This window comes from Apodemus sylvaticus, chromosome 4, assembly GCF_947179515.1.
Source record: "Apodemus sylvaticus chromosome 4, mApoSyl1.1, whole genome shotgun sequence".
Taxonomy (NCBI): domain Eukaryota; kingdom Metazoa; phylum Chordata; class Mammalia; order Rodentia; family Muridae; genus Apodemus; species Apodemus sylvaticus.
The window spans coordinates 165,415,706-165,559,884 of NC_067475.1; the positions used below are offsets into that span (position 1 = coordinate 165,415,706).

Sequence of the window (144,179 nt, forward strand, 5' to 3'; positions counted from 1 at the left end):
GCTCTCCCCATACTTCACAAGTACACACTGTGATCGACCTCCACCTTCCTACCAGGGACCGTTACTGTAGATCTCTTGTCATCTTGAAATAGATACAACTAACTTCCTCCAATGAAATCATTGTCTTAAATAATTCTAGCATATAGACCTTGTTTTGTTTTCTTTTCAGTAAAATTTCTCCTCAAAAATCTACTTTGTATTTTCCACATTTCTCTATAAATTAATGTAATGCACCTTTGTTCTTATTTGGTGTAACTGAATTAATTTATTAATTTTAATGAACCTTAGTGTTCCACAGTGTATTGAGTGTATATATATATATATATATATATATATATATATATACACATTATGTATATGAAGTTCTTTAATATAAATATATATAAAAGAACTTCATCTAAACCCAGGGATTCTTGAAAATTATCACTGAAATTTACTTAGTATATTTAGTAATATTAAAAATGTTTAGCTCAGAACATGTAAAAGATATCTCTATCTATCTTCTCTTCTTTTAGTCTTAAAAAAATCTATTTGCTCAAACCTTTGTCACCGCATTTAGAAACCTATCCAGCACATGTGTAATCCCTTTTATTTATTAGCTCTCAATACTACGTGTTGACTAAAATACCACAGTAAGAACATACTGCTGCCAACTTCAAGATGTACCTCATCTCTGACGCAGACCAATTATGGTACTGACCTTTCAAACACAACAATTGCTTTTCCTCTTGTAATTCTGATCTGCTTATTAGTTTTCTAGAATTATGCCTTTAAAATGGGAATTAGATGAACATAGAAGTAAATCCCAAAAAGAAGAACAAAAGCAGAACTGGAGAAAATAAAAACTTTCAAAGTATGGATAGAGAAGGGGTATGGGAAGGTTGGTAACTCCAGTGGGTAACATGACAATCCTCATGTCTTCCAATTTATGTAATTTCAATACCCATAATTATGCCTCTCCATTGTATAATTTCAAATTCTGTTATCTACTTAATTCTGGGCACATTTTTTCTAATTATACCTGTTAGGGAGACTTATATCTTAATAACTGTTGAATTCTTATTCCTTACCCAGTTTGAGGTTTCATTAGATTTCTACACCTAACATCCTAAATTAGAAAGACATAAGAAGTACCCAGGGAGAGTGTTTCACAGGTGTGTTTTGGTTTTGTGGCTTAAGTAAGATAAATTTAAATATTTACAAAGGCCCTTTGGCCTAAGCACTTTGGATCCTGACTGATGGATGGCTAATTTCACTTGAATCCCACATTGGTATTTCCTACCTGCATATAGTAAGAATATTATAACTACAAGACAATACCACAAAGATAAAGGAATTCGAATACCCCCAACACTAAATGTCCTCCACAGTGCAGTAAAAACAGGAGGGAGTGTCTGTGATATTCCTGCCACTGCTAACTCATCTGCAATCCTGGCAGTGGAGTGGGCAATGGGGACCTTCATAGCTCGAAGTTCTGGCTGGAGAAATTCTCACATGACGAAGGGGTGGTTTGGAGAGAGGTTAGCAAAAATGATAAAAAATTAATTTAGAGCTGAAGAGGTTTGCAGCCCCATAGGCAGAACAACAATATGAACCAACCAGTAGTCCCAGAGCTCCCAGGGAGTAAACCACCATCCAAAGAGTACACATGGAGGGGGCCATCGATTCAGCTGCATATGTAGCAGAGGATGGCCTTGTTGGACGTTAACGAGAGGAGAGGTCATTGGTACTGTGAAGGCTCCATGCCTCAGTATAGGGGAATGCCAGAGACAGGAAAGTATGTGTGTGTGAGGGGTTGGTAAGCAGGGGGAGGGGGATGGGATAGGGGATTTTAGAAGGGATAATGAGGAAAGGGATAACATTTGAAATGTAAATAAAGCAAATATCTAATAAAAACAGAAAAAAAGAAAATAGAATTTGAGAAAAAGAAAACTAGTATTGTGGGCTCTCTCTCCCTCTCTCTCTCTCTCTCTCTCTCTGTGTGTGTGTGTGTGTAGGGGTGAGGGGGCTACTGGAGAATGCGTTGAAAACTTTAGCATGTTTGAATACTCTCTCTCTTAACCAAATCAGACGCATAGGTGCGATGCTAACATTTCTGCTCTGAGTGCGCATGGTTATGGCAGAGGGCTGCAGTGAGGAGCTGGGCTACTAGAGTAAAACAGCTCAGGAGCACCTAGGGTAGACCGCAGGGACGTGAAGGCAAGAGCCTTGGGGTCATGCACCACAAGATGGCAGACGTTGAGTTCCCTTTCACATGCTGTTTAGCAATCCTTTCTTCAGCATCAATATAGAGTATGCAGTGAATAATTACTCTTGAGAGACTGCGTTTCCGAAAACAAGTGCTGCTTTTAATATCAATTATGGGAGCATGCAACATTGCTAAATACAAAAGTCACAGAAGCTCATAGATGTCTTCCCAGGCTGCCACAGTCAGTGAAAGAACAGTTCCGGGCTTCTAAGACATCACCAATCATGGACTGTTTCTTCCTTAATGACTACACATTTTTTTCCTTACTACTGTGGGATTCATTCAGAAGCTTGCTGCCCAACAGTTACATTTTTTTTATTCCTCTGAGAAGAGATAAAAATGTCATTTTTTCCTACATTGGTTTCTTGTTGTCAAGTTTGAGGAAGACTCAGTGGTAGGGTGTGGACAGTGGGTTACTATGTTAGCATTTCCTGAAAAATAAAGATCATGATTTCTGTTACAAAGCAGAAAGCATTTCTGTGAATTCAGGATGAATATGTATTGACATAAAATATTCTCAGTTAAAAAAAGTTAAACTGAACAAATTCAACAGCTTCTCATTCATTGTTAATGTGTTAAAAATGGAAAATGTTCTGTTTCTAGGTAATTAAATAAACAGCCAGAATAGCATGAACATAGCATGTAAATTTACAGTTTACATGTCAGAAGTAAACTCTCAAAATAAGCTATAATATTAAAACAAAAAACACAAAGGTAAGCTCCAGTGCATGTGTCTTTATCCTAAACACATGTATGCAAATCCAAGAAAAGCTTGTCCGTTTAGAAACTTATCCACCTTCTCTGGGAAATGGAAGCTGAATGACACATATCTAAAGTTTTCCACACAGAGCAACATACTGTGTAATTAGCTTTAATTTTATGACATGTGAATTCAAAATTCTGTTGATAGGTAAACATGGACCCAAGTTAGCTTTTTAATTTTGCAAAAATTAGTCCTCATTCATGTTCACATCCCGATTTGTGAAAAGTGAAGATGATCTGAATCCCTCCGAACAGTGCGTTTGCTTCTGAAGTGACTTAGTTGGGATAGTTCAATAAGTCCCTTAGCTTGGCTGGCCTACTCTTTCATCTGTATTTACAGATTCATTCCCGATGTATTATTATCTACTTGCAAATAATAGGTATTAAATGAAAACCAGGAGATTCTACGCACTTTTGCCAATCAAAATTTATGTGATGTGACAAATTCAGAATGTTGATCTCTTTTTCCTTCCCAGCCAGAGAATCCCTCTGGGATTGAATACAGGACACAAAGTAGTAGTAAGAGGTCAAACGAAATCAGAAGCTCCACATGACTTCTTCATTTAGCACTACTTATATATTTAAAGACAAGCATGGCACCACATGCATTAGTAAGTATATCACACAGGGATATAATATAACCCTTCCACAGAGGCTCAGCACTGGTTCAACACTTTACAAAACACACGTGAAACCAGTTTGGAATTCCACAACTTTAAGAATGAACTTCCTATCCACAAGAAAGCTATCAGGATAGTTAAACAAGGACATCGAAACTGTTGGATGTTGTAAATAGATTATCAGAGATTGTCTCAAATAGGCCATAGGTTCACAGCTTTGAGTCTATCAATAGGTAGATTTGTTTCAATTTTAGCTAGCCTCCAATGAGTTAGATCAAAGCAAGGCCTCTCATAATGAATGTATTTACTGTTTTATATCCAGAAACTACTTAGCATTGCTTGTTTTTCTGGAAAACATCCTGTTGGGGACTAAATGTGATTCATAAACCCCCAGTCAGTAATGAAAGCAGACTATAGGAAGATATAGGCAGACTGCCTTGTCTACCTTGTCTGTAACTACAGATTCAGGGTGAGTTTCTACCATACCCAGGTCTGCCTGCTGAAACACCTTTCCCTACATAACCTGGAACTGTAGCTATGCCGGCACTCCAAGACATGTAGGGGCTCTTCTGTTGGGAAGGCTTTCTTTCATATGTTATTTGCCCCATATGATGCTCCAGATGAACTCTGGGCATCTAACTGGATCCTTATTTATTACCAAAGATAGTTGGTTTTGTAATACTGACCAGAGGGGTTACCCAGGCCACAGAAATTCCCCATACAAGAATCGTGATGTCAAAACACGACATGGTCTACCAACAGCATCAGTAGAAGTGTGGTTGGGTGATAATTATTATATCTGAATGCAATTCACACAAATTGTTAGTAAAATTTTACAAACATTAAAAAGTGCATAATAACATTTGGGTATGAAAGGGCTGAGAGGGTATATGGGAGAACACAGCACGAGGGTTTTACTTTTTAGATGGGTGTCCTCAGGTTTCAAGGAGAACACTTCCTTCACAAACTGTCCTCCCGAGTTAAAGAGTGGTACCCAGCAGTGTGGGAAAAGTGATCCACAAAGCACAACATTTCCAGTTCTTTGCGTTATTTGGCATTCTTTGTCTACTTCGTCAATTCTTAAAAATTCTTATAATGAAAAATTGAAGTATTAGTTGAAAGAACTTATTTGGAAACAAAATCAATATTGACAGATGGAGCGCTGCTTTGTGTAGATACTAAGACTGAACTCAGGCAATATTCACATTAATGGATATTTTCACATGCCTGTATAATAAAGCAAAGTGGGCTCGGTGAGTCTGTTGGATATAACCCTCAGCTGTTTTCAAGAGGAAAGTCATGTTTTACAAAAGTATGTTCTGTCCCGTGCACACCACAACACTATGGGAAATTAAAAAGGCAGCCCTTTAAAAAATGAGTGGTATAAAAATTCACAGTCATGTACATCATTTTGTTTTACATAAGCAATCAAAGGGCAGTGCTGAGCAGGTATACTGTACGATACAAAATGGTGTAAATAACACAGCACTCACACACAGGAACATAATGCTAACTGTGCTCTCTGGATGGTTCTTTTTGTGAGTCAATACTCCAGCCAGAGATTTTGAAACTCTGGGGTTCAACCAACCCTTTTCAATTAGACACAATTAAATCCTCTGACATCATGAGGGGCCAGATTCTACAGGAATCATCAGCTAGGTCAGTGCTACTCTCTACAAGCATTTCCTTATACGGTCAAGTGAAAGGACCCATACACAAATGATATCCAAGCACAGGCCAGGTGATCTCAACCATTGCTAATGACAGAGCTGGGGAAGAGGCTGTGTGCAGACACAGGCTCTACCTCTACTTGTGACAGGGCAACCCACAGCGTCTTGCTCAGCAGCGCAGTCATTTTCTTCCCCTCCACTTCACCCAGGGCCACAAATACGCCTGAGCAAGGCCAGGAGAGTTGCCACATGGTCAGATGTTGATGACCGTCAGAATGGAGTGTTAGCTTTCAGACTTGGCTGCTTCCCCCTGGGCTTCCCCACTCTGCTCTGTGGAGCTTCTCTGTCCATCATCTTCACCTTCTGTCAGAGAAGAAAGAGCAAAGGAAAGCACATGGTTACAGACTCTCAGAATGCTGGTGACTTCAACGTCGGAAACAGTTATAGACAAGTGTGTTTTCTTAGAAGTGTACAATCAACAAAATTGTGTATGTGTTCAGAGCCTGGCACTTTATGAGACATCAGAATGAAAGTAAAAAACAAATGACCTGTGAAATGTCTGTCAGTGTTCATGACGAGCTATGCTTCTGATGAAGGAAATCTCAAGGCCAAGCCCATTACTCCTAGATGCGGTTTTATGATCTACAGAAACCAGAGCTAGGATTTTGTCCCAACTCTCTAATTTGACAAACATTTAAAATTTACCTTTCCCATTATTTATAGAACTTAGGATAATCGACCTGATTTCTCAAAAATTTTATTAATTGATAATTGATAGTAACAACAGAAGATACACAGAGTTTTGCTCTGTGGTCCATCTCTTGTCCAGCAGTTGGCTGGTCTCTGATATATAGAGTGTCAGTCAAATGTCCCTCCTTCATTATCCTCATTGCAATCTCAGTCAGTTCCTTCACAGATACTAACATTTAACACTATTTTCACTTTATCTTGGGCCAATTAACACATGTGCAAACTCTAGCCAGTCCTTCAGATGTCTGCATTTCTCATTTGGCTGCTGCAACCAATATGACTTGGCAGATAAAATATTTTGTAGTGTTGGAGCAACATGAATTCTCTCCACATTTTCTGAAAGTTCATCATAATTAAATGGGTAAAGGTAGGCAGACTGGCCAGACTGCCCTCACTTGTATATAATCTAACTTCTTAACTTTTGACTTCATCTTTTATAAGCTACAATTAGAATTGTACATCACCATACTTGGCTTTATCCTTCATTATTTTAAAATGAATGAATGCATGATTTTAGGGTGTGTGTGTGTGTGTGTGTGCATGAATGCACATGCATACATGCACCTGAGTGCTTGTCTTGTCTCCTGGTACACACTTGCTACTGCATTGCCACAGAAAACAACTTTCAGGAGTAAATTTTTTCCTCTTACTGTAGGATCTGGGATAGAACTATAGTCATCAGGTTTGTGCAGCAAGTGTGTTTACTCACAAATTTGTTTTGGTTGCACTTTATCCTCTATTCTTAAAATTTACAAACTAAGTATCTCATTATACTCCTGTGAATCTAAGTATTTTAGGAAATTAATATTTATATATAAAGTTTTGCCAAAGCACAACCAGGCAATGCTTATAATTTTTCATACACTAGTTTTTATTACTAGAGTCTTGGAGAAGCCTCAAGACGTGCAGAAGGCCTGGATGTGGGGTGTATAGACAAGAGCAAAATAAGAGTCCATATATGGGAAACACTTTTGATAACCAAATGAAGGGAGTCATATCTGGTAGATGAGGGACAATAGAATACTGAAAGATGAAAGGGCTGTATAAACACAAAATGAGAAACTCAACTCCCATGAGGATGGGAGCTTCCTGGTGCTTGAGGACAGTTTTTAGGATTCAGCATTACACTGCAAACAGAGATGTGGTTAAATGATGCTTGTGAACTAATGAAGGAGCATGATGTTGCTGAATATGTATTATAAGAAAATAGAGACAAGTGTATTGTTTGTCTTTATATATATAATATTTTATAGTTTAGACATTCATATTGATTATTATTATTTGTTCTGCGCATGGAGAAGCATAAAGTCAGTGATGTTAACAGTTTGCCTAGTTCTAGACTTTATGGTTTGAAGAGAAACTAAAAAAATTTGCAAGGGCTTAGATAATCATAATTCGAATCTAGAGTTCTCTAGAAAACGAGATACATTATAACCGCCAATGTACTTGAATATATATATATATATATATATATATATGTGCACATTGTAAATATATATAAATACATAAGTATATATATATACTTTTATATATACATTATATATACATATATACTATACACACACATATATATGCATATATATGTGTATATATACACATATACATATATACATATATATACGCATATGTAAAATATATACGTTATATATATAAGTATATATAAGTATATATACTTATAACATAACTTATAACATACTTATAACATAAATGTCAGTATTCCTGAAATTACTTATGGCAATCTAATATGTTCTCTTGTGTTAAAAATGTCTAAAGGCTAGCAGTTCTCATTGACAAGCTAAAAAGAAGAAACTACTCAATGGCTCAACATTCTCAATTTTAAGACTTCTTGAAACTCATGCAGTCACTTAAAATTGAATATTTATGCAAGGATTAAAATATAAATCTATAAAAAAATCAGCAAAATTTCTATACCACAAGAAAAATTTATTTTCTCATTTTATGTCAGTAAAATGAAATAATTTCTTTAGTCTTTCCCCAAAATGCATTAAGAATTAAGTATATATAATAATGGTGGAGAAACAGTGAGCCTTAGGATATGCAGGTCCATGTGGTCCAGAGCCATGTTGTCAACGTTTGCCATTAATCTAAAATTGAAATGGTGTCTATGACTACTGACCTTTAGTAATTGAAGAAAATTCTGCCTTTCAAAAATCACATATATAACTTTACTCATTTTCTAACAGTCTAAAGACTTTCTCAATATACTTTTATATTTAATGATTATTTCATGCTAGTCTTGTTAATAAACTTGAAGAAGCTATGGATGGGGTAACTACTACTTATCTTAATTCTGAAAATTAAGACTACCAAATATTTTAATGTATTAAGATATTTTTCTTTTTTACTAGTAATGCCAGGTGACTAAACACATATTTTTTTCCCACAAAACCATCCAATCATAAAATTTTAAAAACCACTCTATCTAAAAAGTACTTCTACAACAAACGTTTTGATTTCCTGTCTCAATAAAAATGGTTCTTGGGTCCTCTTGTGAAATGATTCTTTGATTGAGGTCTGCCTGAGTCAGTCGTGAATCTTTGTAAGTATGTATGAAATGGAGGAGACAGTGGGTGTTTTACATGGTAGGAGTCCTAACTCTAACTCTGTTAAGATATTTCCATAAGTAATTTCAAAGTTTTTGCAGGTATTGAATTTTTTGATCATGATTTTAATTTTCAAATGAGAAGTTACTGAGAAATGGAGGGATTGGGAACTAATCAGACTTTCATTTTGCCTGAACTGTTTGCAATAACTGTGTCATCAAATTTCAAAGGAAGCATTTTTGGTTGTTATTATTTTGTTTTTTGTGTTTTATTGTTGCTTGTTTGTTTGTTGTTTTTGTGCCCTAATCTCCTGTAGGAAAATGTCAAATCATTCCATGTCCCTAGAAAGATATATATTAAGTGACTCACCTGTCTTGTTGATATCAAGACCTGCTAGTTTCAAGGCTAATTCATTGCTGTTGCCACTTGCAGAGGAAACCAGGATATCATGTATTGCATTTCTTCTACCTGTTCTTCCTGAAGCAATAAAATCTGCATACGTAGTTTCCACATCAGTCATTGCTAACAAATATCCACATAGCAGGGACTACAAAAGAAAGAAATATTAGTAAGTGAATGCAATGATAGTCAACGGTGAATACTTAACACAGAAAGATTAATGAATGGCTTATAAAATCAACAAGAAACAATTGTTTAGAAGTAGTCTTTGGTTCTTGTCTGAAACATTTATATCAAACCATAAGAATGACCAGCATGGCAGAAATACCCTAAGGGTGCAACAGTGGCACACACATCCTGGCAGTAAACAACACCTCCTTAACTGCTGCTTTACTGAACCAGCATAATTGCTATCTACATTCTAAATGTGTATTTTTACACTCACAGATAAATATAATTCTTGGCTCTTATTGTAGAAACTTCCTTTTGCAACAAATGCATGCCATTACAGTAAAACAAAGGCAATCAAAATGCAAAGATGTTCTGGTACCCAGTCCTAACTGACACAAACACAACCCAATTTCTGAACTTAAGATTCAAGGAACACTACTGAAGAGACAGGGAGTTGGGTTGTGAGAGTCAAAGGATCATCAAGTTTGGTCTGAGATTAGTCTACTAGACATGTCAGAAAAGTTATATTTTGATAAAGTCTCATCAACATGGTTTCATTTTTTAGTCACTGTTTTATTGATGTGAAGAAACACCATGATCAAAACCACTCTTATAAAGAAAACATTTAATTTAAGACTTGATTACAGTTTGAGAGGTTATTCCATTATCATCAGAGTGGAGAACATGGTGGCATGCTGGTAGATTTGGTACTAGAGAAGTAGCTGTGAAATCTATATTCTGATCTATAGTTAGACCAGAAATTCCAAAAACTGTTGGTCAATACTGCTGTAGTCCAGGAGGATGACTCTTGTGCCCTGGAGGCACGTAATGGCTTGAGATGGGTGACATACTCCTTGAAATACAATTTTGACTGAGCAGAATAAATTAAAGGGAACTTTGCTGTCAGACCTTGACAGGCAGTTTGTGTTCTGGTTGAACTAGGTTTAAACCCCAGTGACTTAGTGGACTTAATCTGTGAGGGACAGAAGGTCTCTTTGCTCATGCTTCCAGACACTAGGCTCCTGACACCACGAGGCCCACAATTCCATAACTCTGTGGCCATCAGTCACACAGGGCCATGACCCAAGACCCTAGTACTCTGGCTGGACTCTACCCCCACAGTTACCTGGCTACAGCCAGATTTGCCCCACCCCAGTTACCTGGAAACAACCAGGTAGTCTAGCCCACTATAAGAGGGGCTTCTTGGTCCCTCCTCTCTCTTATTCTCTCTTTCCTTCCCACTCTCTTGTTCTGTCTCTTATCTCCTGCTTCCCCCCTCCCTATTCCATTCCCCTACTTTCCACATGGCCATGGCCAGCTTCTACCTCTGTACCTCCCTTCTCTCACTCTACTGTTCTACAATAAAGCACTGAAACCAATGGATTGCCAGACAGGACTGCCTACCCCCTTTCCCCTTCAGCCCCCTGGACTGACTCACCCCCGATCCTGGGCAGCCCCATTCTCAGCTCTTCTGAGGTATGGCATCCAGTGATGCCCTGCAATGCTGGAGAGCTAGAGAACCTGTCACCCCTGGCTTCCATGAGGCCTAGGCATCTTGAGACTGTGTGGTTCCCTCCCCAACCCTATACTTCCCCAACACAATCCCTGATCCATAAACTTATAAACTTGAAAAATGATACAGTTAAGGTAATGAATGTCCCCTAGAGGCCCATGTGTTGGATAAGTCTATATGGAAAATGATCCAAGGTAGATGTGCTTTGGCTTTCAAATGAGTGAGCTTATTAAGTATGTAGCAAGCAAAATAGAGAAGAAAGAGCAAATAGAAGGTAGAAAGAAAAGTCAAAATAAAACACATGGATAGCAGCACATCATAGAACTGGGCACGGTCAACACCTATCCAAAACCGTTGGAAGAGTTTAGTTGGAAGAGGAAGCAGAAGCAACATGAAGTAAGGTGCTTCCTCCATCTAGCAGGAACAACTAGGGAGACCACTGGATCAGCCATGTGGGGGCTGCAGACTGGGGGACGACCAGGCAGAGCAGAGCAATCTCTTATTGGATAAGCCTTTCCTTCCAGTTCCCACATGGACATTTTTATAATATTATATAATAGTAACCTCTATTGAGACGGCATATCTTCTAGCTGTCATTATGGAGACCTTTTTAATTAAATTAAATTCATTTCTAATTTCAATAAATGTATTCCATTTATATCATTTCTATCCCCTCTAACTCTTCCCATGTCTCACTTCTTCATTCTCAACTTCATGATTTTTCTATTATTATTATTATTATTATTATTATTATTATTATTTATCATCATCATTATATTTACATATATAGCAATACTTAGGTATTATTATATTTACTATAAATACAGCATCTGAGTCTATTTACAGTTCCTTTTATATGTAATTTTCACCCCCAATCAAAGAGATTTTCATTTACAGAATATGGAGACCACAGCAGAATGTCCCAACTGTTCAAATGCAGAGAACAGCCTGTGGGGTGTCCCGCTCCAACAGATAGATCTACAGCACAACACCCACATCTACACTCAGGGGACGTGGTGGAAGAGGAGACACAAAGATTAGAAGAGCCAGCATACCAGGGCACCTCCTCTGCAGTAGGACAATATCGTCTGAATATGTCAGAGAAGCTTCACTCATGAATTCTCAACAATATGGATGCCTAATCACAACCAGCATAAGGACAAAACCAGCTGAAATACCAACACAGGAAGGGAAACTCTCACCATCTCTACTTCTAGATGAAGAGCTACAGGCCACTGATGACTTCCAGGAGATGGAGAATTAGTCTTTCCCGGGGATGAACCCTCTGATTTTATAATTCCAAGAGACCAGCTCTAAAAACATATATACACAACATATTTGTCAAATACAGCTCTTTGCTGTCTTCCTTGCTCCATGCCAAAGAGCTAGGGGGCCAGCCTGCTTTGTGATAGGGAACCCCAGAGGACTCTTGTGTCTGGGAGAAGAAAGCTGTTTACATTCCCAGAGGGCTTTGTCAGTAAGTTTAAAAAGCACATAACGGTTACCAGTATGCAATCACAGTCATTTAGAACCAGTCCATGTGAGTATTGGGCGTGGCAAGCTCTAACAGAATGGAGTTTCATCCTTAAAGCATGATCTTGAAGCAGGTTGTGGGACCCTGGGTCCTCCTCTTCCTCTTCTTTAGCTTTCTGGCTACCAGGAGGTACAAATCCTCTTACACTGTATGGAACTACCATGATACCTAGCTACAGCTGCAAAGCACCAGAACCTGGTCACTGAAAAGGATAGAAGCATGGGTCTGTATCAGCTGCCCATGCCACACATTGTCTTCCACCAATGTGAAGAATCTGGAGTGCGGTTGTTGCTCTGCCATTCAGTTATGGAGTGAATTGCAGAGAAAGCCTTAACCATTTTGTTCTTCATTATTATTAGTAAAGAAGTGCACTGGATAATGTTGCAATTAATCTACTTCAAGTTAGATGGAGATAATCGTTACTCAAAAATAATTTATTTCCAAAATCTTGTATTTGGAAATCCCCTACTCTGGCCATCATCTCCTCTACCTTTCCTTTCATCTCATACTTTGTGAATGAGCTCCTTCTCATGGAGCCTGTCTTTAATTCCTTCTGCGCCTTGTACTTCAATCTCACAGCTGTCCACTGGTTCATGTCTCTTCATCTAAGCATCAGCAAATCCCTTCGCTCTGTTACAATCATAGCTTCTCTACCTTTTGCTTCATGCTGAGAAAACAGCCCAGCACACTTTCTTTGATCTCATTACCAGGTGGCTGTTACCAAAAAGAGACACACAATCATGCCAATTGGCTCAACTAGACATTTCGGACTATTATTAGTCTGCAGAGTTGCACAAATTCTCTTATTCACCTCTAGGTGACTCTTCCTTGAGCGCTGATCCTTGGGAAAGACTCCCAGCCCTTTCCAGACTACACATCAAATATTGTCCGTTTTCAGTGATGGCTCCGTCTTTCTTTCCTAAAAGGATTTAGGACATTGGCTTTATGTTTTCTCAAAATTCTTCTCCTAAACTATATTCTCAGCATTGTCTTTCTTTGCAGGTGAATTGGTTTCACCCCTCCTTTCCCTCCCTCTCTCCCACCTTCCTGCCTTCCTTCCTTCCTTCCTTTCTTTTTGAGACATGCTATTGATTTTCTTTTACACCATTTCCTGTACCATCACCCATGTGCTATAACATTATACACCATGGTTGTCACATTTTTGTTTATTTCTCACCCTTGAAATCAATTTCCAATTATTTCTCAATAAATAGTGATTTTTTATCACTTACATTTTCATTCTATTTTAAATAGAGTTTAAAAGAAATTTGCCATATCTATACGATGATTTAAGACTGACACTATGCAAGTAACAGTGTTAGAAGTGCATATATAAAAATAATAGCAAAAAGCATTTTTTCAAATTAGAGTTTTAGTTAGCAAACAAATGATAGAACCGATTTTTGACAATTTTTTTTTTGCATACAACACTTGGTTTTCCTCACATCCATCACTCCACTACCCTCCCTTCTTCCTGCTCCCTCCCTTTCATCTCCAAAGGATTCCACTTCTGCTTTCTCTCGTGCTCATTCCATAATTGAAACAGTCACCCACAGTCTGTAAATTCTAAAAATTAGAATTCCTTTTAAGGCTGAATGGCCCCTGATTCTTCAACCTTTGCTTTGCCATGCACTGCCATGCTGTATATTGCAAAATACAGCGCAGTGTTTTTCAGAGATCTGCGATGCTGCGTTTGCTCAAATCTGTTGCCTACTTGGAATGCAGTAAATCTGCTGAAACAGACTGAGCCCTCAGAACTCAGCCAAAACCCGTCTTCTCTTTTATCACTTCAGACAGCACTTTATAAGTCAGGATTTTGTCTGTACAAAGCACTGACAGCATGATGGTGACCTCTCTTCCTAGACAGATAGTAAGCTATGACAAGTCAAGAACTTATTAATAAAATGGAAGCAATATTGCATACACTCTCCCAATTATGGAATGAGCATGAGAGAAAGCAGAAGTGGAATCCTTTGGAGATAAAAGGGCAGAAATGGAGGGAGCAGGAAGAAGGGAGGGTAGTGGAGTGATGGATGTGAGGAAAACCAAGTGTTGTATGCAAAAAAAAATGTCAAAAATCGGTTCTATCATTTGTTTGCTAACTAAAACTCTAATTTGAAAAAATGCTTTTTGCTATTATTTTTATATATGCACTTCTAACATTGTTACTTGCATAGTGTCAGTCTTAAATCAACGTATAGATATGGCAAATTTCTTTTCATCAGCAGCCACCGAGACTGTCCCTGTTCCTGATGATAGCAAGCAAACAGACCCTAAAAATGGAGCCACTCCAACCTGGATGATTTCATTTATGCAGAGTCTGGAAACTGTGATTCAACCTTCCTCCCATCTTTACCTTGTTACTTCAATTTTTGGAACATAGGTTCATAAATTCCTAACACACTCCTTTTACATTTTTATGATACTGTTTCTGAGTCTGTAATAATGTTTTGACCTTGCAATAATTAAATTCTATTAGTTTCAAGGATATTGTCTTTAGCCAGAGCACCATTAGCAACATGATAGTTGGTTTCTGCATTAACCTGAAGGTTTAGAACTGAATTAAATTATCAGCCTGCTGAATATAACTATAGGTATTCATAGGAGAAACAGAGTGAGAGAAATACACACTTTTAATAGTTTCTAATCTTAGTGAATGTCTTTCAAAATAGTTTTTCAAAGCATGACTTAAAAGAAAGAACACAACTGCTATTATTCATCATCTGGCAAAAGAAAATAATAAGATAAAACTCAACACCTCATTTTCAGTTAAAAATGTCTCGTGGTTCAAATGACCCTTAAATAATACACAGACCGTGGCTTAAAAGCCAGGTCTAGTTTTATGAAAGAAGTTCCTTGTCTCCTTCCTATTACTCCTTTTCTCTGTGCTCTGTCATGTCATGTGGGGTTTGTCTAACCTACTCTCTTGCTGCTGAGTTTAAGAAGATCTGCAGTGTCAAAATGAGGCAGAGATTTTGTTATATTTACAACGAAGGTACAAATTAAAAGAAACTGAACAAGAAGCTGGAAAGTCTATCGCTGTGAAAAGAACTGACAGTTTTGAATTCTCATTTAGTTCATTTTTAGCTAATAGGCATATGCTGGGACAAACAGGGCTATGGAAATTCTAAAGGCGTGTTGTAATTGTCCTCAACTGGTTATACCCAGATTGGATTTGAATTGAGTTTATGACAGTAAGAACTGATGAGGAAGCAGTATTCCTCTAGAAGTCTCTCCTCTTAAATATTTTTGTACCCATTTATTAGATTTATGTGTAGACTATACATCTAAAATAAGTTGTAAACTAAACATTACATATTTCATTACAATTCTCATCTTTATAATTATATTACCTATTAATAGAAATTAAAATTTTAAAAATACATTATTTGGATAAAAAAGAGATTTATGATAAAAGAAAATAGCTTACAGATAGCAGAAGATAAACATGCAAGGCAGAAGAAATGCAAATACATTTATGGACAAAATACATAGCTGTTTGAATTCTATGCATGTCTTTCCATTATTATCTTTATTATTACTGTTAGGTTCCCCAAAGTGCATTTTTCCCCGTACACAATGCCTTCCCTCATCCAAATCAAATATTTAGGCATGGGTCCGTATTGATTCAGCTATCAAAGATGCAGAGATGTCTTTTCCAACTCTCCCCAAAACAAAAGAAAAACAAAACAAAACATATCACCTCATGGAGAAAAACAAACTTTTGCTCTGATATTTTGTAGAATTGTCACCAAAAGTTACAACTAACATATCTAGAAACAGAAAGGAAAGAAGGAAGGAAGGAAGAAAAAAAGAATGAAGATAACATGATCATATAAATTCCAGCAGCTGACAGAGGTTTAGCAGAGGAGCAGTTAGCATTTATTCTAACTGTATAAAATAAAGAGAAAACCCTTGAAAAATATAGTAATAATGGACTTTATTTCCTATTTGTGTTCTTATATTTAGAATTTTCTAGACGTTAATGATAATTTATTGTATATAGACATAGAATATGGTATGTTTCTGTACCCAGTTGTTGCAAATATAAAGTTACATCAATTAAAGTCTGGACTGAGGGAGGGAAGATATTATATTTTTAAATATTGAACTATGAAATAATAGATTACATTTTAAAATTTAAATTTCAAAAAATGGTATTTAATGCAGTTCTGTCAACATTTATGAAAAAGTCCTAGTCAGCTCTCCCACCGTGAGCAAGCCCCTCCCCCTCTGTAAAGGCGTGACCAGGGCTGTCCTCAGTAAATGGCGACTGTAGGGGACTTTCTGAACTAACACACACGGATTGTTGGGGATTTCATAGTTTATGTCCTTTATTTCCTCTAATATCACAGTGCAACTATTCACAGACAGCAACCAGACTTTCTACTCGCAGAAATGACAGTTAGTTATGTTTCAAGAGCCGCCTAGCCGCACGTACTTACACCTCCTTTCTTAACGTGAAGCTTTCTCCATCGGTGTATCCTCGAAGAAGCTGAGCCTAGGGCGCTGCTAAGATGATTTTTATAGTGACATTGAGTCATGAGCCAAACGGTGACTAAAGAACAGGCTAATTTTACTTCTGTAAATGGGACACATGAAACGGGAGTCGCACACTTGGAAGAGAGGATGGAGAGCCTGCTCCAACTCACACTGAGGACTCTAGCATGAACAATGCTGTTTTTAGCATGAACAATGCGGTCTTTAAAATGAAGTTTAAATGTCAGAAACAGAAAAATTGTCTTGCTCGACTGTCAAATTCAATGGCAAAAATTCTCAAATGTTAAAATAATGAAATCATGTTCAGTTTCCGAAGTGCTCGTTACTCAATATACATTGGTGTTTTCTGTCTAAGACTTGCCTGCGTTATGAACAGTGGTCAAGAACTCCAATGAGCTTTCATTTATGTGGAACAAATCTGCTAACATTTACCATGAGAAATGAAAGAACTGGCCTAATATAAGTATTTATTAATTCCCTGAAAGATACCAATAAACCTAATATATATTTACATAAACATTTGCTTTGGAAAGGAAATATGTTTTCAAGAGAAGAGAAAATGATGACAGAAATTCTGTATAGTTTTATATTTGCAACTCTGGCTTTTATAAATGTCTGGCTTAATAAGGAACATCTGGTTTCTTAATCTGCGTCTGCAACTATTGCCAATATGTTGTTTCCATTGAGTTATATGAGGAAAACCTGTCCTCATAAAGATTTTTCTTTTAGGTTTACAAAAATGAAGAGAATTTTAATAGCCTTTTCAGATAATTTTAAAGTTTTTTTCTTTTTACAATGTGGACTGTAAAAGCATAAGAAAATGCTTTCCACCCCTGCTTGCTAATGTCTCTTAGCATCTGCCTTGTGTCACGAGTGGCTCTTTTGTTCTTGCGAGCACATGTGTGCATGCACACACACAGTACACACATCACTCTCTTGGCATGTATTTGTTAACTGGGCATTGAGTCAGGTACATTTTTCAAATATTTCTAGTTTCTATTATACAACCTAAAATTGTTATTAATTCCACCTGTATCCTCATAAAGATTTTGGAGCCATATAATGACATTTTCCATACTTATCTTTTTCGTTTGAAAGCTTAGATATTGCAGTCACAAAGCCTATAATTCACTTTCAAGAAAACCTTTGCAAACACCCAGGCACAAAAAACGTGAGTTGGCTTTCTATGGAGCCAGGAGGAATGGTGATCTTCTGCAACGCGGCGGCTGAGCAGTTGCACAGGTAGTACCAGGAAGAAGCAAGTACTTTGATACTTGGCAACAAAGCATCATGAGGCTCCCTCTTTTAGCACATGAAATACTGAAAAGAAATTCACTCCAAGAGCGAGACGCAGTGAAATTAATGCTCTTATTGATTTGTCAAATAGAGTTTGTGATTGCCGGTGACAGGGCGTGAGTTCCCGGAAAGCTCCACGCCACTACTTTGACTCCTTCAAAGTCGGCAATAGTTTTCCTACCTCTCCTTATGCACAGTTAGCATAAATGACAGTCTATCGTTTGCTTTTGTGAATATATTTTATTCTGTTTTTACAAAATCTGAATTTGGTTGATTAAGTCACTATATAGCTGTTTTAATGCCCTCACACTGTTTAGCCAATCAAAAGTTTAAAATAAGAGAATGTAGCTTATGACTGTTAACAAAACGAGAGGCCCTGTTTGCTTTGGAATCTTTTCCCTGTGTTTGAGCCTCCAGTGGCTTCAGGGCTTAGAGACCCTTGTGCTCACTTATTCCTCCTCTTGCCCTTATTCCTAGTGGTAATTCCTGTGTTTTTTCTTTTGTTTCTTAAACCATATTCATATATTCTTGTCTTACTTTTTACAGGTAATCTTGCCAGATACCTGAGAAGAGGAAGACTGGGTCCTCCTACACTAATCTCTTAAATTCCCTTTTCTCTAGCAACTCATGAGCAGTTGTCCATGACTACTCGCTTTGGTGTGTGCTGCCATGTACCACAGGACTTGAACAACAGCCTCAGCAACAGGAGGCCTGGGACAGTCCGTCGCAGTCAGAATTAAGATCTTTTTACTTCTAAGATTCTTATTTTTATCAAATATTTTTGACTAATGTTGCAAATGAATATACGTGGCTAATAGGTTCACCACATATGAAGACACCTCATTTGGATAAAGGGAGAAATGATAAGAGCAAGAATGTATTATTGATGGACAATATTTACTAGGTATCTTTCAGCAAGATGGACAGTTCTTGTCTCAGCGGCACCCATGGGAGAGAAGTCTTCTCACAGATGGCTTGTTTCCAATGCCTTTTGTAAAACAGCATTGACTGCTTCCAGTGATTTACTTTGTACTCATGTTAGAGATTTCTACATCATTTGTTCAATATTTCAAAGACCTGTGATATAATCCCTGTAATATTACTGTTGAGATGGTTAATTAGTAGCAGAAATACGGCTGGTTTATCTTTAGGTAATATTTATTGTGCATTACAAATGAAGAAATGGAAGCAGAGGGATTAAATGACTTCACTAATATCTTGCACAGTCAGTAGAAACACTGACATAAGGATGGAAGGTTTACCCATTTCAGAAACATAACAGCTTTTAGAACCCAAGGCTATCAATGGTCTTCTTGACACAAATCTTTCTAAATGATTGTCTTATTTCCTTCACCAGCTCTGTATTATTTTAAGGAGTACAGATAGTTTTAAAATGGATACTTTCTCATTAAACTAAAGTGGTTCCCTGTATGTATTTCAGATAAACATTTAGCTTTCGAAAATAAGGGGCCAGAAACATTGTTTCTCTGTTTCCAGCACGCCTGCAGTCTTACCTGAGTGCATTTCTGAGTTCCATGTAATGGAGAGAGAAGCTATTTTACAAGCTATCCTCTGGCACCCAAGAGTATAATGTACTCATACAATAAATAAGGAAATGATAAAAGATGGTTTTAAAAAATAGAAAAGTAGGTTATGACAGTGACACATTTTAAAAATTAATTTATTATTTAATTTTCCATTTTTAATATCACAAGAGGAGTCAAATAAGATCAGATTTATTGGATAGGTCCAATATGTATTAATGGGCATAAAATAATAAAATAGGTATGAAGTTTATGAACTTGAGGTCTTTGGGGATGTTTAAAAGTTGAAAAGGTACACCACATTCACTAGAGAGTGTACAATGATAATTTAAATGTCTTAGTGACTTTATCAATGTAGTATTTTTATGATGAAATAACAGGTTAACGTTCTTATGTTAAATTTCTTAATAATGCTTTTGGGGCATGTTAAGCTAAGCTTACTTATGTTTAGAGCTTACCTTCACTATTCCTTTATACATATGTATCCATTTCCATACTCTATTGAGACAATGTTTCACAAACTGGTCATCTATTTAAATCATTTCAGAATGTGACTTTTCAATCATATCATTTCATTACGCATGTTAATTAGAACCACTATGTCCTCTTTGATTTCTATGTTTGTTCCATAAGACCTTCTTACTCCAAACCCCACATTTCTGGTCTAAATATATATGGTCTAAGCATTTTGCGTGCTCTTTATACTCAAAGAGCATGTAGAGTTAGTCAGTCTTAGTTATGGTCACTATTGCAGTGATGAAACACTATGATCAAAAAGCAAGTTGGTGATGACCGTTAAGTTGGCTTATATTTCCACATTGTAGTCCATCATTGAAGAAAGCCAGGACAGGAACTCAAACATGGCAAGAACAGAAAGCAGGAGTGGATGCAGACGCCATTAAGGGGTAGTACTTGTTCTACATGATTTGTCCAGTCTGCTTTCTTTTAGAACCATGGACCCCCCAGCCCACGGTGGCCTTATTTAAAATGGGCTGACCCATCCTATATCAGTCAGTGAAGAAAATGCCCTGCAGGATTGCTTGTGGCCCAATGTTCTGGAGGAATTTCTCAGTCTCAACGCCTCCCTGTCCAGTGACTAGCCTGTCTGAGTTGACATGGAACTGTCCAGCACAGTTCCTTATAAACGATGTTTGCTGTATTTGGTACATGCTTACAATATGTTGTTTGGAACACACAAAATTCAAATTGTCTCTGAGTAAGAAAGTTTTGAAAAAGATAAAGAAAAATAAAAATAAAAAGAGTTAGGCAATAAAGATTAATTTGTAGAGCATGCAGCTGAAAGAGAACTGAAGACAGAGGAACTCGTCATGTTCGTTGATGCAAATTTGGTGCTTATCACATTTACATGTTCTGAATTATCATAACTAACAAAATATGCACTTTGTCTTCAAAATGTTGCTGTTGCTGCTGCTAAAGAATTTTAATCTGTTCTTGAGAAAAAATGCTTCAAGAGATCCCTGCTCTCAAGAAGTAGCCCTGCCTCTATCAGTCTGCCTGGGATCGAGCTGCCAGGCGCCGAGGCTTACAGAGCAAGGCACACTCAGCAGCAGCATCCGCCACAGAGGACATGGTTAGCACCTGCCATGGTGGCACGCTTGGAATTGCTGGCTCTGGGATGAGAAACGTGGACTGTGTCTGCAGTTTTAACTAGGATAAATAAGCAGACGGCATTAATTGGTAAGTGGGAAAGGAACAGCAGTTCTAAGTCTAAGAATGGCCCACCATGACATCACAAAGCTACATCTTTTCTTTTCTGAATGAGTGGAAATGCATTAACTAAAAACGTGCACATTTCACATGTCAATATGCGCTCTCCTGGTACAAGCAAGTACTTTTTGTGTGAAAGCTGAATATTCCAGTTGGAATTGTGCTTATACATCTTAATGTGCCTTTTTTCAGCCAAAACTAACACTTTCTATGACTGTGTTTGGCATATTTTAAATATGTGTATAAACCCTGCCAATTATGTGCTTTGCAGATGCTGCTTTGCATACAGTGTTATGAGCTTCCCTCGTCACTCAAGTCTATGATGAACTGCTTTACTCACTGTATATTTGAATATTCCTGTTTCTAAAATACTTTTATTAACGACATGCATACATAATATAGATAGTCCTTCTTTTTCTATATATTAGCCTTTCTGAAATCTAGTGCCTGGTCTAATTGCGAAAGAAAGAGAAAGAAGAGGATTTGCTGAAGAATAGTAGAATTATCTAAACTGCTTAAAATTTAAAACAGAATATTACAAATAAATAAAAATAAGTAAAAAGCATTAATGTGTCCCTAGAGCATGCATCCACTAATAGGATTCTGATATGTGAATCAATAGATTCTATGTTGCTCTCTCTGTCTAACCTTTGTGTCTCTCTTTCTCCCTCCCTTCCTGTTTCCTACAGGGTTAGCTGTAGTCTAGTCCAGCTTTTCTGTGACTACAACATAGCGGAAGGTGATACTGAATTCATCTTGCTCCAGCCCTTATCTCCCAAGTGCTGGGATTGCAGGTGTGTACACAGTTCAAAAGATAATTTCAGATGAGAAATTTCACTAAACAAAATACTTAAAAGGTAAGATTTAAATTACCATATTACTATTATCTGAAGATTTATATTGAGAGGAAAAATAATTAACAAATAAAATGAACTTTGTTAAACTGACAATCGACTGGACAATGATCTTTCACAGATTGTCACAATCGCTTGACCATCTACATACTGTTCGCAGTAGTGGTGGTTGAACATAATGACTTGTACATGCTAGGTCAGAAGTCTATTACTGATCTATAGCCCTAAGACTTCTTTTTAGTATTTATTTTGAATTAGGAATTCAGTGGATTTTCTAGGATGGCCTTGCACATTTTTGGTAAACAGCAGCCCTTGAATTTGTAATTCTGCCTGTCTTCTTATCTATCTATCTATCTATCTATCTATCTATCTATCTATCTTTCATCTATCATGTATGTATTATATCTATCTAATCAATTTATCATCTATCTATCTTTCATCTATCTATCATCGTTCTTTATTGATTTATTTGAGGAGTGTGGAAAGAACATGCCTATTATCACCATGCTCATATGGAGGTCAGATGACAACTTTCAAGAATTTTGTAGGGGAATACCAGGACAGAGAAGTAGGAGGGGGTTGGTAGGAGAGTGGGCTGAGGGAAGAGGGCTTAGGGAACTTATGGGGAGGGGGGAACTGGGAAAGGGAAAATCATTTTGAATGTAAACAAAGAATATTGAAAATAAAAAATTATTAAAAAAAAAAAAAGAATTTACATTCCCGGGATTGAACTCAGACTGTCTGGTTTGGGAACAAGCCTTGTATCTACTGAGTTACCTTGAAGCGCCCAAGCCTCTCCTATAGCTGCATTACAGGACTGCATGACAAACTTGGCTTTATTGTGTATATTGAACATCTTATTTTCAAGGGATCTTTGTAGAAACTTTCGGGATAGGCATACATGCAAATTCTGGGACATCGTCTCCTCTATTTCCATGTTAATGCTAACAACAGGAATTTCTTTGCAATGGAAGTTGAAATGTGTTGTACTGTACTGATGAATGTCTAAGGAGATATTCACTTTTGACGCCACATTAAATTTCTGTTTCCTTCTCGCACTCTGCGTGCCATCTCTGCTTCCCGCCTTTCCCTCTCGGCGCATTTTCAGCTATGTGCTTCTGTACTAGTGCTGCCCTGCAGCACTCTTCAACTCAGCAGCCATCAAACACCAGGTGGGCTTACTTACAGAAAGGAAAAGTTCTACACAGATTAAAGATGCAGATGACATTTCTGGAGTGAACCGTACAAGAAAGAACAGTTTAAAAAACTGGTGATAGCTAAGGTTGGCAGATTACATCACCCCTCCAAAAGTGTCAAGAAGGGCAAGCCAGAGAGGGTGGGACTCACCGTATCCCTGAGTGCAGTGGCAATGAGTCGTTCTTGCAGTCTAGTTTAGGACACGTTCAGTGGACGAAAGGACACAGGCTTAAGTGTTATTATTGCTTGTGTATCATTTGATTCTGGGTAAAATAATTATTAATTTAGTCTGGCTTCAGATTTTATGCCTCAAAAATATGGGTTCTCAGACTAAGGAAGTATTTCAAGAATTTTCTTGGTCTAACGATCTCTGACCTTAGCCTCCATGTGCTCTTTATAAAGGCTGTGATTTTACAAAAGATTACATTCTTCTCAAAGCCTTTGGAGGAAGGGAAGTTATATTTGGAAGGCCCATTTGGCTTGTTGGGTATTCTCATGTCTTACTGCTATTTATAACCAGGTATAGGCCAGTAGGACAGCAGATTTGTTTTAACTAATAACTGTCCAGGCTTCAGGGAATTGAAAGGTTGTTTGTTATCTATTTTAAGTCTTGATTTAAGAATGAATTGTAAGTTGGATATATATATATATCCATGTATATATTTATGTATATATTACATATATATATATATTGCATATATATGCATGTATCCATGCATGCCACACACATTAAAATCTTGCTAATTTCTCAATATTTTATATATTTTATATATATGCATGTGATATATATAAATGTGTATGTGTGTGTGTACATGTGTATGTATGTATGCACATGCACACACAGAAACACAGACACACCAACACCCCCTCTCCACACACAGATTAAAAACCTGCTGGTTTTTCAATGGTTTCGTGGCTGGATGCCATATATAATCCCAAAACTCATAATTCCGTTTGGACATACAGTTTTATCACTTGACATATATGTTCAACTCTCTTGAGTTTTTCTGAGTGTGGATTCCTAATAATTTGTTTCCCTTCTCAATTTTATCTTAACTAGCTCCAATTTGAATATCAATAAATGTTTATAAATTCTAAAAGTATTTACTTTTATTTTTATGAATCTTCTTGGATTTATTGAAATAGAGATAATGTCACCATTCCATAGATGATTGACAAACCAAAGGCAAAGCAAAATGAGAATACCATTAAGAAAAAAAAATATAGAGCCTTATGAAATAATGCCAGAATTATATGTTAACAAGAGATGGGCAGGCTCACATCAGACTTAGAAGTCACTATCCACAGTTCCACTATCTGAGTGTCTAGAGGAGAATTTAGCTGAAATTAGAGATTCATTGTTGCTGGCAACTTTTTTTTAAAGCATCAAATGAATAAAAAAGAAGTTGAATGAAAATAAAAAGTGGCATGTTTGCCAAACAGTGAGAGGAAGTTACCAACACCAGGCCCTGTCATCGTAAATACTTCAGTTCTTCCTGTGAATATAGAACAAAATAAAACCATGGCACTCAGAATGCTCATGGGACTCCCTGACACAGAGCCATGATGCAAGTTGCAGAGTCCTTTCCAGGGTTGTCACTTAACCCTTCACATCAAAAAGTTCGCCTCAGAATTTCGATGCAGGATTTAATATTCTTTCTTGCAAACTCTTTTCATCTGGAAACCTTTTATTTGGGGAGAGGGATTCTTTACAGTAGCCTGACCTTGAGCCCTTTCAGGATCACAGTTCAGTTTTGATTGTAGAATTCTGTTTGAATTTGCCAATGAGTGGATCCAGAAAATGTCATACTGTGAAACTACATTGTTACCATAACATCTGAGTACACCATACTGGCAAATCTTTGAGTTTTATCATATATGGACATTAACTTTAATGTCACTAATACTTCTACCTACCCTTTTCACAATAAAGTTATTTGTTCCTTCATCATTTTTGGTTTTGTATGAATGTAAGAGTTATAATTAACTATATTACTTAGCTCAGTGTAGACTTAAAATTTTTTGAAAGGTGATTTAAGTTTGGCATTACTTACTTTGAGACCTGCCTTGATTATATCTTATCTTGTATACAATTGTATACACAATTGTACATAATTTATCTTTCACACAAATACTTCAGTGTTGCCAATATGGTTTATTATTTATCAATCACTGACATCTTCTATCTCTATTGGAACAACAGTATATTCTAGAATCATTTTATATTTTCTTTTACCTGTCTCTGAATCATGCATTTCCTTAAAGATCCCTGGGTCTTGCAAATGAAAAGCTGTTTTAGAAACTAGTTATTGCTGCTAGGAAGAAGCTGCCAGACTTTCTGACTGATCTTTTGTGATTATGAGTATGTGTGCTTATTCTCACATATGTTGTGTTTATTTCTTATCAATTTACATTGAAAAATACAGTTCACTTAAATATTCATTGCTGCATGATACCATATAGTTCACTGTAGGTTATTTTTTTTTTTCTTTTCACACTTTTCTCCTCAGGTAGGCAGAAACACTGACTGCCACAATCCTAGATATCCTTCCTTAATGAATCAATAATTATATAAGCAAATTTTTACTGTGACAACTCTCACTTCAATACAAACGTCTTTTCCTCTTGCCAGAGACTATGAGTATCTATCAAGTGTTGCCCACTGTGGTGACTTCCACATGTGATGCTTTTCTCTCTCTCAAATGCTCTTACCATCTCCCCTAATTTCCTTAATATTTAATACTCAATAGCTTAAAAAATACATAGTGCTACTTGGTTGCTATCTACTCTCTGATCTGACTTGCATGATTACTAGCCACAAGTGTTGAGATAGTATCTGTACCCATTCAGATTTTATGCTCTTCCCTTTTGGTGTGTAGACTATAAATCATCTTTTGATTTTCAATGCAGGCCACTGGTTAACTGTATTGGTTATAGATATTATACAGTGCCCATGTCTGTAAGCCCATATAGTTCAATGTTTAAACCATACGGTTTTACCATTTGCAACTCTTGTTTGAAAATTTTAACATTTGTACCTCTTGAGTTCACACTTCTCATCTAACCAAGAGATGGATTTCTAGAAGTGTGAATAATGTACAAAATTATCTTTAGTTTCCCAAAATTTCTTATCCCAAATGTCTTCACAAAATAAAATGCAAATGCTTTCTGAAATCTAATTTGTTAGAATTTTACAGATTTTCTAGGCTTCAGCCAAAGCAAGTGCATAGGTCATAATGTTGAAAAAAAACCTTGTAGCATTTGGAATATAATATAGTTAAGGAAGCAGTATGAAGTGAATTTGGAGACTGGGGCTCGAGAAACACTGGGTGAGGCCATGCACATCATGAACTCTGGAGAGAGGCAGCTTTTGAGCGGTGATGTCACCAGTTTCCATATTTCCACAGATTACTGCAGATCTTCCATTGGCGACAGAGCACACGGTACATATGGGAGCAGCGGAGGAGGGGAGGCAGTCACGGAAGATGCTGCCTATTGCTGTAGGTGAGCAATGACGGCCTGCGCTTCGCTTCAATAAAGCTAATTCGAGGGAGATGGGTTCAGGCTAGATGGGATTTTGGAGCCTTTCCAAACTGATAAGCAACATGTAGGAACTTTTCAATTAGTGACATGTTAGGGACAAAGCCAAAGGTTTGGGTCCCAGTAATTGAATTAGTGGCAGAGAGGGGAAACACTAGAGAGAAAATGTAAAACAGCAGATGTGGTGGTATGTGCTTTTATTCCCAGAAACCCCCAGAGGCTGAGGCAGAAGGATTGTTAAGTTAAAGGGTATCTTAGCTAACAAAGTAGGACCTTATTTCAAAACACTAAACCAGTGTTTCTCAGCCTTCCTAAGGCAGACCCTTTATATAGTTCCTCATGTTGTGGTGACTCACCAACCCCCAAATTATTTTCATTGCTACTTCATAACTGTAATTTTGTTGCTGTTATAAGTCATAATGTAAATATGTGTGCTTTCCAATGGTCTTCGGTGACCACTGTGAACGGGCTGTCGATCCCCAAAAGGATCACAACCCACAGGTGAGAATCTCTGCACTTAAAATGAAGAATGAAAAAGTACAATGCACAGTGTTTGTTTACCTTGATGTAAGTGATGTGCAGAGCAGAGACACAGACGGAAATAGTTATGAGTCTGAGATGTGGTGAGCAGTGAAATGTGGAAGGATGAGTTCACTGTCCATAAACATCTTCACTTTAGTGTAATGAAATCACAGTGAAAGAAAACCCATCACCAGTGAGTACAGATCTGTAGAACTGTGTTCCAGAAGTGTGCTTTAGAGAAGTTTACCTCTAGCTTGAGGAATAGTGTTCTTTACAGGGACAGTCTCTGATGGGAGGAAAGCGTTTGAGATCTGGGGTCCTGTTCCAGTGGAACCAAAGGCGAAAGAGAGAGGCACCACAGTGGCCGCACCTGAAATGACAAAAAGTCAGACTGAGTGCCATGCCGCTTGGTGCTCTGTCTACAGATAAACTCCTCTGCATGGGAAATGAAATGGCTAGCAACACTGAATTAGTGGCACAACTGAGGAAACAGGTAACTAAATGAAAGTTTAAAGGATCCAGAGGCTTATTCTGTGCCCAACGGGTCCCTGTGGACCAGACCTTCAACTGGTCAAATAAATGAAGGGATTCTCATACCCTTCCTAACAGTCGGAAAAATGTTATGTGCATATTCTTGATACTTCTGGTAATATTTCCTTTGATTGTATTTCAAAATTAGATGAAGAACATGGCCAAGCACCATCCTTCCAACAAACTCTTTGGAATAGGATCTTTGCATTTTATGGTTGAAAATGGTTTATAACTATTTTCATATAGATCACATTGATTGTAATCTATTCAGCATTGTACTGTATGCACTTGCCTGTGCTTTTAACTTCTTGTCTTTCTGTTCACAGTCAATCCATAGTCAGATGGTACAATGGCAACCTAATTCTATCTATGCGTGTTCCCTCAGTTGCCCCTTTCCTATCTACCCTTGTTTGTTACACAAATGAACTACACATCTATGCACTTTTCTGTTCTTTTAGATAGGCTTACTACAGAGATGCAACAAACAACACGGGCAATGACTGCACTCAACAGATAGAAGACAGATCAGGCCTCACCCAAACTCCCTGACAGTAGTCATGGTTACATCTTCAGAGAGATAGCTGCTGATACAACAAACAGAACCTAGCAGGCAGTTTAGGACGGGAGATCTTGATCAGTGTCCTTTTCTTGGACCTGTTCTAGGTGGATATCAGAAATATTGTAAGAATTTGTGGGTTTGGTCCCTAATCTGGTTCCTCAATGACTTTGTGGTCTGAACTTTTGAGAAGGTGATGTTGCTGGGACTGGAAGCCTTGTATACACCCTAGGATGGATCGCCACTTCCTGCTTTCCTGATCCCACTAGAAAAGAAGTTCCTCCTTCAGATTTAGATTTCTATATGAAACGTTTATCATATCTGGGTCTTGTTGAGGTCCATTAGTCAATAATTCCTGTGGTCAAAAGAATAGGATCGAAGCTGTTTCCCTAGTCTGGAGTGATGAGCTCACAGTCTAAATTACTAAAAGAGAACATATCATTCTCTTCTCCTTTTAAGAGTTAATTCTGCTGAGCATGTAGATGAGTTGGCCAGGAGTCAACCCTCAAGAAATACTCTCTCAAAGACAAGTTAAGAACTAACTGGCCCCTGAATGAAATGAAATATGTACTCATTCTTTGCGACCTGACTCCTCCCCCCTCCCCAGGACAGAGGCTCGCAGAGCTACAATCACATTGCACTTTGTACCTGTGCACTTTCTTCTGTTATTCAGAAAAACATAATTTTCTTTCTTTCCTTTCCCTTTTCCATCTCTTCTTTCAGATCCTGGTCAAAGCATAAGCATGCATTCTGGGCTTTCTCATTTGTCTTTCTTCAAAAATCTTTTTACCTACAATGTGGGTGCATGTCCACAATGGAGCTGCTTGGAGGTCTTTGTCAATGAACCTGTCCAACTTCTCTACTCCTGGCTCAAAGTTGTAGCTGTCTCTCTGCTTTTACTTCTCTTTTTCTTCAGCCACTGAGATTTACCCACTTGCACATACACAAACACAATTAGAATAAACTCTTGAAAATTACTGCATGGTAAATGGCTTGGTCTCAAAAAGCTAAATGATTCATAAAACTTAATCAAACATAATCCTGTTTTCAAAACAAACAAACAAATAAACACACACACAAACAAAAACAACACTAGAACTTGAAGAATACACCAAAAGAAATAATGATATCACTACAGCCCATTATCAGAAAAGAGCTTTTTACTATAAAAAGCTACAGTTTTAAGAGAAAAATTTTGTTTTATAATGTTATTATAATATAATTTGTTTTAATGTAATTTGGTTTTTAATATTTTTATCTCAAGACACTATTTTTCCACTAAAAAGTGTATCCCAGGTGAAGTTATTTGTACTAGAGATTATTGGTGCATCTATATTTGAAAACAGTTAAAAGCTAATATAATAAAATCCAAAAATTGGTAGAAAATAGTCCCTGAGCGTTCACACACTGGGAATCTTGTTGAAAGTGAAGCTGACTAGGAATTTTTCTCCTCATTGGAAGCAAAATTACTTGAGATTGTAATGGACTGAATTGTTTGCTAGAAACCTGCACACTGAAGCTGCTGATTCAGTGTGAAAATATTTAGAGCTCTGTCCGTGAGGAGGTACTTCAGGTTAAATAAGGCCATAATGGTAAGGTACTCATCCATGTGGAGTGGCTTCCGGGGAACTATAGCCCCACACAGGGAAAAGGATTAAAAGGCCTTGTTGGACATCAAAGGGAGGAGAGACCCTAGGTCCAGAGAAGGCTCAACACCCCAGTACAGGAGAATGCCAGGCCAGGGAAGTGGGAGTGAGTGGGTTGGTGAGCAGGGGGGGGGGGGGGGATGGGTTAGGGGATTTTTGGATCAGAAACCAGGAAAGGTGATAACATTGAAATTTAAGTAAAGAAAATATCTAATAAAAACAAAAGAGCACCAGCAACATCCACTTATGAGGCACAGAAAAAGTTATCAGGTATTTTTTCTTGTTTCTAGAACTATGAAAAACCCTGTTATTTAAGCTGAACTGTGACATTTTTTGAAGCAATGCCAGCCAACTAATGCAAAATGAATTCTCTCCTACTTTGCAAAGCCTGAAGCTATAGAGAAAACTATATGTGCATATGTGATACATGTATCATACATTTTTATATATATATATATATATATTATATAAACATACATACATGCACATTTATAACATGTGTATTAGAGCATACTGACATAAATTATCATTACATATTATCCAAAGTAAGGCCAAAATAATGCTAACATTTTCAGCATGATCATAAACACATGCTTATCTCTACACAAGGAAATACTATAACATTGGTGGGAAGATTGAAGTTAAAATGTATGAATTTTAGAAATACAATATTGACTTTAAATGCATGTAAGAGTACTTAAAATATGAAGGTAGATCTATAAGACTCAGACTGACCACCCATACAATTAAATAACTCATGCTATTTATGTGACCAAGAGTGTTCTCTTCTTTGTTTCTGGAAGAGGCTTAGGAACAACGTGGAACATGAGGGAAGCTCTGTGGACCTCACTCTAGTTCTTAACTTTGGAGGAATTTATTTTTGTTCTCATGTTTCAAAATTATATACTTTTCCAGAATTAAATATTACAAAAGGTTGTTTTAAAAAATTCTAGTTAATATTGCCAGTAGGCCTTACTTCTGGAGATGATAACCTTTGCTCCTGAAGACTATACACATCCTCTTATAAACCTGTGTGTAGGCCGTCTGGCTATGAAATTCCCTCCTATGAGGATGTTAGTATCATCATGAAGCATCCTACTTTTATCATGTATCATCTTTACTTAAAGTGGTGCTATTCTTTTGGCTGTCCAGAAACTTTAAAAACATCAGGGAGGTACAATTTCTGTTACAAAGGTAACATGGGAGGGGGGTGGAGACTATGGGAGATGAACCTGAAATTGTGGACAAATACATTCAGAGCAAAAGTACTGCACGGTTAATTAAGTTCCACCCAGCAGCAAAGGAATAAGAAAACAGGGGACTATGTTTTCATACCTTTTGAAATGAGTTTCAGTATGCTATTTTAGACCATTTGTGTTATTTCATTTTTCTCTCTTTTTTGGTTTGGTAATTGCAACCTCTAATGCTTGCATTTCTTTAATTGGTTAAACAACTTTTGTTTCTCTCCTGGGACCACTGAAGAGAAGAGCAACAGCCTACAAAAACACCTCTGTTATGGTACTATAGCTGTTCTATAAAAAAATAAGGCAGAATTTAATTGATAGTTATTTAAAAATTATCTTTAAGAGTATACTTATAAAATGCTTAAAATCATGTTTTTAGAAATAATGTGGCCTAGAAACTAATGTAGGGATAGTCTGCTCAATAATTAATTTCAGATAATCTGCTCAGATTTCAATAATCAAGTTGTAAGCTTTATGTAGGTCAACACATAAAACAAGTCAACACTTAACACAACACAGGGCAGATACCCTTTCTGCCTTATTATCCTGTTTCATTCATTTTTGAAGCCATTCATCATTTATCATGGGTCTTTGAAGTGCTAACTAGAAGTCTTGTATGATGCTAAACACTGAGACTATAATTGCACATGAGAAGACGTAGTTCTTGATATTGATGTCATTGCTTTTGTGGCTCATAAAATAGGAAGGCTCAGTGCTTGAAATAAATGTTCATCTCAAATTGCAAATAAAAAAAGTAAAATAGAATCCTGAGTGAGGTAACCCAGGCATAAAAGAACATACATGGTATGTCCTCACTGATAAGTGGATATTAGCCCAAAAGCTCAGAATATCCATGATACAACTCACAGACCATATGAAGCTTAAGAAGAAGGAAGACCAAAGTGTGGATGTTTCAATCCTTAGAAGGGGGAACAAAATAATCACAGGAGAGAGAGAGGGACAGAGGGATTTGGGAGGGAGGGAAGAGGAGGGAAAAGCATGGGGTGGGGCAGGATCAGTTATGGAAAGAGACAGGGGAGAAGTACAGAGGGTCGGGAAATTGAACAGAAATATGTAGCAGCAGAGGATGGGGGAACTGTGGTAGCCATTGAAAAGTTCCAGAAGAAAGAGGTTCCCAGGACCAAATGGGATGACATTAGTCGATACCTAATAAAGGGGAGATAGAACCTGTAGAGACCATCTCCAGTAGATAGACATGGTTCCCAGTTGAGGAATGGGGCCACCCACTGATCTAAAAAATTTTAACCCAGAATTGTTCCCGTCTAAAGGAAATGCAGAGACAAAAACATGGTCCCAAGACTGAAGGAAAGGCCATCCAAAAACTGCCCTACTTTGGGATTCATTCCAGGCACAGACACCTGACCCTGGCACTGTTGCTGATGCCAAGAGGTGCTTGCTGACAGAAGGAGCCTGGTATAGCTGTCCTCTGAGAAGTTCTACCAGCACCTGACCAATATAGATGCAGATATTCACAGCCAGCCATCGACTGAGCCCGGGAACACAATGGGAGAGTTAGGGGAAGGGCTGAAGGAGCTGAAGGGGACCTCACCAATATCAACTAACCAGACCACCCAGACCTCCCAGGGACTAAACCACCAATCCAGAACTACGCACAGAGAGACCCAGCTACATATGTAGCAGAGGATGGCCTTATCTGGCATCAATGGGAAGGGAGGCCCTGGGTCCTGTGGAGGCTTGATAGCCCAGTATGAGAGGATGCAAGAGCAGTGAGGGGGAAATGGGTGGGCAGGTGGGGGAGCACCCTAATAGAGGCAAAGGAGTAGGGGGTGGGATGGGGGTTGCAGAGGGGGAAACCTGGATAACATTTAAAATGTAAATAAATAAAATAACAAAAAAAAACAAAGTAAATTGTGAGTGGGATTCTCACATACATAAATACATGAAAACAGTTTCTCTTCAACATGTCCCATCCTCCTTCTGGTCAACCTCAATTAGCATCAAAACTACGCCTAGGGCACCCCAGATAGAACCAATTTGATTTCCTCATACACACTACTAGAACTACACCTTACCTGATTTTATTAGAGCCCTTGATTTTGATAAAGAACAGTAGGGTCATGGAGACAACATATGAAAATGACTTGTCTTATGAGGGAAAATGGAGTTAATCTACAACTCTGCCTTTGCAGCCTCCTGAGATAAAAGACCTGAGATCTCTAGGTGCACATAGTAACAATGAGCTAAAAATGGAAAAAAAAAATCGTGCTGTTATTGTAGTTACTTCCCTCCAAGGAACTCTCTGGTAAACACTTTCATCTCCAAGGGAATTGAAAGCAAATGCTCCTAGGATAACTCAGACACCCATCTTTTTATGAAAGCTACCGAGGCACCTGTACATGTGAGCTGATCATGTGTTCCTACCTGATTGGAAACTGTCTTGTTCTCAATTCATTGAATTATTTTTTCTTAGAAATGTTCTTCAGATTTCTACCAGAAATTTCTTCTTGGGAACATCAGGCCTTGGTGTTCAGGAAGCTGAAATGAAGGTGTTAAGTGAAATATTAATTATCTGTACCTATAGGTTTCATTTTCTTATCATTTCAAGTAAGCATCTTCAATATCTTCTAATTTTAAAAAAAGGTTATATTTTACAAGCTTGAAATAAATACAATAAAGCCACAGATTACCATTTGAGACTTCAAGCCAAGCAGTGTTTCTAGAAGGCATAGTACCGTTTGTGACTTAGGAAACAAAATGAGCACAAAGGATTCAAGTTTTCTAATTTGTTTTAAACTTTATCTTATTTACCTCACTTTGACACTGGATTTCCATGTAGCATTCTTCATTTATAATTTTAAAAATTAGTTTTGCTAAATTTAATTATTCATAAAATAAACATAAGAACCCATTTGAAGGCCATTTTACAGACAGACACCTTTAATGACCTTTCAAACTTTGTCAAACACAACGTTTGTGTATATATGTACATATGAGTAGATTTTAAATAAGGTGGTGGAGACAGAATAAGTCCATTAACTATTAGTAACCAAGGCTAATGGATATTATAGTAAGCTGAAACAAATATAACACTGTCTTGAGGTCAACACTGCAAAATAGTAATAGCAATTTCCTGATGGCTAACGGAGCAGGCTTCTTAAATTATAGTCACACCTGTTAGGCACTACCTGACCACAAATGTCACACCTCCACGAGCAGAAAACAAGTGACATTATTTCTGCTTTGTTCTACCCATAGGTCACTGTCACAAAAAAATTGCTTCTTTGTAAGTTCATATTGGTTTTGATTTGAGATTCGTATGATCTACAAAGAATAACATATCTTACATCATCCCTTTGCAATACTGCCATTTACTGTTCTGTAAGAGGCACAACACTATAAGGTCAAAAGGAGTTTCAGATGTCTTAGTTTGAATTCCCAGCCGCTGAATCTGAGACAAGACATCAACTGTGAATATTCTGTATGGAGTAGATCATCCCACTAAAGAGTAGGCTAGGAAACTGGAGAAAGGGTCTGGAAGAAAGCAGAGGCATGGATCTGAATGAGTTACTCCTGCAGATTAGTCCTTCAGGGGATCTCTGAAAGTCTTTAGAATATGACTTACTGTTATTCCAATAAATGGGAAAGAAAGCTGATAGGAATATATCTCAAATCACCTCTGTAATTGGTTTTAACCTACATTAGAAATACTACTTGCCAAGCTTTCTAGCCTTCCTTCAATTATGAATAGCATTGTGATACAATGAGTACGTATTGAAAGGTCACATGCCACAAGATGTGGGTGAGACACCAACAGCATCAAAATGTTTTGTGACTAGCTTTCAAGCCAGATGGATAATTTTGCACCCTTGAGAAATTTCCAAATATTGATGTAACATTAAAAATTTTCTGTATTGATTCAAGTAAAATCCCAATACCTTGATGTTTTATAAAGTCACTACGATCTTTGATAGAATCATTGTGAAGAGATTGAAACAAGATTTTAAGTGAACCATTAATTCCTCATATTAATATACATTAGCTAATCCCCACCACATGTACCCGTTACTTAGTTACATAGCTTTATTATAATAAGTATTTTAATTTCAAGTATTGAAGACCCAATTTAAATCAACAACTGCAGAACAGATTATCTTGGAATGTACTGAACAGGCACAGGTAGATTTTAATTCACGAAATTGCTATAAATCTGTAAAATATAAGGAATGCTAACAGATTCTCTTATACATGCAGTCTGGCATAGTATATGAAGTAGGAAGGAAGAATGAGTTTCTAAAGCCTAGAGAAAATAAGTATGTGATAGCAGGATAAATAAAAAGACTTGGTACAGGACAGAAAAGGATGTACACAAGAGGTTCAGAAGGGTGTGAGAATGATCAATGGGAGAGACAGCATGGGATAAGCAGTGGTGTATGCCTGTGCAGCAAAGTTGTTGAGATTTAGTTCTCGAGGATATGGGCATGAATTGACTGGTTTTCAACTGGAACCATTAAGCTACACTAGATAAAATTTGGTTTATGTATTATGATCACTGTTCATTAAAGACTTGTGAACAATTTAGAAATGTTACTGTTGCTCAGGTGGTTGCCATGGTGGGACAAGAGAATCGGGTGCAGTGGGAGATTCACCAGGACTGGGCGAACCTGTTCTGGGCGAACCTGTTCTGGGCGAACCTGTCCTGGGCGAACCTGACCTGGGCGAACCTGTCCTGGGCAAAGCGGGAGTACACTGAGATCATCACCAGCAGCATCAAGAAAATCTCGGACTTTCTCAACTCTTTTGATCTGTCTTGTCAGTCAAAACTCGCAACACTAAATGAGAAACTGATAGCCCTTGAACAGAGAATAGAGCACATTGACACAAGGGTGACAAAGAGTGAGACTCACCTAGAAGTGCGTCACTCTGCTGCTGGGAAGTGGCTGGACAGACAGAATATTGGCCCTGTGGGAAAGGTCCAGCAGCCTTCTCCTCCTCTCCTTACAGAGGAACAGGGCATTTTCTTATTTTCCTTTTTTCAAAGGTGGTCTTTGGGCTCTGCTGTGTGCCCTGGGGTGTGATGTGGAATGGGGGAGAAAGCAGTCCAGGGGCCCTCTTGGAAACTGCATTAGGCTTTTTCCCTTCCAGTAACATTGTTTGGAACTACTTGTCAATGTGTTTGAGGTGTTGAGAGGCAGTGTCTGGGACTCTGTAAGGTCCTCCCCAGCTCACAATCTCTCTCAGGTTTTCCTGACGTCTCCCAAGGCCTCTGCACTTATTTCTGTCAACAGTCAGCCTTCTCTCTACCTGTGAGAGGTGGGGGAAAACCTGCTGAGATCCTGCCCTACAGTGTGGCTGCCAGAAAATGTTGTAGAAAGCACACATTGCACCTCACACAATGATTGTGAGAGACTTCAACACCCCACTCTCCTCAATGGACAGATCATGGAACCACAAACTAAACAGAGACACAGTGAAACTAACAGAAGTTTTGGACCAAATGGATTTAATAGATATGTATACAACATTTCATCCTAAATCAAAAGACTATAACTTCTTCTCAGCAACTCATGGTACCTTCTCTAAAATTGACCATATAATTGGTCACAAAACAGACCTCAACAGATATAAGAAGATCGAACTAATCCCATGCCTCCTATCAGATCACTATGGAATAAGGGTCGTCTTCAATAGCAACAAAATCCCATATACACATGGAAGCTGAACAATGACTCAATACCTTGGTCAAGAAAGAAATAAAGAAAGAAATCAAAGACTTTCTAGAATTTAATGAAAATGAAGGCACAACATACCCAAATCTATGGGACACAATGAAAGCAGTGCTAAGAGGAAAACTCATAGCTCTGAGAGCCTCCAAAAAGAAAATGGAGAGAGCATACACTAGCAACTTAACAGCACACCTGGAAGCTTTAGAACAGAAAGAAGCTATTTCACCCAAGAGGAGTAGAAGGCAGGAAATCATCAAACTCGGAGCTGAAATCAACCAAGTAGAAACAAAAAAGAACTATACAAAGAATCAACAAAACCAGGAGCTGGTTCTTTGAGAAAATCAACAAGATAGATAAACGCTTAGCCAGACTAACCAAGGGCACAGAGAAAGTATCCAAATTAACAAAATTAGAAATGAAAAGGGAGATATAACAACAGAAACTGAGGAAATTCAAAAAAATCATCAAAAAATCATCAGATCCTACTACAAAAGCCTATACTCAACACAACTGGAGAATCTGGAGGAAATGGACAATTTCCTAGACAGATACCAAATATCAAAGTTAAATCAGGATCAGATAGATCATCTAAACAGTCCCATAATGCCTAAATAAATAGAAGTGGTAATTTCCAACCAAAAAAAAAAAAAAAAAAAAAAAAACAGGACCAGATGGTTTTAGTACAGCATTCTATCAGACCTTCAAAGAAGACTTAACACCAATACTCTTGAAACTATTCCACAAAAGAGAAACAGAAGGAACACTATCCAACTCATTCTATGAAGCCACAATTATGCTAATACCAAAACCACACAAAGATCAAACAAAGAAAACTTCAGACCAATTTCCCTTATGAATATCGATGCAAAAATGCTCAATAAAATTCTTGCCAAACGAATCCAAGAACCCATCAAAATGATCATTCATCATGATCATGTAGACTTCATCCCAGGGATTCAGGGATGGTTCAGTATACAGAAATCCATCAATGTAATCCACTACATAAACAAACTCAAAGAAAAAAACCACATGGTCATTTCATTAGATGCTGAAGAAGGATTTGACAAAATTCAGCATCTTTCATGCTAAAAGTCTTGGAAAGAACAAGAAATCAAGGCCTTATGCCTCTTGGCTGAGTTAATGCTGGAACTGTTGAATTAAAAAGAAAAAGTATGTCTGTAAATGTGTAAACTTGGCAAGTTACTTCAAAATCATCAGTGTACTTCAAAAGCAATAGGATCCTTTATTCTGAAAATTATACTATGGCAGCCACATGACTAATTCTTAATGAACCAACCTGTTTAATGATTATTATGTTCCTTTAAAAGAGATATGATTGTAGCATGTGTAAATGACTTGTCTATATCTTTTCATATTTATTCACTTTTCCAACATGAGTTTCCTGAGCATGTGGCTTTCATGTCTTTGAAGGTACAGTTGTGAAGAAGGAAGGACCAGGCCTTTCCTTGTAAGCAGATATCCAATTAAAAGAGGTACAAAGTAAACTAAATGTCAGACACTCAGGAAAGTAACACTGGTTACCAAGAGGGGGCAAAACGGAGCTGGGCCCTGTGTGCATAGGGTGAATGAAAATAAAAACCCTTAAGCTTCAAAATAACAGCAATCATTAATTATTACTTCCAATCTTAATTGAACAGGTGACTCTGAATTACTGGGACACATTAGGTTAGGGTAAACCAGCAACTTTCAAATGAGAATTGTTTAAAAATTCGGGAACTCAGTGACATTATTTTACAACTAAGGGATGGACAAGCTGTTCAGAGCAAAAGCAGAGGTCTGAAATGTTACTTCTTCCTTTGCTGGGAGAAGTCACTGGCAAGGGGACCAACTGCCCTGATCTGGTGTGCTGCACAAATCCTTCAACCACCTCAGTACAGCAAAGACTCTGAAAAGGTACTGTGTGTTGAGACAAAGTGCTGAGCTGAGAGCAGGGAGCAGAGAAAATAACAGTAGAAATAACTGTTCTCATAGGTGCCAGGAACCATGTTAAAACTAATCATGCATTATCTTACTTTACACAATATTCAGAAATATATGAGACCAATTATAGAGTCAGTTTTGGAGAAGGTACTGTGAGGTGCTGAGAAAAGGGTATATTATTTTGCTTTAGGATGAAATGTTCTATAAATATCTGTTAGATCCAATTGCTTCATGACTTCAGCTAGTTTTACTGTGTCTCTGTTTAGTTTCTGTTTCCATGATTTGTCCATTGCTGAGAGTGGGGTGTTGAAGTCTCCCATTATTATTGTGTGGAGGAAAATGTGTGCTTTGTGCTTTAGTAAAATTTCTTTTATGAATGTGGGTACCCTTGCATTTGGAGCATAGATGTTCAGAATTGAGCGTTCATCTTGGTAGATTTTTCCTTTGACCAGGATGAAGTGTCCCTCCTTATCTTTTTTGACAACTTGTTTGAAAGTCGATTTTATCCAATATATGAATGGCCACCCTAGTTTTTTTCTTGGGACCATTTGCTTGGTAAATTGTTTTCTAACCTTAGACTCTGAGGAGTGAATGTCTTTGTAACTGATGTAGATTTCTTGCATGTACCAAAACATTGGGTCCTGTTTAAGTATCTAGTCTGTTAGTCTATTTCTTTTTATTGGGGAATTTAGTCCATTGATATTAAGAGATATTAAGGAAAAGAGATTGTTACTTCATTTTATTTTTGTTGTTAAAGGTGGAATTATGTTTGGGTGGCTAAAGGAACTAAAAACATCCAATAGAAAAAAAACAGTATTTTTAAAATATGGTGCTGGATCAACTGGAGGTCAGCATGTAGAAAAATGCAAATTGACCCATTCTTAACTCATTGTACAAAGCTCAAGTCCAAGTGGATCAAGGACCTCCACATAAAACCAGATTCACCTAAGCTTAAAGAGGAGGAAGTGGGAAAAAGTCTGAAACACATGGGCACAGGGGAAAAGTTCCTGAACTGAAAAGTTCCACCAATGGCTTATGAGCTAAGATCAAGAATTAACAAATGGGATCTAACAAAATTGCAAAGCTTCTGTAAGGTAAAGAACACTATTAATACAGAAGATGCTCTACCATGTAATAAGGACACATGCTCCACTATATTCATAACAGCCTTATTTAGAATAGTCAGAAGCTAGAAAGAAACCAGATGTCCTTCAACAGAGGAATACATACAGAAATTGTGGTATATTTACATAATGGAGTACTACTCAGCTATAAAAAATAATGAATTCATGAAATTTTTAGGCAAGTAGATGGAACTAGAAAGTGTTATCCTGAGTGACATAACCCAATCACGAAAGAGCACACATTGAATGCACTCACTGATAAGTGGATATTAGCCCAAAAGCTCAGAATAAACAAGATACAATTAACAGCCCACATGAAGCTCAAGAAGAAGGAAGACCAAAGTGTGGGTGCTTCTTCCCTTCTGAGAAAGGGAACAAAATACTCACAGGAGCAATTATGGAGACAAAATGTGAGGCAGAGAGTGAAGGAAAGGCCACCCAGAGACTGTCCTACCTGGGGATTCATCCTATAAACAGTCACCAAACCCTGATACTATTGTGGATGCCAAAAATTGCTTGCCGAAAGGAGCCTGATATGGCTGTCTCCTGAGGTGCCTTGGCAGAGCCTTACAGATACAGAGGCAGATGTTAGCAGCCAACCACTGGACTGAGCATGGGGTTTCCAATGGAGGAACTGAGGGAGGACTAGAGGAGCTGAATGGGCTTGCAGACTCTTGGGAAGAACGATGATGTTGGCCAACCAGACCCGCCCTGAGCTCCCAGGGACTAAGCCATCAACCAAAGGATACACATGGTTACAGCCGCATTTGTGACAGAGAAATGCCTTGTTGTGCATTGGTGGAAGGAGAGGTCCTTGGTCCTGTGAAGGCTGGATAGATGCCCTAGCATGGGGAAATTGAGGGTGGGGGTAGGTGGGAGCAAGTTGGACGCAGAGGCATCTTCTTGGAGGCAGGGGGAGGGAGGATGGATTGGAGGTTTTCTGGGAGAGGAGGAAATCAGGAGAGTATAACATTTGAAATATAAATGAATATATTTAATAAAAAAAGAAATTTTAAATTCAAAGAAAAAACTGAGATATATGAGAGAGGAATACATGCTATCCCATTTTTCAGATAAAGAAATATGATACCTTAAAAGGGTTTAAATATTTTCCCTTGGGTCAGACAGCAGATCAGGACTGTAAAATGTTCTGACTGAGAGACTGGCTAACAGCAGCAGGCCTTTTAATGATTGTGTTTTACCAATCTCAAGAAGTGTATTTGTGGAGTCGAAGATTATACAAACGTGGGGTCAAGGGACAAGGTTGCCTAGTACATACTTACTACATGAAAAGGGTTGAGTTTATGTGAATACCCTTAGTCTGGCAGGTTCCACACCAATGGTAGAAGTCAAATCAGTTCTATTGATAGGGGAGGGTAGAGTTTACTTACCACAGTACCACCCATGGGTCCTGTCCTGGATGATAAAAGAGAGCAGACTCGGCAAATCATTAGAAGAAATCCAGGAAGCATCATTTCTCCATTGGCTTATGAGTTTCTGCCTCCAGTCCCCATCCTGACTTGCCTAGATTATGGTTTGCAAGTTGCAAAATGATATCAACTCTTTTATTTCCAAGATGGCTTGTGTCATGGTGATTTAACACAGAAAACTCAGCCAGATTAAGATAAAAATAATTTGTATTCAAGAGAATATACTTACTCATTCTTATACAGATAAGCAAATATTAACAAAACATTAGGCACTTAGAAATTTAGAACATACTCAATGATTTTTTGGGAGTGTATATTTTTGTTTTACATAATCACTAATGCTGAGAATCCTACTTCATATAAGTATGTGGTCCAAGATGACAGGAGCATGATTAGGACCAGTTTTAGAAATTATTGAAAATTCTAATCCAAAGACAAAGTGCACCTGAAGATTTATTTTAAACCTCTAGGCAGTAAGTCATATTATTTTAAAGTTGAGCAATTTAAGATAACATAATTCAGGATCACTACTAATGTCGTGATTCCATGCATAAAAAATGGCAACAGGAAAGTATGGATAATCTGTTTTCTGCAATTAAACCATTATGTTTCTAGCAGACCAGAAAAGTTCCTATGTACAGAAAAGACTCAGTAATCCATAGCATACAGTGTTCTTGAATCCAAGGTGCACCGGCAGTGTTTCCTGATACTGTGTAGTATTAGACCAAGCACAGTGCACATGGTTCAGACTGTGTTTAAGGCCAAGCCTCTGTTGGTGCTTTGTGAAGAAACATGGAAGTCTACCTGGAAACACTTTGGATTCATTGAACCTTTGATGTTGAATTACATTTCAGGTGTTGTTCATTTGAAAACCTCCTATACTGTATCATGTTTCTCCTCCACTGGGTAGTTCTATAGTTTAAGACCGTGGTCTCCAGCTGTCAGACAGGCTAACAAAGCAGCATGAGAATGTGGTGGAAGAGTCTGGGTTTGTTTGTTTTTGTTTTGTTTTTGCTTTTTTTAAAAATTTTTTTATTCGATATAATTTATTTACATTTCAAATGATTTCCCCTTTTCTAGCCCCCCCCACTCCCCGAAAGTCCTGTAAGCCCCCTTCTCTTCCCCTGTCCTCCCACCCACCCCTTCCCACTTCCCCGTTCTGGTTTTGCCGAATACTGCTTCACTGAGTCTTTCCAGAACCAGGGGCCACTCCTCCTTTCTTCTTGTACCTCATTTGATGTGTGGATTATGTTTTGGGTATTCTAGTTTTCTAGGTTAATATCCACTTATTAGTGAGTGCATACCATGATTCACCTTTTGAGTCTGGGTTACCTCACTTAGTATGATGTTCTCTAGCTCCATCCATTTGCCTAAGAATTTCATGAATTCATTGTTTCTAATGGCTGAATAGTACTCCATTGTGTAGATATACCACATTTTTTGCATCCACTCTTCTGTTGAGGGATACCTGGATTCTTTCCAGCATCTGGCAATTATAAATAGGGCTGCTATGAACATAGTAGAGCATGTATCCTTATTACATGGTGGGGAATCCTCTGGGTATATGCCCAGGAGTGGTATAGCAGGATCTTCTGGACGTGAGGTGCCTAGTTTTCGGAGGAACCGCCAGATTGATTTCCAGAGTGGTTGTACCAATTTGCAACCCCACCAGCAGTGGAGGAGAGTTCCTCTTTCTTTTATGTTAACTATTAAAATGTTCATTGTAGAACCTTGATCTATGTAGATACAGTATATACCATAATACAGGCAATAAAATATAGTAAATTACAATTTTATTTATTTTGGTCATAAATGAAAATAGTTTTGATATGTACAATTCAGAAACATCATCAGAACACCTAGAGCTGATCCTGTGCCAAAGCACTACATACACAAATACCACCAGGAGAGAGTTGGTCTCCCAGGAGTGCCGATATGCATGTGAGCACAGGTAAGACAACCACTTCTGTTCAAATTCCTGTCCTAAGAGGGATCTTCTCAGAACCGTCAGGACACAGGAACCAAGAAACAGCTGGGAACATGATCCTTCTGATTTCTGTCGGAACCCCAGAGCTCACCCTATACTACAACTCTCCATACCTAAATTCCTCCCAGAGAGAACTGGTCTCCCAGTAGTACTGACACAGAGGCTTGCAGGAGGGACAAGACACAGTCACAGATAGCAAGAGCAGGTAGCACCAGAAATAACCAGATGATGAAACACAAGAACAAGAACATAAGAAAGAGAAAACAAGGCTACTTGGCATCATTAGAACCCAGTTCTCCCAACCACAGTGAGCCTGGTTACACGAACCCACCATGTAAGCAAGACTCTGATTTAAAATTGCATCTCATGATAATGATAGAGGACTTTATGAAGGACATAAATTACTCTCTTAAAGAAATACAGGGGAACACAGGTAAACAGCTAGAAGCTCTTAAAAAGAAAATACAAAAATCCCTTAAAAAGTTATAAAAAAACACAACCAAGGGACTGAACAAAACCATCCAGTATCTAAAAATGGAAACAGAAACAATGAAGAAATCACAAAGTTAGACAACCCTGGATATAGAAAACCTAGGAACGAGATCAAGAGTTACAGATGCAAGCATCACCAACAGAATAGAAGAAAGAATCTCAGGTGCAGAAGATACCATAGAAAACATTAACACAAGAGTCAAAGAAAATGCAAAATGCAAAAAGCTCCTAATCTAGGAAATCCAGGACACAATGAGAAGACCAAACCTAAGGATAACAAGTATAGAAGAAAGTGAAGACGCCCAACGTAAAGGGCCGTTAAATATCTTCAAATTATATGAGCTAACTTTCCTAACCTAAACAAAGAAATGCCCATAAACATACAAGAAACCTACAGAACTCCAAATAGATTAGACCAGAAAAGAAATTCCTCTTGTCACATAACAGTCAAAACACCAAATGCACAAAAAACAGAATGAATATTAAAAGCAGGAAGGGAAAAAGGTCAAGTAACATATAATGGTGGACCTATCAGAATTACACCAGTCTTCTCACCAGAAACTATGAAAGCTAGATGATCATGGGCAGATTGCATACAGACCCTAAGAGAACACCAATGCCAGCCCATACTGCTATACCCAGCAAAACTCTCAGTTATCATAGATGGAGAAACCAAGATATTCCATGACAAAACCAATTTACACAATATCTTTGCACAAATCCAGGCATACAAGGGATAACAAATGGAAAAAGTCAACACTAGGAGGGAAAGTACACCCTAGAACAAACAAGAAAGTAATCTCCTTTCAATAAACCCAAAAGAAGATAGCCACACAAAATTAAAAATAACATCAACAATAACAGGAAGCAACAACCTCTGTTCCTTAATATCTTGTATCATCAATGGACTAAATTCCCCAATAAAAAGGCATAGACTAACACACTGGATTAGTAAACAGGATGCAGCATTTTGATGCATACAGCAAACACACCTCAGTGTCAAAGACAATCAGTACCTCAAAGTAAAGGGCTGGAAAACAGTTTTCCAAGCAAATGGTCCTAAGAAACAAGCTCGAGGAGCCATTCTAATATTGAATAAAATAGACTTTCAACCAAAAGTCATCAAAAAAGATAAGGAAGGACACTTCATACTCATCAAAGGAAAAAATCTACCAAGAAGAATTCTCAATTCTGAACAATGCTCCAAATGTAAGAGCACCCATATTCATAAAAGAAACTTTACTAAAGTTCAAAGTACACATTGTACCTCACACAATAATAGTGGGAGACTTCAAAACTCCACTTTCATCAATGGTTAGATCATGGAAACACAAACTAAACAGAAACACAATGAAACTATCAGAAGTTATGGACCAAATGGATTTAATAGATATCTATAGAACATTTCATACTAAATCAAAAGAATATACCTTCTTCTCCATATCTCAAGCAAGGTACCGTTTCCAAAAATTGCCATATAATGGGTCACAGTACAGACCTCAAGATATATAAGAATATTGAAATAATAACATGCCTCTTATCAGATCACTACAAATTAAGGTTGGTCTTCAATAGCAACAAAAACAATAGAAAGCCCACATACACATGGAAGCAGAACAATGCTCTATTCAATGATAACTTTGTCAAAGAAGAAATGAAGAAAGAAATTAAAGACTTTTTAGAGTTTAATGAAAATTAAGGTACAACATACCCAAATTTATAGGACTCAATGAAAGCAGTGCTAAGGGGAAATCTCATAGCTCTGAGTGCCTACAATAAGAAACTAGAGAGATCAAATTAACAGCACACCTGAAAGCTCTAGAACAAAAATGAAGCAAATACATTCAAAAGGAGTAGACAGCAGGAAATAATCAAACTCACGGTTGAAATCAACCAAGTAGAAACAAAAAGATACAAACAACACTAATAATAAAAACTATATATAAACAACAAAACCAAGAGCTAGTTCTTTGAGAAAATCAACAAGATAGATGAACACTTACCCAGACTAATCAGAGGGCACAGAGACAATATCCGAATTAATAAAATCAGAAAAGGGAGATATAACGACAAAAACTGAGGAAATCCAAAAAATCATCAGATACTACTACAAAAGCCTATATTTAACTCGCCTGGAAGATCTGGATGAAATGGAAAAATTTCTAGACAGATGCAAAACCAAAGTTAAATCAGATAAATCATCTTAACAGTTCCATAACCCCTCAAGAAATAGAAGTAATCATTAAGTCTCACAACCAAAATAAAAAAAAAAAAAGCCCAGGACCAGATGAGATTAGTATAGAATTCTATCAGACCTTCAAAGAATACCTAATATCAATACTCTTCAAACTATTCCACAAAGTAGAAAGAGAAGGAACTTTACCCAATTCCTTCTATGAGGCCACAGTTACACTGATACCATGACCTCACAAAGACCCAACAAAGAAAGAGAACTTCCGACAATTTCTCTTATGAATATTGATGCAAAAATACTCAATAAAGTAATTGCCAACTGAATCAAAGAACATATCAAAATGATCATTCATCGTGAACAAATAGGCTTCATCCCAGAGATGCAGGGATGGTTCAATATGCAAAAATCTATCAATGTAATCCACTACATAAAAAAAACGCAAAGATAAAAACCACAAGATAACATTATTAGATGCTGAAAAAGCATTTGACAAAATTCAATATCCCTTCATGTTAAAAGACTTGGAAAGATCAGGAATTCAAGGACCATACCTAAACAGAGTAAACACAATATATAGCAAGCCAGTAGCCAACATCAAACTAAATGGAGAGAAGCTTGAAGTAATCCCACTAAAATCAGGATTTAGACAAGGTTGTCCTCTCTCTCCATATCTATTCAGTATAGTACTTGAAGTTCTAGCTAGAGCAATTAGACAAGGAGGTCAAAGGCATAAAATTGGAAAGGAAGAAGTCAAAATATCACTATTTGCAAATGATATGATAGCATACTTAAGTGACCCCAAAATCTCCACCAGAGAATTCCTAAATCTGATAAACAACTTCAGCAAAGTGGCCAGATATAAAGTTAACTCAAACAAAATCAATAGCCTTCCTATACTAAAAGGATAAGCACGCTGAGAAAGAAATTGGGGAAACGACACTCTTCACAATAGCCACAAACAATATAAAGTATATTGGTGTAACTCTAACCAAACAAGTGAAAGATCTATATGACAAGAATTTCAAGTCTCTGAAGAAAGAAATTAAAGAAGACCTCAAAAGATCAAAAGATCCCCCAAGTTTGTGGATTGGCAGGATTAAAATAGTAAAATGTCCATCTTGCTGAAAGCAATCTACAGATTCAAAGTTATCCCCATCAAAATTCCAACTGAAGTCTTTTCATAGAGTTAGAAAGAGCAATTCTCAAATTCATTTGGTATAAGAAAAAAAAAAAAAAAACCAGGTTAGTAAAAACTATTCTCAATAATAAAGGAACTCCTGGGGGAATCAGTATCCCTGACCTCAGGCTGTAGTACAGAGCAATAGTGATAAAAACTATATCTTATTGGTATAGATCAGGCAGGTATAGAGTTGATCAATGCAATAGAATTGAAGACCCAGAAATGAACCCATACATCTATGTTCACTTGATCTTTGACAAAGGAGCTAAAACCATACAGTGGAAAAAAGACAGGATTTCAACAAATGGTGCTGGTTCATCTAACAGTCAATATAGGGAAGAATGCAAATTAATCCATTCTTATCTCCCTGTACGTAGCTCAAGTCCAATTGGATCAAAGACCTCAGCATAAAACCAGATACACCGAATCTAATAGAAGAGCAAGTGGGGAAAAGTCTGAAACACATGGGCACAGGGGAAAAGTTCCTGAACAGAACACCAATAGCTTATGCTCTAAGATCAAGAATTGACAAATGGGCCTTCATAAAATTTCAAAACATCTGTAAGGCAAAGGACCCTGTCAATAGGACAAAACAGCAACCAACAGATTGGGTAAAGATCTTTACCAGTCCTACATCCATTGGTGGGCTAATATTTAATATATATTAAGAACTCTAGAGTTAGAGTCCAGAGAACCAAATAACACAGACCTAAACAGAGAATTCTCAACTGAGGAAATTGGAATGGCTGAAAAACACTTAAAGAAATGTTCAAAATCCTCAGTCATCAGGGAAATGCAAATCGAAACAACCCTGAAATTGCACCTCACTCCTGTCAGAATGGTTTAGATGGTGGGGTTGCAAGCTGGTACAAGCACTCTGGAACTCAGTCTGGTGGAAAACTGGAGATAGTACTACCTGAGGGCCCAGCTATAGTACTCCTAGATCTATACCCAGAAGATGCTCCAACATGTAAGAAGGACACATGCTTCACTATGTTTATAGCAGCCATATTTATAAGAGCCAGAAGCTGGAATCAACCCAGCTGTCCCTCAATGGAGGAATGGATACAGAAAATGTGGTATACGTACACAATGGAATACTACTCAGCTATTAAAAATGACTTGATGAAATTCAGAGGAAGATATATGGAATATCATCCTGAGTGATGTGATCCAGTCACAAAGGAACAAACATGGTATGTACTCACTGACAAGTGGATATTAGCCCCAAAGGTCGGAATACCCAAGATTCAATTCACAGACCATATGAAGCCTAGGAAGAAGGAAGACCAAAATGTAGATCTTAGAACGATGAATAAAATACTCAGAGGAAATATGGAGACAAAATATGGAGCAGAGCCTGAAGGAAAGGTCATCCAGAGACTTCCCCACCTGGGGATCCATCCTGTATACAGTCACTAAACCTGGAAGATGTGGATATCAGGAAGTGCTTGCTGATGGAAACATGATATGGCTGTCTCCTGAGAGGCCTTGCCAGAGCCTGACAAATACAGAGGCAGAAGCTGGCAGCCAACTCTGGGGTCCCCAATGGAGGCGTTGGAGAAGGAAATGAAGGAGCTGAGGGGTTTTGCAGCTCCATGAAAGGAGCAATAGTGTCAACACGCCAGACCCTGGAGCTCCTGGGGAGTGGACTACTAACCAAAGAGTACACATGGAGCAACCTAAGGAGCTGGCCACGTGTGTCAGAAGATGGCCATATTAGACATCCGTGGGAGGAGAGGCCCTTGGGCCTGAGGGTGTTTGATGCCACAGTGTAGGGGAATCCACGGCAGGGGGATTGGAGTGGGTGGGTGGAGAAGAACCCTCACAGAGGCAGGGAGAGGGGGATGGAGGATGGAATAGTGGGTTTCTGAAAGAGAGACCTGGAAAGGGGAAAACATTTAAATGTAAACAAAGAAAATACCCAATCAGAGAGAGAGAGAGAGAGAGAGAGAGAGAGAGAGAGAGAGAGAGAGAGAGATCATCAGAGGTAAAATCTAAAGCCCATTCACTTAGGGGACATGAATTTTCAGATTTTCCAGCAGAAGCAAGTCCAACGATAGCCATATTTAGAGAGTTTGTCATGAGATTTTACATCTCATGGGATTTGTGCATTTTTTTCTGGCTGAGATAGCTTATCAGTTTTCAGTGTGGTAAAGTCACATTCAGAAGGTGGAGAAAGGCTTCCTCTGGAATCAGATTGGCTTAAGTCTTTTTAATTCATTCAAATTATGCAGCATTCATGCTTTTTCTGAGCCAGTTTGCTATCTACAACGAGGGACAGCAATATGACAAGGGGCTACGTGTGAACAACATTTCATATTTCACGTCCTTCCAGATCGTCAGAACAGTCTGCAAGTGTGTCACGGTCTGCACATTCAGTGCGTCCTTGATAAGGACAAAGCTTATTGTTCATGTCATCATGGTTTTTCTTCACAGTTGTATTAGACGAGTTTGTAGTTACTCGTTCCTTATTCCCTTTCTTCCACTTTGAGCAGCCTTCCCAGTGTCTTGTCCGTGAAGAATTGAGTTCTACATTAGTAAGTAACTTGTTATTACTGTTCACAAGCTTAAGATTGTTTTTTATTGTGAGCTCAATCATTCACTCACAAAAAACCAGTGGAGACAGCTTTGCCAAAAATATAAAAAGATCTAAACCTATAATTAGATTTCAAAAAAATAAAAACAGTGATTCAAGAACCCTGAACCTTTGTACCCAATGCTGTTTTCACTAGTGTAGTAACAAGACAGTTTGTATTTATATAATTTATATGTAATGATTGTATTGGAAACAAGTATCACATAGATCTATAATGATAAACTCATCGGGTTTTTTTTATTAAAAAGTAATGTAGATCTAACATTTATTGTTTTATAAAAGTAATAGGATGATGTTTATTCAGCAGGTTCCTGAACACTGTTAGTGGTTCAAAGGCTAGTAATCCTGATGTATAAAGACCGTCAGTATTACTGATGTAGCAATTAGGACATAATCCATGAGCCAGTTACTTCAGCAAGGGGTTAACACACCCAGAAGTTTAGCTGAGAATGATACCATGTTGTCTGAGACCAAAACAGGCAGACTATGTGAGGTAAAGGGAAGCCATGACTTTCCAATTATTTACAGCAGGAGGCAGTTCAGGACATGGAGTAAGGGGCTCTGCTCCTAACCTGGCCTCGGCCTATGTCCTTCTCCCTCACCAACTGCTCAGGGCTCCCCAGGCCTCAATTTCCTTCCTGATAATTGAAGATGACTATAAGAATATTAAGCAATTAAAATAATATTTGGGTGGAAAATATGTATTATTTCCAGATGAAATGTGAACATTTACTTTGTCTCTGAGCATCTGACGCAGCTCTATAATTCCTCACTTTACCACAAACTGGGTACGACCCTTGGACTGTAATTCTGGTCTTTATCTGTTGATGCTAAATCAACCAAAATCTATAATTGGCATGAATGATTCAATAAAGAAATGTATGGAGAAAAAAATTATAATGTCTCCTGAAATGTGGATCATTATCCTGAAATAGGATAAATGACTATTTAGTGTGGTCACAATATGTGCTTTGAAAAGACATAGATGTGGGGAAGTCACCTCGAGGAGGAGGGGGAGTGAGAGAAGTCGGAGGAGGATGAGGAGATTATATATGCATTATAAACATGTATGATATGGTCAAATGCAAATGCAATTCGTAAGAATCTTATTTACTTCAGCAATGGAGAGTTTGACTAGAAGTGAACTTGCTGATGTTCCAGCAGTGAGTGTCTGACACACAAACCAGCATTGGAAGAGACAGATTTCTCCACAAAATGGAAATGACAAGAGCAGTGTCCAGATAATTACCCCGCCCCACCTACAGCCAAGCTGCCTTTCAGCCCTGTCCTCTCCCCCTCCTCTCTTCTTCACTGTTTTGAGTTCTTATTTAATTAACAGGGCACAGTCACTGCAATGCCTTTACTTAGACAATCATATAACCTTCAGCATCATGAATAAAGAAAGAAAGGCCCATTAATGGATATATTTTTAGGGTGGACAGCCTGGCTTGTCCAGATGTGTAACTGTTTGAGGCATCTTTGTTAATAACCCCTCATTAATGTTCATGATCTGTGTATGTATCACATGTTAAATTAATGAGATGGAGCGCTGGGCTGGAGTCCTGTTGGGTTAAGTGATGTGCAGCTTTCTGAAGCTGAAGCATCACCGTTTCTGTCCTTTGGTTTGTTATCTCTACGGCATGGCTTCTCCTCAGCTGCAACACGAATTACCATCACAGTCAGTTCCTCTTCCCGGCTTTCCGCCAATCAGGGCAGGGAGTATCTAAGTGAATAAGAAGCGTGTTCTGCATATGACATAAATTTGATTGGAAAAAATATAATATGCGAAAGTGGGCATCTAGAAGGAGTGGTCACACTGGCAGTAGGAGAACCAGTGAACGGGAGTCAGTTCATAGTTTGGAAAATATTGTAGTTTGTTGCCATTGACGGCCAGCCAGAGTACTCATTGGAACAGCTAATAGAGAGCGGCTGCTGGAAACACCTCTGTTTCTCCCAGCGTCTTCTGGTTGCATGACAGTTTTCTAGCTAATAAAGAAATAAAACTTCAGTGCTCATATTTAAATGTTATCAAAATAAAACATACATGAAACCTGTTGTAGTAACTCCATAAAAAACACAGAAAGATAAATTTTACCTTAAAGTTACTTGGAGGGAGTATAAATTTTGCAAGAGGTACACTTTAGCTTTTAATGATATTAAAGGATTAAAAACTATTGTTTTTCTTTGCTTGCACAATTTTTAGTCATCCTCTTTGTGACTAAGTGAAATTTTTGTAGGAGAGGTTGTATTCACATTCTTAACCCATCAGAAAGGTCAGGGAGTTGACTTACATCAAGAAATGTCATTTTTTTCTCCAAATAAATTACATAATATTTAATAAGCTATTACCCAAAATAAATCCAATAAATTACACAATAAATCAAATTAATTACACAATTTCCAGTTCTTCAGTATGGCACTAAATAAAACATTGCTTCTAATAATATACTAAAATAAGAAAAGAAATGTTGAAAAATAACTTTATTTTCCACGTAAAATAACCAAAAGCTATTAAATCTTTGTCCATGTAACTAGTAGAATACTATTCACTGAGTGGTTGTACTGGAGGAAAAGCCATCTGTATTAAGATGCCATTTTAATATTCTTTTGATAATTGGATAAATGTGTACCAATCTGTTTGTTTTAATTTATAAACACACAAACACAAAAGTAAAAATGAGAATTTTTTTTTGTCTTTTCTTGTCATTTAAATTTTATATATGAAGCACCTGAAACAAACTACTTTCTGCAGTTTTGTTGTTGTTGTTGTTGTTGTTGTTGTTTTGACCAAACATTGCCAGTGTTCTTGACAGGTAGTATTACCTGTCTGAGGATTGTAAAACCAATTTCTCCCACATCACTACCATACTATGAAACAGAGAGACCTGGACAATGTCTTAATGGAGTCACTCCTATTGATTCAAACATGACCCTCTTGGCAACTGAATCTCATAATTCTCATTATATTAGTAATACTAGTTAGCCTACATATCCTCTTGGCGGACAGAAGTGGTTTCTGTGAAAATATGGCCTTACTCGTCATCACGATGTTCATATGTTTTTAAATTTACACCAATCTTCCTCTCTACTCACCATAAGGAGGTTGCTTTCTCCACCTTCTTTTCCCTGCCCAGGATTTGAAACCACAGTGTGCCACATTGTTCTCTGTAGTAATTCTAGCTTGCAATTATGACGCAAAATGATTTTGTTTTGTTCCTTGATATCTTGAGGCTTATATAAAATTAATTTTTTCACTCCAACTATATGACTGCATTGGGATAGAGTTAAACTGAGTAAGGCAGAGAGGGTCTGGGACCTACTGAGCCTTCTGTCCTACTCAGTTACCCCATGCTTGGTAGACACCCCTTTATAAGAGAACCTCCATTCTTCAGCTTACACTTTCTTTTCTTTTGAAATTCAATGTCTGCACTTTCAGTATTAGTGATTTTTATCTCAGTCTGAATTAATCAAAAGCAAGTGTTGATATAGAGGAGAAAAAGGGAATTGCGTACCAGGTATGTCCATTGGGAATAGGTAACAGAGAAACTATTCATTGAAAAATTCAGAGACAGAATGAAGTGATGATGTGTGCTTATTTATTTATTTATACTCCAGATTTTATCCCCACCCCCACCCCTGTCCACCCTCCGACCGGACTTTTCCACATCCCATACCTCTCAGACAGAGAGAGAGAGAGAGAAAGAGAGAGAGAGAGAGAGAGAGAGAGAGAGAGAGAGAGAGAGACAGAGACAGAGACAGAGACAGAGAGACAGAGACAGAGACAGAGAGACAGAGAAAGACCAAGTGGGGAATAGGATTGAATGAGCACTGGGGTCAAGGACCACAGTCAAGAGCATGCGGGGGCTGGACTCTACTACAGATTTGAAGCAGATGTGCAGCTTGGTCTTCATGTGGGTCCCCTAACAATTGGAGCAGGGGCTGTCTATGACTGTGTTGCCTGCCATTGAGAGAAAATTTCAATCCATATTATTTTAAAATAAGTTCACAGAAATCATAAATTGGTGTGGCAATTATGAGCTTTCAGATGACAAAACTAAAATGCAGAATGTAAATGTCTGCTCGCCCATTTCCTACTTGTCCCTCCTCAATGTCTAACTGAGTGGGACCACTATCTGCAGCCTTTCTATTCCCTGACCTGATATACACAGATCATCTCCATCAGCACAAGAACAAACAGACTTCTCAATATATATCTGAAAAAAAATAATCCTCACCACTGGTAACAAATTGAAATATTCAGATATATTTTTGGTGCAGAGCTCATTCACTTTCTCAATGTCCTTTCAACCAGATTCATGCTGATATTGATTAGGCAAGAGACGGAGTCTCACCTTGGCCTCACGTCCAAAACTTTGGAACAACGTTTTATTCCCATCCTTTAAATTTATGTGTAATAACATCCTGATTCTGCTTATATTTTGAGGATGGTCATTTCTTTAGGGCATTACTTAGAATTTAACGTTAAAAGTTGTCTCCAAGGAATCCAGGTACATACTAACAGAAGATAAAAGTTATGATTGATTTTTTTCCCTATCTTCTACAAATTTAATTGCACTTTAGGTTTAAGATAGCCATATCAAGTAGCTATATTCATTGATCTCATAAAGGTGACAGTGTTTTTTCCTGATATAAGGAAACTCCAAATATAAGTTTTCTCACTTAAGAAAGACATTTCATTATTTTCCTCACCAGTGAAGGATTAACTTCTACATTCTAAGATGAGTTTGTTCAAACAGCATAATTTAAAAATGAACCTTTTATTTCTGAGTTTGATCTACCTTTATATTTCTAGGATTTTCTGGGAAAATTCTTCTTCCAATAAAATACAGCCTTTGATCATATGGCTTAAACTAACAGTTTTAAGGTATCTTCTAGATTCCATATTGCTATTCCTATACTGATGTTCTCTGTCTTTCTAAAGTTCTGTTTATTTCAGCGCTGGTTGACTTGGCTAAAGGTCATTACTATCAATTCTGAGGTTCCAAATTTGAACTGGATCATTACTCTAATGAAGTCTGTGGTTCAAGGCCAAGAATCAGGAATCATCCGGGTGTGGCTGGCTCACATCAGTTATGCTGGCAGTAGGCAGGCTGAGACACATGGAGCTGGTTTCCAGGAAAGCTTGAAGTTTATAGTAAGGCTTAGCTTGATAAGCAAATATTTAAAAATATGTGTTTCAACATGGTAAAAGAACCTGGTTCTCTTAGTTAGAATTTCTACTGCTGTGATAAAATGCCATGAACAACAATCAAGTTGGAGAGGAAAAGATTTACTTGGCTTACACTTCCACATTGCAGTCCATCACTGAAGGAAGTCAGTATGAAGAAGAAACCTGGAGGCCGGAGCTGAGGCTTGGAGAAGCGCTGCTTACTGGCATGATCCCCATAGCTTACCCACTGCTCCCTTATAGAACCTGAGTCCACCAGACCAGGGATGGCACCATGCAAGATGAGCTGGGCCCCTCCACTTTCAATCTCTAATTAATAAAATGTACGACACATTTTCTTACAGCTCAGTCTTACAGAGGCATTTGAACTGGTGTCAAGTTGACTTAAACTATCCAGCACAGCAGTCTCATCCTGTGCACCACAGTAAGCGATGATTGAAATATCTAAATCAAAATAAGAAGCATATGGTTCTGGGGTGGATGGCTGAAGGACATTTGCCCTGCTCTAGCTTCTCTGGAAAGTTAATAATCAGGCGTGTATTTGCAGTCCAGATTTGATTGACAAAAAGAGACTTGAAGTTTCTTTCTCATTCATATTAATTAGTCAAATGTCTCCCCCGACCCCCCACTCCAGCTCCAGAATGCAGGCCCTAATTTCCAACCTTCTGTAGCACTTACACTGGAAAACCTTTGAATTGTGATTTCTTTTGCTGGCCCTAAGTATCTTTTAAATGAGTTGATTACAAGTACTTTACAGATACCAGCCAGAAGCACCCATATTAAAGAACTTACAAAATACTGACTAGGTGCCAAATTTTCCAATCTCTATGGGACAGAAGAGCCCAATTTGGATTAAGTAAATTAAGAAAGATGAGCTGATTACATAACAGAGCTTCTCTCTGCCTCACTGGTGTCTTCCACCATGCCTCTACCAGGTCACCTGACAAAATTTTTTCACTTAGCAGTGTGGTTGAGTCCAACAAATCTCCCCTATGGAAATGGTGTCCATTAAATCACCTGCTTTTAAATTTTGCCGTTAAATAGAGTACTGTCAGGTTTACTCAAGAAAAAGAAAACAAAAACAAACACAAAACTGGTTTTTGCCTAATAATCCACTCTCATGGTAGATCATAAAATGATAGATATTAGTAAGTCAGTTTCTAAAATTAAGCCAATGCTAAGAAAGACTGCCTAGTGAAAATGTCCTCTGAAGCCAAGCTAAAGAATAAACCTGAATCTTTAATAAAAAATGTTCCTCCATTTTTATTGATTATAAAGTTATGGCCAGATGTTTTACTTTTATTGTGCACAGGTGCTACTAACTATTTTTTGTCATGAAAATGGTTTGCAATTCATGTCAAATGTGTCATGTCACAAAACAAAAAACCACATAACTCTTTAGAGTTAAGGAAATATAAGAGAACAGGCAACTCTACATGCCAAATGAAAACTATTGCTTCAAAATTCTCTGGAAGGAACCATAAGTATTCAACATTCTTAGGGATTTAGCAAATCAACCCAAAATTTTGAATTTATTTCACTCCAGTTAAAATAACTGTCATCCAGAAAATAACAACAACTGCCAGGGAGGATTTGAGGAAAGAAGAACAGGTGAAAATGTTTGGTGCATGGTCAAGGATGCAGCTCAGTATTTAAGATGCTGGCGACTCAAGCATCATGAGGAGTTAGGATCTCCGGAAGCCACATAAATTTTATCAATATTTTCACATTTCTGGCAGTACATTATTATCTTTACACAGAGTATATTACATATTTTGCTCCTGGAGTTTAATCCCTCTCACTTAATACAGATTTTTAGAAATAATACCAGGTACTATAGTATTTTTTAAAATGTCATTTATTTCATAATAATGTCTTGTAATATAATTCCAAAGACACTTATGAATTTACTTTCATTCTTAAAATAATTTTACGAAATAAAAGGACTTAAAATGTACTTCTGATTTAAATGTTGTTCAAGAACATTCTGAGCATAAATATGGAGGGAATATAGATAGTATGCAAGTAAAAGATATAAGCCTAAGCTCAATTCTTCACATTCTAATTGCCATCACTCATGTTAACAAGGAAATCAGCCAGCAAGGGAACTCCTATTATTTGGGGTTGGAGGATTTGCACTGACTGGAGGATTTTTCAAGAATGACCAAACAAAGGTATGTGAAGCAAATTAGAATAAACATCATCCTAAGGAAAGCCCATCAGTCACTTTCCTAATTAAATTTCAAGTTTATTAATTACTTAAATTATGACTTTAAATTTAGAAAGCCTTAAATTAGCAATAAGCTTCCACAGGGCTTTTACAGAGATTTTGGTACATTAACATTTTTCTCAGTTGTACCATATTTAGATACAATGAATATTATAGGGAAATCACACATTTTTCAATGGACAAAACCTTCTCATATTTTAGGAGGTTTTTTTTTTTGTTGTTGCCAAATCTTAACATTTCCTATTGGCCAGCTTTTACTTTCTTCTCTGAATCAAAGCTTAACTGTGAGTGATAACTAGTTTTTTGGTCGAACTAGACAGTTTCTCAAGTCTAACTTAAAAAAAATTGATTAGAACTGTGCCCTCCCCCAGCCTTTTTGAGCGGAAGTTTCAGAACTCTGCAAGCCACTGCTCCCCACCTAGGGTGAAGCGCTCAGACCAAGGTGAAGCCTATTGTTCTCCAAGGACACCTGATGCCAGCCTCCCGCAGAGTAAGCAGAACCAGTTCTGCAGACCTGTTTCCAGCTTTGGGGGGAAGGGTCTTGCCCCGCCTATATATATTTGGAGACCTCCATTAAACTTTGAGTCTCGAGCAGGAAATCTTGTCTTGACTCCATGTTTTTCCCATCACCCCCTTCCTATCCCTAGCTTTCCTTCCAGGGAACCCCGTAACCAGTTCGAATGTAGCCTTGAGTGGCTAGAGAGAACTGTCCTATTAAATCATAAATCAGTATTGAAGTGTATATTTTGAATAGACGAACACATTCTATTTAGATTATCATATTCCCCGAATTTTCCCTTTAAATACTGAACTCATTAGCACAGAAAGAACATTCTGAACAAGACACTGCTAGCAGAGTCCTTACGACTAACACATAGGAATTGGAACATCGTGAAGCTGCAAAGATTCCACACAGCAAAGGACACCAACATTTGTAGAAAGCAACAGCTTTAATAATGAGAAAAATCTCTTTACCAACTCTAGATACAACAGAAATAGGAATAGCACCTACATTATATAAAGAGATAAAGTAAACATTCAGAAATTAATAATCCAATTAAAAATGAGATACATAACTAAGCAGACTATTCTCAAAAGATACAGCACCGATGGCTGAGAGACATTCTGAGTGAGGTGAACCACAACCCCAGAAGACAAAGGAAAAAATTGTATGTTTCTGTATATGTGGATGCTAGCTGTTAGGCTTTCTATATGTGACCATAACTACAAAAACTACATAACTACTTTAAAAACTACAGAGGTTATGTATATAATAAGGAATCTGGAAATGGGATGGATTTTCCCAAGTAGGGGAGTAGTAATAGAATGTAGTGCTGTGGAATGATACTCAGGAAACTAGAAAAGGGGGATTAAGTGGAGAAGGAGATAGGAGAGCAGGGTAAAAGAGGAACAGGAAACACTAAAGGTCTTTTGCACAAATATATGTAAGCCTATTATTGTAAATGCTTCCTAAAATATGAGAGAAATTTAAATAGAGTCACCCTCTAATGGAGGAGGCAACGCCCCACCTAGACATAATATGCCACCAAGTAAAACCTCTAGTGCTAAGAAAGGGTTATTGGCCAAAGGGGTCCGATTGACCCCTCAATCACTGCACGCTATTTCCAAGGTTACTGACTCCCTTCCACATCTAATGGTAAAACCTGATTGCTAAAGACAACACTTACCTATGTCCTTCACAGGAGAGGTCAAGCAGGTCTCAGGTAGAAGCTTCACCCCTACTGACTAATTTTAATCTGTGGGAGGATATTTTGCACACTACTGGAGGATAAAGGCAATGATCAGTATCACCCAGCTACAAAACCTGAAATACAAGAGTGACAGGCCTGCATGATACACCCATACAATAGTGGCACAAATGTTATGAGAGCCACCAACCACTTTCTGATTGGATTTAAGGCTCACTCCATTAAGCAAAATCCATATCTGACATTAATACAGTGGTGAAGAACTTGAGACAGAGAGGTTACAGTCCTGGAGAAAACCTACTATTATTATTCTGCTAAAGGGACATAGCAAAACCAAACCAAACCAAACCAAAAACAAAAATGAAAAACACTCCTAATGACATATTGCTCTATCAACCCTCATCCAAGAAATGTCCTCTTTCAGTGGATGGAGACTAACATAGCCACCCATAACTGGATAATCTGTGGACAGACAAGCCCACAAATATCACAAAGTCTTCCAGATACAAGGGGATACAGGAACTCACAGAGACTATGGTGGGATGTGCAAGAACCAGGAGGGGTCAAGTCAGATCACATCCCAGCAATGAGAAGGGGAAAGGGACACAGGGTTCCCCCAGTAATGAAGCTATTTGCAATTGTTATCTTCCAGTAAAGGAAAAATCAGTTTTTTCCAAAGAATAGCATTGGACATATCAAACATACTCCAGCTAGGGCAGATCCAGCAATTGGCAATCAAATAAAATAAATGTGAACTTTGTGATATTTGTGGGCTTTTCTGTTTTGTTTTATTTTGCCTTTTTTTTTGATCTTATTGGGTTTGTTGTGCAATTGTTTTGATTTTTCGTCTGTATTTTGTTTTGGGGGTTTGAGAGACAGATATGAAGAGACTGAGATACAGAGATGTGTTTCAGGAAATGTTAAATGAGTGGCGCCGTCCTGCGCTGAGGCTAGCTACTCTTCGCTCAGGCAGGCTCGCCGGCTGCCTCTAGGCTAGCCCCACACAGGGAATGATCGCAGTTCTCTTGCTGCTAATTCTGTTCACACCCCCAGCCATCTACCCCCTGTGCCAGCGGTCCCAAATCCCAGTAACCCAGGAAAATCAAAACTCTAGAAGCTTATAATTAGTCAGATTTATATATCAATAAATTCTCAATTCACAAGATGTTCACATAATTTACTCAGAGGCAAATGATATAGATAAAAATTGCCCACCTAGATAAGACAAATTGTCCTGTAATTATCCATCCCTTCTGAGATAGTCATAGCTACCTGTGGCTATTTAAAGCTATGCGTCTTCTTCCTCTCCATCTTCCTTCCTTTTCTCTCAGTCTCCTCTTTCTCCCCAACCCTTTCAGCTTCACCTTCCCTTCCACTGTCCAATCTCTGACTCTAGCCTTTATTTTATTTATTTATTTATTTATTTATTTATTTATTTATTTATTTATTTATTTATTTATTTTCCGGGAGACAGGGTTTCTCTCTTTAGTTCCAGGCTGTCCTGGAACTCACTTTGTAGACCAGCCTGGCCTCGAACTCAGAAATCCGCCTGCCTCTGCCTCCCAAGTGCTGGGATTAAAGGCGGGCACTGGGCCGCTCTAGCCTTTATTTTACAAGTTAAGGTGGGGAGAAGGTTCACAGCCCTCCAGGAATTAGCACTGAAACACTAGCAGTACCAGGACTCTCCACAACAGAGTGCATAGAGCTAAGCGGGCAGGCAGGAGAGGAGGATGTGGGAGAGGAGTTGAGGGAGGCAGAAACATGATAAAAATATTCGCAGATCTTTTAAATTAAGGATCTGAGATTACCTTTGTTGCCACCTGTTTCAAAGAGAAATTTGAAAGTGAAAATTCTGTTTGACTAATAACATGAGCATCTGTGTTCATTGCGGCTAGTTACAGCAAGCAAACAAAACAAAAGGAGTAAAAGACCCATAAGATACATGAACGGGCGACTTTATTTGGCTTGGAAGACAGGTGACGGGAATTACTTGTAGCAACAAGCAGGTGCCGGCCTCCGTGGTGAGCTCTATCCTGCATTGTTCATATTTGGGCTCCTTCCCTTTTTAATTCCAGTGAACTCCTTAAAACATCCTGATAATGGTAGCAGCTTTCCATGTCAAGGTCCCATGACTGCTGCTTCACTGTTTTGCTGCCCTGGCTGGGCTGAAGGTTTGAACGTAACACAAGGAAACCCACTATTTTAGATATATTGCTATTCGTGAAAATCTCACATCTATAACTGTTGATCCCAAGCTAAAAACAATTCTAGGTAGAATTTTCCCCTTAAATGTAATTAGTGACATTCCCTTCCTCTTTCACTATAGGACCTGGTGTCTAGGATGCTAATTTATACATGATGACAAAGTGTCACCCTTTGAAGGTATTGGCAAAGGAGCACATTTTCTAAGACAATGCGGCTCTGGCAAGTGGTTTCCAAGGAAACCAATTGCAGCTTTAGCATAATCATAAAATTAGTAGTTTTAGTTTATTGGTTCCTATAGCAGACAAAGACATAGATTTTCACTATTGAAGAAACTCTCATTATATCAGAAGAAGCATCCTGGGGCTGGTTACTAGAACTGATTTTATAAACCATAGCAAATGTAGACTCCTGAAATAATCTATATTCTTGAACTTAGTGCTAACAGAGTGGGACTGAACTCAGGAGTCCCTGTGGGGAGTTTGGACATGAAACCAATTGTCATATAAGATGGCGATTCAGTCTAACAAACAAAAATAATGTAGCTGAATCAATAGAAAGGTTTATAATTGTGAGTTAAACTTTATTAAACTTTGTGTATCATTTTACACTGTGCCAGAACTATTTCAAAAGGAATCTTTTTAGTCATCTCCTTTAAAAAAGAAATAAATAAATAAAAGGAAAAGAAAACCAAGTCTTCCCTTTTCTATAAAATCTTTGGTGGTTGCTATGACAATGATATTTCTACCACAGGCCACAATTAATATTCTACTGCAATTACCCAAGGTAACCTGGTTTTGCTTGTTAGGTGTCATCTTCTAAGGCCCTCAAAGATTCTTCCAAAATTTTCTCCAGAGATGGGGAAAACCTAGGATTTCTCAGTGCTGAACTAGAGAAGACTAACATTAGAGTAACACTTTAATATGACTGCTACAGTTTTATAGATGCCTGAAGGTATTTCTTCCTCCCCTCCCTCTCCCTCCCTCTCCTTTCCTTCTCTCTCCCAGTGGTGCATGCTTCTACACAATGGCAGTGGGGGATACCATTGTACTACTGTTTCTTTACTGCACCTAACTGGGAAACAATTTTCCATACAGTACAGTTTTAGAGATTAAAATTAAAGAATACGTGATGTGCAGTGGATACAATTTAACTTAATCTGGCCCCTATTACTAACTACTTAAATTTATATTTTGATTGTAAGTAAATCTACAAGTTAGGTTTTTATGAAAATCTTTTTTCTTATTCTTCTTTAGAGTTTTGCCACAAGGTTTAATATGAGCAATTAATAGCTGCTTGGCTTAGATAGCATTCATGAGAAGACATTAGAATGTGTGTAAGTTAAGGTTTGTATCAGCTGATATCTTCACATAGAACCACAATACATGCTTACTTTACTGCCCAACCACTAAGTGTAATGGAAGGTTTGATTTCTGCATTAGTGTGTTTAAAAAGTAAATATCCCAGGATATTTTCAATACTTATTCCCATGTAATTCTTCAATGTCAATTTGCTTTATGAATTTCAAAAAACATTCATCCATTGGTAACTTTTACATGTTGTATGTTAGACAATGACCATGGAATTAAGAGCTCAGTGTACTGTTGCATTATATTACTGTAAAATCATGTAAAGCATAAAATATTGACTTCTCCAATGTAAGGCTTTGTCTGTGTGTGTGTGTGAGGAGTAGAAGAAGATAATTCCTTAGGGAGGGATCACTTGCATGCAATGACCTTGAAAGTTCAAAGCTAAGTTCATTCAAGAAATCTTAACTGTCCTGAAGACACTTAATCGACTCTAGGAGACTGCAGCATCTGTATCCCTTCTTTTTAATATCACAGGAATGATTAGCATAATTTAGTAATGTCTAACTTATCTATTAGCTGTTAAAGCATAATATGGTAAAGTGGGTTTGTTGTGCCTCCTACTTGGCAGAGTTCATGGCCTGAAAATCCTAACAGAGATCAGAACCCCTAGCAGCTCTTGAGGAGGCTTGTGCCTTCATTATCACAGGACAATTAAAAGAGAGAAAGCTTTCGGAGGAACCGCCAGACTGCTTTCCAGAGTGGTTGTACCAATTTGCAGCCCCACCAGCAGTGGAGGAGTGTTCCTCTTTCTCCACACCCTCTCCAACACCTGCTGTCTCCTGAATTTTTAATCTTAGCCATTCTGACTGGTGTAAGAAGAAATCTTAGGGTTGTTTTGATTTGCATTTCCCTAATAACTAATGAAGTTGAGCATTTTTTAAGATGCTTCTCCGCCATCCGAAGTTCTTCAGGTGAGAATTCTTTGTTTAACTCTGTACCCCATTTTTAATAGGGTTGTTCGGTTTTCTGGCACCTCACTTCCAGAAGATCCTGCTATACCACTCCTGGGCATATACCCAGAAGACTCCCCACCATGTAATAAGGATACATGTTCTACTATGTTCATAGCAGCCCTATTTATAATTGCCAGATGCTGGAAAGAACCCAGGTATCCCTCAACAGAAGAGTGGATGCAAAAAATGTGGTATATATACACAATGGAGTACTATTCAGCCATTAGAAACAATGAATTCATGAAATTCTTAGGCAAATGGATGGAGCTAGAGAACATCATACTAAGTGAGGTAACCCAGACTCAAAAGGTGACTCATGGTATGCACTCACTAATAAGTGGATATTAACCTAGAAAACTGGAATACCCAAAACATAATCCACACATCAAATGAGGTACAAGAAGAAAGGAGGAGTGGCCCCTGGTTCTGGAAAGACTCAGTGAAACAGTATTCGGCAAAACCAGAACGGGGAAGTGGGAAGGGGTGGGTGGGAGGACAGGGGAAGAGAAGGGGGCTTACGGGACTTTCGGGGAGTGGGGGGGCTAGAAAAGGGAAATCATTTGAAATGTAAATAAATTATATCGAATAAAAAAAAACAAAAAAACAAAAACAAAAAAAAAACAAAAAACAAAAAAAAAAAAAAGAGAGAAAGCTGACATAGATGTGGCAAGTTCAGAATAGTAAAAATGCCTGAAAAGCTTGTTTATTAACAGACAACAAAATAACAGTGATTTTAGTAGAAACAAAGACATAATGAAACAAAGCAGCAATTCTCCTGGGCAACAGTGTCAACAGGCCAGAACCCCCAGGGAGCTCCCGGGGACTGGACCACCAACCACAGAAAACACACTGAGCGACCCATGGTGCTGGCCACATATGTGGCAGAGGATGGCCTTGTTGGTCTTCAGTGGGAGGAGAGGCCCTTGGGCCCAAGGGTGTTCGATGCCCCAGTGTAGGGGAATACCAGGGCAGGAGGAGAGGAGTGGGTGGGTGGGTGGGGAAGCACCCTCATAGAGGCAGGGGGAGGGAGGATCAGATAGGGGGTTTCCAAAGGGGAGACCTGGAAAGGGGAAAATATTTGAAATGTAAATAAATAAAATATCCAATCCAAAAAAGAAAAAAAAAGACACAATTCATGTCTATTTTAACAGTGAAAAATATTTCCCAGGTTGATGGTAGAGAAATGTCATAGTTTTGACTTTTGCTAGCATGTCATGCCAACTTCTGAACATCCAGAAGAGGTGGAAAGCCTGTAAAAGCCAGATAATCAGAGCCTTGGCTCTCAAATCCTAACTTCTGTATTGACCAGGAAAGCTGAACCTTCAAAATCTCAACAGTAGCCAAATGCTAACAACACCAATTGACATGACAACTGGATGGGAAATCTCCTAGGACTTCAACCCTCAGTGAAAAGCTACAGGCAATTAGTAGCTACCAAGAGATAGAATCAGTCTTCCCCCAGAGACTACTTCTCCTACATGGTTGGCTCTAAAACATAAGCATGAGCTGAGCATCATTAAAAGGAATCTGCAGGTTGTATTTGTGTGTGTGTGTGTGTGTGTGTGTGTATTTATACATGTATCATTGTCAACTATGGAAAAAGAGATGGCAGAATGGCAGGTTGTTGGAATTGTTCAGTTAGGAAAGGGAGACATAGCACAGAGGGTGGATATGATCAAAATACAATGAATGAAAGTCTCAAAAGAATTAATAAGCATCTTTTAAACCAAGGCGAAGTTCTCAATTTAACTTAGATTTTAGCACTGAATAAAGGAATTATTATAGTTAAAGTGTTGTCTTTTGCTGCTATTTTTGATATAGTGCAGATAGTACTGTTTATAAGAATTGTTTCTGTTGCCTATTAAAATAGATCTCATTAACTTTTCTTTCACATGTTGTATACTACATTTAATTAATTTATTTACAGTTGATTTCTTGGCTTAATATTTGTTTCTTTATACTAGTGTTGGTTCTTCAGTGTTTAAAAGTAATTGTGGCCACTTATTTTTATTTTGCATACCTTATATAATGAAACACTCAATTCATTCATAGTTTGGCAGCAACAAGCACACTACTTGTCTGCCCCAGCAACCTCTGTCGTTCATAAGACACCACTGGTTTTCTCAGTTCTGAGTTAGATCTTCCTGCTAGGATAGGTCAGTATCAATCTAACTCACACACAGCTGAGCCATTCATTCTAGAGTAATGTCTCCAGATTTTGCCTGTCTCCTATGCTACAAGCTTTCAAGCAAGCTTTGATTCAATTGTCTTTGTCACATGCAAAGGAAGATTAAGATCATACCCTAGACTACACCACAGGAAGTAAACTTCAGAAAAAAAACTATGTAAAGATTTTATCATGATATCCTACCAAATGGCCCACAGATTCTTGACTTCATTAACATGATACATTTAATGATTTTTTTCACAGCAGTATGAAATCCAGAATCACCGTAAGACCCCATAGTGAGCTTGAAAGCCTCTTTCCTTCCTTGAGAATTATTCTAGTTTGCTATGACTTCGTTGATTACTTTAGTTCTTTCAGTTGAATATGATGTTTTGATTATATTCATTCTCCTTCCCAAACTCCTACCAGATCTATTCTCCCTTCCCCATCCACCTAAGTTTACAAAAAAGCCACCAAGAATAATTTGTGCTAATCTTTGTCAATATATGGTTTTCAACTGGAGTGTGGTTGATTACCAAGAGTTTCCATATCCTTAGAGAAAACTGTCCCCTTTGGCAGCTAAAAATTACTAATGGCTTTATCACTAGCTGTGAGATTTTGTGTCCAACTTCCATCTGTTGGCTGGGATTTGGTCTAGCCTGGGCTTTTACATATTTTGTACTCCTTTCTTTCCAGTGCTTGACGACAAAACCATATTGCTGAAAATGCCACATGCATGAATCAGAGAACATAAAGACATCAATCTGGGATTGGCCTGGAAGCCTCATTCCTACTGGCTGCCTTTCAGAGTGCTGAAAAGTACTATTCATGCTATTCAGGAGAAAGTAATCATCAGCAGTACCTTGTAGAACCTGCAAGCTACAGTGATGAATAATGGCAAGACATGCCCACTGGTGCAATAGTGGCACAAACGTCATGGGAACAACCAAATCCTCTCCAAATGGGTTTACATCCTGCTCCACAGAAAGAAACCCACATTTGGCACCATTGTCAGGGCATAAACCCGTGGCTAGAAAAGCCAGATGGCCTTGGAAAGAACCTACTGCCATTATTCTGCTAAACACAGTTCTAAACCGAATCCCAGTGATTTTTCCTTATACCTGTAGATCTATGCATCTCTCAGAAGCTGTTACCTGTAGAAGATGCGATTAAACACAGACGCACTGTTGGTTAAGGTGCAGAGAATCAGAAGAGACTGTAGCATTATCATATCTAAATGAGATATCTATCTCACACTCTTGCTCCTAAGAGCTAAGAGCACTAAGGCTCAGGGAGCACTTAGGAAGGGAGAGAAGAAACAGTGTAAGAGCCAAAGGCAGTGGCTGACTCCAAGGGCACATTGCATTCTGGACACAGCAAGGAGGTTGAGAAACAGTTGTAAGAGCATTCAGTGGCAAAGCCACTGATATTTATGCTGGCTAAGCACCCTTACTTTTGACCTTTATTTTTTTATTATTGCATATTCCTTAGTTTTGCAGATTGTTAAAGAAATTCAGAATACCTTGTCTTGAGGGGAAGAATGGATGGTTGTTCACTGATTGGTTTAGTATTTGTGAACAGCTATCACGTGCAAGCCATTTGATGCTAAAAAGAGGAAACAGTTATTGACTCTGAGTACTCCACAGTGGAACTGCGATTGCATATTTACCAGACACAATATTATAGAGAGTGGATTCAGCAGCAACATGACAATCAGGGCAGGAAGGATACACAGAGAAAGAACAAGTTTATCTAAAGAAATTCTTTAGAATAGGGCTTCTCACTTGTATTTCCAAGCAACTGTAAGACTGTAAAAGACAAAGCAGCATTTCAGAAAGAGAAACTCAAGGGAGAGACTGCAGCAAAATGGCAGTGAGGGGGTACAATGTTTTGGAAGATTTGGTAATGGGAATTATGATGACTGTCCAATTAATGCCCATCTAAGGGGAGGGCAGGAAATGCATGCTATCACCTAAAATCTGTACTTTATGAGATAATAACATTTCACCATTTCTTACTGTACCTCTCTTTCCTTTCTTCTCCTCATTTCCTTCATCGTCATTTTCTCTTCCTCCTCCCTTCTCACTCTTGATCTCCCACATTCAATCAGTGCTTATTGAGTGCCCAGACATTTATGGGCCAACACATGTAAGCATGGAGTGTTAATAGCATCTGTGGACCAACACACGTGAGCAGGTTCTGCAGTTAAAAACTAGTCATAAAAAATACATACTTTGCCCACATGGAATTTGGATGCTATTTGTGAAGAAGAGAAATAAATTTCAAAATAAATATTTTATTTATTTAGTAAGATTAATATATATAGGAAAGTGTGTCAGAGGTGGGATACAGCATATGTATTTGAAATAGTATGTCGTTCACCATGAGCAAGAAAAAATGTAGACAGACATCAGCATGGGGGTGAATGTTGTATGTGGTTCTTCAGACATTTTTCTCTCTTCGTGGATAACTACTCTGTAGAATCAAGGGTATATTTAATTTTCTGATAATAGACGTCAGGTACTTGGTGATTTTAGACAAAAGGTTAACCTTCTAAGCCTAAACTTTTCACACAGAGAGATTTCATTGAGGTTTTGGGGCGTTTGTTTATTCATTCATTTTCACTCCATCAAATCAATGAACACGTTAATTCAGAGAATTCTCCACCTGGAGAATCAGCATCAGGGAGTGACATTCTTATGAGGTTGACTAAGGGGCTTGAAGTTGTGGCATTCTGAGTGATCTGAAGAGGAGAAGGGAAAGCACCGAGGTAGTGGAGGACCACGCTCTGTGGGCTGTCCAAGTTCGGCAGGACTAGACTTCAGATGCTGAGGGTACTGAGTTCTGCATTGCACCTCCATTCTACAATGTACCAGGACATTGGTATAGAGAACAAAAGACAAGACAAAGACAGCATCTACAAGTATTATCAGAAAGAATTGACTTGTGGGGTTAGATAAAATTTCAGGGTTGGGCTAAGCTATGTGTGTGTGTGTGTGTGTGTGAGAGAGAGAGAGAGAGAGAGAGAGAGAGAGAGAGAGAGAGAGAGAAAGAGAGAGAGAGAGAAGAACATATTTCCTAGATATCCACATATGATGGGTTAAATAAAGAAGTGTTTTCTTCCCACTGTAGAGTTGCAATATTTTTCTTCTAATCATCTATCAGTATACTATATAAACATTTCTGGGTGAATAAAAATAATGTTTAAGTCAATATAAACCACTTAAAACTATTTAGAAGTTAAAAATAAACAGATTTAGGGAATAATTTACTGAGTAATTTCAGGTTCCTCTGCTCTGCTCTTCGGACTGTCCCACGATAGAGTCCCTTCCATTTGTAGCTCTGATAAAGCAGCTCATTTTCACCACCTCTCGTGTCTGAATCAGACAGCATGGCTTCCCTGGCTAGGTGAATATCCCACCTGCTCCTGATGGAAGATGAGCTTACACCATGATTTATTTTTTTTAAATCACATACTACATGCATTAGTTTCTTTTACATTTATTTCTAATTATAACTAACATATAAATACTTACCAGCAGAAAGATGTCATGTGGCAGTTATACTTACTACATATCAATTTATAGAAAAATAGATCCTTCTAAATTTAGCTATGTAATATGAGAACTTATATAAGTTAAAACTATATGGGACTTAATATCATGAGTCATAACTTGCTTTTGTATTTCTTGATATTTCTTAGTGGTCAAGAAGAAAAATGACCATGTGTTTTGCATAGAAGAAAAATCTAGAAATTGAACTTGAGTTTGCCCACAGGTTAGAAGTGTAGGACAATCTCATATTGGATTAGCACAGGACATTAGCACTATACTGTGCTAATCGTAGCCCTAAGGCTACCAGTTGGCAGTTATTTTCTAGAAAGATGATTGGACAGTACAGAGAGACCCAGGCTGGTCAGCGCTCTGTCTCTCCCACAATGCTCTTCTTCCAACAGTCTCACTCCACCACTGCTAGCCAGACTTTACAAACTGACAGCAAAAGCACTTTGTAGGAATTTGTCAGAAAGAGAGGTGTGTGGTATCAGTCACCCCCCCACCCATCTGTTCTTACACGCTCTCCACATGGCCGAGACCCGTGAAAAGCTGGTGCCTAGATCTTCTCTTTCGTGCCCAAGACAGGTGACACAAAGCAAGAAAATGCCAAGAACAATATCCAGGAAAATAAATTCAAAGAGAGTTTTAGATCGGATATTTACGGTATTTTACAATGGCCTGAAGCCAACCACAGTTTGAAGCACACAGTAATCATAAAGACTGTTTAGCAGAAATCAATCTGATGTCTTGGCTGCTCTCCTATACACTGCTTCCCCACTTGATGGATTATTTCTCATAAAGATAACTAATAAGACAAAATGCTAATCATTTCAAACAGTATTTTTCTTTGTTCTAAGATATCAAATGCTTGACAATCAATCAAAATGAAGCTCAAAAAAAATTTTTTTTAAACAATAAATAGCCTGCCCTCATCACTAATGTTTACTGATGATCTTTTGACAGAAAGTTTACTTATCTTGGCTCTGGCTATAGAAAAATCAGTGGCTGAGGAAAAAGCATTATTCCCCATGGTTCCCACAGGCATGTACTTGATGAGGTCCTCTCTGCCCTCACTGTTCCCACTCAAGGCTAGATAATAATGCCCAGTAAGACAAATCCCAAAGAGTACTTTCAAGAATGGAAGAATCATCTTGCTCAATCATGCACAGTTGCATCATCAGTTAGTGATGTTGCTTAATTCCCTATTAGTTCTATTCATATACAGGATTGATTTGAAAAGTAAAATATGAAAGTAGAACATTGGAGGCCCAGTTAGGACTAAGTCAATTTCCTAATTCTCTGAATCCAAGTTACCCATACCCTGCCAGAAAATGGGATTAGTGATCACTTCCTTTTAATTTTTTATCGGACATTTTCTTCATACAACATATTCTGATCATGATTTCTCCTCCCTCAAATCCTCCCATATCCTTCTCTTCTTGGATGAGTCGTGCATATACTTTTAGAGTTGAAAGAAATTTGTTAATGTGCAGTAGGATAGATAGTTTAAATAATTTGAACTTCTTCAGCCTCACTACTGATAGCAACTCAACCGTGTTCCCAGTCATTGCAGACAGTGCAGCGCTAACATTACCTGACCACTGAAAAGAAACAGCTTCAGAATCACAATTGCAATATGCATTCAAACTGGGCAGCCCCTCAGCAACTCTTCATAGAGATGAAACTCGGAATTTCAGAATCAAGACTTTCCTGGTTTTCATGTACTTTCCTAAGAAGGTGTTCATGTGGTTTTAGGGTCATGAAATAAAACTGAAATCCAGACATGAAAGAATTCCAGTCATGTGCAGCTAAGTTTCTGAAAACTTTTGTATTGCTATGTTATGTCAAGAAATTCCAGCTTGAAATTGGATGGCTCCTGTGGCTGCCTTTCATATTTCTTTTACTTGAAAAATAAAAGTGGTGCTTGTCTATAGTATAATAAAGGGGTGCTTGTCTATAATATAATAATAAAGGGGTGCTTGTTTTTAATATAATAAAGGGGTACTTGCTTTTAATATAACAAATCTCAGCTAAAGTATTCATGCATCAGTAGCATAGTAATTTTTTTGTAAGATTTATTTTCCTGCCCCCAAAATGTCAAACATAGTCTGGAGAGTAGGCTCTCATTAAGAGCACTTGTTGCTCTTGCACGGGACCCAAGTTTGATTCTTAGCACTACATGGTGGCTCCCAACCATCTATACCTCCAGTTCCAGGGGTTCAGATGTCCTGTGCTGACTCCGCAGGTACCAGGCATGAGTGTAGTTCATATATATACACTCACACAGTATATGAGTGTATATATATAAAGTAACAAATTAAAATCCAAGCACACACATTCAACTGATATCTCCTTTGCACATATTTCTGTAATTTTTTCCTGGTTGACTCTTGATTTGAGAACAATTCCCTAAACATCTTGCTTGAGAACTGAAGTGCATCACATATACTATTAACAATTTATTGTGACCTATCAGTATGTGGAGTTTCTGATGCCTAACAACAAAACTCTTGAATAAAGTCCACAACTGTTCTAGGCTGCAGTACAGGAAGACAAAATAGGTTCAAACTGCAAAGAACAGGACAGTAGCCTTGAGTAAATGTTAACATAACTGCAATTACTTCCTAACAAAGACAGAATCTGAAAACTCCCAATTCAGAGGGTTGGTAATGTCTTGCTATGGACAAATGATCATTTTCTGAATGTGAAATTAGATGTTGAGCTGAGACAATGTGAGTTTGTAGTGCTTCAAATAGCTCTGTGGTCTCTGCACCGGTTCCTGTCTCAGAGTTCCCAGCTGGCTTGAGTTCCTGCCTTGGTGATCCTTAATGGACTGTGAGTCAAGTTTCGTAAAGCAAATAAACGTCTTACTGATGCTGCCTTTATGGTATCTCATTAGGGCAATTGAAACCCTTAAGACAGGCTGCGTAGCAAGATCCACATCAAAACAAAAGGAAAATGCTCATAAATACCTGTGCCTTTTTACAAAAAAGTATTTACAAAAAGAACTAAGTTGAGAGAGTTAAAGATGGAAATATATCTGATAATAATTTTAAGAAAACATAGAATTATTACTACAAAAATTACTATATCTATCCATATTACAAAATGAGGCTGCCACAGGGTTTCACTTATGGTGATAATCCAAAATTCATATGTTATCTCCATCTGATAGCATTTATAGAGATATACTAAGAAATGCAGAAGTATTTATTCTGTTGAAGCCTTTACAAGTCTTAAATTGAACTTTCTAGTATATAGCAGAAACAAATGAGGGTTTTGATATCTCTCCTCCTCCACTCCAGTTTGATAGATGTTTGTAGAGAAAAGGGAAAAGGTGGAAATGTTCGTGTTCATTATTGTGCTTGAGAATGCAGACTCTCACAACAGATCCCCTCGTTTGCATCTTGTATTTCCTGTGCAGCCATGGATAATGTGCTCAATAATTGTGTGCCTGGTTGGTCCTTCTGTGAAACAGGAATCCTAACGTGTTCCTGCATTGCTATGAGCAGGGATGCAGCACAGGATTGGCACACTTGTTTTTTACCTCACTGACTGTAGCGCAATCAGATGAGGAACACGGAGCTCAACCTGAGCAGATGGCTGGCTAAATGGAGGAGAATATTATTCTAATTATTCATTTGTCCGGTTTCAAAAGATTTGTTTTAAGTGTGTGTGTGCAAGTGCCTGTGTAGGCTAAAGCAGAGTATTGGATCCCACTGGAGGAATAGGCATTTAAGAACAGCCCAAAGAGACACTGGGAACAGCACTCAGGTCCTCTGCAGAAGTCGCAATACTCTTATCAGCTGACTCATCTCCCCATGCCCATTCTAGCTTCTTGCATTTTATTTTTACTTTTATTTTTTACAACTGAAAACTTAAATCGCCAAGTTGTGACATTTTAGTAACCAATGTGCACCCTGGCTTTTCAATATCAGATATTAAAGAAACTAAGAAAGAGTAGGTAGTATAGGTTTACCTCGATAACTCATGAAGTACAGACAGAACCACTAAAGAAATCTGATACAGAAAAGAAAATCAAGTAACTCACAAGTTGCTTAATTATTGTGGATTCAAAAGAAGCTTAATCAAAATTAATTAAATCTGGGTAAAGTAGTTAGTTATAGGAGAGAATTTTCTGTACCATGGGATACCTTTCATTATGAAGTTTTATGTTGCAATGAGGTACAGAAATAATATTATACTATGGAAAATTAATCTTAAGTTTTGCCTAGAGAATGTGCACACACATTAAATAAACTAATACGATTTCAGTACTGGAAGATCTATACAAATGCAAACTCCATTGGAATTTTATTCAAATCAGAACCATCGTTAGTGCCCACGTTTGTTTATCCAAATTCCAATCTTCAACTACTATGTATGTTCTGTTTATATCCTATGTTCTATACTGTATTTTGTATGGTATACTCTGAGAAGCAGTGCATAGTCACCAGGCTCACCAGCGAGGATGATTTTGGGGGTGGAGTAGAAGAGTGAACTACAACTGAGAGGATGCTAAACAGGTCCATTCTTGGCTTGATGCAAATCCCTGCAGAGAGGGATTCCTGGGGCCATTTGCAGTGAGGATTGCCAGGGAATCTGAAGCCAGTAGCAGATTGAACCTGAGCTCTCATTTGTATGTTCGTATCTCACAGACTATAGCAGAGAGGAGAGCATGCCTTGAAGTGAGTTTGAATTTTGCTTTGCGGTTCATACAGATACTCTGCAACGTGGCATGTCACTAACTGTCATGAGCTTAGTTCTTGCTCTGAAACAGGAGCATGATTCCTGTTCTTCCAACATTAGAGAGTTGGGATGGTCATGCTGTGAGGATTATATAATGCTTCTAAAATATAACTGATTATATTTATTCAGGGATGAGGAATAATTTACTTTCCTCTATTTTCAGCTCATTAGTCAAGAAATCTAAAACATTCTCATATAACATATAGTCAAGAAAACATTCACCTTTTACCATCTTTCCCTTACTTTTAATAATGGTCAACTATTAAACACACCTGCACCAGTAAATTCCCTCTTTGTTCTAGAAGCAATGTATGGATGTTAAATCTATTTGTTAAAGCAGATGAGATAATACTGACTTTTTCTTGGGTTAGGCATGGACAAGTAGCAACCCTGAGAAATCATTAAAGTAACATCAGTAACCTTCAAATGTGTCTGGCCCTGAAGTTGTAGCACTTTCTGCATGTTAATTCTTTACAGCTAAACTAAAATCCCTAAACTAGCAATGCTAATGGATGAAATGCAGTGTTCGCAGCTGTGTCTGGGTTCTAAATCACTCTCTTCTCTTGGAGTTAGGACTCCAAGAGGCACTGGGAAAAATGTTCTGAAACCTAGACATACAGGAAAATTCTCTGCATTGGACAATGTATTACTCAAAGGAGAAAGTCCGATGACAGGGACTGAAACGCTTAATTGATGAACAAGCAAATTAAATTGGGGTACAGTTCAAGCTGAAAAACCACACTGTTCAGGCCTTCCTCTCCCGGAATGGAATGTTTGATTAAACATTTAAATAAATACCAATAATTAAAAGAAGGTATAGTACATGTGATCATAAAAGACAAGTAAGGGTTTTGGATATTTCTGTATAATTTAATTCTGAAAACATGTATTATCCAAATTCTAAATGAAATTAAAATTGTGGTAATCAAATATTTGAAATAATAAGGCACATACATAATCTATCTACAAATATCTATTCATGTATAACTGACTAAAACATTAGCTTATAACACACATAAAACACTTCTATTGATCTGCTGCAGTGAATGCACAAATGCAGAAACGTGAGTATCTTTCACAGAAATATTTTCCTTATTCTCAATACATTTTAAAATGAGACAAGGCCCCATATCAAGCCTTGAGGATTAGTTTGCTGTGCCCATTTATTAGCTTTGAATGAGGAGATAGTCATTGATGTCTTATGATTTTCATGTAAAGTAATGAAGTTCTAGCTGCAGATAAACTCTGAGAGACCATCAGTCACAATGACTCACTGCAAATATGGCTGGAGCTGGCTGTCACCATAGCTGCCTACTTCAATTTTGATGTTTAATAAATCGTATGTGGATACACGGTGTGAGTGCAGGAGCCTGTGAGGGCCAGAAGGGAACATCTGATCTCCTGAAGCTGGTAGTTGTGCATTTCTGCATGTGGATGCTGTGAAACAAACTCAGGTCCTCTCAAAGAGCAATGCGCAACCTTAACAGCTGAGCCCCTCTCAAGCTGCATTTTGATTTGCATATTATACAATACTTAAAGCTATTGGTGTTTTTTTATACTTGTTTTATGAAGCAGAAATAAATTATCCAAGTAAATAAAAGAGAGACATGCAACAAGAAGAAGAATTAAAATCTACCTTTCAAGGGTTCCCTTAATACTCATCATACAGAGAGTGAGCTTCAGGCATTGTACTTTAAACATATTGGTTTAAAGTTCTTATTCACTAAACCTAATTAGCTATACCTAATAATGAACCACTCCGTGAATATAAAATTTTGTGAGCATCAAATATTAAACTGTCTAATCAATGAAAAACAGCTCTGAGTGGTGTACCATAAAGCTACAGATTAATTTTAGCTTTTGATAATTTAACTATTTTGATTAGCTATATAAAATTTCAACAATTTTTATACATTAAAAAGATATGTTCAAAGAGCACTATAGAAAATTCCCAAGAAAAATTAAATAAAAATTTGTCTGAGAAAAGATTTGTCTCTTCCCCAGAGATGTGCAGCAGTCTCTTAGACTCTGAGAATAGAAGGGGAAGAGACTGGCATTAGGAGTGTTCATGGATTAAAGCTGTCCTTCCTTCCCTTGCCTTCCCTTGGGGATTCAATGCTGTCACTATAAAAAAACCAAACAGCGACCATGATGGTCCAGGGAAGAGGCTTCCATTCCTCAAGGTTTCTGAAGTCAACTCTCTCACATCCTACCCTCCCTGCCATTTCTGATAAGGAGTCACTGAGAAGTGTGAGGAGCTATGCAGCATAATTCAGAGAGGGAAGAGGATGCCAATCACTTGTGTCAGCTTATCCAATCAGCTGCTCGAAAGTCAAAAATAGAAGCTAAGACTAATTCCCACAGCACTGTCGGATCAGAGCCCATTGCTCTGAAATAGCATCGGGGGTGGGGTGGGGGGCGGAGGAGGGTGCTTCGGGTGTTTTCAAAGCTCAGTTTGGCTTATGTTGGGGTGACACTCAGGAAGAGATGTGGTAACAAGTTATCTTTATAAACAACATCTCACAAAAATAGTAAGAATGGAAAGTATTTCCTCACTCTCACTAAGGCAGATATCAGAAATTACAGTGAGTGTTTTTATTGCTTCTGTTTGCTTTCAAGACCAGATCTTGCTGTACAAATCCGGCAGCAAGCGGCCTTGTCACCCCAGCTTCTTGAGTGCATGGATTACAAGCATACTCCACCACGCCTAGGTTGTTACGGTAGCTCTTTAAATACTCACAACTATCCTAATTTTCCTGTTTTTAATTGTAGAAAAAAAGTTGATAGAGGAAAAGCAACTTATTGTAGCTCAACTTGCCAGCAGTTGAGTTAAAAACCAAACTTCATTTGACAAAGTGAGATCCTACCTGGGTGGTAGCAGAAAGAATGGGAAACAGACAGAGCTTACCACTGGTACGTATCTGGGGGCTGTAGAGTGAGTCTGCCCATTAAATCCAAACCTTTGCACACCATGAGTTTTAAATAAGATGCACTACACTCACATCTCCATCTTTACGTTGTAGCATTTCTCCTGCCCTGAACGTGACGCGTGAAATGCCCTGAGGCACTGCGTTTATATCCCATATTTCCACTCGTGCTTCCCGTATTCCAAATACTAGATAAGTCAGCTTAAATAATAGATGCTGGGTCTTTAAAAATTGTCTCAAGATAAACTAAAAGGCTGCCTCAGAGAGAAACAAAGAACAGGCCACAGATTTACCATAAAGCCGGCATACACATTTGAATTAAAAAACGGAGCTTGCTTTAGATTAGGCTAGATGCAGTGGTCCATTTCTAGAACTTAAGAAAAGTGCTCCAGATAATTTCCATCAACTCATCCCTTCTACAAGACATGACATCTGTGACGCACTGGCACTATTTTGAAATGACAAAATATGTGAGACTTGAAATCTCCCAATATTTATATAGCATGTGTTTCTTTGCAAACTGCAGATGACAAAATGGGAGAATAACTCCTTATTCAGATTGTGCTGTGAGAACCCTTTTATTACCTGGGTTCAGTTGCAAGATTCCTTGAAATGGCTCAGGAGTAAACATAAATACAATCTATAGAAGGTCAGAATTTTTAAAATTACCTTAGATAGTAAAACATATATCTTTAGGCATACTTCCACCAAATATAAAAGTCATTAACTTTTATGTTATATACACATAAACCACTATGTCCATAACCACATAATTGTGGCTTGAAGTTTACAACCATGGCTTGCTATCACAAGGATACTTTTGGACTCAATACATACTTATCAACTCTTTTAATTGAATAAATTATGGCATACACATAGAAAAGTAGTAAACATTACTAGATTGTTATAAAACACAGTGCAAGCTAACAAGGCAGTATACTGAAAGTGTTCTGCACCTAAAAGTTGCAAGATGTAGTACATGCACAAATAAAATGCTTTTCAACTGGAATGAAATCTTGACTCATAATGGTATGGGCAAAATCTGAAAGCATCATAGTAAGTGTAAAGCCAGACAAAAGACAAGTAGTGTAATATTTCCACTTTTTTGTGACACAGAATAGACAAATTGATGGGCACAGAATACAGAGTTTACTAGGTGGCTGATGGAACAGAGAATGATGGATTACTACTTAACACACACATACACAAAAATCTGTTCAGGATGACAAAAATTTCTGAAGATGGATAGCATGGCATGGGTACAACATCCCAAACGTATGAAATTAAATTAGTTTAAAATTGATGTAGTATATTGATTTCAATTTTTCATAATTAAATCACTAAACTAATTTTAAAATACATAAAACATATACCCATTATATATGTATATATACATGTTCTAGTTTCCTATATGTGTATATACTTTGCAACATTTTAGATAATTATAAAATATACTATAAAATATAAATTTATTTCATGAGTATGAATACTATAAAGATTTAAAAATTGCAGTCAGTTTTTGCGCTTATGCAACTATTATATTTTGGCTAGAAACCAAAAGATTTAGGGGGAATGTAAAAGAAGTGACAGCTGAAGGTGTCCTTTTGAGACTCAACCTCCCCCTATTGAATGTTTTCTAGGTTACTATTGTTCTTATCACACCTGTTTGAATCAAGAGCAGAGATGGCAGCTGTTTCTAGCCTCTTTACAATGCGGCTAAGAATTTCGATGCATTTCTATTCAAGATGGTAGTAGGTCTTTAGATGGCTGATGAATATAATTTATTATTGTTGCTTTCACTGACAAAGACAAATTCCTGCACATAGCAATATTAAGAATAGATTAGACGTGAAGGAGACATATAGTTTTTTGATGATAAGCGAATGTGTTTCAAAATGGTCTACAGCTGTCAGCTCTTGCCATGCTCAACTACACATTTCTGTGTCCTTGTGTCATGAAATTCCATGAACATTTGCCACAGATGCACATAGAAGGCATTTCACAGTTGGTTGAGGTAATGCGCTGATTTCAGCCCCTGTCTTTATCCTTCCTTCCTTCCTTCCTTCCTTCCTTCCTTCCTTCCTTCCTTCCTTCCTTCCTTCCTTCCTTCCTTCCTTCCTTCCTTCCTTTCTTTCTTTCTTTCTTTCTTTCTTTCTTTCTTTCTTTCTTTCTTTCTTTCTTTCTTTCTTTCTTTCTTTCTGCTCTTGATAACGAGGCAGTGCACATTCACACACTGAATGGTTCAAGACAGAAAGAACTATAGGGATTTAGACAAAGGAGAAGAAAGCTTATCTCATCAGAGAAGGCTTCACACAAGAGGCAGTGGCAGCTATGGACATATATCAAGGCATCCAGGATGGCTAAACTGGTAAAGATATAGAGGCCTGAAATCCCTGATATTAGGAAGCATGCACTGGAAGTGACGTTATGTTGGGCTGGCATGGGTGAGTTTCAGTGGGTTAGATAGAAGCTGGATGAGCTATCTGCATGGTAGGGATTGTTTACCACAACCTCAGAAAGGAGGGAAGTATTGGAGGATTCTACCAATTAAGGCACCACTGGTAATGTTCAGAATAGCTTTTGGTGTTTGTATAAGTCAGGAAAAGCTGAAAGCAGCTGAGAAGGGCGACCCTGTAGGAGGACCAGCAGTCTCAATTAATCTGGACCCCTGAGATTTCTCAGAAACTGGACCACTAACCAGACAGCACACACAAGTTGATATGAGGCCCCAACATATATACAGCAGAGGACTGCCGAGTCTGGGTTCAGTCAGAGAAGATGTGCCTAACCCTCAAGAGACTGGAGGCCCCAGGGAGTGGGAAGGTCTGGTGGGGCTGGGGGTGGGAGGGTGGGGACACCCTTGTGGAGACAGGAGTGGTGGAGGCAGAGAGGAAGTATGGGATGTGGAACAGTCAGAGGGTGGACCAAGAGGGAGATAAAATCTGGAGTGTAAAAAAAAAGATTAAATAAAATTAAGAAAAAAAAAAGACTCATACTCTTGCTCAGAGTATCTCAGAACTCCAATATGATCCCATTTTCCCTGCTCATTCTCAGTGGGGGCACTAGATAAAAAGAGAATAAATTTCCTCCTCTGTCTTTTCTGTTCTTCATCATTTCTGTGTAAGGCTATCTCCGTAGCAGCTGCTAGCAGCAGTGTAACATCACTCATATTCCTTTGCCACGAGGAGTCACCCCTGACCTTTAAATTGGTGCCTTCTAAGCTTCTTATAATGCTGCCTGCACAATACACAATGTTTGTGTAGTTGGAAAAGAAACTGACTGGCCTCAATTCACTCTTGTGAGACACGCGAACACTCACAGCTGACTTAGTACTTGACCCTGTGAACCTTCCCATTATTCCTTCTTTATTCTGATCACCAGCTAGTTCTCTCTGTCTCTGTCTCTCTCTCTCTCTGTCTCTGTCTCTCTTTTTCTCCCTCTCCCTCTTCATCTCTCTCTCTCTTTCTCTCTCCCCGTCTCTCTCTCTCTCTCAACATGTGGAGTAAAGGAAAAACAGTAATAACTCAAACTCAGTGAGAACACCATCTATGTGAGTATGTGTGAGATTATGTGTGTCTGTGAGTGTGGGCTCATGTGTATGTGTGTGCATGTGTATATATCTGTGTATATGTGTACATGTGTATATGTGTGTTCATGTGCATATGTGTTTCTGTGTGTATGTATGTGTGCATGTGGATATGTGTGTTTCTGTGTGCACATGTGTACTACTGTGTATATGTATACATGTGTGTATGTGTATATGATCCTTGTGTATATGTGTCCATGTGTGCGTTCCTGTGTGTATGTGTGCATTCCTGTGTATATGTATGTGTATGTGTGCATGTGTGTATGTGCGTACATGTGTATATATATATGTGTGTGTGTGCACACATGCAAATGTGTATATGTGAGTACATGCATGTGTGTATGTGTGTAAGGGTATATATGTGTACATGTATATGTGTTTGTGTATATGTGTATATATATATTTGTATATGTGTGCACATGCATATGTATATATGTGAGTGAATGCATGTGTGTATGCGTGTGAGTGTATATCTGTGTACATGTATGTGTCTTTGTGTATGTGTGTGTATACATGTGTATGTGTGTGTATACATGTATTCATGTGTATGTGTGTATACATGTGTATGTGTGTGCATACATGTATTCATGTGTATGTGTGAACATACTCACAAAAATACATACACACACACACATATACAATTCTGCTTAGAGCTCTGAACTTACAAATATTTCTCAAAATAGTTTAAGTACAACAAGGTGCATATCAGGAATTTTACTGCCATGTCCTCCTCGGTCGGGCCTGAACTGTGCCCCTTGGGTTGTTTTCTTCCCTGCCAGGTGCTTTCACATGGTGTATTAGTTTCACATGTGGAAACACTGGCAGGCATCCTGCCAGCTCACTGAGCAACATCTTTTTGCCCCTGAAGCAATTTCTTGCCAGATACTTAAGTTTCCTCAGAAAGCAAATACACAGCCTTTGGATTTTTAGCCATTGGGATGCTCTCAGGCATGTCTCTCCTAACTGTTTTTGTTTTTGTAGCATCAAGTGATCATTATATAATTGGCATCCATTCACAAGTCCAATTTATTAAAAAGAAATATATGTATATATATATATATATATATATATATATATATATATATCATCCATTATTTTTCAGAAAAATAATTGATTCGTTGAGTATTTTAAAATTAGGGAAGGTGAGGAAATAAGGACTTTTACAACCTTATTCTTTGTTTCCTTCATTAGAAAATCTCAAATGTTTAATATGTGAAATAAAAACATATTCAAGATACAGTAACAACAATAAACAAACAGAAATAATCCCAGTTCCTGAAAACCCCAGAGAGAGTTCCTGGAGTGGGCTATTTTGTGGTAGGCAACCCATCCTTCTGATACTGTAGGTGGAGACAAAGGAGCAAACTCAGATCTTCCTAGAGAGAAATTCTCCAAAGAGAATTTGTAATTAGAAAAGTAATACTAGCAAACCTAGTAAACACACAAAAATTAGCCTGACATGGGAGAATCTGTAACCCTGGGAAGGGAAATAGGCAGACATGTCATTTGTAGTTTAAAGTCCCTCCTGGTTTCCATTGCTTTACCTTTTCACTAAATAAAATGTCATGGCTGTTGAGTCAACAGCCCTTCCAGTTTCAAGTATGGAGATGACAGCTCTCCATACGTATGGATGCTGGCTTGCAGAGTCCACACAATCGGGTTTACTGCCACTGCTCTGCTGTTGAGACACGCAGTTGCAGGACCTACAACAGCCATCTTACCTGCTTCATATCTTACAGGGACGTATGTCCCCAGCTAAGAATGAGCACTTGAACTGGGGGAGCGCTAGCGGGTGGGGAAAGCCCTGTGTGTGAGGGTGAGGAGACAAACCTGGGGATGCTCAAATAACCAAATCCTGGGATTGGGCAGATCCTTGGCTTTCTGTCTGCCATGGGGAAAGCCCCAGCTTCGGGTTATTGAGGAATCCTGGGGCATACATGCTACTTGGTTTTTGGAATGGTTGCCCTAAACTCTGACAGATAATTTTCTTACAGCCCAGCTGAATGAGGAATATTTTAAGAGAACTAGAGAGGCTGCCATTTCGTTTTCCTGTACCTATGTATGCAGAGAGAACAGCCTCAATAGCCCAATATATGCTGTTATTCCACTCAAGCAAGCCTTTCAGGAGCCAACCAGGGTGACAGCAAGAAAAGCACTTAGAGAAAACCATGTCGGTCCTGAGCTAAAAGCGGGACCATGTGAACATCTATAGGGGTTTGTTAAGGGAATACCCAATAAGTAACCCTCTGTGAGGCAATGCCCTTCCTGGGTCCTTGATGAACTCACTCATGGAACTGAGGAAGGGAAAGAGATGATGAGATACAGCATCTCTGAAAGTCAATGAGCTGATTGGCAGAGAAGACGGAAAATAAAGGGAGAAGTTGCCGAGTGCGGTCCACCTCAGGCAGAACTCAGGAGGGGAGGGAAGTTTCCCCTACACCCCGACTCCCAAAGGCGCTGTATTGAAGCGAGCAGGTGTCATGACATTGAGATGAAAGAAGAAACACCCAGTTATCACACACGGGATGACAGAGAAGCAAGGAGGACGTGTAGAGGGGAGAACACCGATTACTGCCTCGACTGCTTCCAAGGACACATGCCTCCCAAGCCGGGGAAAGATTGGGGGGTGGGGGAAGTAGAAGACACAAAGGTTAAACGGGCATTCAGACGGTTCGTTTTACAGTTCTAATAGGCATCAGTATTTAAACCAACCAGCCACAGAAATGGCTGATCACCTTTAAGAGCTGGGGGCTGAACAGCCCCTTTGTTTGTTCTGAACACATCTTTTCCCATCTCAATTCTAGGCTAACCAACCTTTCACTCACTCCCCTACTCTATTTCCCACTACTGAATGCAGTGGGTTAGTTCTTTCCCGGGTCCTATAAAGCTAGTCCCCGGCTCGGATCAGGTAGCGCGGGCCAGCGGCTTACCTTCCTGACGGAGAGGCGCGTCCCGGCTGCCCCGGCTGCAGTCCCGCCCGCCTGGCCGCCTGGCCGCCTTTGCTGGGCTCGCGAGGCCCCCGCCCCACCTGCAGCTGCAGCCGCCGCTGGCTACTCCAGGCGGGCTGCATGAAGTCATCGCCCGCCGGAGCAGCGCATTCACTGCGAACAGCAGGGGGGGAGACTCGCCTCTCTGTGTTCCAGGAACCGCGTCTGCCAGCTGCACTCGAAAGACACTGCTCCCCGGGATGGAAGCTGATTTTCTCTGACCGATTTTACACCCGCGGCATTGCCAGATTGTGCAACAAGATAGAAGGGGCAGACAGACTTTCTTTGTAGAGAGTCCTTGTTCTCCGCGCTCCCCCGTGACTGCGGCTGTTTGGAAAGCTCCATCTGACTGTGTAGGTTTCCCACCCTCTCCATCTTCCTTATCTGTACTGTTCATTTTGCCGAATTTGAGAGATGATTGTCTATTGAAATAAACAGTCAAATACTCCGAAAACATTAAAATGGGGGAACTTGCCTTTTTAAGAACCCTCATAACACGATTTATTTGATTTTAACACACACACACACACACACACACACACACAGTAAAAAACAGTTATGAAAGCTGAAGGCTGTGGACCTTGCTATTGTGATAGAATGGGGTCCTTCCAACTCAGTGAAGGGGAGGGGGGAAGAAATAACCCAAGGACACTGAGAGGGGTCATTCCAGGATGTTAGTGCTTTTTGCTTCTGGACAGACAGTTGTGCTTCCCAGCTCTCTCCCACTGCTCCTTGTACCCCACAGTCCTTGCGTTTTGGCTAGGCTGCCTTGGTGAAAGCTCTACTATTTGAAAAACCAAGAAGCAGATTTCACATCTGCAGATGACTGTAACTTCCAACAGAAATTTCTCAGAATTTCCCCTGGGGACAAACTAAGCGTGGATGCACACGAGCCTCTTGTCCTTGCTTCTTTAAATTGGACCCAGCTACTGAGGCTGTGATCTCTTCCTCCAAGCTTCCCCCTTTGCTTCCTTCCAAGTTAGTGGCTAAACCAACAGTTTAGGGGTTGGCGGTGTAATTAGGATTTTCTCTTGGTGCTTGGCCAGAGTTTCTTTTCCAAGCAAGTAACTTCCAAGCGGGGAGTTTCCTTATCACTGGCATTCTTCAGGGTGGATGGTCCTCCTTCCTCTTATCACGGTCCTGCTCCTGCGCCCTGGGGCTTGCCAGTAGTACCTTGGGGATCTGTCCAGCATCTCACAGTGAATTGCCTAAGGGCAAGGAAGAAACTAGAAGAAAAAAACTTTCTATTAATTCCAGAAATGAGGCGGTAGTGGAGCCACCAGGATTAACACAAAACAAAATTACTAACTCTGAGTTTTGGGTGCAGGATGTATACAGTTGAAGTTGGGGACAGCTCCGCACTCATTTTCATAAACAGCCCTTCGTCCTATCACAGATGGCTGAACGCTTAACTTGCATCATAAGAGGAACACGCCTCTAGTTCACTGTTGCAGAATAAGGGTGAGAAATACGATCTTCAGTTTCACTAATATGTAGTTGACACTAGCATTGAATGTGTACTTTAAACAGAAATGTGGAAAGAAACCACAACAACAGTGGTTTGAATAGATACAGCCCCCACAGTCTCATGTATTCAAATGATTGGCCTAGAGAAAGTGGCACTGTTGGGAAGTGTGTCCTTGCTGGAGTGGGTGTGACCTTGTTGGTGGAGTGTTCTACTGTGGAGGCCGCCTTTGGGTCATGCATATGCTCAAGCTCCACCCAGTGTGGAATCCAGTCAGCTTCTGTTGCCTTCAAATCAAGATATAGAACCTCTGCTCCTCCAGCGCAGTGTCTGCCCGCACATACCATGCTTCCCATCGGGATGATACTAAACTGAACCTCTGAAGCTGTACGCCAGCCCTAACTAATGTATTCCTTTATAAGAACTGCCTTGGTCATGGGTCTCTTCACAGCAGTGAAACATACTCTAATGTCACCAGCAGAAAAAATATTCCATCAGTGTTTTTATAGCTATATAAACATATTGTTACTTTTCAGTCTTTAATAGATGCCATTTTTAGCACAGTGTTGTTGTATAGGTGAACATGTGTAGATGTATAGAGGAATTAGTACAGATTTCCATACGTCCTACTCCCAAGATCCTCTACCATGACGTCACACAGGAATACAGTGGCTTCCTTACAATTAATAAGGGCTTTCAATTAAATAAAGGCTGCCTTTATACAGGCTTCTCTAGTTTTCGTAATGACTTCATCTCTTTACTACACTCCTGTCCAAGATACTACATTATATTCAACTGTTAAATGTCTTATGATCAGTCCTAGCTAACTCTCAGTTTACTTGCGTTATGGATACTATGACCAAAGAGGTGAAGTGTCCTTCAGCACAGTTATCTCAAGATTGCCTTTGGCCACAATGATATGACTTTGATGAGCTGACAGACACAGGCAGGTTTCCTGTTGTGGAGTTGTAAAGCCTATATCACTACTGTTGGACACTAGTCACCGCGTGAAGCCCGACCCTATAGGGAGCTGTGCTCAAAGCTGTGTGCATAGATAACAATGGGAGCACATGGATTCTCCTCCCGATTAGCTTTGTCTGCATGTCATTTAATTCAGTTGGTTGATATAGATATGGATATTATATGTTTGGTGGGAGTCTGATGTCTCCTTATTTTATTGTTAAATATATTCCAGTGAGAGCTCTGTCAGCTGGTAGCTGCATTTGTCAGCTGTTTCTGTTGTCCTGTCCCTCTCCTGTATACTTGTGTTTAACAATGCTTTACTATTAACCACACTGTATATGTGAAACAATTCCTTGAATTTTCAAAATGTTCTAGGCTCAGAGCTGCAATTGGTCATTTCTTCAAGGAGACCTATTTCCGTTTTTTGGAGAATGGTAACAGAGACTAAGCTATAGACACCGAGTTTGATTCTAGGCAAAGATTCCTTTGCCTAGAATCAAACTTCCATATAGAAGAGTGAAGCCTGTATGTGTGCAGTAACTGTGTCCATTAACTGTGTATACATAACATTTTTGTATGTACCGTCTGTGTGTGCTTAATATCTGTGAACTAATTGAGACATACAAAGGCCTCATATTACTCTGTTCTCATAAACATGATTCTAGCCTACCCGTTGCTTTCCTGTGAGTGCCCATTCCAACACTGAGAGATATAACACTGCCATCTGCTATTATATACTCAACTGTTCTATGTCTTATAGCATATAGAGGCCTTAGAATTATTGATCCATGCCTCTAATAATCATATTTTAATGTGTATAACTTAATACACTTTAATATAACTCAATACACTTAAAAGCTATTACTATATGTGGGATTTCTTGTTTATTTTAGACAAGGTCTCTATACTCAGCCCTGACTCTCCAGGAACCCTTTGTGTAGACAATGGTGGTGTTGAACTCTCAGGCATCTGTCTGCCTCTGCCTTCTTAGTGCTAGGATTAAAGGTGCACATCGCCATTCCTGACTCTCCTAAATGCTACTAACAGAGACTCACTGTCTGCTCATTTCTTTATCATGATATTGTCTCTTAGATACTTTGATTACTGTCCTTAAAAGTTAGTAGCTTTCTCTATAATTGTATAATTTATAACTGAGATGTTAGCTTTGCTGGACATAAAATACAACATACATGGAATGGGGGAAGGAAGAGTGTGTGAGTAGAGACCCAAAAATCAGAGATTCTCTCTCTCTCTCTCTCTCTCTCTCTCTCTCTCTCTCTCTCTCTCTCTCCCCTCCCTCCCCCTCTCTCTCCATTTCTCTGTTATTGAAATGTGAGTGGAGGTGTTTTTTTGTGTTATACACATGGAAGTCTAAAAAGAAATTTCTGGTTTGGTCTTCAGCCTCCACCTTTTCTGAGGCAGTGCGATCTTGTTAGTCTCTGTCAGCTGCTAACCTGTAAGGGAGCTTCTGGGTTCTTCCCATCTCTGCTTCCCAGCTGCTTGTGAGAGCTGGGGTCAGGTATAATATCCTGCCCTTTATTATCTGGCGTCTCTGGATCTATATTCTGATCGTTACCTTCGAGAGGCAAGAACAAACTATCTCCATGGGGCCAGACATTTATTTATTTATTTGTTTGTTTATTTGTTTATGAATTCATTCATTTATTCATTTAATAAAATGGAATCAGTGTGCAGATGTTGTCACAGTAAAGACAAGAGTAGGCATGCAGTGGCAGGACTTAATGCTTCCATATAACAGCACAGTGAGACATTCAGGGAAATAGATTTAAAAAGGAAAAATAAATACTAATATTTTATTTCAACACACAATGTTATGTCTGTGTTCTTGAAAGTAGACACACACTAAGGTCCATGCAAACCAACCAACAAACAGGAACAACATCAAAGAGTCCTCATCTAAAAGGAGTCAGAGAAATTTACTTTGAGATCAAGTACACTATAGGCTAGGAACACAGGTTTAGGCTACCCATCACTCCATTTAAACATTGCACTAGTTTAATGAGGTTGTCTAGTAGCAAGACAATGAAAGTCATGAGTCAATGCACTTTTCAAATACATTAATAGAAATATTAAATAGATGGGTATGATATTTATGCTTTATCAACCTGACAGAGTCCATTTCAAATGAAGGATTGTTCCTATCAGAATGCTCTATTACCTGTCTGTGAACATTTTTCTATTTGCTGATTTTGTGGGCAGGACCTATCTCACTATAGGTGGTGTTATCTTGGACAGGTGGCCGTGGACAAAGAAGAAAGCAAACTGAGCAGGTTGGTCAGAGTAAGCCAGTAAACAGTGTCCTCCAGGGGCTTTGCTTCAGTTCCTGCCTCGGGGTTGAGCTCCTGCCCTCTCTGTTCTCAGTGATGGACTTTAAGCTGGCAGTGTAAACAGACATAGTCCTTTCCTCTGGAGTTGATTTTGGTCTCTGTGTTTATCACAGCAACATTAAAGTAATTAGGGCCCACTGGTTAAAGCAAAGTAGAGAAACATCTGCTGTGGGCCTCAACTGGTAGTGATGGTGTTCTTAGGTGTGTGACTATAAATTTCAAAGGATTTGCATAATTGTCACAAAGGTGTTAGGTCAGATTCAGAGGAAGACAATGGGTTAGCTAAGGACTCCTTGATTCTGGACTTGTAACATTCACATTGTGGAAATTCTGGTCAGTTAACCAAGCCCTATAGAAGCTCAGTAGAAGACACACTGGGACCGTCTGTTCATGCCAGCACGCCAGGAAGTTTCATTTGATAAGTAGAGTGAAAGAGTTCTTTTCATTTGTTTTTACTCTTAATTTTCAGTGAACTTCATTCTTTAGAAGCTGAACTCCAGCTCTTGATTTAGTGGTTAAGGGCCTTTGCTTCCTTTATGATGTCCCCAAACTAGAGATCAAATAGCCTATTGATATCAGCAAGGAACAATGGGAAAGCAGACCTAGATCCTTGCCAGCATTCAGAACATCTCCTTAGGGTTAAAGGAGTCCATCCAGAACGATTCATTTATATGCAAATGTTTTATCAAAAGGGTAACGGAGTATCTCATTAGCAGCCATTAACAATTTAGCAGAGATTGGTTTCTCAGATTTATAATTGAGAGGGACTTGGTCCCAACATCTGTCACCCCATTGATAGCCAGATCTCCTGCTCTTCACACTCCATAGGGGTCCAGGAGATGTCAAAGACCAGGGATGGGGCAGGCACCCAGGAGTCTATGGGGGTGAATTTAGATGTGACTCATAGCAGTAGGGATATGGAGCCTGAAATGGTCACCTCCTGTAGCCACCATGGACCCCAGTGGACAGGAAGGACACTAGCCTACCCACAAAACTTTTTTTTTCCCCACAAAACTTTCAATCCAAAATTTGTCCTGTCTATACAAAACACAGTGACAAAGATGAAGCAGAGACTGAGGGAATGACCAACCAATAACGTGCTCAGTTTGAGTTCCACTCCATAGGCAGGCGCCAATCCTGGACACTATTAATGGTATTCTGTGATACTTGCAGACAGGAGCCTAGCATGACTGTTCTGAGGATCCAGACAGCAGCTTACTAAAACAGATGCAGAGACCCACAGCAAACATCGGACATTTGTTCTACAGTGTGGTTAGGTTTTGGCTGTGAATTGCTCCACAGCATGGTAAGGTTTTTGTTGTGTTTACAGAGTGGCTAGGTTTTGGCTGTGATTTATTTTATAGTGTGGCTAGATTTTAGTTGTGATTTGCTCTACAGACTACTTCTAATTTTATAATAAGAATTCTACTCTTTTAATGAGGTTAAAAATAATATTATATACAATGTATGCAGGGCAATTTAAGTATAGTAAGGCTAAGGGACAGAAATCATTATAGTTATACTTAGTAAATAATGCATTGTAAGATATTTTAATACTATGAACTTATAGAATAGCTTTATCCAACAATATAAACCAAGAGAGATAAAAATTCCATGTTTGCACAATAACTCTGACACAAGTTACGAAAACACTATCACTTACATGAAGGTTGGTACTAGACACTACAACATCAACACACAGGTGCTGATAAAACAGAAACACGGTGTTAAAAGGGTAATGATGGTAATGATCCAACAGAATATTCTTTCCTTGGCTTCTCTCTCTCTCTCTCTCTCTCTCTCTCTCTCTCTCTCTCTCTCTCTCTCTCTCTCTCTCTCTCTCTCTCTCTGTGAGGGGTAGCCATATAACATTTATATAATACAATATGAGGCTGAAGTTGGAATCTGTGCTTGAACATGAAATCAGCATTTGCTTAAGTGAAGTGCTTAGCATTAGGTTTAATGGCTGTCCAAATCCCCAGAAATGAGCTCAGCCTGTACAATAGGAAGATTTCTAGTACAATAGGACAAGCCTTCTATTAGAGCTCATGCTGACCTCAAGTCGTTTTCTCACATGTATGTTTTGTTTGCTCTGTGATTCGTTGAGTTTCACTTGGGCTGTTTGTGTAAACATGGGTTTGGAACTGTCCATTGCTCGCTGCAGGCCCACGGAGATGAAGACAATGGCCACTCCTCCCCAGAATCTACCAGTAACAAGCAGTTTAGCTGAGCAAGCTAAGGCCCTGGGCACAGTGGCAGCCACCTCAGTATCCCAATGCTGTGGGGTGATGCTGCAAGGGCTGTTCTCACTCTTACATTCGTTGTCTCTCCTTCCCATCCATGCTGCTCCTAGAGCCTTAGATAGGGAAGTATGAATAACATCATTAGGGCCGAGCCCTCAGGCCTCACTTTTTCTTGCCACCTAGAGCAGTCACAGAGCTCTGCATCTGCTGTGATAACTGGGAAGATAACTTAATCTTCAGTTAAAGCTGACAGTGGCAATTGGCTGGATCAGAGTGTCCCATACATATAATTCTTCAGTGACTTTGGCTGCTTCAAAGACATTAGCTACCTCAAAATGTTTCATCTGGAATCTTAGCATATTATCCCTAACTTTACTGTTGCCTGTAGTCTACTTATTTATATTATTAATTAATTGATTAATTAATTAATTAATTTTTACACTCCACATTTTATCCCCCCACTCACTCTCCGACTGGACTGTTCCACATCCCATACCTCCTCCCCACACCCCTGTCTCCATGTGAATGTCCCCACCCCCACCCCACCTGAACTCTAAACTTCCTGGGGCCTACAGTCTCTTGACTGCATCATCTCTGAATGAACACAGACCCAGCAGTCCTCTACTGTGTGTGTGTTGGGAGCTTCATGTCAGCTGGTGTGTGCTGCCTGTTCGGTGGTCCAGTGTTTGAGGGATCTCATTGGTGGGTACAGATTGAGACTGCTGGTCTTCTACATGTTTGCCCTCCTCCTTAGCTTCTTCCAGTTTTCCCCTAATCCAACTACAGGGGTAGGCAGTTTCTGTCTATTGATTGGCTTCAAATATCTGCATCTGACTTTTTTAGCTGCTTGTTGGGTCTTTCAGAGGGCAGTCACGTTTGGTACCTTTCTGTGAGTGCTCCATAGACTCGGTGATAGTGTTGGGTCTTGGGACCTCCCCTCGAGCTAGATCCCACTTTGAGTCTGTTGTTGAACCTTCTTTTCCTCAGGTTCCTCTCCATTTCCATACCTGTAATTATTTTAGATGAAACAATTATGGGTCAGAATTGTGACTGTGGGAAGGTCCCCCTCTCCCTCATTTGATGCCCTGTCTTTCTTTTGGAGGTGAGCTCTATAAGTTCCCTCTCCCTACTGCCAAGCATTTCATCTAAGGTCCCTCCTTTTGAGTCCTGAGAGTCTCTCACCTCCCTGGTTCATTCTGGAGGGCCCCCTCCCAATCTTCTATTTCCCCAGATTGCCTGTTTCCCTTCTTTCTGCTGGCTTTCAGGGTTTCAGTCCTTTTCCCTCACCCAATACCAGATCAGGTTCCCTTATCCCCCTATCCTCCACCCACTTTCCTGCCCAGGTCCCTCACTCCCCACTCGTGATTGTTTTCTTCTCCCTCCCAAGTGTGACTGAGGCATCCTCACTTGGGTCCTTCAGTTTGTTGACCTGTTTGAGTTCTGTGGCTAATATCCACTTATTATGAGTATAGACCATGTCTGAGTTACTCACTCAGGATGATATTTTCTAGTTTCATCCATTTACCTGCAAAACTCAGGATATCCTCATTCTTAATAGCTGAGTAGTGTTCTCTTGTGTAAATGAACCACATTTCCGGTATCCATTCTTCTGTTCTGGGACATCTGGGTTGTTTCCAGCTTCTGGTTATGATATATTAGGCCACTATGAACATAGTGGAACATGTGCTCCTGTGGCATGGTGGGGCATCTTCTGGGTATATTCCCAAGACTGATATTACTGGGTCTTCAGGTAGAACTAGTTCCAATTTTTTGAGAAACTTCCAGATTTATTTCTAGAGTGCTTGTATGAGTTTGCAATCCCACCAGCAATGAAAGAGTATTCTTCTTTCTCCACATCCTCTTTCAGATGTGTTGTCACCCAAGGTTTTGATCTTAGCCATTCTGATTGGTGTAAGGTTTTGAATTTCGGGGTTGTTTTGATTTCCATTTCTGGGATCACTAAGGATTTGAACATTTCTTTAGGTGCTTCTCTGAAATTCAAGATTCCTCAGCTGTGAATTCTTGGTTTAGTTCTGTACCCCACTTTTTGATTGGGTTGTTTGGTTTTTTGGTGATTAGCTTCTTGAGTTCCTTATAAATTTTGGATATTATCCCTCTATCAGATGTGGGGTTAGGGAAGATTTTTTTCCCAATCTACGAGTTGACAAAATGTCTTATTCACTATGTCCTTTGCCTTACAGAAGTTTTACAGTTTCATGAGGTCCCATTTATCAATTCTTTTTTTTTTTTTTTTTTTTTTTTTTTGGTTTTTCGAGACAGGGTTTCTCTGTGTAGCCCTGGCTGTCCTGGAACTCACTCTGTAGACCAGGCTGGCCTCGAACTCAGAAATCCACCTGCCTCTGCCTCCCAAGTGCTGGGATTAAAGGCGTGCGCCACCACTGCCCGGCCCATTTATTAATTCTTGATCTTAGAGCCTGAGCCATTAGAGTTTGTTCTAGGAAATTTTCCCCTGTGTCAATGAGTTCAAGACTCTCACTTTCTCTTCTATTAGATTTAGTGTATCCAGTTTTATATTGAGGTCCTTGATCCACCTGGACTTGAGTTTTGTGCAAGGTGACAAATACGGGTCTACTTTCACTTTTCTACATACAGACAGTCAGTTAGACCACCACCATTTATTGAAGATGCTCTCTTTTTTTTTTCCATTGTATATTTTTGGGTTGTTTGTCAAATATCAAGTTTCCATAAATGTGTGGTTATATTTCTGGGTCTTCAATTCCATTCTATTGATCAATGTGTCTGTCTATGTAACAACACCATGCAGTTTTTATCACTATTGCTCTGTAGTAAAGCTAGAGGTTAGGAATGGTGATTTCCCCAGACATTTTTTATTGTTAAGAATAGTTTTTTTCCCTATTCTGGGCTTTTTGCCTTTCCAGGTGAATTTGAGAATTGCTCTTTCCATGTCTTCAAAGAATTGTGTTGGGATTTTGATGGGGATTGCATTGAATCTGTAGATTGCCTTTGATAGGGTGGCCCTTTTTTACTATGTTAATTCTGCCAATCCATGAGCATGGAGATCTCTCCATTTTCTGAGATCTTCTGTTTTTTTCATGAGAGTCTTCAAGTTATTGCCATACAGGTTTTTCACTTGTTTGGTTAGAGTTACCCCAAGATATTTTATATTATTTGTGGCTATTGTGAAGTGAGTTGTTTCTCTAATTTCTTTCTCAGTCTGTCAATCATTTGTATAAAAGAGGCTACTAATTTATTTGAGTTAATTTTACATCCAGACACTTTGCTGAAGTTGTTTATCAGCTGAAGAAATTCTCTGGTATAATTTTGGGGGTTGCTTATGTATACTATCATATCATCTGCAAATAGTGATACTTTTATTTCTTTTTTGCCAACTTGTATCCCCTTGATCTCTTTTTGTTGTCTTATTGTTCTAACTAGCACTTCTAGTACTTTATTGAATAGATATGTGGAGTGTGGGCTTCCTTGTCTTTTTCTGATTTCAGTGGAATTGCTTCAAGTATGTCTCTATTTAATTTGATATTGGCTGTTGGTTTGCAGTAAATTGCTTTTATTATGTTTAGGTATGGACCTTGAATTCCTGATCTCGCCAATACTTTTAACATGAAGGTGTGTTATATTTTGTCAAATACTTTTTCTGCATGGAAGGAGATGATCATGTTATTTTTTTCTTTGAGTTAGTTCATATAGTGGATTACGTTAATGGATTTTCATATAAAATCCATTAAATCAACCTTGCATCCCTGGGATGAAGCATACTTGATAGAGGTGAATGATAATTTTGATGTCTTTGATTCGGTTTGCAAGAATTTTACTGAGTAATTTTGCATCAATATCCATAAGCACAATTGGTCTAAAGTTTTCTTTTATGGTTGTGTCCTTGTGTGGTTTAGGTATCAGAGTAATTGTAGCTTTAAAAATGAATTAGGTAGTGTTCCTTCTCTTTCTATTTTATGGAATTGATTGAGGAAAATTGGTATCAGGTCTTCTTTGAAGGCCTGGTAGAATTCTGTACTAAAACCATCTGGCCCTGGGATTTTTTTGCTTGGGAGGCTATTAATGACTTCTATTTCCTTGTGTGATATGTGCCTGTTTAGATAATTTACCTGCTCTTGATTTAACTTTGGTATTGTATCTGTCTAGGAAACCTTCCATTTCATCTAGATTTTACAGATTTGTTGAGTATAGGTTTTTATAGTAGGATCTGATGATTTTTTTAAATTTCCTCCATTTCTGTTGTTATATCTCCCTTTTCATTTCGGATTTTGTTAATTTGGATGTTGCCTCTCTGCCTTTTAGTTAGTTTGGCTAGGGGTTTATCTATCTTGTTTGTTCTTTCAAAGAAAGAGCCATCTTCTGATTTTGTTGATTCTTTTTTTTTTGTTTTCTTTGTTTTTATTGGTTGATTTTGGCCCTGATTACGACTATTGCCTGTTTTCTACTTCGCTTGGGTGAGTTTGCTTCTTTTTGTCCTAGAGCTCTCAGGTGTGCTGTTAAATTGTTAATCTAAGATCTCTCTCCAGGTTCTATGAACTTTCCCCCTTGCACTGCTTTCATTGTGTCCTGTAAGTTTAGGTATGATGGATCAATATTTTCATTAAATTCCAGGAAGTCTTTAATTGCTTTCTTTATTTCTTCCTTGACCAACTTATCACTGAGTAAAGAGTTGTTCAGTTTCCACGTATATGTGGGCTTTCTAGTGTTTTTGCTGTTATTGAAGACCAACCTTAGGCCATGATGATCTGATGTGATAGATGGTATTATTTCTATCTTCTTGTATTTGTGACCAACTATATAGTTGGTTTTGGAGAAGGTACCATGAGGTACTGGCAAGAAGGTATATTCTTTTGTTTTAGGGTGGAATGTTCTGTAGATATCTCTTAAATCCATCTGATTCATGATCTTTTTAGTTTCACTGTGTCTCTATTTAATTTTTGTTTCACTGACCTGTCCATTGATGAGAGTGGGGTTTTGAAGTCCCCCACTATTATTTCATGGGGTTAAATGTGTGTTTTGAGCTTTAGTAAAGTTTCTTTTATGAATGCGGGTGCTCTTGTATTTGGTGTATAGATATTCAGAATTAAGACTTTATCTTGGTGGATATTCCCCTTGATGAGTATAAAGTGTCCTTCTTCATCATGCTTGATAACTTTTGGTTGAAAACCTATTTTATTAAATATTAGGATGACAACTCCTGATTGTTTTCTGGACTCTAATAGGATACAAATGCCAGCTAAGGCTTCAATACCCAGCAAAATTCTCAATCAACATAGATGGAGGAACCAAAATATTCTAGAACAAAACCAAATTCAAACAGTACCTCTCTACGAATCCATCCCTACAGAAGGTCCTAGAAGAAAAACTCCAAAACAAGGAAGGTACCTACAACAAAGAAAGGACAAGACATTAAGCATCTTACAACAAAGGCAAAAGGAGGGACCATTTGCTCGGAAGACCTTTTTCCATCCTTTTACTCTGAGATAGTGTCTGTCTTTGTTTTTGAGGTGTGTTTCTTGTATGCAGAAAAATGCTGGCTCTTGTTTGTGTATCTAGTCTGTTAGCTTATGTGTTTTTATAGGTTGATGTGAGTCCATTATTATTGAGAGATATTAAAAAGAGATGAGTGTTGGTTCCTGATGTGCTTGTTTTTATAGGTGGCTTTACGTGCTGTGGATCTCTCCTTTTGCCTTTGTTATGAGATTCTTAGTGTCTTGTCCTTTCTTTGGTGTAGGTGCCTTCATTGTGTTGGAGTTTTCCTTCTAGGACCTTCTGTAGGGATGGATTGGTAGAGAGATATGGTTTGAATTTGGTTTTGCTGTAGAATATTTTGGTTTCTCCATATATGTTGATTGAGAGTTTTTCTGTGTATTGTAGTCTTAGCTGGCATTTGTGTTTTCTTAGAGTCTGCATGACCTCTAACCAGGCTCTTCTGGTTCGCATAGTCTCTGTTGAGAAGTCTGGTGTAATTCTGATAGGTCTACCTTTGTATGTTACTTGGTCCTTTTTCCTTGCAGCTTTTTTGTTGTGGATAGCCCTGGGCTTGTATTTCGATGCTAATTCCACTCCTGGTGGTGGTGGTGGTGGTGGTCGTATTGGTGGTTCTGCAGATGAGGATGCCTTATGAACCTTCTTCCCACCCTAACTTTTCAAATAAAGGCTTGAGCCAATTATTGGGAAGGAGGAATGGGGAGGAGCTGTGAGTTTGGGGGAGGAGAAAAGGATTGTTGGGGGAAGCGAGAGGAACTATGGAGGATATTAGATGGAGAGGCGGCATTAGAGAAGTTCATGGCCTGGAGAAACCACAAGTTATATGGGATAATATAGATGGAAATAGAGTAGCATAGTAGGAGATCTGCCCAATCTAGGCTTATAGCTTGTATTATTACTAATAGAGTTGAGATTTCTTTTACCAGGTAATTGTGTTGGAAACATATAGCAACAGCTTTTAATATTCTTTCTTTGTTCTGTGCATTCAGTGTTTTGATTATTATGTGATGAGAGGAATTTCTTTTTTGGTCCCATTTATTTGGTGTTTTATAGGCTTCTTGTATCTTTATGGCCAGCTCTTTCTTTAGATTGGGAAGGTTTTCTTATTTTATTGAAGACATTTTCAGGTCCTTTGAGCTGGGAATCTTCATTTTCTTCTATTCTGATTATTCTTAGATTTGGTCTTTTCATTGTACCCTGAATTTCCTGGATGCTTTGGGCTAGGAGATATATATATATATATATATATATATATATATTGAATTTTCTTTGACATATGTGTCAATCTCTTCTATGGTATCTTCTACACCCGAGATTCTCCCTTCTATCTTTTATATTCCATTGGTGATACTTACATATGTAATTCCTGACCTCTTTCCAAGGTTTTCCATTTCTAGGTTTGCTTCCATTTGTTTTCATTATTGTTTCTACTTCTACTTTTAGGTCTTGGATTGCTTTGTTTAATTCCCTCACCTGTTTACCTGTATTTTCCTGTATTTTTTTCAGTGAGTCATTGATATTAAAGTACTTTATTATTATCTTCATGGATTCATAGGATTTTAGAATAGATTCCTGATTTTCAGGTGTGTTGTTGTACTTAGGGCTTATTGTGGTGGGAGAACTGGCTTCTGATGATGCTCATATATTTTCGCTTCTGTTGTATATGGTCTTGCATTTGCCTTTTGTCCTTTCGATATCCCTGGTGCTAGTTGAGGAACTGTTTGGAGTCTGCCTCTTTTGTCCCTGGGTTGCTTCAGTTCTCCTGGCAGTTCTGCAGCCTTGGCTGTAGCAGACCACCTGTGAAGCCCAACAAACTCAGGGCTCTTCACAGGGTCAGAGAAGCTTCTGATCTGTTGTACTGGCTGCAGTAGATCTCCTCGGAGCCCTTCAGACTGTTGGGTCTTCAGTAGAGCAGTCAAGCTGTTGTCTAACTGCTTTGGGTGCAGCTGATCTTCAACTGCTCTGAGTGCAGTGGATCCTGAACTGGTTTGAGGGCAGCAGGTCCTCTAAGAAGGGTCTGGATTTAGAGTCTTCACTGGAGCAGACCATCTAGGAATCTGCCCCAGTAGAAAGGAACAGGCAGAAGGGACAGAAGGGACAGAAGAGAATGGTATTCGGGAGGACAAAGCTTTTGGTGGGTGATGGGTCTGGAGTCTACCAGGCTCCCAACAGCAGCTCTGGGCCTCTGGAGCTGATGTGTGTGTGTGTGTGTGTGTGTGTGTGTGTGTGTGTGTGTCTTATCAACTGCTTGAGAGTAGGGGGTCTTCTAAGATAGGTCAGGATTTGGAATAGACTTGCTAAGAGTCTTCCCCAGCAGAAAGGGGCCTGAAGTTTTAAAACACATGCTACCACCTTAACCAGGGACTACTGCCGTGCTAGCATAAAAAGGACCAGAAGAGTGGAGTCCTAATTAAAATCAGAAGTGGAAACAGAAATGCTACTTTACTTGTTTGTTTGGAGGTATATATTTTTTGCATGCTAATGAGATTATCTAATGCAGAAGAAAGCATTGAATCAGAAGGGGAAATAGCACACTCTAAGAAGAAGCCTTTCTCTCTCTCTCTCTCTCTCTCTCTCTCTCTCTCTCTCTCTCTCTCCCCCTCTCCCTCTCTCTGTGTGTGTGCGTGTGTGTTGGGCAGGGGGAGTCAGGGAGAGGGATTCAGTAAATAGAACTGGATTTGGCTTTGGAGCAGTGGACAAATATTCATTTTCCCAAAGAAGGAAGGAACCCAGAGCAAGCAGCATCCAATGGGCCCAGAGTCTGTGTGCAGTCCTCACCTCTGCTCCCTGGCATCAAAATAGTTGCTGAAATTTCTGAGGATGAAACATTTGTGAGCCAAGAGGAGATCTGCAGTGTTTTTATAGAGCAGGGGGAAGAAACTAATCTGCATTTCGAGTTTGTCAGGGTTGGTGATTGTAAATCTAATCTATTTGCCAAAGGTACCCACCAGGGTTTCTCCAGGTCCCCTTGTGTGTTTAGCACAGCTGCTCTGTTGGCTTAGGTCTCTTCTGAAGACTTTGCCTGGCCAGTCCAGCTGAGAGTGGTGGCCATTGTATTCAGAGTCAGTGTAACAAATTCCTCCCAAGGTGGACAACAGACTCTTATTCTAGTAAAGAGTGAATTGAAGACTTTTGGGTCATTCTTAAGTGCCACATGAGTCTTTCCCTTGCTCTAAGTTTATGTAAGATCACAGAAGATGACAATTTTAGCACCTAGTGATATGCCAAAACCAAATAGTTCAGCCTCTGAGTGTGGACTTGACACAGCCTAGAGTCCGACTGGCCTGCAGATATATCTGTGATGGGTTCTGTTGATTGCTCCTTATTACAGGAGAGCTCAGCTCTCAGTGGTGAGGCTATTCCCCGGGGAGTTGGTTTAGCTGCAAGCAGTGATCTAAATGGATTTTTCACTTCAGAGTCTTACAAAATTTCTGCCTGAATGTCCCTAGGTGATGGAATGTAACCTGTGAATAGAGCCCTTTCATTCCCTAATTTGCTTTTTGTCTTAGTTTTATCACAGAAACCAAATGGAAGCCAGAATGCCATGTTACCTAGGAATTCCTCCTGATGACTTCTTAAACCAATGATTTTGTATTAGGTGAAGGATGACTTCTTAGTAAAATAATTCTGAAACATGTTTTAATTAACACTTTTTAGTGCTAGATATATTAATACTCCTCTAATTTGATAGCACAATTAAATAGCTATATGAATACTCTAATTTGATAGCACAATTGAAGCTAACTTTTAAAAGTCATCTGAATAGAGATAAGCACTGCAGGCTAGAGTGGTCTCTACCCCATTGTGCTTCTCTAATTATATCCATGACTCGTCCACACTTGATGACCAATTGGATGTGAATTTTCTGTGGCTCTGGAAATAAAGATATAAAATAAAGGAAAACAAGCATTTAATCTTTGAAGAGCTGCACTGCCATTGTTTTCTTTCTAATGCAGATTCAATGCTCTTCTGCTCCACCCTTGTTCACTCACATAAAGCTGGCTTAGTAAGTGGGGTGGGTCTCCATGCTATGTGTAACCCGATTTCGCCCTCTTGTGACTAAATCTTGAAATATCAACATGAAATATATCCCCTTCAGTGCAGTCTACTCCATGCCATCTTCTATATAGGTTTTAAATAGTGCAAAGGTTGTGTTCAATGTTACCAATAAAGAAATGCTACCAATAATATATATGTATGCTACTTAGCACTCTACCCTTTTCTTAGTTTGAGATTATGTTAAAAATCACACTGAATGTGGAAAACAACACTCAAAGCCATTCATTTTATTTATTATTCATGTTATTTTGATCTGTCCTGTTCTGCTTTGTGCTAACCCATTATGTTCAGGCTCATCCTACCCTATCCTATCCTATCCTATCCTATCCTATCCTATCCTATCCTATCCTATCCTATCCTATCCTATTCTATTTGTATTATATGTCTGTAACTTAAAATTTTACACATATTAAGTAATTGCTTTATTCCTGACATGAACTTCAAATATGAGAAGGCAGAATGTCAGAAGAGAGTTTGTCTAATCACCATTTAATCACTAAAACAAGGAGAAGATTTTCACTGGTTAATGTTCACTTGTTAGGGATGCCTATAGATATAGAAAGCCATTGAAAGATAGTGCACACCTCAGCATCTGGCCTTGTATTAGACAATCTCTATACTACTGAAGAAAAGGAAACCTCTCATTATGTTTACCTACACCTTTATGACTTAATTTCTAGAAAACATGCTAAGAAATACCATAACAACCTTTCCTTCTTTATCTACTAACACATTTATTTCAAAAAAGGTCTCTTAATCAGCTCCCATGTGATTGCCACTATGTTAAGTTGTAGAGGGTGACACCTTCTTTGACAAAAGACTTGTAGTCTGACATAAAGGCAAGTGTTGTCATAGACTTGCAAGTTTGCTGATGACATGAGTACATGGTGTGTATTGTAAGTTCTCTCAGAAGAGACCATCTGGACTGCTTTGAAATATATTTATGCAGAAGAGATGTGGGAGTGAAAGGGCAAAGGGATCTCAACACAGAAAGCCAAGTTCGGAGGCATATTAGACATACTTGTACATTGCTATTAGAGGTAATTGTCGGTCATCTGTTCATCATTGATACTGTAATTACCATGTTGATGATGAATATGTGATCTAAAAACTTTTAGTATGTTATCTACGTTTTTCTATTATCAATTTTATGAATTCAGTATTGAAATTGTTCTCATTTTGTATGTAAGAAAACAAAACTGTAGAAATGCTATTGCTTGTCAGGGGATTTCAGTGTCATAGTCATGTTAAATATCTGCAGTTTCTTGGCAAGAGCAAAATATTGACTAAGTATAGTGATCTCTTTAAGAGTAATCAACAAAGCAGCTTGTAGGTTGCTGGATGTGCTTAAGTAACCATAAGAGTAAAAAAAAGATAAATATGTGACTAATAAAGAATATATCATATGTAAATATTGCTTTAGAAGGCCCCTTTAAAATACAAATGTCTTAATTCACAGCAAGTTATTAAATATAATGGATAGCAGCCCTGGGGACTCTCTCATAGAACATGGAGATGTAAAGGATGCATAGAGAGAAACTGCAGCTGGGTGGCAAATCATGTTGAATAAATATCAGGAGATTGGAAAAAGAGTTTGAATTCTCTATGTATAGAACCACAAATGGGGCTTTCTAGGTTTTAACATAGACACTCGACAAATAAACTATGATGGAGAGATAAACCAAATTTGTATGTCTATAATTCAAAATGCCAGAAAATAAATAAACAGGGAAGAGATGAGATGAGGCAAGGTAAGAAGAGGGAGCCATGGTCAGTTAAGGGATGTGTTCCATGATAAAGGATCAATGATCAGGGTTAATCTGATAAAAACTCAAGATTTGAACAATTAGAACTTTTCAACATAAGATACACTGTATCTTAAAGTTATGATCTCTCTCTGACTGAGTGTTTCAGGCAGAAATGGTTTATAAACTTGAGAAAGGACACTCTCAGGGCCTTCCCAGTGAGGACCATCTAAGGCGTTATTGGTTTCTGGCTTCACATATGTTTACATCTTACTTGTAAAACTCACGTTGCCTGAACTGGCCTGGCTTTCTTGTTTTCCAGCCCACACATTATGAGGGTGATTCGTCATCATTCCTAGTTCTTATTCTTTGTATCAGATTTCTAGTATTTCTAAGCCAAGTTTTTTTACTCCTACAGAAATTTAAAAGGCTCTGAAGACAGTGACCACACAAGACTTAGGAAGCCTTTACCTAATTTTCCCGAATGTTAACATTTTATATAACCATGGCACATTATTAAAGTCAAATGGGGCAAGGCAACAGAATGAATCTCTCTTCCACTACAAGAGTCTGGAGATGTTGCTGGCCCTCACAGCCAGCTGAGAATATGACTTGTGTCACTTGCTTCCCTACTGTGTACTTTTGTGTACTGTGATCCTTTGCTTAACTTGACTTTGAGTGAGAGAGCAAGGTAACAACTGACTTTACTTGTGACCATGGGACTTCCCACGTGATCAATTTGTACAACTGACCTTTGTACACTTGTAACCTTAACTTAGGCACTTTTCATGCACTAAATAATACATATATATAATTTGCTGAAAACGGTAAAAAAGAAGTTGAAACAATCTTATAAAGTGAGTTTCCACCATAAACAATGAATATGACATTTGGATATTGCTTGATGAACCAGGATGTTTTAAATATTGCTTGTTGTCTGGATCAGTTGGAGTCAGTGATTTAATAAATCCCATCTAGAATTCTGATTTTACAATTTCTATACATTCTCCCTCAATCTTCCCTCCATCTAATGAGCTATGGGCTGTTCAATGAATACAGAGCAAAGCCCTTTGTTAAGGACAGACTCATACACAAGCATACATGCATGGACAGATTCACAACACAGACTCCAGGCAGGTGTAAATTCATACAACAGAAAAGAACATGGATTATGGAATTCCAATATGTATTTGTGTTTGGAGTAATGACACCAGGGGAAAGTGTTTTGATTTCTTCCTTTAATTCAACAGTGAAGCATTATTGCTAACTCGGAGCTTAATATTAATTCCTTCAAACTGTGACATTTTGGTGCCTCATGTGAGAAATACGGGAGGAATGTGTGAGGTTGTGTGGAGAATCCTTAATGTGTTTAATCCATGCACCAAAAGACTCACATTGGTATAATATTAGTCACTAATTTGTGATCGTGTTAATACACTCAATTATTTCCTGACAAACGTCCGGGATTACTTACTGTAGTGAATTTATTTATTTCTTTATGTTTTCTTATCTAGGATCCTTTATCATTTTCCCACATTTTTACTTGTGGGCTATGTAGTATGCACTTCAGGTTTAGCATTTTGAATTCTTGCTGTGAGCCAAGGTCATACAGTTGAAGTTATCTGAACAGTACTGCCATCTCTTATGTTCTTAGCATGCCATGGCACGGAGTTGGAAAAATCCTTCCTTATATTCAGAGACATCAACCTTAATAGTTGCGAAATAACTGTATTTGCATGCAGTGGGCTTTTCAGAAGTCTGTGATTTCAGGTTGCTCAAGTAATCCATTTCAACCTTCATTTTCTCCACACCAATTTTAGCTCTATCAATAATATCTGTCTTCAGGATCTGCTGTGATGTATCACAGATGTTCCATTATTATCCAAGTCACTCCTCTTACAGGTATTAGTTACCATTTAACTCTCTTCTCTTCACTGATTCATTATCAGTGTTGAGGCATGAGCACTTATTTAATTTACTGGGATCTGCTTCTCTGACTCGATCAATCACATTCTTGCTCATATTGTTCATCATTCACTTGTCTCTTCTCATCCACTTCGGTGCTATCATAAGATTTATTTGAAGTAAAGTTGAGTTCATTGATAAAGTGTGTGATGCATTTTATATGTGTTTCAATCTTGTTCCCTTTTTGTTAAGTAAACATTTTAATTTAGTTTTCATCTCTCCCTGTAGCTAATCCTCCTCATAACTCTTTGGTTTCCTCCTTAGCCATGCCTCTCTATATAACAGACACACGTGCATTTTGTTATAATCTCTTGTTTATTACTCAACAGAAATGTACATACTCCTTTGTACATTACTCAGTGGTACATGTACATACTTCTTTGATGCTACTGTTAGGGTATTTTGCAAATTACCCCATACGAGTTGCTTGTTATTTTTTTTAATACATTAATACAATTAAATCTATATTTACCTCAGTGTGACAAAGCACGGATTCCTACTTGGTTCCTTCTGTTCCTCTTTCTTTTTTATTTTGCTGGTGCTGGGATCCAACACAAAGCTTTGCACACAGTAGACACAGTGTTGCCATTGGAATGCAGTTTCAACTACTTGGCATAGTAGATATAGAAAAGTGACTTTGCACATCAGGTTGGTGATGCTGGCCCACAGCTGTTGATCCAGATGCACATTCACCATGTAGAGTTGCCCCTTCTCATCCATACTAAGTAACCAAAGTTCATCAAACTCTCAGTGTTTCGTGCTTTTGCACACAGTGGCACATGCTTGCAATTTCAAGACTGGGGAGGAGGATCAGGGGTGGAGGTCAGATTGGGTTATACAGGAAACAAGCAAATAGTCATCATTGTGATTGCCAGTGCTAAGATAACCACTCTGAAATCCTCTCTCCACTCTGTTAAGAGATCAGAGATCTTTAGGCATTTGCTTCTATTGGAAAATAGCCAGTGATGCCTTTTTTTCTTCTATCAGAGATTATAACACTGATAGGTTGAAGCATTCACTTTGCTGGTTGTTTGCTTTAGAAATAGGTTTGACTACTCTTTTAAAATAATATAATGTACATTTTATATTACAGATATATTGCTTCATTATTTAGATTTAATAAGACAAATATAATTTCCGAGAGAGATTTAATCTGTAGATTTAAGACCAAGACAAGTTCCCAATTTACCATTATGAGTAACAATTTTCTGTAAAGTTGTTGGTGAAAATACATTTGTTGCATTTCAATGCAACCTAGCCATTGAAACCATGGCCTAGGAAAGCATTCTCATGTAGTATGGCATTGGTATTTCAGACCTTATGAGAGCCAAAATGATGTTTTTTTGTTGTTGTTGTTGTTAAAATTATTTTTTTTCCAATTTAGTTCCTAAACTACAAAATTTGAGTCCCTAGAGTGAGACAAACTATCCCATGAATTACGAAGGCACTAAGGAGCTCAGGGTTGATGGCAGGAAGAAGAGGAAGAATAGAGAAAGTAGGATATATCCCACTTTGAAGGGCCCAGGCTTCAGATTCCTTTAGAGAGACAGAAGCATGCTTTAACTTTGAGAGGTAGAAAGCAGTCATGCCCTACTTTTAAATGTCTGTGGTGCATCTTCCATTTAATGAAGCCTATTAAAAAATGAGAGTAACCTAGGACAGAAGAGGATAAAACAGTCTGCGAACAAATCCTTTCTGTGCCATAAAATGAAGCCAATTATAATGACTAACTCTAATGAACTTAAAATATCCCCTGGAAAAACTAGTCTGTGTGCTATATAAAAAGAAATAGGGACAATGTGTATATTTACAGCTCTTATAGCTGCTCAGCTCACACATATTCAGAGGTTCTGCTTAGCATCATGGGTTTTATGCCTGTAAATATATAAAGGTAACAAATGGTGATACATGTATATTATATCAGCAAGAGATCCTATTCACACTTATTAGATCATGTTCCTGGAAGTTGCATATTTCTCCCTCATTTTATGGACTGAATTATTATAATTAATTTTAACAAAAATATTCTTTTATTTGTTATTTGAAAGTTTCACACAGTTCTGGATTTAGATGCAAATATTTTCTCTTTTTCTACAAAGTTATCCCTTCAGATTCATACAAGGTTAGTTATATTCCCTTGTGAATAAATGAATTTAATTTGATAAACTCCATGTGTACTCTTAGCTTTTCTTTTCTTACTTTCATTTTTGGTGTGTCTAAGAATCTGTTGCTAAACCAATATTCACAGTAATTTTCTTTTTATGTGCTTTAAGAGTTTCCATTTTTATATTTCAGTTACTGATCAATTTGGGATCGATTTTTTGAGGTGTGTATTGTTAGTTCTTCAATTGGAATGTCCAGAGTAATATTGAGGATTAATAGTGAATGCAGGCATCTTTGTTGTCTACGTGATCTTAACATAGACTTTCAGTCCTTTACAATTAAGCAACTCTGCATTGTCTGTAAATGTCACTTATCATGTTAAATATGGTACCTTATTTTCTGAGTAGTGTTATCTTAGATTTGCAAGCATGAGAGACTGTAAAGATTTATCAATGACTTTCTTTTTTATCAGTTGAAATAACATTTGCTTCTTTCTAATAGTATGATATAGCTCACTGACTGGTAAGGTTTAGCTGAACAACTCTAATTTTTCTGTGATACAATTAGACAGTCTATAGTATTCTGACCATACTCATTTGTTAAAAGCAACTGCAGTTGTTCGGCATCTATCATCTTTGTGCAATGTCCATCATTCTTCTGTTTTCATAAAACATGATGAATGCCTTACCCTGGTTCTTCATTCACCCTCCATAGAGAAGGCTCATGTAATTTTGAAACATAATACCTATACCACCTCTGAAACCAGAGTCCTGCTTCTTCTAGACTCTGCCATACTGGAGAGGAGATTTATATGAGGTACAAAGATAGATGTATTTTCTCTGCTTGCTTCTTTTTGAACATTGAGTACCAATTGTGAAGAGGAGATTCTAAACATCAAACTATGAGGCAAACATAGTTGGAGCTACCTTTGAATAACTGAAATGTTTCTAAAGACATTTTATAGAAATTATTTAGAAGTTAATAAGCAATTTCTAAAATGAATATCAAAGATGAAAATGGTGTAAATGTATAAAAAATGTACTTTCAGATAGAAACACATGTAATAAAGGGAACTTATGCTGTGTTCCCATCATAGAATGAACATTGACTTGGGAAGTGGCTGCTGGCCTGGAGTCTAACTCGATCATTGCTATGCTTTGGGATACTCGGGTCACTTAATCATTGGCACCTTTTCAGTTATTTGTGACTTGGAAAGGTTGAATTTAGTGGTTAAAATTCTCAATTCCATGAATTTGTTTGATTCTCTAATCTTCACATTCACTTACAGTGTAAGAAGCAGAAGGACCCCAAGCTGCTATGTTGTAGTAAAAGTGATTTTCTCTGGACTCAGACACAGGTACTTTTTGACACTCTTCACTGTATGGGCTGTCTCTGGGGTAGAGAGGCTACAGAGTGTCTAGGAAGATTTACTACTGTGCATTTTTTGATTAAATGATTTTCAACTTGGAAAACCTGGGTGGGAGGAAGATGATTGTCCATCCAGATTGGGAAGAATTGAATACACAACAGAAAGAGAGATTAATATGAACAAGGTTACAATGCTTACAACTTCATGTAATTACAAAAAGCTTGACTGAAATATGTCTTTTTCACAAACTTCTTATTATATTATCTTTATAGTTTATATGTATATATACATATTCATACATATGTATGTATATATATTCCAGAATGTTGTCTATGAGTATAAACATAAATACTTAGAAGACACTTTGACACTTTGTCTATTTAGCTAAATGAAAGTATTCAGTAGTTTCCCACTACCAGCGCCTAGGACCTCTTATGCAATGCTTTTTGGAAATGCATTTATTTCCTTTTGTGGAGCAAGTCTTAAATCTAATCAGAGTAGCTGGTTTCTTCCCTAATCTTGGTGTGTCCCAACCTGCAGGACAGTCAACAGGGTCCCTGGACCGCCTAGGGAAAGGCGAGAGACAAGAGACAGGAGAGACTGACAGCAAGACAGTATTCTGATCAAGCTGTCAAATTTTATTTTTTTACACAAGACGTTTTAAAGGGAAGGGTAAAGGTGTAGGGAGGGTTCAAGGGGGAACAATCTCAGGGGGCTGGCATCATTTCTTAGAAACCGTTTATCAGAATTTCTGGGAAAAGCTAGTTATTGTTGCTGGAATTTTGCCATAATAAAGAGGATCATGAGGAGGTAAAGTAAAAAGGAGTGGCTATAGTAACCTATCCACAGATGAGCTTCAGGAGGAGGCGGTTTTGAGTAACCTCCCCTGGCATCTAAGTGACAATAACTTCTGGTATCAAGATCTCCTGGCATCGAAATCTAGTTGGGTATGGCTCCTGGTATTGAGAGCTCTTGGCATTGAGATCTAAGTGATGATGGCTCCTGGCACTGGTGCTACTAATGCACATTGGATATATTATGCCTAGTGAGTTGGTGTAGTTCATAGTATTCATAGTTGGGTAAGACAATTTATGTCTTCTCCAGAAGCTGCATAGCACCTTCCATGACTATAAAAAGAGCCACCAGAAAAGAGGCTTCCAGCTCAATTATTGCTTAATATTTCCACATTATGGAAGCAAAGTATGCTGTATAATTTTGTTCTGGGGGCAACCAAAAGGAACACATAGTTTAAACTGCTTTGAAATAAACCAGGATAGCCTTGAAGAACACAGAAAGCATGGCTATATAAGATGGGGTTTGGTTAGAAGGTACAGGGAAGGGTGATAATGATGGAGTAAAAGTGTGTGGGAGTATTTAATAATCTCTGAATGCCTGAAGGAGTTCCAGCTGCTTAGGTATAAGCACCAGAAAGCATTTATAGCACCTTTTATATTGATTTATGTATATTTATCTAGTACTTTCTGAATCAAACTTTTGCATGTAGCTCACGCTAGTCTCAAACTTGCTATCATCTTGCCTTCACTATCATAGTCTACTCATCTGGATTTACAATATTGATTCATTAATCAATTTAATAAATTAAGGAAATGTCCGTACTACCTCTTATGTCATATGGGAATATAGAAAGCTTGAACATCTTACTTTTCTCTTATGAATATATAAATATAGAGTAATATGAGGAAGAACAAGAGCTCTAAAAGCCATCGAATGAAACTATACTCTATTGTTAACAATTGTAGTTTAAAGACAACAGAGAGGTAAAGTGATCTGAGTCCTGAAGAAGAGACACTCAAGTAATCATGGAACATAGAGAAATAGTTTCATGGGCTGAAAGTAAACCCAGACTGTGCTGCGTACCTTAGTAAAAAAATTAATGGTGATATGTTAATAGTTCTTTAAGAAGTCACATTAGATAAATTCGATTTTTTCTAAGCTTTTTCTTAAATAATGAACTCAGAAGGAATGATTCCAAGTCTCAATTGGAATGTAGGTAGCTTTTGTTTAACATGCAGAGCCTGTTTAGAGGTGATCTAGATTTGCCGAGATCTTCCTGTCCCCGGGCTACATTTTCCTTAAAGAGAGACTAGTACTTAGAGCCAGTCAGCTAGTAATGCAAGAGTCTACATAGAGGGAATGTTTGATGTGAAAGAAAGAGAAACTTCCAGAAAAATCCTTGTTTGGATCTAGCCCAGTGTTAGAAATATGTGTAAAAGCTAAACCCAATGACATTTAGGCAATGACAAGTTTCATGTACTTTAAATCTATTGGCAGATATTCTCACAAATGCATCTATATTGAATGTATACATTTTAATCTAATTTGTCTTATAAACCAATGATTAAGAACTATAGGAAAGATTACGGGTTTTTTGCCCAAGAGATAATTAGAAAATCTATTTTCTGCTCTTAGCAATCACCCTGTTTACCAATACATTAGTGATCAGAGAAATGTAAATCAAAATGACCCTAAAATTCTACCTCACACTAATCAGAATGGCTAAGATCAAAACCTCAGGTGGCAGCACATATTGGTAAGGATGTGGAGAAAGAGGAACACTATTTCATTGCTGGCGGGACTGCAAACTGGTCCATCCACTCTGGAAATCAATCTGGAGGTTCCTCAGAAAGCTGGAAATAGATCTACCTGAAGACCCAGCAATACCAGTCTTGGGAGTATACCCAAAATATGCCACCCCATGATGCCACAAGGGCACATGTTCTACTATGTTTATAGAAGCCTTATTTGTGATAGCGAGGAGCTGGAAACAACCCAGATGTCCCACAACAGAAGAATGGAAACAGAAAATGTGGTTCATTTACACAATAGAATACTACTCAGCTATGAGGACATCCTGAGTTTTGCAGGCAAATGGATGAAAGTAGAAAATATCATCCTGAGTGAGGTAACTCAGACCCAAAAGGACATGCATGTTATGTACTCACTAATAAGTGGATATTAGCCAAAAGATAAAACAACAGAAACCCAAGATAGAGCCTACAGAACTCAAAAAGGACAACAAGCTGAAGGGCCCAAGAGAGGAGGCCTCAGTCCCACCTTGGGGCACGAAGGGGGAAGAAACCACAAGGGGAGAGGGAGAGAGGGACCCGGAAGGGAAAGGGGATTGGGAGAGAGGGGCACATGATCTAGTATTGGGTGAGGGAAAATGACTGAAGCCCTGAGGGCCAACAGAAAGAATGGAAACAGGCAACCTCAGGAGGTAGGAGGTTGGTGGGACCCTCCAGAATGTACCAGAAACCTGGAAGGTGAGAGACTCTCAGGATTCAAAGAGAGGGACTTTAGATGAAATGCCCTACATTGGGGAGAGGAACTTGTAGAGCCTACCTCCAGCAGAAAGACATGGCAGCAAGTGAGGGAGAGGGGGGCCATCCCACAGTCACAACTCTGACCCATAAGTGTTCCTGTCTGAAAGAACCGCATGCAATGGAAATGGAGAGGAGACTGAGGAAAAGAAGGTCCAGTGACAGTCCCAAAGTAGAATCCAGCTCAAGAGGAGATCCTAAGACCTGACCCTATTACTGAGGCTACAGAGCACTCACAAAAAAGGACTGAGCATTACTGCCCTCTGAAAGACCCAACAAGCAGCTGAAAGATTCAGATGCAGATATTTGTACCCAAACAGTGGACAGAAGCTGCCTACCCCTGTGGCTGAATTAGGAGAAAGCTGTAAGAAGCTAAGGAGGGGGGCAACCCTGTAGGGGGACAAGCAGTCTCAATTAATCTGGACCCCTGGGATCTCTCAGACACTGGACCACCAACCAAGCACCATACACCAGCTGATATGAGGTCCTCAACACATATACAATGGAGGAATGCCAGGTCTGGGTTTAGTCAGAGAAGATACACTTAACCTTCAAGAGACTAGTGACCCCTGGGAGTTTAGAGGTGTGGTGGGGTGGGGTGTGGACATCCTCTTAGAGACCCAGGGGCAGGAAGAGGTATGGCATGTGGAATAGTCAGGGGGTGGACATGGAGGGGAATAAAATCTGGAGTTTAAAATAAATAAATGAATAAATGAATAGTCAATCAGGAGAATTTGTCTATTTGCGTCAGGATTTGCTTTAGTCTCAATACACTAGGACTTTTGAAACTGTTCTTGTTTCTAACCTAACAATGCTACAAATTTGTGTTAATATATCTGTCTTTCTGCTTTTCTGTCTCTCTAATCTCTCTCATTTTATGTCTCTTGGTAGCATTATTTAAAGCATTCTTCGATTCTGCTATTGTTTGTGTACACTTCTTCTCCCTATACATTTTCAAGAATTGGACTTTGATTCACAAAGAGCAGATTATCATAAAAACAGTCCATGTGAGTTTCAGTTTAAACGTGCTGTTTCCTCTGTTACTTACTTTGAAATGAGGAGTTAATAATACCTATTAATTTTACTAGTAGGAGTTGAGGGTAATTCAAGAAAGGTTTTCTCTTTGTAGTTCTGGCTGTCCTGTAACTCTCTCTACAGAACAAGCTGGCAACATACACAGAGATCCACCTACTTCTGCCTCCTGAGTGCTGAGATTAAAGGCCTGTGCCCACAGAGTGGCTTTGTTAATTTTGTTATTAACTGTTTATACCAGCATGGAGGTACAGCGATTGTCTTTAGTCTTCTTCTAATTCACTCCATTACATCCTCAGCAATTATGTGACAATATGTTTTTGGGTTTATTTTGTTAACAAATGGTTTTGAAAATTCTTTTCTCATTCTCTGACAATGTATGTATTATAAGACAGGGCATTCATGGTTACAATGCACCCATTGTAATCGCCCTCAATGTTTGGGTATTACTACTTGTCAGCATTTCTAATTTGATGCTAATTCACAAAGAAAATTGAACAGCAATTTTCCAGCATAGTTCCAGAATACAGATAAATATGTAAGTATGATTTAAAAATTAAAGTATTATTGATATTAAAATGTTTAAATGTGTTCATCAGTAGGTCTGCATCAAGTTGTGACAAGGAATCAATAGCCTTGGCAATAGCTGATGCTTGCAGACATCCATTGGACCCTTTGGCCATTGATTCAGCAAGATATCACCTATTCCTGGTGCTGGAAGTCTTACAAAGTGGCATAAGATTCTTAAGTGGGACATTATCTTTAATTATATGGTGACTCCATTTAAATGTATTTCCTTTTATGAATCCTTTACAGTAGCTGTTTCCCATATGGCTTCTCCAAAGGCCTTTAGTCTTATTTGTCCTTATTTATATTTAACCTTTACCCAGCATTCTATCTCCCATTTTAATGCAATTTTCCTATTTCTGTTTCCCCTTATCTCTTTATAACACTATTCTCTTTCCTCTTCTTTGGGAGATTCCCTCCTCTTCTCTCTGATCCCTTACAAGGTACCTAGCCTCTGTGATTATTCAGATAGAAACACATATTGAAAGGCTAGAAGCTAGTAGCATCTACATAAGAAAAAACATGTAGTATTTATCTTTTGGAGTCTGGATTACCCAACTCATGATGATTGTTTTTATCTCCATCCATTTTCCTGAACGTTTTATAATTTTATTATTTTAAACAGCTAAAAATATTCCATTATATAAATTCACCATAGTTCATTTTCACTCACAAGTTGATAGATATCTAGGCTTTTCCAATATTTTGCCTATTATGAATAGAACATCAATGAACATTGATGATCAAGTATCTCTGTAAGAAGATGTGTCGCCATTTGGATATATGCATAAGAAGAGTATATGCATAAGGTAGGATTTTAAGCTATATTAATTTTCAGCTTTGTGGGGAATCCTCCAACTGATTTCTATAGTGACTGCACCAGCTTACACATCTACTAACAAATGTTAGTGTTCCCTTTGCGAGGATCTTTGCCAGCATGTACTTATATCACTGAACAATAGGAAATTGAACTGATTCTCAACCAGAGTCTGGTTTAACTGTGCTGAGTAATGTTTATGGTGCTGGAAGATACTCTGCATGCTACCAGAAAAGTAATCACCAATATCTCCTAGCTACAAACCCTGTGGGTAATAACAGTTGACCTTCCAATAAAATGTGCCCACTGATATGACTGTGGCACAAACATTATGTAAGAAACAGAAGACTTTTTGATTAGATTTAAGGCATACTCCATGAGATTGAAACTGTAACTAACACTAAATTAGCTAATGCTCTGAGACTAGATAGGCCAGGGACCTAAGGAAAAACCAAATATTACTGGTCTCCTAAAGAAACATAGCAATAAAATGACTCCTAATGGCATTCTGCTATACTCATAGATCAGCTCTTTCTCAGCCATCATCAGAGAAGCTTCTTCCTGCAGTAGATGGAAACGAAGACAGAGACTCACAACTGTACAGTGCACAGACAGTGAGAGGCTTTAGACCACTTAGTCCTAATGGGATGGCTTTACAGGGCTCAGGGAACTATGCAGATGTGGACACAGGGGATTCATGACACCAAAGAAAGTTCTTTCAGACATGACTGGGCAGATAAATATATAAACTCATGGAGACTGTGATAGTGTGAGGTAGTGTGAAGGTGGAAGTTCATGGACTTGGAGCTGACAGACTTGCAGTTGTGCAATTATATCATGGAAATTTTCTTAACCTTAACTTCATAATCTACAAAAGTGAGAGTGCAAATGTTTTAATATTTATAGTGCTCTATCATCTGCATTCTCTAGTCATTTTTATGGTATATTTTGCTGTACATTCTCATAAAGGTAAACTACTTGATTTTGCACTTCACAACCAGAAAGGGGTTAGAAAAGTGTCTCTTTCTCCTAAAGAGTTGATTACATGCCAATTTCTTACTCTATAATTCATATACAAATGATATCCAGTACTTAAAATTCCATGTTGCGAAGACCATCTGGTCTTTATAAGTGTTGTTTCTGCTTTACCAAATATTGATAAATTGTGTGGCTTTGTGCTGCCAAACACTTAGCCCTCTTTGTCATTGCTTCATACAAACTTCAAAATGAATATTGCATGCAATTATTCAGGGATGAAATACTATTGTAAATAAAACCATATGTTCACAAACAAAACATTTTATTTATATAACTCTTAGTAATGTTTTGGAAATTTTGTTCACTTATAATACTGAAAAAATCCTGCATTCATTATAATCCTAGAGCCATTATCAGGTCAGTGATCCATTTGAATTAACAGTTCAGGTTGACTTGAGTTTGACTAGTATATGAGTTGATTCTGTCCAGACACCAGATGAACAGACTGGTATTTTCTTTGCCATTAACAAAGATATAGAAACAAATATGTAGAATCAAGCAGATTAGGAATGCTAAATACCACTTCAACCTCAGGCTCACAAACAACTATTGAACACTAGTGCTGGCTAAAGTCTTGAGATGATTGACCATTTATTCAGACCTCTATTAGTCGATTTTGTCCAGCATAACTTAATACCCAAGCTTATAAGGAGAAAACATTCATCCAGTTCATTCATTTGAAGGTATTAAACTCAAGATTAGGTGTCCTTTTTGCTTTGGGATCAACATGTAGCACAGCACAGTAGGAGTAGGTGGCAGAGTGAATACCTCATGTGCCAATAAATAAGAATAGGCCAATCTCTGCAGTCATTCTCAGCTATGCAGCCCATGAAGCTCAGCTGCAAAAGTGTCACAGCCCCTTACAGCAGAGCCACCCTGGGGGTGGAGCTTCACCACACCACACACGACCACACACATGACCACACACACGACAGGTGTGAGGAGGGTGAGCACACAATCGTGCTCCATCTAAAGCATGACCATTCCAGTCATCTGTGCTCTGAACATTCAGATTTCTCCAGTTTTCCTTTTTCGTTAAGCATCTCTTATGAGTATAGTTTTTAAGGTAAAGTGAGCCCATATTATCTACTTCTGCCCTCTGAAGTCAGGCTGTGAATATATGGACAACCCAGGGTTGACAGAAACCCAGGAAGAGCTAGTTAATTGAGTATGGTGTAGAATTTGCAGTGTAGCTATTACAAGATAATCTGAAGTTCAAGAAAACCAAACTAAAATATCTGGATGTTTTTTTACATTGTAGGAAGCAACATTGCTTCAAATGTGTTCAGCAACAAAATGGGAAAGTAGAGTGGCTTGTGGGGAGATTTCCTGGGAGCTCCTGTCCAGGGAGATCACCAAGGTTTTTCTGTTGTTAATGATGGTGGTATAAAGATTGATATATTACAATGGTAACTATTGGCTGTAATATGTATGAGAAATATGATAAGTATAATTGTGAAGCAGTTTAAACCAAGTGAAACAAGGCTGTTGCTGCTCCCTAATATGGCAGATTGATGAGTTTAGTTTCTCTCCACTTGAATTACTTGAGCATGGGGCACTGCGCCAGCAGTTGGGGCACAGTTCCTTTCATTCAACCATAGTGCTTATGATGCTGAACATTACTTTAAGGCTTTACCACTAGACTAGCAGAGTTATGTAGCTAACCAAATAAACACCTTCAAAATGCCTATATCACAAAGTCAAAGTCCTAAGAAATGACTGCAAATACATGAGCCACTACTGTACAGTTAGACAGAGGCAACCATTTTTAACTGGAGACCAGGAAACTATTTAGAGGCTGCTGAGGATAGTTTATAAGTCAAAGTAGAACACAATGTCCTGCTATACAGACTTATAATGCGAAATATGGTGCTTCTAAGATCAGTTGTTGCTCAGGTGGTATTTTGAAACTTAAAATTTGGTGACAGAAGCCACTAGTCTGGCATTGTGCACAGCAGTGATGACTGTGGCCCATATCACCACAGAGGGTCATGCAAATGTTTGGAATCTATGCTGCAGCCTAAAGCCACATGGATATCCATGGGCTCTGCTGATGCAAGGGGCCAAATTGATGTAGGTGGACTGGGTTCCCACCTGAGGCAATGGTCTATGTTGCAGCAGAGTGGAATATCTGGGTCAATGGTCCAAGTTCAGCCAGGATCCATGTTGTCTATGGCCCATGTTATCATCAAAGGCATTGATCTGTGGTCTGGGCTCCCCCTGTCCTTGAAGCTATGTTGGCATCTGTGTGCCATGCTGATCTGAGTGTCCTGTGTTTCCACCTGAGGCTAAGCTGATGTCTGTGGTCTGGGTTGCATCTGAGGGTTTTTCTTTTCTGGTAGGTCAATGATACTACTACAGCTAGGAGTCCTATTAGTGATTGGTACTCCACAAATTGTATTGATGCCAATGGTCCATGCTCCTGCAGACTGTGAAGAACAAGGCTGCTTTTGCTGTGATATAGGTGACTGCAGATGCAAAGTTGAGAGGGACGGACAAAGAAGGCTTCAGTGGCAATCACTATTCCTACCTCAGCCTCCTGTGTCAAGAGCATCGAATCCCATTGCAGAGGGTTGTGAACTACCATGTAGTTTCTGGGAACTGATCTCAGGACCTCTGGAAGATCATTCACTGGTCTTACCTGCTGCACCATCTCTCCATCCTCAAGACTAGAACTCTGAAAATGTGTAATGGGGATGCTTAAGAGTAGATCTCCACAAATGATGACTTTTTGGAGTGGGCATGGGAAGGTAAGGATTCAGTTCTACTTAAGGGAAACACCCTGAGAGTTTGACTTTGCCCCAGTGAGTATATAGACAACTCAATTTGATTTGCTTTTCTTGGTTCTTATTCTTATTTTTACGTTGTTGGGGAGTAGGGTGGGATCACAGGGGTAAAGAGGTGGACTAGAAGGACTGGGAAGTGAGTGTGATTAGAGCATATGATGTGAAAGTCCCAGAGAATCAATAAAAATGTTAGGTTAAAACATTTAAATCTATATTAAGAAGTGATATATATGAAGTGAAACTTGAGATGTTAGAATTTCTTTAATATTTATTGATGAAATGGGAAGAACAATGAGGAAAATGGAAGTGATAGACAGGATTTGTGACCTAAATTTTGGAGAACCTTTGCAAAATCATTTTTAAATGATCTCTGAATTCTTGACATGGCAAAAATTTCAAATCTTTCCATGTTTAATTCATGCAGAAAAGGTAAGACACCAGTATTTATACTGAGATAAATAAAGGATCAATTTTACATAGTGATGGCTAGAATATTTGAAATGTCACCCATGGAAACTCAGTAACACAGGTGCTGCCATAGGACACTAGGTGTCATGAGTCACCATGGCTGTGAACGGATGCTAATGGTTAACAATTATCAGTCCCAATAGTCCCATCTGACTCTTCACTGTGTTTTTTTTTTAAGGAGTTTTATCTTGTACTGTCAACTACAATATTTGCTTATTCCTCAAGATGGACTTTGATTGCTAATCTGTCTCTCCAGGGTGCAAGTCCGTGTCCAGCATGTAGTTGCCATTCATGACTAATTCCTAAAATCAGTGTGCATGTGTGGAAATCCCATGCATTACTTATTCAAATCAAAGTAGGATTTTGTCCATTTCTTTCCTCTGATTTTAAATACTAATAAAAGGCAACTAATAACTAGAACATAAGCAATCACATTATTTCTCACCTTCCTGGACTATTATTATCACTTTTTTTAGTCGATCACACATGCATATATTAACCTGACTGATAATAAGCTGACATTCTCAGAGTTAATTCGGCCTTTCTTGTCATGTTTGTATAGCATTGCCCTTTTGACTTAATGCTAGGTGTCTTCTCAATTTCTCTTCCCACCTTTCTTACCACATTGGTAGGTCTTGATGTGAGGTGTCTTTGTCTCCTCTCTGGTTCACACCACCAGACTCTCTGTTGATCTCTGGAGAATGCAACCTTACTGTTGAAATCAGCTTTTCTCTTTACTGTCTACACCATTTACTTGCTGAGCTTCCCGTGAGGGCTGAGGTTGCCTTTGTATCTCATCCCCCAGTTTTTTAATCATTAAAAATTCTAATTTATGAAAGTTCTTGTAAAATTCTAAGACACAATATGCATTTGATCAATGTTAAATATTCAAATTCTCTTTTGATTTATCTATACACTGTTGTTAGATTTTATTTTTAAAACAATTATATTGGCACCACTATTGTTTTAAATATAAGCTAATTTTCTTTTCTCTAGTGATCACTACACGATGCAGCAAATCTTTGTGTAGAAAGTATCTTTCTTTGAAAATAGTTTTTTTGGCCACTTGCCCTGTTCCTTCTGCTGTGGTAGACCTCTGCCTGTTCTGCCACAAGGACGGCCCCATCTCCTGATACTTTCTAGAGAACCCCAGCACACAGGGCATTTGACCTTTGCCAGATATGCCACAGGGAAGACACCATCTCCTGATACTTTCTGGAGAACCAGCTGTATGCAGGGCATTTGAGAGAATGGGAATCCCAGGAGTATAGATAGCAGGACAGAGCCCAGTCAGAGACAGAAAGACCACCTAATGCCAGAGATAACTAGATGGCCAAAGGCAAACACAAGATCATTACCAACAGAAACCAAGGCAACATGGCCCACAGAACCCATTTCTCCCACAATAGCAAATCCTGGATATTCCATCACACTGGAAAATTAAGAGCTGGATTTAAAATCACAACTCATGATGCTGATAGAGGACTTTGAGAAGGGCATAAATAACTCCCTTAAATAAATATAGGAGCACATGAGTCAACAGTTGGAAGCCCTTAAAGAGGAAACACAAAAATCCTTTAAAGAAAAACAGAAGAACATGAGTCAATAGGTAGAAGCCCTTAAAGAGGAAACACAAAAATCCCTTAAAGAATTTCAGGAAAACACAAACAAATAAGAGAAGGAACTGAACAAAACTATCCAGGATCTAAAATTGGAAGAGAAGCAAAAAAAAATTGCAAAGTGAGACATCTCTGGAGATAGAAAACTTTGGAAAGAATTCAGGAGTCATACATACAAACATCAACAACAGAATACAAAAAAATGGAAGAAAGAATTTTGGATGCTTAGGATTCCATAGGAAACATTGACTCAACAGTAAAAGAAAACACAGAATGCAAAAAGCTTGTAACCCAAAACATCCAGGAAATCCAGGACACAATAAGAAGACCAAACCTAAGGATGATAGGTATAGAAGAGAGTGAAGATTTACATCTTAAAGGGCCAGTAAATATCTTTCACAATATTATAGAAGAAAACTTTCCTAACCTAAAGAAAGAGATACCCATGGACATACAAGAAGCCTACAGAACTCCAAACAGACTGGACCAGAACAGAAATTCCTCCTGTCACATAATAATAAAAACACCAAATGCACTAAACAAAGAAAGAATATTAAAAGCCGTAAGGAAAAAATGTCAAGTAACATATAAAGGCACACCTATCAGAATTATACCAGACTTCTTACCAGAAACTATGAAACCTAGAAGAACTTGAACAGATGTCATATAGATCAGAAGAGATTATAAATGTCAGCCCAGACTCCTATACCCAGCAAAACTCTCAATTTCCATAGATGGAGAAAACAAGACATTCCATGACAAAAGCAAATTTACACAATATCTTTCCAGAAATCCAGCTCTACAAAGGATAAAAGGTGGAAAATACCAACAAAAGGCAGCAAACCACACCGTAGAAAGATCAATTAAGTTTATCTTTCAACAAACTCAATAGAAAATAGCTCCACAACCAGAATTTCACATTTAACTAAGAAGATAACAGCAAGCAACAATCACTTTTCCTAAATATCTCTTAATATCAATGGTCTCAATTCCCCTATAAAAAGACATAGACTAACAGACTGGATATGTAAACAGGATCCAACATTTTGCTGCACACAAGAAACCCACCTCAATGACAAAGGTAGTCACTACTTCAGAGTCAAAGGTTGGAAAACAATTTTCCAAGCAAATGGTCCCAAGAAACAAGCTGGAATGGCCATTCTGATATCAGATAAAACTGATTTTCAACCAAAAGTTGTCAAAAAAGATAAGGAGAGACACATCATACTGGTCAAAAGAAAAGTTGAACAAGATGAACTCTCAATTCTGAACATCTATGCTCTGAATGCAAGGGCACCCACATTCATAAAAGAAACTTTACTAATGCTCAAAACACACATTGCACCCAACACAATAATAGTGGGAGACTTCAACACCCCACTCTCAACAATGGACAAATCATGGAAACAGAAACTAAACAGAGGCACAGTGAAACTACTGAAGTTATGGACCAAATGGATCAAACAGATATTTATAGAACATTCCATCCTAAAGCAAAAGAATATACCTTCTTCTCAGCACCTCATGGTACCTTCTCCAAATTTGAACATATAATTGGTCACAAAACAGGCCTCAACAGACACAGAAATATTGAAATTATTCCATGTATTTTATCAGATCACCATGGCCTAAGACTGGTCTTAAGTTCAAATAAAAACAATGGAAAAAACACATACATGTGGACTTTGAACAATGCTCTTATCAAAGATAACTTGGTTGAGGGAGAAATAAAGAAATTAACGACTTTTTAGAATTTATTGAAAATGAAGACACATCATACCAAAACTTATGGGACACTAGGAACGCAATGCTGAGAGGAAAACTGATAGATCTAAGTGCCTCTGAAAAGAAAATGGAGAGAGTTTACACTAGAAACTTGACACTGAACCTGAATGTTCTAGAAAAAAGAAGCAAATACACCCAAGTAGGTGGCAGAAAATAATCAAACTCAGCGCCAAAATCAACTAAATACAAACAAAAATAACTATATAAAGGATCAACAAAACCAGGAGCTGGTTCTTTGAGAAAATAAACAAAATATACCTTAAACCCTTAGCCAGACTAAGCAGAGGGCACAGAGGCAATACCCGAATTAATAAAATCAGAAATGAAATAAGAGACTTAAAAACAGAAAATGTGGAAATTCAGAAAATCATCAGATCCTACTACAGGAGCTTGTACTCAACAAAATTTGAAAATCTGGACGAAATGGACAACTTTCTATATACATACCAGGTGCCAACGTTAAAACAGGATCAGATAAACAATCTAAATAGTCCCATAAGTCTTGAGGAAATAAACAGTTGTTAATAGTCTCCCATCAAATATAAATAAATAAAAGCCCAGGACAGATCGATTTTGTGGGGAATTCTATCAGATCTTTAAAGAAAAGCCGATACCAATACTATTTAAACTATTTCATGAAATAGAAACTCAAGGAACACTACCCAACCTATTCTCTGAAGCCACAATAATGCTTATATCTAAACCAACATATACAAAAAAAGGAAAGAGAACTTCAGACCAATCTCCCTTATGAACATCAATGCAAAAATACTGTGCAAAATTCTGGCTAACTGAATCCACGAATGCATCAAAATGATAATTCACCATGATCAAGTAGGCTTCATCCCAGGGATGCAGGGATGGTTCAATATACGGAAATCCATCAATGTAATCTACTACATAAACAAACTCAAAGAAAAAACCCCATGGTCATTTCATTAGATGCTGAAAAGGCTTTTGGCAAAATCTAGCATACCTGCATGATGAAAGTCTTGAAGAGAACAGGAATCCAAGGCCCATACCTAAACATAGTGAAAGCAATACACTGCAAACCAGTAGCCAATCAAAGTAAATGGAGAGAAACTTGAAGCAATACTACTAAAATTGGGGACCAGACAAGGCTGCCCACTTTTTTCCTATCTATTCAATATGGTACTTGAAGTCCTAGCCAGAGCAATCAAACAACAAAAGTTCAAAGGTATACAAATTCGTAAAGAAGAAGTCAAAATATCACTATTTGCATATAACATGATTGTATACTTAAGCAACCCCAAAACTTCCACCAGAGAACTCCTAAAGCTGATTAACAACTCCAGCAAAGTGGCTGGATATAAAATGAACTCAAACAAATCAGTAGCCTTCCTCTACTTAAAGGATAAATGAGCTGAGAAAGAAATTATGGAAACGACACCCTTAACAATAGTCACAAATAATGTTACATACCTTGGTGTGACTCTAACCAACCAAGTGAAAGATCTGTATGACAAGAACTTCATGTCTCTGAAGAAAGAAATTGAAGAAGATCTCAGAAGATGGAACGATCTCTCCCATGCCCATGGACTGGCAGGATTAATATGGTAAAAATGTCCATCTTGTCAAAAGCAATCTACAGATTCAATGCAATCCCCATAAAAATTCCAAATAATTCTTCATAGATCTAGAAAGAGCAATTCTCAAATTCATCTGCAATAACAAAAAACCCAGGATAGCAAAAATCTAGTCTCTACACAAAAGATCTCCTGAGGGAATCACCATCCCTGACTTCAAGCTCTATTACAGAGCAATAGTGATAAAATTGTCTGGTATTGGTATAGGAAGTTGAATGGAATAGAATTGAAAACCCAGAAAAGAACCCACACATGTATGGTCACTTGATGTTTGACAAAGGAGCTAAAAACATACAGTGGAAAAATGTTGCTTGATCAACAGGAGGTCAGCATGCAGAAAAATGCAAATTGTCCCATTCTTATCTCCTTGTACTAAGCTCAAGTCTAAGTGGAACAAGGATCTACACATAAAACAAGACACACTGAAGCTTATAGAGGAGAAAGTAGGGAAGAACCTTGAACAACGTGGGCACTGGGGAAAATTTCCTGAATAGAACACCAATGGCTTATGCTCTAAGAACAAGAATCGACAAATGGGACCTCATAAAGCTGCAAGGCTTCTGCAAGGCAAAGGATGTGGTCAATAGGACAAAATCGCAACCAACAAATTGGGAAAAGATTTTTACCAATCCTACAGCTGATAGAGAGCTAATATCCAATGTATATAAAGAACTCAAGAAGTTAGACTCCAGAAGAGTCAAATAACCCTATTAAAAATGGGGTACAGAGCTAAACAGGGAATTCTCAACTGAGGGAACTTGAATGTCTCTGAAGCACCTAAAGAAAAGTTCAGCATCCTTAGTTATCAGGGAAGTGCAAATCAAAACAACCCTGAGATTCCACTTCACACTGGTCAGAATTGCTAAGACAGAAAACTCAGGGGGCAGCAGGTGCTAGCGAGGATATGGGGAAAGAGGAACACTTCTCCATTGTTGGTGGGATTGCAAGCTGGTAAAACCACTCTGGAAATCAGTTTGGTATTTCCTCAGAAAATTAGACCTGAGGACCCAGCTATACCACTCCTGGGCATATACCCAGAAGATGCTCCAAAATGTAATAAGGACACATGCTCCATATGTTCATAGCAGCCTTATTTATAATAGCCAGAAGATGGAAAGAATCCAGATGTGCTTCAACAGAGGAATGGATACACAAATTTTGGCATCTGTACAAGATGTTGTACTATTCAGCTATTAAAAACAACGAATTCATCAAATTCTTAGGTAAAAGGATGGAAATAGAAAATGTCATCCTGAGTTAGGTGATCCACTCACAAAAGAACACATATGGTATGCACTCACTGATAAGTGGATGTTAGCCCAAAAGCTCATATAAATAAACAAGTTAGAATTCACAGACCACAGTAAATTCAAGAACAAGGAGGACTGAAGTGGGGGTGCTTTGGTTCCTCTGAGAAAGGGAACAAAATACTCACAGGAGCAATTGTGGAGACAAAGTGTGGAGCAGGGACGGAAGGAAAGGACATCCAGAGACTGCCCTATCTGGGGATTCATCCTATAAACAGCCACCAAACCCCAACACTATTATGGACCATAAGAAGTGCGTACTGAAAGGAGCTATGGTTGTCTCTGGAGTGGCCCTGCCAGAGCCTTACACGTACAAAGGCAGATGCTAACAGCCAACCATTGGACTAGGCATGGGTCCCCAATGGAGGAGTTCGGCCGCGGATTGGAGGAGCTGAAGAGGTTTATAGTTCCATGGGAAGAACAATGATGGCGGCCACTCAGATGTCCCAGGACTCCCAGGGATTAAACCATCAACCAAGGGGTACACATGGTTCCAGCCAAAAATGTGGCAGAGGAATGCCTTGTAGGGCATCAGTGGAAGGAGAGGTCCTTGGTCCTGTGAAGGCTCAATAGATGCCCCAACAAAGGGAAATCAAGGCGTGGGGAGGTGGAAGTTGGTCAGGTGGAGGGACATATACTTGGAGGCAGGGGGTGGGAGGAGGGATTGGGAGTTTTCGGGAGAGGGGAAACCAGGAAAGGCATTTGAAATGTAAATGAAGATTATATTCAATAAAAAAAGAAAAGTTTTTCTTCACATAATATATCCCGATTATAATTCCCAACCCCTTTACTCCTCCCTGTTCTTCCCCACCTACCCTCCCACCCTACCTACCCTCTTTGTCTTATTAGAAAACAAACAGGCTTTTAGCAGTGCATCATGAATGTATTTGTTCTCATAACCAAGGTAAGGCAAAGCACAAGATTACATCAAGTGGGGAAGGCCTCGATCGACAGAGTTCAGTTTCTCCAAGAGGCAACATACCTTAAACCTGTGAATAGAAGGCTAAAAATTTAGACAGTGTGTACATTTTACTTTTACAGTTTGACTGAGAACAGGGTTAAAAAAGAAAAGAAAAGAAAACCCATATTTAGTATTGTGCTGACCTCTAGTGGTTTAATATGATATATGCATATGCAGACAAGCTATCCATATATATGTTACATACAATAAATACATAACGAATAAACATATAATATTGGATATGTATTCAACATAGGAAATACTAGAAAATGTTAATTATGCAAATTAATATGTATTATTATGACGTTTAAACAATGTGTACAATGTATTCTAATCATATTTACCCTCTATCACTTTTTCATCTTTTTTCCTCTTCAGCATCTCTAATATTTCCTATCAAAAATGTTTGATTGTGTATCCATGTATTGCCAACTTATATGTGTGTACTGTGTGAGCATAGGGCTCTTGGCGGCCAGCAGAGTGCATGGATGTTCTGGGAGTAGACAGGACCTGGGTCCTCTGGAAGAGCAGCTGTACTGCTGACACCTATCAACTGCCCGTCTCCTGGTATTTCCTTATGGTTTTCATTCTTTCTCTTCTAACTTTGACAAGAGAGAACAAATGCCATATTTGGTCTTGCAAGAAATTCCTGTTCTCCTGACTTAACTTCAGTATAATTAATTTTTCTTTAAATTAAATAATTTCACTTGGTTCTATGGCAAAATAAAACTCTCTTTAGGGTTGATTCCATTATTTCTTCAGCTATTAGTTTGCTGAGGGTAGCTAAACTAATTCCATAATGTGGCTACTGTGAATCATCTAGAGATTAACAGAAATAAGCAAGAATTTTAAAAAACAAGCTCACCTCATTTCTTTTTGACAAATACTCAGGAACCTCCATGCTGATTTCCACGGTTGCTAGACCAGTTTGCTTTCTACCACCAGTATAAATACACGCCATACTCTGGACAAAAGGTGTTTTTCCTTCGAGTGATTGTCATGCTAACCTGGTGACACGGATTCATTCTTCATTTGATTTGTATTTCATCGAAGCTGAAGATATTGGACTTTTCTTGTTGACTATTTGTTCTTCATTTGCAAAGTGTCTGCTCAAGTTCCTTTGCCCACTTAGAATTAAATCCTTTGTCCTAAATTTTAATATTTCAACTCCTGAGCTCTTTACAAGCTCTGAATGTTACTAACCCTATTAGATGAGTAACAAGATTTTTTTCCTCCCATTTTGTAGGCTATCTTCATTGTACTGATTATTTCTTCTGTTGCTCTGGGTTTTTAACATTGGAGGAACCCAAGCTGGAGCCATGACTCATTCATCAATAGTACTTGCTACTGTCTGAGAAGACACATGTTCAATAGCCAGCACCCACAAAACCTTTCACAGTGATCTGTAACTCAAGTCAAGTAGGATTTAACTCTCTCTTCTTGCCTCTGAGGGCCTTAAATGCATGAGGTGCACAGACAGACATGCTGACAAAGCATCTGTACACATAGAAGAGTAAGAAAAGAAGATGGAACTCTTATTTATCAATTATTGCTGTTCACGGGAGATTTGAATATCACCTAGAATGTCATGGTCTATGCTTCTATTCTATGGGGTTTCTCCTATGTCCTACTCTAACAATTCCAAAGTTTTAGGTATTTTATTAAGCTCTTTAATCAAATTTGAATTTTTTAACAGGATGAGAGATAGGGACCTAGTTACAATCTTCTACATATAAATAAGCAGTTTTCCTAGCACTACTTGTAAAGAGGCTGTTTTTTCCCCCAGTATATACTTTAAACATATTTGAAAAAAATCAGATGGCTGTAGCTGTGTGATTCCTCTCTTGTCTGTTGCCCATAGCATGTCGTGCTTATTTCTACGACTCTGCAGTGTAGCTTGAAGTCTGATAGTGCTGTATATCTAGCAGTTCTTGTTCTGATTCTTATTGTTTTGAATATTCAGCATTTTTTAGACTTGTAAAATTCCAGAGTTTTTTTATGTTGTTTATATATGTACAAAGGATGTCATTGGAATTTTGATGAGAACCCAACTGAAGCCACAGACAATGATTATTTAGCAATTTTAGTTTGGCAAGTTGTGCACATGAACATGAGAGACCTTTCAGTGCTCTGTTTCTTCTATAGGTTTTGTTTTCATTGTTTTATAACTAATAAATTGAAACTCTTTGAGTTTTAAAAACTCAATGAAAGAGTTATTGCCTAGAGATTTTATTTCATTTCATTTTATTGAAGGGATGTTGAAAAAGATTTTTTGAATTAACATTGCAGATGTTTATGATAGGCTTATAGGATATCCAATGATTTTTGTTGACTTTGTATGTTGAAACTTTGTCAAAAATGAATATATTTTGTTGAGTATATTATATAGGGAGTCATATTATCTGAAATGGGATAATTTCACCTCTTTCTTTCTATTTTTGTTTTTTTGCACCTTATTGTTATGGGCAAGAATTTAGGTACATTATTGAATATGCTATATTTGTTCATTGTTTATTTTTGTTTATTTGTTTTTGAATGTAGCAATTCCTAACCTTTTTCCAATCTTTGATATTCTTTCTCTTGCTTAAACTAGTATACTGTTTATGGTTATTACTGTTTTGGTTGGGATTTGTGCATTCTCTCATTTTTCTAGAAATTCTGTCTCTGGAACTTGTCATTGAAACTATTTATTGATTAATTTATTTATTTTTGTTCGATATATTTTTTATTTACATTTCAAATGATTTCCCCTCTTCTTGCCGCCCACTCCCCGAAAGTCCAATAAGCCCCCTCCCCTCCCCCTTTTCTCCCATCCACCCCTTCCCACTTCCCTGTTCTGGTTTTTCCCTATACTGCTACACTGAGTCCAGAACAAGGGGCCACTCCTCCGTTCTTCTTGTACCGCATTTGATGTATGGATTATGTTTTGGGTATTCCAGTTTTCTAGGTTAATAACCAGTTATTAGTGAGTGCATACCATGATTGATCTTTTGAGACTGGGTTACCTCACTTAGTATGATGTTCTCCAGCTCCATACATTTGCATAAGAATTTCATGAATTCATTGTTTCTAATGGCTCAATAGTACTCCATTGTGTATATATACCACAATTTTTGCATCCATTCTTCTGTTGAGAGATACCTGGGTTCTTTCCCAGGTATTATAGCTTCTGGCCATTATAAATAGGGCTGCTATGAACATAGTGGAGCATGTATCCTTATTACATGCTGGGGAATCCTCTGGGTATATGCCCATGAGTGGTATAGCAGGATATTCCGGAAGTGACATGCCCAGTTTTCTGAGGAAACTCCAGACTGATTTCCAGAATGGTTGTACCAATTTGCAATTCCACCATCAGTGGAGGAGTGTTCCTCTTTCTCCACATCGGCACCAACACCTGTTGTTTCCTGAATTTTTAATCTTAGCCATTCTGACTGGTGTAAGGTGAAATCTCAGGGTTGTTTTGATTTGCATTTCCCTAATGACTAATGAGGTTGAGCATTTTTAAAGATATTTCTCATCCATTTGAATTTCTTCAGGTGAAAATTCTTTGTTTAACTCTATACCCCATTTTTAAATAGGGTTATTTGGTTTTCTGGGGTCTAACTTCTTGAGTTCTTTGTATATATTGGATATTAGCCCTCTCTTGGTGAAGATCTTTTCCCAATTTGTTGGTTGCCAATTTGTCCTTTTAAAGGTGTCCTTTGCCTTACAGAAACTTTGTAATTTTATGAGGTCCCATTTGTCAATTCTTGATCTTAGAGCATATGCTCTTGGTGTTCTCTTCAGGAACTTTCCCCCTGTACCGATGTCCTCAAGGGTCTTCCCCAATTTCTTTTCCATCAGCTTCAGAGTGTCTGGCTTTGTGTGTAGGTCCTTGATCCATTTGGAGTTGAGCTTAGTACAAGGAAACAAGGTTGGATCAATTCGCATTTTTCTGCATGCTGACCTCCAGTTGAATCAGCACCATTTGTTGAAAAGGCTATTTTTTTTCCACTGGATGTTTTCAGCCCCTTTGTCGAGGATCAAGTGGCCATAGGTGTGTGGGTTCATTTCTGGCTCTTCAACCCTGTTCCATTGATCCGCCTGCCTGTCACTGTACCAATACCATGCAGTTTTTAACACTATTGCTCTGTAGTATTGCTTGAGGTCAGGGATACTGATTCCCCCAGAATTTCTTTTGTTGTTGAGAATAGTTTTAGCTATCCTGGGTTTTTTGTTATTCCAGATGAATTTGAGAATTGCTCTTTCTAACTCTATGAAGAATTGAGTTGGGATTTTGATGGGTATTGCATTGAATCTGTATATTGCTTTTGGCAAAATGGCCATTTTAACTATATTAATCTTGCCGATCCATGAGCATGGGAGGTTTTTCCATTTTTTTGAGGTCTTCTTCCATTTCCTTCTTCAGAGTCTTGAAGTTCTTGTCATACAGATCTTTCACTTGTTTAGTAAGAGTCACCCCAAGGTACTTTATACTGTTTGTGGCTATTATGAAGGGTGTCATTTCCCTAATTTCTTTCTCAGCCTGCTTATCCTTTGAGTATAGGAAGGCAACTGATTTGCTTGAGTTGATTTTATAACCTGCCACTTTGCTGAAGTTATTTATCAGCTGTAGGAGTTCTCTAGTGGAGTTTTTTGGGTCACTTAGGTAGACTATCATATTATCTGCAAATAATGATAGTTTAACTTCTTCCTTTCCAATTTTTATCCCTTTGACCTCCTTTTGTTGTCTAATTGCCTGAGGTAGTACCTCAAGTACAATATTGAAAAGATAAGGAGAAAGGGGGCAGCCCTGTCTAGTCCCTGATTTTAGTGGGATTGCTTCAAGTTTCTCTCCATTTAGTTTGATGCTGGCAACCTGTTTGCTGTATATTGCTTTTACTATGTTTAGGTATGGGCCTTGAATTCCTGTTCTTTCCAAGACTTTAAGGATGAAAGGATGCTGAATTTTGTCAAATGCTTTTTTTTTCTCTTCAAGTTTCTTTTTTTTAAATATTTTTATTTTCTATATTCTTTGTTTACATTCCAAATTATTTTCCCTTTCCCAGATCCCCCCCTCCCCATATGTCCCATAAACCTTCTTCTCTCCATCCATTCTCCAATCACCCTCCTTTTTCTCTGTCCTTATATTCCCCTCCAATGCTAGATCAGTCCTTTCCAGGATCAGGACCTTCTCCATATTTTGTCCTGGGAGTCATTTATTATGCACTTTGTGCCTTGGGTATTCAGAGCTTCTGGGCTAATTAATATCCACGTATCAGAAATTGCATTCCATGTGTATTCTTTTGTGATTGGGTTACCTTACTTAGGATGTTATTTTCCAGATCAAACCATTTGCCTAAAAATTTTGTGAATTCATTGTTTCTAATTGCTGAGTAGTATTCCATTGTGTAAATATACCACATTTTCTGTATCCATTCCTCCTTTGATGGACATGTGGGTTCTTTCCAGCTTCTGGCTATTATAAATAAGGCTGCTATGAACGTAATGGAGCACGTGTCTTTATTGCATGCCGGACAATCCTTTGAGTATATGCCCAGGAGAGGTATAGCAGGGTCCTCCGGAAGTGTCATGTCCAGTTTTCTGAGGTACCGCCAGACTGATTTCCAAAGTGGTTGTACCATCTTACAGCCCTACCAGCAATGGAGGAGTGCCCCTCTTTCTCCACATCCTCGCCAGCACCTGCTGCCTCTTGAGTTTTTGACCTTAGCCATTCTGACTGGTGTAAGGTGAAATCTCAGGGTTGTTTTGATTTGCATTTCCCTAATGACTAATGATGTTGAGCACTTCTTAAGGTGCCTCTTGGCCAACCAAATTTCTTCAGGTGAAAATTCTTTGTTTAGATCTGTACCCCATTTTTTAATAGGGTTAATTGGTTCCCTGGAGTCAAACTTCTTGAGTTCTTTGTATATATTGGATATTAGCCCTCTATCAGATGTAGGGTTGGTGAATATCCTTTCCCAATTTGATGGTTGCCATTTTGTCCTTTTAACAGTGTCCTTTGCCTTACAGAAACTTTGTAATTTTATGAGGTTCCATTTGTCAATTCTTGATCTTAGAGCATAAGCTATTGGTGATCTGTTCAGGAGCTGTTCCCCTGTGCCCATGTCATCAAGGGTCTTCCCCAGTTTCTTTTCTATTAGTTTCAGTGTGTCTGGTTTTACATGGAGGTCCTTGATCCACTTGGAGTGAAGTTTAGTACATGGAGATAAGAATGTATCAATTTGCATTCTTCTGCATGCTGACCTCCAATTGAACCAGCACCATTTATTGAAAAGGCTATCTTTTTTCCACTGGATGTTTTCGGCTACTTTGTCAAAGATCAAGTGACCATAGGTGTGTGGATTCATTTCTGGATCTTCAATTCTATTCCACTGGTCCACTTGTATGTCTTTGTGCCAATATCATGCAGTTTTTAACACTATTGCTCTGTAGTATTGCTTGAAGTCAGGGATACTGATTCCCCCAGAATTTCTTTTGTTTTTGAGAATAGTTTTTAGCTATCCTGGTTTTTTTTTTATTATTCCAGATGTATTTGAGAATTGCTTTTTCTAACTCTGTGAAGAACTGAGTTGGGGTTTTGATGGGGATTGCGTTGAATCTGTAGATTGCTTTTTACAAGATGGCCATTTTAACTATATTAATCCTGCCGATCCACGAGCATGGAAGATTTTTCTATTTTCTGAGGTCTTCTTCCATTTCCTTCTTCAGAGACCTGAAGTTCTTGTCGTATAGATCTTTCACTTGTTTGGTTAGAGTCACACCAAGATATTTTATATTGTTTGTGGCTATTGTGAAGGCTGTCATTTCCCTAACTTCTTACTCAGCCTGCTTATCCTTTGAGTATAGGAAGGCAACTGATTTGCTTGAGTTGATTTTATAACCAGCCGCTTTGCTGAAGTTGTTTATCAGCTGTAGGAGTTCTCTGGTGGAGGTTTTCGGGTCACTTAAGTAGACTATCATGTCATCTGCAAATAGTGATAATTTGACTTCTTCCTTTCCAATTTTTATCCCCTTGACCTCCTTATGTTGTCTAATTGCTATGTTGGATCTTTGTGTGGTTTTGGTATCAGCATAATTGTGACTTCATAGAATGAGTTGGGTAGAGTTCCTTCTGTTTCTATTTTGTGGAATAGTTTGAAAAGTATTGGTATTAGGTCTTCTTTGAAGGTCTGATAGAATTCTGCACTGAAACCATCTGGTCCTGTGCTTTTTTTGGTTGGAAGACTTTCTATGACCCCTTCTATTTCTTTGGGTGTTATGGGACTGTTTAGATGATCTATTTGATCCTGATTTAATTTTGGCATTTGGTATGTCTAGGAAATTGTACATTTCCTCCAGATTCTCCAGTTGTGTTGAGTATAGGCTTTTGAAGTAGGATCTGACGATTTTTTGAATTTTCTCGGTTTCTGTTGTTATATCTCCCTTTTCATTTCTAATTTTGTTAATTTGGGTACTTTCTCTGTGCCCTTTTGTCAGTCTGGTTTATCTATCTTGTTGATTTTCTCAAAGAACCAGCTCCTGGATTTGTTTATTCTTTGTATGGTTCTCTTTTTTTCCACTTGATTGATTTCAGCCCTGAGTTTGATGATTTCCTGTGTCATCACAGCACTGCTTTCATTGTGTCCCAAAGATTTCGGTATGTTGTGCCTTCATTTTCATTAAATTCTAAAAAGTCCCTGATTTCTTTCTTTATTTCTTCTTTGTTCAAGGTGTCATTGAGTATTGTTCAACCTCCACGTGTATGTGGGCTTTCTGTTGTTTTTGTTGCTATTGAAAACCACTCTTACACCATAGTGATCTGATAGGAGGCATGGGATTAGTTCGATCTTCTTGTATTTGTTGAGATCTGTCTTGTGACCAATTATATGGTCGATTTTGGAGAAGGTACCATGAGGTGCTGAGAAAAAGGTATATTCTTTTGCTTTAGGGTGAAATGTTCTATGAATATCAGTCAAATCCAATTGGTCCAAAGATTCAATTAGTTTTACTGTGTCCCTGTTTAGTTTCTGTTTTTCTGATCTGTCCATTGAGGAGAGTGGAGTGTTGAAGTCTCCCACAATTATTGTGTTAGGTGCAACGTGTGCTTTGAGCTTTAGTAAAGTTTCTTTTACAAATGAGTGTGCCCTTGCATTTGCCGCATAGATGTTCAGAATTGAAAGTTATTCTTGTTGGATTTTTTCTTTAAGCAGCAAGAAGTGTCCTTCTGTGTCTCTTTTGATGACTTTAGTTTGAAAGTCAATTTTATCTGATATTAGGATGGCTATTCGAGCTCATTTCCCGAGACCATTGGCTTGTAAAATTGTCTTCCAGCCTTTTACTTTAAGGTAGCTTTTGTCTTTGACACTGAGGTGTGTCTCCTGTATGCAGCAAAATGTAGGGTCCTGCTTCTTTCTCCAGTCAGTTAGTCTATGTCTTTTTATTGGGGAATTGAGTCCATTGATGTTAAGAGATATTAAGGAATTGTGATTATTACTTTCCATCATTTTTGATATTATTTTTATATTTGATTGGTTATCTTCTTTTGGGTTTGCTTTTTCCAGGGTGTAGTTTTCCTCCTTGTATTGGAGTTTTCCTCCTATTATTCTTTGTAGAGCTGGGTTTGCAGAAAGATTTTGTATAAATTTAGTTTTGTCATGGAATATCTTGGTTTCTCCATCTATGGTGATTGAGAGTTTTGCTGGGTATAGGAATCTGGGCTGACATTTATATTCTCTTATGGTCTGTATGACATCTGTTCAAGTTCTTCTAGCTTTCATAATTTCTGGTAAGAAGTCTGGTGTAATTCTGATAGGTTATTCTGTAATTCTGCCTTTATATGTTACTTGGCCATTTTCTCTCACTACCTTTAATATTCTTTCTTTGTTTATTGCATTTGGGGTTTTGATTATTATGTGACGGGAGGTATTTCTGCTCAGGTCCAGTCTGTTTGGACTTCTGTAGGCTTCTTGTATATTCATAGGCATCTCTCTTTTTAAGTTGGGAAAGTTTTCTTCCATAATTTTGTTGAGGATATTTGCTGGCCCTTTCAGTTGTAAATCTTCACTCTCATCTATACCTATAATCCTTAGGTTTGGTCTTCTCATTGTGTCCTGGATTTCCTGGATGTTCTGGGATACAACCTTTTTGCATTTTGCATTTTCTTTGACTGTTGAGTCAATGATTTTTATGGTATCTTCGGCATCTGAGATTCTTTCTTCCATCTTTTGTATTCTGTTGTTGATATTTGCATCTATGGCCCCTGATTTCTTCTCATGGTTTTCTATCTCCAAAGTTGTCTCCCTTTGTGATTTCTTAGTTGTTTCTACTTCTGTTTTTAGATCCAGGATGGTTTTGCTCAGGTTCTTCATTTGTTTGTGTTTTCCTTTAATTATTTAAGAGATTTTTGTGTTTCCTCTTTCATGACTTCTGCCTGTTGACTCAAGTTCTCCTGCATTTCTTTAAGTTTTTTTTTGTGTGTGTGTGTGTGTGTGTGTGTGTGTGTGTGTGTGTTTCTTCTTTATTGGCTTCTATCTCTTCAGCCTTATTCTCCTGAATTTCTTTAAGTGATTTCTGTGTTCCCCCTGTATTTCTTTAAGAGATTCATTTATCTCCTTTTTGTGTTCTTCTAGCAGCATCATGACCAGTGATTTTAAATCCAAATCATGTTTTTCTGGTGTGTTGGCATAACCAGGACTTACTGATGTTGGAGAGTTTGGTTCAGATGCTGCCATATTGCCTAGATTTCTGTTAGTAGTGTTCCTGCATCTGCCCTTTGCCACCTTGTTCTCTGGCATTAGTTGGTCTTGTCTCTGGCTGGTGTTTGAGCCTCCTGTGAGGCTCTAGGGCTATTTCCACAACACTGGATGGCTGGGTTTCCCCTGTCACAGATTGCTGATGTGCTGTCCTCCTCTTGGGTGCCCTTGGAGCCCTAGTGTGCCTTGCCCCATATTGTTTCTGTGAACCAAGTTGTCTCTGGTGCCTGTTTGCTTCTTCAGGGAGTGCTGTTGGTCTATGCTGCTGCGGGGACCTTTTCCGAGTGATGCTCACGCGGCTGGGCAGCCGATCTCCCAACCGGGTTGGTACACACAAGGCTAGCCTCACTGCTCAGGCCCTGAGTCTAGGCAAAAGCCTGGCAGACCAAGGACCTAGCAAAGTTCCCCTGGTGCTATTAGTGTTAACTGGTTCTGTCAGGCAGCCAGGATGGTGGCGTGTGTGTGCTCCCTGAAAGTGCTGAGAGAGTCTGCTGTGCTAACAACCTCCTGGCTGGGGGGTTGGCACACAGATGGCCCACCGAGCAGTCCAGGTCCTGGGGTCAGTCCAGGGCCTGTCGGGGCCTAGACCCCCGCTATTTTAGCCTCAGGCTATAACTGTTAGCCAGCTTTGCCTGCTAGAATTCTCTGGCGTCCTGTAGCCAAAACGGTGGCATGCGTGTGCACAGGCACAGACTGCTGGGCAAACAAACTCCTGGCCAGGTTGACACACCAATCCCCCCCCACAACTGCCCAGGGCCTGGATGCGGGCCAACGCCTGTCAGGCTTAGATCCCTCCCCCACGATGTTGGCCTTGGGTTATATTTGCGTACCTCAGGCTGTCTGATCTTTTTGGCATCCGAGAACCAAGATGGAGGCAAGTCTCTCATGACTGGCGGGAGGCAGAGTTCTGAAGTGGCTTCTGTGTGGTGAAAGGTGGTGTAAATCTGCTGCTGCTTGCAGCCCGGCTGGCCAGAGATGGTCAGTGGTAACAGGTGCAGGGCATGCCTGGACCCTGTCGCCTTGGTTCCACTGCTGATGGCCCTTCCTCTGGAAGAGCCACTGCTGCTGTTGCGGCTACTGCCGCTGTCCGCCGAAATTCTTGTATAAGCTTCCTGTCTTAAGTTATCTCTTAAGATGATTCATCTTTGATGTCATAGATCCTTAAAACTAGAGCAATAACCCTTTATGTGATATTCTAGACATTTCAGTCTTTTGATGCAGTTATTAAGGGGCTTTTAACCTTTAAAAATATCTCATTGCTTTGTACCTTTGTATTTCTTGTGCTTCTATAGTATAATTTATACACCTATAGAGATGGAAATTTATTGCAGAATTTTGGGCAGTGTCTTCTTACCATGTTATGGTCATTGTGGTTGGTGGAACACAAGCAGAGTGAATATGGTAGCAACAATAACTCACAAGCAAATTAAGCATATAATTTCAATAAACACAATTAACTAAGGGTAGAAAACACTTAGGTAATTTAAGTATTCAAGAATTATTAAAGATAAACTTATCTTTCTGAAGTTAAAAATAGGGCAGATGGGGCAAGTAAAAGATTCAAGGAAAGTAAGAAAATGTATAAATTGAAGCTATAGAATAAGATTAAGCACAAAGTAAGACAAAACAGGACAAAACAACTAGGCTATTCTACAGTTGGGGTGAACTAAATTCCCAGAGTGTTTTTGGTATCCACATCCAGTAATTTGAAACTATATGAGTTATTTTCAAGCTCTTCTGGCCAGGCAAGCAGAATGACTTTCTACTTGAGTACTCTTGCACCAGTGGTGTGCTGCCAGTATACACACACATTGACAAAAATATACCAGTCTTCTGCATTTCCACCAAGTGTCCCTAAAGCTCTGAGAGTGTAAAAACTATTGCACACCAAGAAAGTGTGAGCTAAGGAGAGGACAAGGCACAGATGCTGCATGATCTTGCCTCTCCTGGCCAGGATCTTCATTTTTACATTTAACCTCCAACACATATTCAAACACAGTTGGTTTACTCTTCCTCTTAGAAGTTGGTCCATAATTCCTAATTGCAAGTGGGCTCTGTTACTGTGTTTAGCAATCTGCATCTAGATTTCTTGGGATCACAGATCTTGAAAGGACAATTTGCTTCCTATGGAAATACTGCAAACTTAAGATAGGTAAACAATCCTGAACAATAAAAGAACTGCTAGAGGTATCCCCACATATCTATTTAATAAAAACAACATGACACTGGAACAAAAAATAGACACCTTTATTAATGAAATCAAATTGAAGACACATACATAAACCTATACACCGAAGGACATCTTTGGTACAGGGAGGTATTTTTCAGGCTACCAAAAGGAAAATATAGACACCAAACCAGCCACATTTTTTTCATTTGTAATCTGTCTTGCCTGCAAAATATTTTAGGAAAATGGTGGCACAAAGCGTGAGGGGGTAACCAACCAACATATTATTTGACTTAAGGTCTACTCTGTGAGATCAAAGCTATACCTGACACTCTTTGGGTGACAAAAAACCTAAGACTATATACCCAGTGATCTAGGATAGAACCAAAAACTACTTTTAATGTGTTTATAACAAGATGAAGAGAAAAAGAATATGTTCTATGAGGGTGTGGTGAGGTGGGGAGAAGGGGATATCTCAGCGGGCCCATGTCAAGGCATCCCTTCCCCCTAAGGGACCAGCCACATGGCAGGACATGGAGATGCAAGAGAGCAAGACAGAGGGAGAGAAGAAGAGAGGAAGGAGGGGACAAGCATCCCCCTTTATAGTGGGTCAGACCTACCTAGCTGTTGCCTAGTAACTGTGGGGAGGAGCATACCTGGCTGTTGCCAGGTAACTGTGGGGTGGAGTTTAGATAGAATGCTGACATTCCCCCATTTTGGTTTAGTTGAAAAATAAAAAAAATTAGGATGAGGTGCTGGTGAAGCAGGAATAGGGTCACCATAATATCTGACTACTTCTGGCTGGCTTTAGGGGTGATGTGTGTCTAGGGAACCTAGAAGAACTGGTATGGGGAATGTTTGCCCAGTCTTAGTTGACTGTTTCCTGCTGTCCAGGGTCTATGGAACTGTCTGGGATAGGTCCAGTAGAAGCGTCTGTGACAGGAGATGGAGTGTCTGGAGGCTGCTTCTCTGGAGCTTTCCTGGTTCTAGTTAACACCTGGACTTGACAAGATGTTGAAACACATTATCAGAAAAACTTCCTCTTGCAGGAGATGAGAACAAATATAGAGACCCACAGCCAGACATTAAAGAGTGAGAGATGTTGGAACACTCAGTCATAAATGGGGTGGATTCATCGAATTCCTTCCTTCAGGACTCAGGGAATCTTGCTCAAGAGGACACAGAAAGAATATAAAAGCCAGAGTGGATGGAGAATAATAGCAAGAGAACAAAGTCTTCTAAATCAACATGAAAAACACACACATGAATTCAGAGACTGAGGCAGCATGCACAAGGGCTGCACAGGTCTTTTACATATATATTATTGCTTCTAGTTTAGTGTCTTATGGGATTCCTTAGTGTGCATATGAGTTAGTCGGTTTCTTGTGCCTTCTCTTGGGTCCTTTGCCCTCAATTTCTTTGTTCCATTTTGATGTGTTAATTTTTTATATTATATTAACTATATGAATATTAATTATTATCTCTTAGAATCCATTTTCTAAGGAGAGACAGAAAATGGGTAGATGAGGATAGGTGTAGAAATGGGGAGCATCTTGGATTCAAGGGGGAAGAAATAGTAATAAGTATATATTATATGAGAAAAATACTATTTTTCAAAAAAATGAAAGCAAGCAAGCAAACAAACAAAACCATATTGAGCATTTTATTGAGAAGAAACTGCTTCCTTATTAAAAAAGTTTCAATAATTGTGTTGACTTATTTAGGTAAGATATACTGTTGAATTTGCAAAGTTCTTTTTTCTTCAGCTATGGAAATAACCTGGTGGTTTATCTCTTTAGTACACAGAGTATGAGAAGAACACGTAAACCCCCACATGGCAGAACTTACGGTGAGACTTTCTTCTACAGGCTGTATCACCTTCTACTCTTATTGATGATACTGTGTTTTTGAGATAGGGTCTCAAGTAGCTCGAGGTATCTTTAAGCTTGAGATTTTCCTCCTTCGGCCTCCCAAATTCTGGGAAGCAGGTGTCAATATGCTTGGGTCCTCCAGGTTCTCTGTGTCTATATTTTTGTATACCCTTCCTTAATTGTTCTAACTTTGGCCATGACAGAATCTAGAGAGAACAATTTTATTTTTGGCACATAATTTCATAGATACTCTTTAGTCTACCATGGTGGGAGAAGAGAGGCAACAAAGCAATCCACATGGTGGGACACAGGAAGAACAAACAACGTACACTGTGATCTAGAACCCAAGGATATGACCCAGTCACACAGTTCCTCTAACTGCCTACCTATGCCATGGGGGTTGAGCTAGAAATGTCCTTGCAAAGCTCATGTTCAATGTCCCCCCACCCCCTGACTTCCAGTGGGTGGCAATGCATAGGAAATGTTTTGGAACATTTCGATGGTGTTTCCTCTCTTTCGTTCCTATGTGTGGATGAAAATGTGATCGATTAGCTTAGTGTTTCTGCTGCCATGCCATACCTAGAAAAGTAGGCTAAAATCAAACTCCCTTTCCTTAAAAAAAGACGTAAAAGATAATATATGGCTTAGATTTATAGTTGTTGTTATTACAGTTTTGGAACTTTACTTTTTTTGTCTAATAATTTCCCTGATAAAATTTGGTTGACTCCCAGACATGAATTTTGCTATTGAGCAGTAAAGAGCTTTTATTTTATTTCTGTGTCCATAAGATTTCCCGTGACTATGAGTAAGCCACTTTGGAACAGTTGGATCTTTGGAATATCATTTGTAATATAGGAGCAAAGTGAACTAATTTTGAACTGTTTTAAATGAAGTCCCTTTAAATCTTTCTCCATGATGCAGAAATCACAATAATTCATTCTTTGAACAGTGGGTAAAATTTATTTTTTAAGGATATGTGAGCTTTTTTTTTTTTTTTTTTTTTTAAACTTTTGATATAAGATCAGGGCCATTACCCAGGCTTCTTCTAAGCCTTTGGCTCAGTCAATGCTTCTGTCTCTGACTTCTGTATGAGGGGTCATAGGTGCTTGCCATTATAATAGGCGCAGTTTGGGGGGAATACCAGGACAGAGAAGCAAGGAGGGGCTTGATTGGGGAACAGGGGGAGGGAAGATGGCTTATGGGAAGCTTCCCTGTCTTGGTATTCCCCTACACTGCTCCATTGAGCCTTTCCAGGACCAGAGGCCTCTCTTTCCTTCTTCTTGAGCTTCATTTGATCTGAGAATTGTGCCTTGGGTATTCAGAGCTTCTGGGCTAATATCCACTTATCCATGAGTACATTTCATGTGTGTTCTTTTGTGATTGGGTTACCTCACTTAGGATGATATTTTCCATTTCCAATAATTTGCCTAAGAATTTCATGAATTCATTGTTTTTAATTGCTGAGTAGTATTCCATTGTGTAAATATACCACATTTTCTGTATCCATTTCTCCATTGAGGGACATCTGGGTTCTTTCCAGCTTCTGGCTATTATAAATAGGGCTGCTATGAACCCAGTGGAACATGTATCCTTATTGCATGCTGGGGAATCCACTGGGTACATGCCCAGGAGTGGTATAGCAGGGTCCTCCTGTAGTATCATGCCCAGTTTTCTGAGGAACCGCCAGACTGATTTCCAGAGCAGATGTACCAGCTTGCTATCCCACCAGCAGTGGAGGAGTGTTCCTCTTCTCCACATCCTCGTAAGCACCTGCTGTCTCCTGAGTTTTTGATCTTAGCCATTGTGATTGGGGTGAGGTGAAATCTCAGGGTTGTTTTAATTTGCATTTCCATGATGACTAAGGATGTTGAACATTTCTTAAAGTGCTTCTCAGCCATTCGATATTCCTCAGGTGAAAAATCTTTGTTTAGCTCTGTACCCCAGGTTTTTAAAATATTTTTATTTTCTATAATCTTTGTTTACATTCCAAATGATTTCCCCTTTCCCAGATCCACCCTCCCCATATGTCCCATAAACCTTCTCTCCATACATTCTCCAATCACCTCCCTCCTTTTTCTCTGTCCTTATATTCCCCTCCAATGCTAGATCAATCCTTTCCAGGATCAGGACCCTCTCCTTACTTCTTTATGGCAGTCATTTGTTATGCGATTTGTGCCTTGGGTATTCAGGGCTTCTGGGCTAATTAATATCCACGTATCAGAGATTGCATTCCATGTGTATTCTTTTGTGATTGGGTTACCTCACTTAGGATGATATTTTCCAGATCAAACCATTTGCCTAAAAATTTTGTGAATTCATTGTTTCTAATTGCTGAGTAGTATTCCATTGTGTAAATATACCACATTTTCTGTATCCATTCCTCCTTTGAGGGACATCTGGGTTCTTTCCAGCTTCTGGCTATTATAAATAAGGCTGCTATGAACATAATGGAGCATGTGTCTTTATTGCATGCTGGGGAATCCTTTGGGTATATGCCCAGGAGAGGTATAGCAGGGTCCTCCGGAAGTGTCATGTCCAGTTTTCTGAGGAACCGCCAGACTGATTTCCAAAGTGGTTGTACCATCTTACAGCCCCACCAGCAGTGGAGGAGTGTTCCTCTTTCTCCACATCCTCACAAACACCTGCTGTCTCCTGAGTTTTTGACCTGAGCCATTCTGACTGGTGTAAGGTGATATCTCGGAGTTGTTTTGATCTGCATTTCCCTAATGGCTAATGATGTTGAGCACTTCTTAAGGTGCCTCTCAGCCATTTTTTTAGTAGGGTTATTTGGCTCTCATGGGTCTAACTTCTTGAGTTTTTTGTATATATTGGATATTAGTCCTCTGTCAGATTCCGGGTCGGTAAGTATCTTTTCCCAATTTGTTGGTTGCCATTTTGTCCTATTGACAGTGTCCTTTGCCTTATAGAAACTGTAATTTTATGAGGTACCATTTGTCAATTCTTGATCTTAGAGCATAAGCTATTGCTGTTCTTTTGAAGAAATTTTCCCCTGTGCCCATGTGCTCAATGTTCTTCCCCAGCTTCTTTTCTTTTAGTTTCAGTGTGTTCGGTTTTATGTGGAGGTCCTTGATCCACTTGTAGTTGAGCTTAGTACAAGGAGATAAGAACGGAACGATTTGCATTCTTCTGCATACTCACTTCCAGTTGAACTGGCACCATTTGTTGAAAAGGCTATCTCTTTTCCACTGGATAGTTTTAGCTCCTTTGTCAGAGATCAAGTGACCATAGGTGTGTGAGTTCATTTCTGGGTCTTCAATTTTATTCCATTGGTCCACTTGTCTGTCACTGTACCAATTCTATGCAGTTTATAACACTATTGCTCTGTAGTACTGCTTGAGGTCTGGGATACTGATTCCTCCAGAAGTTCTTTTTTTATTGTATATTTTCTTTATTTACACTTCTAATGTTATCCAATTTTTTGGTTCTGCCCCTTCGAGGGAAGCCCTTATCCCATTTCCCCTCCCCCTGTTTCTATGAGGGTGCTCCACCACCCACCCACCCACCCACCCACCCACTCCTGCCTTACTGTCCTAGCATTTCTTTATGCTGGGGCATTGAGCCTTCACAGAATCAAGGGAATCTCCTCCCACTGATGCCGGACAAGGCCATCCTCTGCTACATATTCAGCTGGAGCCAAGGGTCCCTTCATGTGTACATGTTGGTGGTTTAGTCCTTGTGAGCTCTGGTGGTTCTGTTTGGTTCATCTCATTATTCCTCTTATGGGGCTGTAAGTTCCTTCAGCTCCTTCAGTCCTTCTCTCTCTCTCTCTCTCTCTCTCTCTCTCTCTCTCTCTTCTTTGTTTACATTCTAAAGGATTTCCCCTTTCCCAGTTCCCCCATCCCCTTAAGTCCCATAAGCCTTATTCCCTCTGCCCATTCCCCTATCAACCTCTCCCATTTCTCTGTCCTGGCAATACCCTACATTGCTGCATGAAGCCTTTCCAGGACCAGGGCCCTCTCCTTCCTTCTTCTTGGGAATGATTTGATAAGTGAATTGTGTCATGGGTATTCAGAGATTCTGGGCTAATATCCACTTATCAGTGGTTGCATTCCATGTGTATTCTTTTGTGATTGGGTTACTTCACTTAGGATGATATTTTCCAGTTCTAAAAATTCCATGAATTCATTGTTTTTAATTGCTGAGTAGTATTCTGTTGTGTAAATATACCACATTTTCTGTATCCATTCCTCCATTGAGGGACATCTGGGTAATTTCCAGCTTCTGGTTATTATAAATAAGGCTGCTATGACCATAGTAGAGCATGTGTTCTTATTGCATGCCGGGGAATCCTCTGGGTATATGCCCAGGAGTGGTAGAGCAGGGTCCTCTGGAAGTGGCATTCCCAGTTTTCTGAAGAACAGCCAGAGTGATTTCAAGAGTGGTTGTACCAGCTTGCAAAACCACCAGCAGTAGAGGAGTGTTCTTCTTTTTCCACATCCTCGCCAGCACCTGCTATCTCCTGAATTTTTAATCTTAGCCATTCTGACTGGTGTGAGGTGAAATCTCAGGGCTGTTTTGATTTGCATATCCCTAATGACTAATGATGTTGAACATTTCTTAAGGTGTTTCTCAGCCATTCAAAATTCTTCAGGTGAAAATTCTTTGTTTAGCTCTTTACCCCATTTTTTTAATAGGCCTCTCTGGATTCTATCTTCTGGAGTTGTTTGTATATCTTGGGTATACAGAGGATACCCTCTGTCAGATTCAGGGTTGGTAAAGATCTTTTCCCAATTAGTTGGTTGCCATTTTGTCCTATTGACAGTGTCCTTTGCCTTACAGAAACTTTGTAATTTTATGAGGTCCCATTTGTCAATTCTTGGTTCTAGAGCATAAGCTATTGGTGTTCTGTTCGGGAAGTTTTCCCCTGTGCCCATGTGCTCAATGCTCTTTCCCAGTTTCTTTCTATTAATTTCAGTGTGCCTAGTTTTATGTGGAGGTACTTGATCCATTTGGAGTTAAGCTTAGTACAAGGAGATAAGAATGGATCAATTTGCTTTCTTCTGCATGCTGACCTCCAGTTGAACCAGCACTATTTGTTGAAAAGCCTATCTCTTTTCATCTGGATGATTTTAGCTCCTTTGTTGAATATCAAGTGACCATTGGTGTGTGGGTTCATTTCTGGGTCTTCAATTCTATTTCATTGGTCTACCTCCCTGTAACTGTACCAATATCATGCAGTTTTTAACACTATTTCTCTGTAGTATTGCTTGAAGTCCAGTATTGAGATTCACCCAGATATTTTACTGTTGAGAATAGTTTTAGGTATCCTGGGATTTTGTTTTTCCAGATGAATTTGAGAATTGCTCTTTCTAACTCTATGAAGAACTGACTTGGGATTTTCATCAGGATTTCACTGAATCTGTATATTGCTCTTGAGAAGATGGCCATTTTTACTGTATTAATCCTGCCAATCCATGAGCATGGGAGATTTTTTCATTTTCTGAGGTCTTCTTCGATTTCCTTCTTCTCTCCATATCTTTTTCAATATAGTACTTGAAATTCTAGCTAGAGCAATTAGACAACATAAGGAGGTCAAAGGGATACAGAAGTTCTTTTACTGTTGAGAATAATTTTAGTTATCCTGGGTTTCTTGTTATTCCAGATGAATTTGAGAATTGATCTTTTTAGCTCAATGAAGAATTGAATTA

At 38.5% G+C, this 144,179-nt stretch overlaps 2 protein-coding genes across 4 annotated transcripts; one reads left to right on the top strand and one right to left on the bottom strand.

Annotated features, from left to right (window-relative positions):
* Positions 1–2,326: 2,326 nt before the first annotated feature.
* On the bottom strand, positions 2,327–83,746 carry Pkia (cAMP-dependent protein kinase inhibitor alpha). 3 transcript variants are annotated; one of them, XM_052180895.1, is made up of 5 exons: positions 83,607–83,746; positions 33,793–33,906; positions 27,660–27,782; positions 8,984–9,161; positions 2,327–5,663 (listed from the first exon to the last, which is right to left on the bottom strand). In XM_052180895.1, the coding sequence occupies exons 4-5, from the start codon at positions 9,132–9,134 to the stop codon at positions 5,584–5,586; spliced, it is 231 nt and encodes a 76-aa protein (XP_052036855.1). In that variant the 5' UTR covers positions 9,135–9,161; positions 27,660–27,782; positions 33,793–33,906; positions 83,607–83,746; the 3' UTR covers positions 2,327–5,583. The 3 variants fall into 3 exon arrangements, with proteins under 3 accessions (XP_052036855.1, XP_052036856.1, XP_052036857.1); XM_052180896.1 differs by lacking the exon at positions 83,607–83,746 and adding an exon at positions 59,148–59,167; XM_052180897.1 differs by lacking the exon at positions 27,660–27,782.
* On the top strand, positions 35,979–36,446 carry LOC127683771 (protein BRICK1-like). The gene is made up of 2 exons (XM_052180990.1): positions 35,979–36,041; positions 36,108–36,446. Exons 1-2 carry the CDS (start codon positions 35,979–35,981, stop codon positions 36,444–36,446), a joined length of 402 nt encoding a protein of 133 aa, XP_052036950.1.
* Positions 83,747–144,179: the final 60,433 nt, after the last annotated feature.

Bases quoted from the DNA above. Each gene is read 5' to 3' on its own strand.
- Pkia (XM_052180897.1), bottom strand. From the start codon at position 9,134: ATGACTGATGTGGAAACTACGTATGCAGATTTTATTGCTTCAGGAAGA. The intron at 5,664-8,983 runs GTGAGTCACTTA...CTTCTCTGACAG, and splicing joins TCTTGATATCAACAAGACAG to AAGGTGAAGATGATGGACAG.
- LOC127683771 (XM_052180990.1), top strand. From the start codon at position 35,979: ATGGTGGGACAAGAGAATCGGGTGCAGTGGGAGATTCACCAGGACTGG. The intron at 36,042-36,107 runs GCGAACCTGTTC...TCCTGGGCAAAG, and splicing joins ACTGGGCGAACCTGTTCTGG to CGGGAGTACACTGAGATCAT.